Genomic DNA, 144,179 nt, shown 5'->3' with positions numbered 1-144,179 from the left:
AGCTGACTGTACTGGGCCCTCAACAGGTAAGTCATTGACTAAAAGTAGCAAGTTCCTGTGTATGGTTCTGTTTCTCGCATTTGGGTCTCCCTCAGGATGAATGACGTATACAGGATTGTCAGAGACTTGCTCCTTCACCACATAAATCTTCTTCTCCCAGTATGAGCAAAGTTTACCGGGTCCACCTCGCTCGGCCATGTTCCGAACCAGTACTCGATCTTGTGGTTTGAGGACCACTCCCCTCGCCTTTTGGTCATAGTAGGACTTGTTCTTTGCACTTGACGACAAGCTGGTTTTGTTTGCGATTTTGTACGCTTCTGTCATCCTCTTTGACCACTTCTCAACGTAACTTTTGTGCGTCACTGATCCGTTGTCTTCCAATAATCCGAACAGGAGATCCACGGGGAGACGGGGGTGTCGTCCATACAGCAGGTAATGAGGTGAGTACCCGGTGACGAGTGCAATTATATGCATGTATCATTTGTGGTAGATGTTCCTTCCATCTCTCCTTTTCCCTGTCTGTCAATGTCCGTAACATTTGAAGCAGTGTGCGGTTGAACCGCTCTGCAGGGTTACACTGTGGGTGGTACGGGGATGTTCGTGAGTGCCCGACCCCTGAGAGCCGTCCAAGGGTGCGGAAAAGGTTGTTCTCAAACTCGCGTCCTTGGTCATGGTGGAGACGATTTGGATAACCAAGACGAGGTATGTAGTCGTTGTATATTCGTTCAGCTGCAGTTTGTCCTGATTTGTTTTTGGTTGGGTAAGCCTGAGCAAATCTGGTAAAATGGTCGATTACTACCAGAATGTACTCAAAGCCTCCTTTGCTCTTCTCTAGATGTAGGTAGTCGATGCAAACCAGATCTAGAGGGGAAGCAGAGGTCAAGCCCCCCATTGGTGCACGAACATGCGTGGAGGGTTTCTTTTGTTTTATGCAGCTGCATTTTCTTGTGACATAATCTTCTATGTATCTCTTCATGTACGGCCAATAGAAACGCTCTCTGGCGAGGTGGAGCACACGTTCTGTACCAACGTGTCCCATGTTGTCATGGAGGTGTTTTAGGGCAACTGAATGGTACTTGACAGGTAGGACTAACTGTTTTCTTTCTGCCGTCCGGCGGTACAAGACTCCATTCTCCAACTGTAGTTGATTCCACTCATGAAGGAGCTTGCGAGTGAGCCCACCCACTGACCTTCTGACCTCATCAGTGAGAGGCTTATTGGTCTCTTTCAGTTTTATTATTTCCCCTATTCCAGGGTCATCTTGTTGGGCTTTTGCCAGGTCTTCAAGGCTTATTTCAGGCAGAAGTGACTGAGGCTGTGGCAATATATCAGCAGAGGACGTGTAAAGTGCAGCTATCCATGCTACATCTTTCTTCTGAGCTGCTCTACCTCCTTCCCAGGTTGCATACAGCACGTCCTGAGACAGCTCCTCAGTGCATGTTGTCACATAGTTGTCAATATCGAGTGGGATGCGTGAGAGAGTATCAGCGTCGATATTGTTTTTTCCAGGTCTGTATTTGATATTGAAGCGGAACTCTGACAATTCTCCAACCCAGCGATGTCCAACTGCATTGAGTTTTGCGGTGCTCATGATGTAGGTAAGTGGATTATTATCAGTGTAGATGGTAAAATGTGGCGCGTAAAAGAGATAGTCCCTAAACTTCTCGCACACTGCCCACTTCAGAGCCAGGAACTCGAGTTTTCCACTGTGGAGTCTGTAATTTCGTTCCGCTGGTGTCAGAGTTCGTGATCCATACCCGATCACTCGCATTTTCCCACCCTGTTGCTGATAGAGGATTGCGCCAAGCCCTTTCTCCGATGCATCGGTGTGTAGGACAAACGGTTCTTCAAAGTTGGGGTATGCAAGGACTGGGGGTTTGGTCAGCATACTGACTAGCCTTTCCAAGGTGCTTTGGTGATCAGCCTTCCACTCAATAGGTGTTTTGGACGGGAGTTGGGAACCCCTGGACTTGCAGTGACGTGGGGGAGGTTGGGGCATGGAGAACTTAACTTGGAGCAACTCATACAGTGGTTTCGCTATTTTAGCGAAGTCCTGTACGTAGGAACGGTAATAGCTTAAGAAGCCGAGAACCCGTCAGAGGTCACCCACTGTTTGGGGTGGTTTGGTCTTTAAAGCCAGCACCGCGTCAAGGTCTTTGGGGTCAATTCGAACTCCTTGAGCTGATACCAAACGCCCCACGTAGCGAACCTCGTTCCGAAACATCTCGCACTTCTCTGCCCGTAGCTTCACCCCATGGTGCTGCAGTGCTTGAAGAACCTTGCGGATCACCTCCGCGTGGTCGCTGAAGGATCTGGAGTAGCACAGTAGGTCATCCAGGTACGGAACGCAGCACTCGTCTCTCAGCGATCCCAACATCTCCTCCATGCTCCTCTGAAAAGCTGCAGGTGCATTAGAAAGTCCAAATGGGATTCTTTTCCACTCATAAAGCCCCCAGGGAGTGATGAAGGCGGTGAGATGACGTGACCCTTCTGCTACAAACCCCTGGTGGTACGCTTTACCTTGGTCAAGTATGCTGAACATCGAATACCCACCCAGTGTGTCTGTCAAATCCTGTATTCGTGGAAGAGGATGCCTGTCAGGTACAGTTTTTTTATTTAGGAGGCGGTAATCTATGCAGAGGCGCAGAGTGCAGTCCTTCTTCCGCACGCACACCACTGGGGCAGAATAAGCAGACTTAGATTTCGTTATCCATCCCTTTACAATAAGGTCTTGAATGTACTCCTTTACCTCTTTAAATAGTGGTTTGGGGATGGATGTGTACGCTCTCTGCACAGGGACATCGTCTTTGAGGTTGATCACCATCTGCAGATCTGGGATACAGCCAATGTCGTCTCCATCCCTTGCAAAGGCGTTTGACTCTTCCTGCAGCATCTTTCTGGCAGCCTCCTGCTGTTGTTCCTCCAGGTGGTCGAGGTTTATAGGTGGGTTCCACAGAAGTGAATCTGAGCTGCTGGCTTGAGTGGTGGTGACCTCGCTGACAGTTGCGGCAGGCTGTGATTTGTCAAGGGTATCTGCCTCCACAACATTTTCAACATGCTGCAGGATCCCTAGAGCTGTTTTGCGTGGTATTGTGATGTCATGATTGGTGTTGTTACCAATTGGAATAGTGACATAGGGCTTGGTTGGGTTCTGGATTTCTAACAAACCCGGCCCTACATCCCACTGTCCAGACGACAGATTGTCTTCATCTGCTTCGAACAACACCAATCGAGTAGAGGCATCCATGTTTGAAGGGACCCAACACTTCACCCACGACACTTTACCAGCTGGGAGTGTGACGTCCTTGGCCCCTGTTCTCACGTGTCCCTGCTGCATGACTAACTTTGAGGTCTGAATAAAGTTGACAAGAGCTTCAGCTCTTTCGCTGGGGACAGATATGGCATTACTAAGAAGGTTAGCAAGCATTGGCATTAGCTTCTCTGGTTGGCCACAAACTAACACTTCCAAAACATTAAAGCCAATCAATGGTCTATCCATGGGGTAGCTGCTGATGAGAAATGGGACACTAATGGACAGATTGGGGTCCAGGTTCCCTGGCAAGTTCACTGTAATAGCTACCCACCCATCATATGGAATGAGGCCGCCATTTGCTGCAATGATCCTCAGTTCCTCCTCCCCTAAGATCTCAGAGACTGGGTGGATGCTGAGGTCAGGTAAGTATTCATCCTTCCAGGCACGGCTGACTATACTGACTTGTGACCCTGAGTCGAGCAATGAGGTGACTACTAAGCCATTTAGATAGCTCTCTACTAGGGCTCTTTTTCCAATCAGGCTAGCAACAGCTTTAGCTTTAGCTACACGTGGTAGTTGGGGAGGGGTCTGAGGTACTTGGGCACGGTGACTTTGTGTGCTTGTCATTACTGGGGTCGAGGGTGAGGAGGGGTGTGTTTTGTCATTTTTTTCCTCACTTGCCGGTTGGGACTTACTTCCAGACTCGGTCACTAGATGTCCCCCTCCAGTGGCCGGTTGGAGTTTCCCTGTCTCTTTGGCCGTTGCAGACAGCCTGCTGCCCGGTGTCCTTCATCCCCACATATGAAACAATGTCTACAGTCTTGTCTGTCTTGCGCCAGACAGCTTGGACAACCATAGTGTTTTCCACGTCTAGATTGTGTTCTATTTTGGTTAAACTGGCGCCCATCGTGAGTTAGCTGTTGTTGGTTTTGTTTTTGCATGGTCATCACCAGTCTGGTGAGTTCCTCTACTTTGGTCGTGAGTTCCCTCAGGGGATCTGGGTTTGTTTGATTTGGTTTGGACTGTACACTCTCTGCCCTTGGGCTAGATCTCTGTACCCCATCAGGCTCAAGGTGCGCGCTGTGTGCAGTTGTTACGGCTTGTCGGCGAGAAGAGCCCAGTCTTTTCAGTCTCTCATTCTCTTCACTGGTGATTTTCATCACATGACGAAGGAACGTCTCATCAGTGACCCCACGGCTTGACAACAAGGGTTTGAGTTCTCTGCGTATGTCAGTGTGTTTGTGTCCAAAGCCTTGGTATACTGTATGCAGAAAGACATCTTGTACTGTAGCTGCAGAGTATTTAATGTCCGTGTCAGCTAGTCTTGACGTGAATAGGATGCGTTGTTTCAAACCTATCACCCGGTAGAGAAATTGTTGTGGTGTCTTGTTCTCATCCTGTTTCGTGCACATTAACTCTTGGAATAACTCTGTGCTGTTTTTTTCTCTTAGGTGAGTTTGGAGAAACCCCTTGAGTTCAGTTACCGTTATGTCATCTTTGTTTATTAACATCTCTTTGAAGATGCCTGGTCTTATGATTTTGAGCACCCCACGAACAATCTCTGAGTCGGAAAATCCCTCGCTGATTCCATCCTCAATTTGCTTGCAGACATTATTGTAACCAATGTCAGAGGATTGATCACCCACCTGACCGCCTTGCACTTTGAACTCTCTCCTAGGTATGTAGCTGAGTTCCCTCAAGGACACCATCCTCTCGCGAGCTGACTGGGAGGCAGGCTCATCCGGTAGACTGCTGCTTGGCTGACAGGGCAGGATAGAGGGCAGGGGCATATGTGTCTGTGGCAGCATAGTATGTGCTGGTATACACTGTAGGAGTTTCTTGCTCAGCTCTTCATAGCTAGCGAGCACTTTAAGCAAATCAGCATTTGCTGTGTCAGGTGCATTTAACACTGTAGCCTTAATTAAGCCTGAATCTGGTGTATCACTAGGTGATGCAGTACTGACTGAAATGGGTGTGTGATGACTCTGAATGTGAGTGTCTGTGGTGACTTCAGGAGGTGTTTGGCTAATGACAGAACTATCAGACAAACCAACAAGGTCAACCAGCTTTTCACCACTCTGCACAGTACGTAACTCAGAATCACCCCTTACATTTAGCAGTGACATAACATCATCACAACCTTTCACTATATTATCAATAGCGTCTTTTAGCATCAGCAACTGGACCATTCCCTCGTCCTCTGTTTCAAGTAACTGCTTACTATACATGAACGAGTTGATGTGGTCGTAGTATATCTCCTGATCTCTCTCCATTGGCTCTGACTGGTCCGCATCCAGCTCTGGATCCACCGCTCTGGCAACCCGAAAGAGTTCTTCAACTGACAAGGTGAGCAGGCTCTTCCTGATGTCCCACACCAGGCTCTTCCTTCCACCATTCGACATGATGACTCCTCGTTTCGCTCGCGGCTGGCAACACAGCTCGATGATAGCACAGTCGACTCTGGATCACAGACCTCCACTCGTCCACGGTCGCAGTCCCCACGGCTGGATGGTACGGGCCTCCTAGTTGCTGGTCAGCTGTATCATCGACATCACTCGGCTTCCAATCCAATAGATGGCACCGAAGGATCCCGGACGAGCCCCCAAGAATCTGTAGCGGGTCCCGGCTTTGTCCCCGCAGGCAGATATATATATAACCCTCTGATTGGAGGTTTCTGGAATTATAAAACAGAAATCAGCAAAGCAGGACAACTGTTGCTCATTCTCCATTCAACCGGATTATTTTTATTCTCACATTCATTTGAACCTTTTCACTGCAATCATGAATTATTCGTTATTTTGTCTGCATTAAAGCACTAGTATTAAACATTTTAGGTCACATTCACATTAAATGTGTATTTTAAACATATTTCCAAAAAAAATCAACTTACCGCATGTCGTCATTTCACCGCTGGCTGTCGAGGTGGTGTCCAGCAAACGATGTGGGCTTCATAGACAATTGGACACCTTTCTGGGGAAAACCTGGTCTGATTGGGAGAGACGGCATCCATCCCACTTTGGATGGAGCAGCTCTCATATCTAGAAATATGGCCAAGTTTATTAGCTGACCAAAATCATGTCGACAACCCAGAGTTGAGACCAGGAAGCAGAGCTGCAGTCTTACACGCTTCTCTGCGCCTCCATTAGAGCAGTTGCCCACCCAGTACTTTAGTATAGAGACTGTGTCTGTCCCCCGTGCACCTACATTATTTAAAGATAAAACAAACAGAAGAGGAGTTCATCATAAAAACTTAATACAAATTAAATCAACATCTCCAACAGTCCAAAATAAGAGAATTAAATGTGGACTATTGAATATCAGGTCTTTGTCATCTAAAGCTGTCTTAGTCAATGAATTAATATCTGACTATGATATTGATTTGTTTTGCCTCACTGAAACCTGGCTGCAGGAGGATGAATATGTTAGCTTAAATGAATCCACTCCTCCGAGTCATTATAATACTCATGTTCCTCGAAGTACTGGTCGAGGTGGTGGAGTTGGAGCCATATTTGACTCAAGTCTATTAATAAATCCCAAACCTAAACTAAATTATAATTCATTTGAAAGTCTTGTCCTTAGCCTCACTCACCCAACCTGGAAAACTTTACAGCCAATTTTATTTGTTACAGTATATCGAGCTCCAGGTCCTTATTCTGAATTTTTATCTGAATTTGCAGAATTTGCATCAGGCTTGATCCTTAAAACAGATAAAGTAATTATTGTAGGTGATTTTAACATTCATGTGGACAACCACAATGATAGTCTTAGTACTGCGTTTATCTCTCTATTAGACTCAATTGGCTTTTGTCAAAGTGTAAATAAACCGACTCATTGTCTGAACCACACTCTTGATCTTGTTCTTTCATATGGCATTGAAATTGATAATATAATAGTCTTCCCACAGAATCCTCTTCTGTCTGACCATTTTTTAATAACCTTTGAGTTCATACTACCGGACTATAAGCCTTTGTGTAGAAGCTTCTACAGCAGATGTTTATCTGATAGTGCTGTAGCCAAATTTAAGGAAGTGATTCCTTCAGCATTGAATCAAATGCCATGTCTAACTGTAACAGAGGACTTGTCTACTTCCTTTAGCCACCCACAAATAGACCATCTTGTTGATAGTATTACAGGCTCATTACGGACAACTCTAGACTCTATTGCACCTCTGAAAAAGAAGATAATTAAACAAAGAAGGCTAGCACCATGGTATAGCCAGCAGACTCGTAAATTAAAGCAAGAGGCACGTAAATCTGAACGCAAATGGCGTGCCACTAAACTGGAAGAATTTCATCTAGCCTGGCAAGATAATCTCAAAACATACAGGAAGGCTCTCCGTAATGCCAGAGCAGCCTATTACTCTTCTTTAATTGAGGAGAATAAGAACAACCACAGGTTTCTCTTCAGCACTGTAGCCAGGCTAACAGAGAATCACAGCTCTACTGAACCATCTATTCCTTTAGGTCTAAGTAGCAATGACTTCATGAGCTTCTTTAATGATAAGATTATAACTATTAGAGACAAAATCCATCACCTCTTGCCCTCAACAGACATTGATCTGCATTCTGATACAGCAAGTTCTGAAACAGCTGTAAAACCTGATATGTATTTAGACTGTTTTTCCCCCATCGACCTTCATCAAATAACTTTAATCATTTCTGCAGCTAAGCCGTCATCCTGTCTCTTAGACTCCATCCCAACCAGGTTGCTCAAGGAAGTTTTACCTGTAGTTAATAATTCGTTATTGGATATGATTAATCTGTCTTTATTATCAGGATATGTACCACAGTCCTTTAAGGTAGCTGTAATTAAACCTCTTCTTAAAAAGCCCACTCTAGACCCAGAGGTCTTAGCCAACTACAGACCGATATCAAACCTTCCCTTTCTGTCTAAGATACTTGAGAAAGCTGTAGCTAATCAGCTGTGTGACTTTCTCCATAACAATAGTCTATTTGAGGATTTTCAGTCAGGATTTAGAGTGCATCATAGCACAGAGACCGCATTAGTCAAAGTTACAAATGACCTCCTAATGGCATCAGACAAAGGACTCATCTCTGTACTTGTCCTGTTAGATCTTAGTGCTGCATTTGACACCATTGACCATCAAATTCTTTTACAGAGACTGGAACATCGAATTGGCATCAAAGGAACCGCCCTAAGCTGGTTTAAATCGTACTTTTTAGATCGATCTCAGTTTGTTCACGTCAATGATGAATCCTCCATGCAGACCAAAGTTTGTCATGGAGTCCCACAAGGTTCTGTACTTGGACCACTTCTATTCAGTTTATATATGCTTCCTTTAGGGAACATCATTAGGAATCATTCTATCAATTTTCATTGTTATGCTGACGACACCCAATTATATTTATCGATCAAGCCTGATGCAACCAATCAATTAACTAAACTCCAAGCATGCCTTAAGGATATAAAAAGTTGGATGACCTACAATTTTTTGATGTTAAATTCAGACAAAACTGAAGTTCTTGTAATTGGACCCAAACACCTCAGAAACTCTCTTTCTAGAGACTTAGTTACTTTAGATGGGATCACCCTGGCCTCCAGCTCCACTGTAAAGAATCTTGGAGTTGTTTTTGATCAGGATTTGTCCTTTAACGTCCACATAAAACAAATTTCGAGGACTGCATTCTTCCACTTACGTAACATCGCTAAAATCAGACGCATTGTCTCTCAGGCAGATGCAGAAAAACTAGTCCACGCATTTGTTACTTCAAGGCTGGACTATTGTAACTCTTTGTTATCAGGCTGCTCCAATAAGTCTCTTAGAACTTTGCAGTTAATTCAGAATGCTGCTGCACGTGTTCTGACAGGAACCAAGATCAGAGATCACATCTCTCCCATTTTGGCTTCCTTGCATTGGCTACCTATTAAATCTAGAATAGAATTTAAAATTCTTCTCCTTACTTACAAAGCTCTTCATGGTCAGGCACCATCTTATCTAAAAGAGCTCATAATACCTTATTACCCCTCTAGAACACTGCGCTCTCAGGACGCTGGGTTCCTTGTGGTTCCTATAGTTTCCAAAAGTAGATTGGGAGCCAGAGCTTTCAGCTATCAGGCTCCTCTTCTGTGGAACAAACTACCTTTCTGGGTTCGGGAGGCAGACACGGTCAACACCTTTAAGAATAGACTTAAGACTTTCCTTTTTGATAAAGCCTATAGTTAGGGCTGGCTGAGGTCATCCCTTAGTTATGCTGCCATAGGATTACACTGCCGGGGGACCCCACCGAGGGTTATGCCAGCCAGGCACGGTATTGGTTGAAGATGCACACATCTCCCTTACCGAAAACTCTCTCTCTCTCTCTCTATCTCTATCTCTATCTCTCTCTATCTCTATCTCTATCTCTATCTCTATCTCTATCTCTCTATATCTTTCTCTCTATATCTTTCTCTCTCTCTATCTCTCTATATCTTTCTCTCTATATCTTTCTCTCTCTCTCTCTCTCTCTATATATATATATATATATATATATATATATATATATATATATATATCCATCTCTCTCTCTATATATCTCTCTATATTTCTCTATATCTCACTCTCTCTATATATATATATATCTATATCTCTATATCTCTCCATATCTCTCCATATCTCTCCATCTGTGGACATGTCTCATTAATGCATGTTACTAACCAAACTTCCCCGGAGTTTCTGTGCTCTGTCGTCCAGCAGGTTCTCGTGGATCGTGGCTGCTGCTGTGATATATATATATCATTCATTATAATTCATTGTCATTTTATCAGTCATTGTACAATATGTTTGTGTTGATTTGTCCTGTACACGTGACATCCATTGCACGTCTGTCCGTCCTGGGAGAGGGATCCCTCCTCTGTGGCTCTTCCTGAGGTTTCTTCCACATTTTTTTCCCTGTTAAAAGGGTTTTTGTGGGCAAGTTTTTCCTCACTCGAACCGAGGGTCTAAGGACAGAGGGTGTCACTCCCTGTACAGATTGTAAAGCCCTCTGAGGCAAATGTACTTTGTGACTTTGGGCTATACAAATAAAATTGATTTGATTTGATTTGATTTATCACAATTTGTATTAAACCAAAAATAAACATTTTCCCTTTAATCATGTCATCGGTCTATCATCAATCATGTATGCATTTAGCCCTTACACACATCCTCTTCATCCATTCAAAAAGTATTTTCTTTATATAACTGTACATAAAGTACGTTAAGTACATTAAGTTCTCACTTAATATAACAGAATAATTCTCTCTTGCAGTTAACCTATCTCACGTTTACACTATATGAATACAAACTGAAATAATAATAAACATAGCTAACCCATAGCTTGCCGCCTTAACCCATGAACTTGAACCATATCACTGTTTACAATTTATGTGTGTGCCCTTTACCAAGGCCGCAGCCGTAGCTGATCTTGATCTGATCTCTGATAAACATTTGGCTACAACATCGGACGCCATTTTCTCCACTACAATCATCATGTACTGTAACATTTTACTTTATTTACACACTTAACGAGCTTTTAGCTTACGGACCACACATCACCGGGGATTCATATTAGCTTATTAACATCTGAAATCACAGAACAAGTGAGTAACCAACCTGGAATTATAAAACAGAAATCAGCAAAGCAGGACAACTGTTGCTCATTCTCCATTCAACCGGATTATGAGCCCGCTTTCGCGCTGCTTCGCTAAGAACCCCCCCCGGTGACGCTGCTAGTAAGTGCTGCCGCCCAGTGTAAATGGACTGTACTTATATAGCGCCTTTCTAGTCTTCCGACCACTCAAAGCGCTCTACACTACATATCTCATTCACCCCATTCACACACATTCATACACTGATGGCATTGGCTACCGTGCAAGGTGCCAACTGCTCATCAGTTTAAGGATTTAAGCATTCATACGCATTCATACACCGATGGCACAGCCTTCGGGAGCAACTTGGGGTTCAGTATCTTGCCCAAGGACACTTCGACATGCAGACCGGGGAGCCGGGGGATCGAACCGCCGATCATCTGATTAGTGGTCGACCCGCTCTGCCTGTGAGCCACAGCCGCCCCAGTGTCCACTCCATGCAACAGCATGTCATTTCTTCTAAATTAGACAGACAGACTGGAATAAAATAAATAATACAATAGCAATAAACTAAAAAGTGACTCTCAGTGAACAATAATATCTCAACAAAAACACTTATTTTGTGGGTACCACATCAGTAAACTGATGAGATGTAACTTTTTTTAACTTTTTCCTCGTCTCCAAACTGTCATATATAGATCTTCTAGACGGAGCAACGGTGCTGCAGAGTGTTAGAACGCCTGTATCTAACTATCTATTAGATGGTGATGCAGGAAGCACTCTGAGCACTCCTCCAGCAACGACTCATCCCCGTGCAAACCGTCTGCGATTAGGACGACGCAACCACCCAGGAAACGCAGGAAATTCTGCCGCCACTACAAGTGGAGCATCGGGTAAGTCGTAAAAACTTTCTAAAAGAAAATATATATATTCCGACGATGGAAAGGGTGACGTTTGGATTTCAATGATGTTTTATACAGAGCCCAGGCCTTCAGTTTCTCCTCCTGGGAGTCCTGTGTCAGAGCTTCCTATAACAAAAAAACCCTACATCCGTCAACAAGGTAGGCAATGTTTTCTAAATATAGAATGATCTTTTTGTCTCGTCTCTTAATTGTCTTGTGAATTAAAATATGTTTTTTTTGGTCCCCAGTTGTGGAACAAAGGAGCTGTGGGACCGAAACCCTGGAGCCAGCAGTACAGCCTGACGGTGGGGACACGACGCGGGACGCCCGGCGCTGTGAGACTCGATCCACAGAGCCTGAAGCACGATCCACAGAGCCAGAAGTGCAGTCTGCGAGGGAGGGAGTCGCCTCACACCCACTGACTGCGAACGAACGTGAGAGACTTGAAAGCTTTTACCTGCTTTATGAGATTGCTGATTTCATTAAGAAACCGGACGATCGTGAGACACTGCAAAGGTTGGACGCGCTTTGTGAAATTGCTGAATTCAGGAGGAAAAAGTCCTAAACGTGTAGTGTGACATTTAAAATAAAACTAAAAAATGGATGAAGAAAACTTTTCTTTTGGTCTGTCTGATTTAGAGTTTATGGTTGAGCAATTGAATCAAATCTCCCCACCTCCTCCTGTAGATGTAGCCGCTGCTAATGTGGGTGAACCGTCATCATCGACTGCTAATAACTATTTCCAACCATTAGAAGACGCTCTGCTGCTTCTAAATCAAAACCCATCTTCCTCCGATGTTGAAAATTATTTCCATCCTTTAGAACTTGCAATGCATCAGATTGACCAGACCCCTCCCTCCTCCTCCCCCTCCTCCTTATCCCCTTCTCCCTCCCCCTCCTCCTGCTCACATGCAAATGAGAGCCAAGTCCCCCCTCCTTCTCCTCCTCCTACCCCACCCACTCCTCCAATTCAATCGGCTTCATTTCCAACTCCAAATTTAGAGGAAGTCCATGTCCAGCATGGTGGAGGAAACGTGAGAGGTCAGTCTGATTCACCCCCCAGACCGTCCACCTCCTCCTCCTCCAACATCACGAACGTGTCTCACGACCGGTTCAACAATCTGGAGTTGAGACGAGTGTTCACCGTTCCCCCTGCCAGAAACATACCGGATCTTGCACAGTTTTATGACGATGTGATGTTAATTCTTAGAGAAATGGCCGGCGCTGTCAGAGCACAGGTTGGGCGTAATGATGTAATACAGCTAGAGCTTATTGGTGAGAATGTTCAGAATCATGTCTCTGTGGTTGTTGAGGATGAACATGGTGATGCTATCTTACCTGCTTTTGAGGGCTTGCTGGAACGCTTGGTTCAATCTAACGCCGAGATAGCATCAGATGCTAGGTTAGAATTAGTGGTTCAGGTTGTGCATGATCCTAGAGGCGGTGTTAAACGCAAACTGGATAAAACTTTAGACTGTGAAATAATACGAATTAAAAGACAACATCTGTACATTGTAGACAACAGGAATGATCACCTCTGCTTTGCCATCAACTTGGCCCATGTAAACGATCCTCTAATCACTGATAATCAGGCCTTAGAACAAGGGAGAGAGTTTCAGAGACTTGTCGGTCTGAGCTATCAGACCCCCGTCACCTTTACTGACGTGTGCAAATTTGAAAAAATTCTGAACCGCAAAATTGTTATTTTTTACAGAAGTCCGGATCAGCAGCCGCTCTCTCAATTTGAGACGGCTTTCTCCGATAGATCAAATCCTCTGTTTCTCTTTTTGTTCCAGAACCATTATTACGGTATAAAAAATCTGAAAGCCTTTCTCGGGGTTCCGTACGTCTGTCATTACTGCTACAAAAGCTACATGAAGCCCTACGCCCACCAATGCAAAGGTCACTGCTCTGTGTGTAACAACCCTGATTGTACTAAGCAGGAGCTCAAACCCGTAGCATGCAGCGACTGCAACAGGACGTGTCGTACGCCTCTGTGTTTTGACAGGCACAAGGAGCCTAGAGAAAGACCTTTGGGTGAAACACATAGCAGTATATGCAACACAATCAAAAGATGTCAGAGTTGCAAAAAAATTACCACATCTCATAATCACAAATGCCAGCGGCCTAAATGCAACATTTGCGGAGAGAAATTAGACTCCGACGCCGGTGATCACCTCTGCTTCTTTCAGCCTTTGCCTCCGACTAAAGATCATGCAGATAAATTGATTTTTTATGACTGTGAAACATTTGTTGTTCAACAGAACGTGCACAAACCTTTTCTTGTCTGTACCAAAACACTGAGTGGCGTGCGGTGGATGTCTTATGGTTTGAACTGTGTCAGGGACTTTCTCCTGCATTTCAGGAGGCCCGCGTACCTAAACAGTGTGTTTGTAGCTCACAATGCTAAAGGTTTTGACAGCTATCTGATCCTCAACACCATGATAGAGATGGGAATGCAACCTTCTCTCATCATGCAGGGCAGTAAAATTCTCTGTTTCCAAGACCCTGATTTTAATCTAAAATTCATCGACTCTCTGTCATTCCTCACCATGCATCTCAGCGCCATGCCCAAGGCGTTGGGTTTCTCTGATCAGACCAAGGGTGATTTCCCTCACGGTTTCAGTTCAGAGAAGAATTTGCAGTATATCGGAGCTTATCCTCCACCACATGATTATGGCGTGGAACGTATGACTCCTGCTCAGCAGCAAGAGTTTTACGGCTGGTACAGAGAGGTGAGTCAGGGTACGTTTGACTTTGAGAAGGAAGCTCGGCTGTACTGTGAAAATGATGTTGACATTCTTGCCAAGGGCTGCGTCCTGTTCAGAAATCAGTTCCTCACTGACACGGGCGTAGACCCTTTTAGCTGCATCACCATCGCTTCTGCATGCATGAAGGTGTTTCTCACAAAATTCCTCCCACCCAAAACCCTGGCCATACCTTCGCTGGATAACTACAGGTGCCAGACCAAAAGCTACTCCCACGCCTCCATTCAGTGGTTGGAGTGGGTAGCACGCAGCAATAATGTTTTTATCCAGCATGCGTTAAATAAGGGGGAGAAACAGGTAGGACCGTACTTTGTTGACGGTTTTGCCGAAATAGACGGTGTTGCTTATGCTTGGGAGTTTCTGGGGTGCTTTTACCACGGTTGCCCGTCTTGTTTTAACCCCCACGACACTTGCCCTCTGAGGCGAGTCCCCTTTGAGGAGCTGCATGCGGCTAGTGAGGAGAAAATGCAGGCTTTGAAATCTGTTTACGGTGTTCAGACGGTTGTCATGTGGGAGCATGAATGGTCGGCTTTGAAAAATGTGCATGCAGGTGTTAAAGCTTTTCTCAGGAGTTTCCTCCCTCCCGAACCTCTGTGCCCTCGCGACGCTCTCTTTGGTGGTAGAACGAGCGCTGTGAGGCTGAGGTACACGGCTGGGCCTAACGAGACCGTGCACTATGTAGATGTCACTTCTCTGTATCCGTATGTCAACTGTAATTTTTCCTATCCGCTAGGTCACCCCACCATCATCCACAAAGATTTTGATCACCCTCAAAACTACTTTGGGTTCATCAAAGCCACCATCCACCCTCCTAGAGGGCTCTTGTTCCCCGTGTTACCTTACAAAACATCTAGAGGTAAATTGGTGTTCACCCTCTGTCGTAGCTGCGCTGAAATCAACAATCAGAGGGGTCCGTATAGACACGACGAGCGGGCCAGAGCATTGACGGGAGTGTGGGTCAGCGTTGAAGTGGACAAGGCTCTTGAGGTTGGTTATAGGGTAGGTAAGATCATTGAAGTGTGGCACTTTGACAGGTGTAGCGACTCCATTTTTGTGGGCTACATGCACACCTTCCTGAAAGGTAAGCAGGAAGCTTCAGGCTACCCACCTGAGGCCGCTGATCAGGAAAGCAGAGAAAAGTACATCAGGGACTATGAGCTGCATCAAGGCATGCGGCTAGACGCTGACAAGATTGAGGTGAACCCTGCAAAGAGACAGGTGGCTAAACTATGTCTCAACAGTTTCTGGGGAAAGTTTGCGCAGAGAAGCAATCTGTCTCAGACCGCCCTGGTCAGCGACCCTGAAGACTTTCTCCGCTTCATGTTTTCCGGTCAGTACAATGTGAAATACTTTAATTTTCTGAACGACAAGACCGCTATGATTCAGTGGAATTACCACAAGCGGTGCGTCGTGCCTCCAGGTAGAGCTAGTAATGTGTTCATCGCTGCATTCACTACTGCTTATGCCCGTCTCAAGCTGTACAGTTATCTAGAGCAGGTGCAGGAAAATGTTCTCTACATGGATACTGACAGTCTGATATATGTGGTGAAAGAAGGGGGGGTGCCTCTGAAATTGGGGAATTATCTGGGGGATTTGACCGATGAGCTGGATGGTGACACCATTCAAGAATTTGCAGCCGCTGGTCCCAAAAGTTACGCCTACCAGACGAGACAAAAGAAAAAGGTAGTATTGCGTGTCAAGGGTATCACTCAGACTAGAGAATGCTGTGAGCAGGTCAACTTTGACAGCGTCAGAGAGCTGGTGGAGGGTTACCTTGAAGGCTCTCGAGGGGGCGCTATTGAGACCCCTCAGCATAACATCAGACGTAATAAAAAGAGCTTTCTCTTGAAAAATTGCATATTTCAAAAAATGTTTAGAGTGGTGTATGACAAGAGACGTCTCTTTAGCGACGGCACAACTCTGCCTTTTGGCTACTGAAATAGGAGGAGAGAAACAAACAATCAGACAAACCAAAAAATAAATAAAAATAAAAATGTCACACCTTACTAACATGGAGCAAGGTCATTTTGATCCCAGACTCGCAGCACCCTTTTCATGTATGATTGTGGGTCCCAGCGGGTGTGGGAAAACATATTTTGTAAAAATTGTTATTGAAAATTGTGAACATGTAATAAATGGTGTACCTGACAATATTGTATGGATTTATACTTCTTTTCAACCCATGTATGCTGAACTGCAAAAAATGAATAAAAAGATTAAGTTTGTTGAAGGACTGCCTGATTCTTTTGATGACACAGAGCTGTTTCCTCCTGATCAGAACCATTTGATTATTCTGGATGATGTTATTTTTCAAGCCTCCGACCATCCTGAAGTGGTCAAAATTTTTACTCAGTACAGACATCATAGAAATATGAGTGTGTTTATGTTGACGCAAAATGTATTTCACAGAGGTAAACACAGCCGTACCATGAGTTTGAACAGTAATTATCTGGTGTTGTTTAAAAACCCTCGGGACAAATTACAGATGAATATATTGGCGCATCAAATTTTCCCCTCACAAAAAGCCTTCTTTTTAGAGAGTTTTGAAGACGCCACCAAAGACCCCCGCGGGTATTTATTGGTCGATCTCACACCTTCCTGTCCAGAACCGTACAGGTATACTGCCTCCACAGTGGCCGGTTGTATATGTTCCCAGAACAAAGTAAGTCTCATCAGCAGCAGCAGCAGCAGCAGCAGCACCAGCACCATGTCAGTGCGTATAAGAAGAAATGCACCCTTATTAAAAGCTCTATACCACGCCACACCTCGTAAATGTAAAGACATTCTTGCCCACTCTTCCCCGGACTTTCTCCAAGCTCTGTGCGAGATTGCTTTGAATCTTTTAAAAGGCAACATTCCACTGTCTTCTCCTCAATACAGAAAAATGAAAAGCCGGAGAAAAATTATCAGACTGCTGGCTGATAAAAAGACGGCCTTAAATCAGAAACGCAGAACATTGATGAAACAGTCGGGAGGTTTTATTTTACCTCTGCTTTCGGCTGCGGTACCCATCCTCGGAAATCTTATAGGAGGACTTGTTAATAGAAGGTAAAAATAAATAAATAAAAAAGACATGGCTCTGAGAACGTCGCAAAAAATGTTTCTCGTCGCACCTCATCAGTTAAACCGCCTGACTCAACCTGAATCCTCCATCAGACAAACTGCCGAAGATGATTTAGACGCAAAAATGAGAGTGATATTAAATGAGCCGGGGCTGAGTTCTTATGAAAAAATAAAAAAATACGACACCTTGCAGCAGAAATATCTCACGCTGATGAAACAAGGTCAAAAAGAAGAGCGTCGGGTGACTTTAACTTTGCAACGCGACCTGAGAGAAGAGTCAACGGATCTTACATCTAGCCATCTTGCTGACACAGAGCGGTCCGATCCGGATGACACACTGAGTGAGGTAATAAAAAGCCTTCCCCAGCGCGACCGCAAGAATGCAGAGTACATTATGAAGAAATTATCCAAGAGCAACGCCGGATGGAATTCAAAAGGTAAATTTATTTATAAAGGACAAACCGTAAAAGGGTCTCATATGATTGATTTATTTAAAAACATCTCCCTCCCTTATAAAAAAGCCCAAACCCCACCACCTAGAGGCTGGATGAGTTTCTTAAATACTCTGTCAGACCTCAACATTCCCTTATCCTCTGTGAATAACCCTCGAGCTCGCGATCAATATCGTCGCATCAAAATGTATGAAGCCCAGGCCGGTTTTGAAAAAGGGGAAATGACCCCCTCCCCACGCTGGAGCAGAGCAGAGGGGCAAGATAATGAAGAAGAAGAAGAAGAAGAAGAAGAAGAAGAAGAAGAAGAAGAAGAAGCAGAAGAAGAAGAAGAAGAACAAAACACAATAGCTCCTCCAGAGGCCAAACAAGTCTCCAAACGGACAGTAACCCTCTCCCCACACTGGATTACGCCAAAAGAAATCCCAAAAGAACGCGAACGTAGACGGCGTAAAAAGAATAAATCTCCCTGGATCCCCTTTTCTCCATAAATGAATGTAAACGTACAAAAATTGTTTTTCTCAATAAAGGCTTTATTGATCACATTCAGTCTACAGAGAGTTATTTTCATGATATATGTATATGATACGTTATGTAATAATAGATATAATGACTAGATAATTCACAGGTTGTAACACTGATTAAACATTTGCAAAGAACAAGTTCCATGGTTAAAACATCCGGAGCTTCGATTTCTGATACAGCGTCGATATTTCTCCACAAAGTGTGATACAGTCTGATCATTTTTTATCACATCGTCGTCATACAGAGACAACAGTCGTTCAAAGGATACTCTGCAGGCCCTATGGCAGAGATAATAAACGCAGTGTTGACCGCATACGGTGGACAGGGTGTGTTGAAGCTGACGATCGTGGTACAATATCCGGTCAGAACGCTGATCCAAAAACTAAGATGCTTGAGGGGTAATGAGCAAAGTCCGGAGGAAAACCATAAGAGTCAAAAAAGGTGGCTACACCATCCTCTTCCAGAGTCAAAGAGAGCCAGTGCTCACCGGGCAGGTGCGCAGGGTGTGTGTTGACTATAAAGTAGACTGGGGTGTCAAAGGAACGTGTCAGTAACGGCAGCTGATCAGAAGCCCACACGCCACAGAATACATCTCCTAGGAGACGATGCAAAAGATTTTCCAGTTCATGATTATTCATGTTTTGATTTTTTTAATAATAATCCACCAGCACCTGTCTTTTAGAGTTAATTTCCAGAATGGAATTGTAACAGGCGTAGACGATCAGAGTGGTGGTGTGTGGTAAGGCTACTCTGAATCTCATTTCCAATCTTAAATTCCCGCTGGAAACAGGGGACAGAGCATTGTTGTCATCACCCGGGGTGAGATTAAACACAAACAGAGAGTATCCGTTGTTAAATTCTTCACGGTTGATGCTCAGAGGTAGATCTTTCAGGTGTCTTCCCGTGGCGATAAACATGTTGTAAAACTCTCTGACTGAGCTGCCTTGATTAAACTGGGGCTGGAAAGCCTTAGCCGGAACCTGTCTGCCATCCTGACAGAGGGCCAGATATTCTACGTTGTTGTGGGTAAAATTGAAGGGCGACAGGTCTCTTCGTCCTGTGAAAGCTTCGTGGTGTACCATACCCAGCACCACGTATTTGGGCATAGCACCCAGAAAGAGGTTCTCCTGGTTACATATCCTGGAATTTGCAGGTATGGAGTAGGTTTTTACATTGACGCGCGACAGGGGGTACAGCGCGTTACCCCTCAGCAGAGCTGCTGCGTGACCCAGACGGATCGCGGGGGAGACTGTCACTTTTTTAACAAACAGCGAGGCGCCTAGTATTCTCAGGCGGAAAACAGAAGCGCGAGCTCCCATGAGGCAAAAGGCGTCGCTGGCTCGGGTCAGCTTGATTCTCATGTCCACCGAATTCAGAAGGAGCCTCTCACAGAAAAATACGTCCCCGTGAAGGGGGCCAAACAGGTGTACTTCCCGAGAATTGGCGGAGAAGGCTGCTCGATAGTTAAGTCCACGGTTAGGACCGTTGTTGGTCACAATAGAGTCCATTGCTCCAGCTGTGTCTTTGTAAAAAAGACCCGCGCTGAATTGACTCTTGAGCGTATCTTCAGAGTAATTGAGTAGGGTTTCGATCATGGCTCTGTACGGGTGCGTAGCGCTAGACTGTGAAATTAATCTATCCCCCAGAATAACGTCGCACTGACTGAAAATTGCATTCAGAGGGCAGTTGACCAGGCCCACAGCGGCGTCATTCGCCAGGTCTGTACCTTCGGCGTTGGTGATTTTCAAGCGGAGATGCAGCAAGGTATCGTTCAAATCCAAATACTTTTCACCATCTCCGGGAATAAAGAACTCAATGTGGCCCCCGTCGGTGATGGCCGATAGAGGAAGAATTTCAGTGTAGACCTTATCTTCGATAGACAGCTGCGTCATGGGGGCTGAAAATAAATCCAGCTCCGCCAGGGTGCACTCGGGTGATTTTTGGTGTAAAAGAGCCATATTGCTTTTTTTTTTGCTGTCTTCTTCTTCTTGTATTATTTAGGTCTAAAAGATATCGCCGCTTCTGGCAGACCTCCTCCCCTTCGACTTGCTTCTCCCGACTGATTTTTTCCTTTTATGACTCGCGCGTTTATTAGGGAGCAAAAAAACACGATCCCCTGGCGGCCTCCTCCTTTGTCTACGCGATAAAACCATAATCCCTCCGGACCCCTCCTGATTCTGTCGATTGGTCATACTCCCCACCGCAGTTTTTATCACATCAGAGGCAATGTTGCTCGCGGCCGATTTGAGGTGTGGCTTGGCGATGGCAAAGCCTTTTTTCACCAGAGGAGAGACAAAACGAAACAATCTCGAGAAGATGGAGCCTATACCCCGACCATACATGACCAGTGCTCCATAAAAACCGGGTAAGGCGCCTCCCACTTGACTTTCATAATAGTTTATGAAGCGATGAGGATCCTCTCTCAGACGTACCTGTTCCATGTTTTTTATTTATTTTTATACAGGATGCTGAGCCGTGGCTGGTTTAAAGTGAAGTTTCAAAATAACCTTCCCGTAGACAAAGTCCACACACCGGTTGCGATCCGTTTTAATCTCTATATGAATCGTTTTAATGTAACTTTTAGACACGTGCACGTAATGCACTGTATTGTACCTGAGACTCACCACGTCTCCGAAATGACCTTTAACAGATTTTGAAACACTTGAAAGGCATTCTCGGAGGTCACCTGCATAGGCGCCATTTTTATACTTTTATGAAAGCTGTGATTGTAGCTTTTCACCAAATCCTGTAAAACGTCGAGGTATCGCCTCGTGTTGTTAGCCGTAAAATATCTCCACATTCTAGTTTTTAACGTACGGTTAAACCTCTCAATAACAGAGGCCTTCAGATCGCTTGCTGTGGCAAAGTGTACAATGTTGTGCTTCTTCATCAAAGCATCAAAACTCTTGTTGAAACTCTTTACCGGCATCCGTTTGTAACTTTTCAGGGATCTGACTGTCTTTGAAGATTGAAACAAAGGCCTTCACCACCTCGTCTGCGGTTTTTCTCTTTAAAACACGCACGTATGCTTTTTTTGAAAATACATCTATGACCGTTAATAAATATTTAAACCCGTCGTTGTGTTCCACCAAGGCTTGCATGTCACAAAGATCTGCTTGAAATTGGTTTAAAGGCCTAGGGACAAAAACTTTGTTTCTGGTGAAATGTATTCTGGCTGGTTTATGCAGAGTGTAGGTATCTTGCTCTTGTAAAAAATCTTTAACATTTTCCACATTGACTTTCTTTCCCATTTCATCCTGCACACCCCTATGCAGTCGGTCTACACCTCCAAAACTAGCCGGATGGGCCGGGTTGTAATACACTCTTTTCATGACCCGTCTCACCGCCATCCTGCCTGCCTGCAACAAACTCTCAGGGTTTACTGAAAAACACACCACTCTGGATTGCTTCTTTATCTCTTTTAATGATTGTATTGTAATAGGATATTTCAAAGGTTAAGATACATACAGGATAAAGATACATAAAATATATGGTGTAATACATTTTAATGATTGTATTGTAATAGGATACATCAAAGTTAAGATACATACAGGATAAAGATACATAAAAGATAAGGTGTAATACTGTACATTGGCTGCAAAAAAGGAGACGACTAGTCTTTAATCATCTTTAAAACCTGAACTAACACACTGTGATCTAAACTAGTCTGAAGAATGTTATGCAATCTTTTCAGTTCGCCTGGGATATTCACAGACGTGTTATTCTGCAAATGAAAAATCAACACATCCACAAACAAAGTGTACAGAGTGAGCAAATGACAAGGTGTTATAACAAAGGAGTCCTTGATCCAATTTTTTACAATTTTTTCAAAGGTCTCTGACAAATCAGATGCGCTCGCACACCGCACCATGACTTCCCAAGCTGTATGTCCGGTGTGAGAACGAACTCTGTCCATAATGTTGCTTAGTCGTCTGATTTCATCCGGTATTGTGACAGCGTCTCTATCTGATGAAACTCTGTTGCAAAGATCCTGTATCAGATGGGTAATGATCATCCTCTCTTCTACACAAGTTTTCTCCAATAATTACCCATGATTAATAAACAATCAGAAACAAGAGAACAAACTTATTCGCTTCCCCAGCCATCCGTCACCAGTTTCAGTTCTCCAATTTTGAGTATGTCCTGGCCAATCAGCTCGTCGTACATGCTGCCGATGGAATCCTGGATGTTCCTCGCGGATCTGAGCTCGTGTAATAGAGTCTGTGCCACGGCTTTGACTCTGGCGTCGTCCTCTCGGATGTTGCGTGCGGTCAGGAGACGTTGGATGGAAGGAATGAATTGAGGGGTGAAAAGCATCTTCATTATCCCGTGAAAGTTGATCTGGTAGTATTCATCTTCCACATTTTCCACACACGGGTGCTGTCTCTGGCTTGGGTGGTTGATCTGACACCCGTAGCACTGCTCGCGTCGAAACTTGTGAAGGGTGATGTTGAGCAGATGAATGACGGCTGCCTTTACGCCGTTGAAGAAAGCCAAAGACGCCACCCCGACCATCTCGTCAGCCATGTCTTCGCTCTTTACAGGAGTGGGTGTAACTGGTGAAGGCGGAGGTGTCAATAAGTCGGGGGAGGAGCAGGAGGAGCGTTGAGACTCCCCATCCATGTCCGTGTCGTCCGTTTCTGTATCGGAACAGCCGCCGGATGAAAGGATCGGGGGTGCGGAGGCCGCACGTTCTCTCTGCTTCAGCGGGGTCGTGGAGGCCGGAGAAGAAGAAACTGAAGGCCCGGGTGAAGCCTCAGGAATCGGAGACAGGGGGGTCCACATGGTGGTGAGCCGTCCCTGGTTGTAGCGTCGGTTAAAATCTTCCATGTCTTTCAGTCGGGTTGAGCCAGTCAGCGGGTTGTGCTGGTACGTCCGCTGTTGTGTCTGCTTTTATGTGTTGCACGGGTAAGGGGGTGTGGTTTCAGAAGGACAGGGTTTTTTTCACCGCCAGGATGTTATTCCATTTACGGCAGTCGGTAAACAGCTGTCAGCACAGCCAATAGCAGTACAGGGGGGCGGGCTGGGGTTTTGCGCATGTGTACTACCCCCTTCAGCATAGCCAATAGCCATGCCGGGGTGGGCAGGGACCCCCCTTTCCGGGTCAAAGGTCAAAGTCGTAAAACTGTCAAAGCGCGGTCAACCAGAGTTTGACGAAAGGTGTGAAGTATATCTCTCTTATCTATCTATCTAACATTTGAGTGATACACAAGTTTAATCTGTTATCTGTCCTCAGTCTTGTTTCCTGAGATGTATCAGATCAGTCCAATCAGCTGCAGCTTCAAACCAATAAGTCAAGCAAGGAGCAAGTATTTTTACAATTAAGCGCCCAGTGTAATACCACTGTGGTAAATATGGACAGCTGTGCATTTGTTACGATTACATTACACTACGATCAAAAAAGTTCTTTCGGCCTTTTATTTCACTAAGCTCAAAAACAACTAAAAGTTATCCGGCTTCTTATTCGGTCACTCTATCCCCTTTTCTCTTACCTTCCTCTGTCAGTGTTTTTCTCTAGTCTCTTCTCCGCTGACATTATGTCCATAGAGACTGCTGAGTCTGGTTACATTGCTTGCTTGCCTGGCTCGGGTTCTGGCATGACACCGGCTCCACTCTCCATCAGCATTATAATAACCACCTATGATAGCCACCTCTTCTCAACTACTACGGTGATCTGGGCTCACAGTCCAAGCAGCCCGGCTAACAAACTAACATTAGCTAACAGCAGCTACAGTTGGCAGCAGTTTATTTTACTGACCATCAGGAGAGTTGAGATGGACCAGCTGGAGGACATCAGAGGGAAAAAAGTTACACAATGTCACTTTAAGAAGTTCTGTGGAGTGAAGCATTTTATAATCTTTTCCCCACTAGAAGCTTTTGGCATGGGCAGGGTGTGTGTCGACTGGTACAGACTCAGTTCTATCTGCATTTCAGTCTCCTTCTGTTGTAGCCTACCACAAGCTGTTTTCTCTTTAATTTCTCCTGTTCCTTGTTATCTTTCGCTTTCCCTGGCATGTAATGTTTGCTAGCCTCTAGCAGGGTTTTTATCATCATCATGTCCATTAAGTTCAAGTGTTTCAACATGCCTGCATCTTGGAGGTCCCTGAGTCACACAGTCACATTCATTTAGAGTTTTGCCAGCTGAGATTTCAGGAAATTTACAGTATTTACATTAACTGATCTGTGGTATGTTGAAAAAGAGCTCCTTTAACCTCAAAGTGCACATTCTCAACTCCTGCAGTTTAATGATATGACAGCAACCATCAGTTCCCAAGAGAGCGCAAACAACCATGTCTGTAGTCTCCTCTCAGCATCAGGTGTTTCGTGTAGTCGGAGTTTTTTCTGTAAGGCATGTAGTGGGCATCAGTGACCTAAAAGAGCATCTGCAAGTAATTACAAAATATTTCTTCCTCATGTTTTGACACGATCTGCAGTTTTACACATCCACTTTGGAAGGAACCCACACAAAAATGGGTTGAGAAGGACATTTGGATACTTGGCCATTAACAATAGAAGCTATTGACTACAACCACTGCAGAGAATCATTTTTAAGCATCTTTCACATTGACAGAGTGCCCTCATGTTGTCATGTATTCCCATACTCAATGACTGTTCTGTATGTATTATATTTGCTTTATTTATTCACTTTTAATGCAACACATTTTGTGTATGCAATGTGATAAATTGTATATATATTTTTATTGAATGAAGCCCTAAAGGACTTTTTTTTTTTTTTAAATCTTGTTTGCGCATATTTAGAATATTGCGCACACAAAATAATAAAAACTAAGAGGGCTTAGAAATCAGTCACGGTTGTAGTGACTGACAAAAATGATCTCATCTAGTGTCTAAAAACTTTAAATGGAATAAAGTGAAGTATAATTAAGATGAGTCCTTTGCTAGGTCAAGAATGACAAGACAGTCCTTTAAATCTGAACTGAGCAATCTGATCTGAGGAAAAACGTGATATGATCGAAAGCTCCAGAACAGCTACTAAATGGACCGTGAAGTAAGAGTGTTTTGTAAAAGTTCAGGTGCGTTTGTTTTTATCAAAAAGCTGGGACTGAGACAAGGACTGCGACTTAGCTCCAGTGTGACGTCTGTAAACATGAATGAAATCTTAACCTTTATTTATGCCCCTGATAAATAACCAGACTGAAAAATAAACCACCTGCATCCTCTGCACTGGAGTCCTGTGTGACATTTGAGCAAACCATAAGAGCATGCTATTCTGCTGTTCATTCAAAAGCTATCCCAACGACCCCTCCATTCCTACCTTCTGTTATGACTGTGGTCATATTTTGTGTCGTTTGCTGTGTGTTTGCCTTGTGTTTTGTGTCCATTTCACATGCAAACAGGGATGTGCCCACAGGAGGCGATTGGTGGAGTGATTTCCAGTCCTAGCCTGTGATTGGCTGCAGCTGAAAGCACCTGGTATATAAAGAACCAAGATGGCAGCTGTCAGGTGGACAACAGCATTTCCGCATCCTCCTCCTCTCCCAACCAGCCACATGTCCTGTTGTGAAGTCCTCTGTTTGCGATTAGAAAGTTTTTCTTTTTTTTGTTTGAAGAGTAGGGGTGGACTGCCATTTGAGTTGATCATATTTTCTCCTGTTTTTCGTTAGTTTAGGAAGGTAAGTTTATTGTGATTTTGGTTTTCTGAGGTAAGAGATTTATTTTCTAGATAGAGTTGTTTTGGTTTGTGTTTTAGCCTTGGTCCACCCTGAAGTTGATTCCTTAGTTATAGTTGTTAGACCTTTTGAGTTTTGTAAATAAACATTACATTACATTACATTACATTGCATTTAGCAGACGCTTTTATCCAAAGTGACTTACAGAGGAGGACATAAGCTGAGAAAGGTGTAAAGGAGCACAGAGTAGTTGTTAGTTTTGTTAGTTTTGTTAGGCAGGGATGCATTCTTGAAACAGAATGCTTCCCTGCCTAAACCATTTTCTTTTGTACATAAAACTTGGTACTTGCTACTTGGGACTCGGGGGAAGATTGTGACACCTTTTTTCTTGTTATGCTCTAGGCCCCTAGACTGGGGCCTCTGCCCCCTCTTCTCCTATTTTCTTTGTATCTCTCCCTCTGCTGGTTAATAATACTACTGTTCAAGCCTGAGCATACAGGCCTTTGATGGAGCCGGCTACTCCAGGCCACTGTGCGTCAGCCATGACGTCAATGCATCCAAACACACAGGGCTCTGTGTGAAGGAGAAGCCTGCTGTGGGTGGGTTAGCCGGGCCTGTTAGCTGCTGCGTCTCTGCCTTGTAGCTTTGCTCAGTAGCATAGCACGGTGAATGGCAGAAAAGAAAGCAAAAAAAAAAAAAATGAATGGAACATGCTGGAAGGAAGGAAGGAAGGAAGGAAGGAAGGAAGGAAGGAGAGAGAGAGGGGAGGGAGAGGGAGTAGTAGGGACAAAGAAGAAAGAGTTATCTATCTATCTATCTATCTATCTATCTATCTATCTATCTATCTATCTATCTATCTATCTATCTATCTATCTATCTATCTATCTGGCAGACAGAAGTAGAACTATGATCTTATTTGCTGAAGGGGAGGATGAAGTAAAGCCTCCTATCCTTCACAGAAGGCAGTATGGTCCAGTGTCTTGGGATCCCGGTACCAGGACACAATACAGGGACGAAGTGGAATCTAGGGCTCCAACACCAGAAACATGTGTAAGAACTAAGAAAACCAGCAGTGCTGAGATCATATGTGTCTAACATCATCGCCTTAGCCCGCCACACTGCCCTCTTCCACCTGGACAATAGGGGCATATGTAAAAATACTGTTTACTGACTATAGTTTAGCATTAAATACCACTAAGTCATCAAGCAAAGACCACTGAGACACCACTAATACCATCTCATGTAATTGAATGCTGTACTTCCTGATGGGCAGACCCCAGGCAGTGCAGATAGGCACCACCACATGACCCAACACACTGATTAAACACAGGCGTCCCTCAGAGCTGTGTGCTCAGTCCTCTCTTGTGCTCCCTGACTGTTTGACCACTTATGGCTTGGCAGGATTACAACCTCCCCTTTAATGTCAGCAAATGAGTTGATTGTGGATGACAGGAGGCGACAGAAAGAAGGACATTACCCCAACATCAACTATGGCAGGTTCCTCTGGGTTCACATTTGCAAGGACCTTACTTGAACTCACCACACTGACATCATCACAAAGACAACAGCTCATCTTCCTCTGCAGGCTAGGGAGGCTCAACATGGACTTCTGGATACTCTCCAACTTCTGCAGATGCACCCCTCAGAGTTTCTGGACTGACTGCTTCACCACCTGATATGGCAAAAGCACCTTCCTCAACTGTAAAGCTCTACAGTGGATGGTAAAAACTGCTCAACATTTTACCAGGACAGAGCTATCATCCATGGAGGAACATTTTTTAAACAACAACATGATCAGAGACTCCAAACACCACAGCCACAAACTGTTCTGCCTGCTGCTGTCTGAAGAACAGTCCTGAACCACCAGGGTCGGGGACAGCTTCATTCCACAGGCCATAAAACTGTTAAACTCTTGAGCGCTTGGGCTAATTTCATTTATTTATATATTCATTGATATATTTATCCATACATGACTTTGGGTGAGAGGCAGAGTACACCCTGGACAAGTCACCAGTTCATCACAGGGCGCATAGAGACAAACAAACATTCACACTCACATTCACACCTACGAATAATTTAGAGTCACCAATTAACCTGTTCAGAGTCACCAATTAACCTGTTCATGTCTTTGGACTGTGGGAGGAAGGTGGAGAACCCGGAGAGAACCCACACAGACACGGGGAGAACATGCAAACCCCAGCCAGCAACCCCACAGCAAGAAGGAACTGAGATGGTTAGAAAATAAATAACGTAAACCTTTTTCATAAATACTATGACTATGGCCATTTTATGTTTTGTTACAGTGTGTTGTCTCAGTGTGGTCACTGAATCAAGGTTATCAGCCATGATTAAATGGCAGTCTTCAAAACTATTATAGTATAATAAAGAATTTAATTTTGAATATTAAACTTTTGTGCCAAATCAAATTTGTTGCGACCTAGTAGAAAATGTTTCATGGCTTTGTACTGGACCATGGCTCTGTGGTTGGTCACCTCTAAACTAATAAGTCTTTCTTTTCACAGTATCAGAGGCTTCAGAAACTTTGTTTACTCCAAATTTGCAAAGATCACACCACACAATAACAGTAAAACATTTGTCATATGAGAAAATCAAGAAGCATTGTGGTAAATGGTAAAGTGCTGCTGACCCCTTCTGTAACATGATAATGATGATAATGTGACATGATACTATGTATGATTCATGTCAGGGATGCTTCATATGACCACAAAACACTCAGCCCTGGCACTGACTCTTGTTCTGCCCTGCTTGTTCAGGACTGTCTGCCTAAAAATAACAGAGAAAAAGAGGTTCTGGTAGGTTGAACATGGGTTTGTGTCTTTGTTCTCAAAGATTTTCCTTTCATTGTCCCTCTAGATTCATATCTTCCTCTTATTCTAATAAATGAATTCAGTAATTAATAGACAATTGAGAAAATCAAATGAGGGAAGTATATTTCAAAAGTGTTCATAATTGCTCTAATCTTAGTATCCACTCAATGAACTAGCCCGTGTCATAATACACACTCACACACACATCCCTACACTCAGGTTCCTGTTACTAAGAGACTGATTGCAAAGAGGCAGTGTTTCCATGGCATCAGCACTAGTGGCTGAGTCATCTTCACTGCAGTGCGAGCTCCTATACAAAAACACGTGTGTTTGTCTGTTTGTGGATTAGTGTTCATTCATTCACATAGTTTTCGATATGATCATTAGAATTCTTAAAATCCAAATAATGATATTTTAAATCTGTCTGTGGATCAGTCTCAGGTGATCCAACAACAACCTCTCTGAAGCACAAAGTTGATGTCTGAAGCTTCCTTTAATGTAAAGCAGTGAATCCACAGTTGTATCTTGCCTCTTCGTCTTGTAGAATCTCATTGCTTGGAGAGGCAGTAGAACAATAGTTGACCCCGTGTTGATCTACCTATGACAAATAAAACTGAAACTAACTAAACAGTGTGACACTGTAAAAGGTCTCAGGTATTGATGAACCTGTGTGCCCTTTGATTTTACAAAGTTATATGGCACTCTCAAGCACAAAGTGGCAATGGCAGAATCTTGGCTTTGAAACCCATTATTTTTCATTTCTTGGCAGCTGAGCACCAGTAAACTAGTACTATGACTAAGATTAAGCATCTGTAAACTGTAAAAAAATCATCACAAGCTGATGATATATCAATAAGTGGCTAAAAATATCAGATATTGCAGAGTCAGATATGTCAGCCTAACTACAATAGTTTAGTGAACATGGCCCTGCAAACTGTTCGAACTCTTCACTGGTTCAATAATCACCTATAGTCACCTGTGCACCTGACCACATAGGAAGGGAATCACAGTAGTCACACACCTTAACTACACACAGGTGAACAGCTGGAATGAATTAAGAACTGGAGAGGCCTCACAGAATTTCAACAGTATGTGCGCCTCTGATCATAGTCATTGCTTTCATATTTAAGAGCTTATTTTCTATATGGGTCATTCAGTGGTTTTGTAAGTGTTTTTAATCTGCATATAAATAAAATGTCAAACACATATTTCATGGAAGACCTCCTTTTTTTCACCACTACGAGTTCGAAATGTCTTCAAGTTCCTTCAGGTGGCCTTTTTTGTCTTTTGCTACTAGACAGTTCTTTGTATTTTGACAGCAAAAGAACAGATTCAGCCAAGAAGACTGAAGCCATCATTTTACTGGTGTTGAACAAAAAAAAAGAAGTTAGCTAGCTAGCTAGCCAACTACCGTAACCTTGGTAACAATGGCTTAGTATGCTACTTTCTAACATTTCCATTGGTTTCTGTCACTTTACATTTGGCTTCACAAAAGACTTTAGTGTAGTGGAAGGGTTTGTTCTTTAAAGCACTGTTCTCTTGTGTTCTTCTTTTTATAGAGCTGTCTACCATCAACAATGTCAATGTCATGCCACCGTCACCACTGGACCTCAACTTGCCCACCCTCTATTGCAGCTCAGAAGCTTAAAGTCGCCTCGTCTTCATCACAACAGGCCAGATGGGGTAACCAAATCATTTTAATTCAAAAGAGTTTTCACCCAAACATTAGCAAAACCTTCAGAAAACAAACATAGCTTTATTAAAAGACTTGGTAATGTTTGCTACATGTTGATGACATTAAAATTCTCTGTCTGGCAGCAGGATGGCCTAAAGTCAACCAAGAGCTTATTTACACATTTTAATTTTACTTTGATTAAGGAATTCAGAATAGTTGTATCTGTATGCAGACTGCCAGCTGGTGAAGCATTATGATAGATATCAAGCAACCACATCTGACATAATTAATGTGAGGTAGGCCTATTTTCTCAGCAGCAAATGACAAATACATTATAATACAGTATATTGTACCTTACACCTCATTTTTAATACAGAGCATGCTTTTCTTCAAAAGCTCCAATTCAGATGGAGAGCCTGATAATCAAGTACAATACTTCTAATACCTCTCGGAAAATATTGGATGATGAGGCCAAGACTATATGTTCATGAAATCTTATATGACTTTTTGTATTGCTCTGTATCCTAGCACAGATTTAACATACAGAAGTAAATGTAGCCTGCTCCAGTCTAATTCCTGGATTTCACCAGGTTAAGATGCTGGTAAGACTCCAACAATATTTATGTGTGATAGTTGTGTCTGACATTAATAGGCTAAATGGATGAGATAATTATTATTACCACACACACACACACACACACACACACACACAAACAGGGCAATTGTAATTGTCATGTTACATAGAGGCCCCCTCCCCCTCTCTCCATTACAGCCGGTGTTCCTCTTTCTCCACAGAATCACTGCATTATTAATGTTATAGTATGTGTGCTATGATTTATGTTTCTGGATTTTTATTCATGTTTGCTTTACACAATATTTTTGTCCTGCATGTTTTCATGTGAGCAGAGTGTTTCTGTGTATTTACAGTGGAAATGCATGAATTCCATTTCTGTTTCAGTAAATATGTGTGTGTGTGTGTGTGTGTGTGTGTGTGTGTGTGTGTGTGTGTGTGTGCGTGTGTGTGTGTGTGCGTGGTGTGTACATTATTGTGCAACACACTGTGTGTTGTGCTTGCATGTGTGTTGTCCATGGATGCTTTGTGTGTGTCTGTGGGTGTAACTCTTTGTGCTGAAGGGGGTGGGAGGCTGAACAGGCGGGTAGGATTCTATAAATAGAAAGCTCTCCAGCTCCCGGCCTCTTTGGAGAGAGAGAGAGAGACGTGCACGCCCGCGCGCACACACACACTTACACGCGCACGTGCACACACACAGAAAGACAGAGAGAGTCAGAGGCAGCTGTGCTATGCTCGCCTGGAAGATACAGAACAAACAGAGGAGAAGAAGAGGCAGCCATGATGTCACTTCCTGATCGAGGTGATGCCCATAACAGGACAATCCCTTAGGAGGACGACTATGGCAGTGATTCCCAAACTGAAGCAGTGTCTACTTTTGAGTTCTTTTGAGTTTTAGACATGAGATACGAGCTGTTCAAGCAAAGAGTGATTTCTCCTTTTCAGATGATTTCATTTGAAAAATAATTAGGGTCAGATTTCACAATCACAACCAACTTATTGTATTGCAAAAATATACTACACATATCTCTTTAATTTCTTGTCCCATTTTAAAAGCAAGAAATTCACCTTCATGGTCAAATTACTGCAAATAAATCACAGCTGGAGACCAACAAGAAGAGAACTTCTTGGACCAACAAACACAAGGAATGGAAATCTGGACTTTGGTCTGATGAGTCAAATTTGACATTTTTGGTTCCAACCATGGCGGCTAGCACTGTCGCCTCACAGCAATAAGATTCGAACCCCGAGTGGCTCCCTTCTGTGTGGAGCAGGTACTCCGGCTTCCCCCCACAGTCCAAAGACATGAACTTAGTTAATTGCTGACTCTAAATTGTCCGTAGGTGTCAATGTGAGTGTGAATGTTTGTTTGTCTCCATGTGCCCTGCGATGAGCTAGTGACTTGTCCAGGGTGTACCCCGCCCCTCACCCAAAGTCAGCTGGGCTGGACTTCAGCCTCCCCCCATGACCGTAGTGAGGATAAAAAAGGTTACGGAAAATGGATGGAAGTATTGATGGTTTCAACCACCGTGTCCTTATGACACATACCGAAGGTGAATGGATGGTATCTGTATGTGTGGTTCCCACTGGGAAGCATGGAGGAGAAGGTGTGATGGTGTGGGGGTGCTTTGCTGGTGCAGCGACATGTCATCCCAACAAGTCCTTTAAGAAATCAATGGAAGTGACGACCTCATGAAGAAGAATGTGAAAAGAAGTGTGTAAAGCTGCAAAACAGATTTTTACCACATAACTCCATATGTGTTATTTCACATATTTAGTGTTAATCTTCAATGTAGAAATTATCAAAATAAAGAAAAAACATTGAAGGTGTTGGAGAAAGCGTCAGCTTGAATTTCCACTGTACATTTGTACTGATGTGGTCCAGTGCTGTATGAAGCCCGTGCCTTCCATTGAGAATATTCTACGTGTGTGAGACACTGACCAAAACAACCTAAACTGAATCAACCAACATTATCAGTGTTCAGAGGAGGGACCCTTTCTACATTTAACCCCTGCTAGGAGAGTTCGTGCGCGCCACTGGCCAGCCGCACGGGCACGCAGACACGCATACATCCACATGCACGCAGGTGAAGCAGTCACCTGTGGTTTGTTACGGTTTGAGTGTGTCTGGGCTGCAGAACAATCCGAAGCTGTTGTTGTTACATAAGAATGATTCGGAGCTGCTGCGCGGCGCGGCGCGGCGCGGCGCTGCTCCAGCTGCCCTCCTATCTCTTTAAATGAGACAGAGCTGCTCTGCTCCGCTCTGCTTGTGTGCGTGCGTGCGTGCGTGCATGCGCGCGCGTGTATGTGTGTGGAGGAGAAATTACGAGACAGAGGGCCACTCTGTTGTGGAGGAAGACTAGGCGATCGAAAACACAACAGAGAAGTTATTTTGTGTCGATTTGAACGGTTTGGCGGAGGAGGCTGTGTGTCGGTTCGCCCCTCCGTTTGACTCATTTGGATTCTGGACCCGGGTGCTCTGCTAGTATCTATGGGCTGGGTAGGCGCATCTCTCGCCTCCCGATAGGACATAACGGGCAGGGCTGCCTCCTAATCATTATTTATTTCGCTTTCTCTGCGTCGCAGCGTTTTGGAGAAACGTGATCGAGAGGCAGCGGGAACCGCGCGCTGATCATGGATTAATGCCCGAGTGAATTTTCATCTGAAAGGTGAGCGATGCTGCGAAAAAAAAGGCCGGACGAGGAGAATGTGTCCATGGGCGCAGTGTGTGTGTGTGTGTGTCTGTGTGTTGCATGTGTGCACTTGTGATGGATGATGGGGTGGTGGGTTATGACAGCAGCATCCTCACTGCGGGGAGACTGCAGAGAGATCGGGGTGATGTGGGTGAATAGCGCTGGGTGTTGAGCTCTTTGTGTGCACGGTGGGGCCTTTGGGAGACGGAGCCGATCAGCCGCATCGAGCTGCGTATTATTAACAAACACAATGACGTCAGCGTCTGTCAGTGACGCAACATCTTTGCTTCTGATTTGTGCAGTAATGTGATTTCTTTCTTTCTGCTTGTTTGTTAAAGCGGCTCCTCTCTGAGGTTTGTCAGGTTTGTCGTGGGTCCACCCCTGATGCTCACTCAGCTTTTCTCGGTCTCTGTGGGCTTCGTGACATTTCTGTGTTTTCTCATGTTAAATATGAGTTGATGATCTTGACTTGTGGCATCAGCGTGCAGTCTCTTTTTTCTAAAGCAGCTTTAACGCTGGACATCTTCCATGTTTGCAGACTTCCTGCAGAAAACGGAGAGTGTTGTGATTAAAAGCCGTGTTTGGCTGCAGCATGTGTTTGTAATGACACTGGTGCTAGTGGGGCGTGTGAGGGCTACACTTCCCATAATGCAACTCAATGTTAGATCGTGCTCTGTAAATGCCCACATCTTTCAAACTCCTCCCCTCTAAGTTTGAGGCTGATTCCAGAATTACAGAGAAAGAAAACAAAAAATAGGAATGATTCTTTTTTATTCTAACAGAGCACACTTTAATAAAGGCAATAAATGACAACAATTATCAGTATTTCCTGATCTGCAGTCTGAAGCTGAATAATATAGCATTCTGAAAATCAATGTATTAACAGAAAAATCTGTCAATTTAATTGTGACTTTTTGTTTTGGAATCAAAATATCAACACCTTTAACTTCAGACAAGATAAGATAAGATTCTCATATATACTTATAAGTAAGAAATATATAGAAAAACGTGCTGAAGTCATATTACTATTATATTGTAGTACATTTTCTCTAAACAGTTTTAATAATGGTAAATGGACTGTACTTATAAAGCACCTTTTTTGTCTTCACAACTCACTCAAAGCTCTTTACACTACATATCTTATTCACCCATTCACTCACATTCATACACTGATGGCATTGGCTGCCATGCAAGGTGCCAACTGCTCATCAGTTTGAGGAGCTAACCATTCATACACATTCACACACTGATGGTTCAGCCTTCAGGAGCAATTTGGAGTTCAGTATCTTGCCCAAGGACACTTTGACATGTAGACTTGAGGAGTCGGGGATCAAACCGGCAATCATCTGATTAGTGGATGACCCACTCTACCTCCGAGCCACAGCTGCCCTATAATAAGTTACATACTTTGAAATGACTTGCAAGAATGTTAAAGTTTGTTATGACATAGCTTCTGATCAGTTTGTTAAATTAAAGTTATCTAATGATCATTTTAAAAGCAAAACCTTGAACAAGAGGTGGCATTGATAGTATAGTTTATATGAATAAGCGTTGTCCACTCATGGTTAAAAGACCAACAATGTTTTCTGCCTGACTCTCAGACTTTTTTCTATCACAAAGTATTTTCACACTTTGACCAGAAGAAGTGATTTTTCCCCTTTTGTACATCCATGTGACTTTTAATGTGTCTCATTGACCTTGTCAATGGTCCCAGGATAAGTTTTACCATCCTATTTAAGCAGCCACTACTGTTACTCTTTGGTGGTGTCAGAAAGGATGGTCTGAACATCAAATTAAATTCTTTGTGTGTAGTGATGTGCACTAAAGATTTGAGCAGAGACAGGTGACTCCTCTGTAGATGACCTTTCCTGGTGTGAGAGTGTTCATCTGAGGCACATTAACGAAGGAACCACTGGAGATTTAGCATCTTTTGTACAGCTTTGTGAAGTGGACTGAATGTGAATCTCTGGTGACAGTTTGCATGCTTATTTTTTTAGAAAAGTCAATGTGAATCAAACACTCCTTGAATTCACAGTAGTATATACAGTTGTATTGTTTTAATGGTGCCTCACAGTGCTGAAAAAGTAACAGTCCTGTTTTTGTGGTTCACTAACATAACATTACATTAGAAGGTAAAAGTATTGAATGAGAAAGTGTGTCGAAACTTCTGGTACTGCTGTTAGTCAAAATGTAACCTTTTTCCACGTGTTGATCTCTGAAAAATATAAAGATAAATCTGTGATGCTGAGTTCTGAAATTATATAAGATGTAAATTAGATGAAAATAAGGAAATCACCAGGAAGTGACGGACAGAATTTTATCTGGACAGAAAGGAGAAGAACAAAGTAAGGGTTTAGAAGAGGACTTTGGATCTGCTGGTCCATGTCTGCTGTGTGTTCTTTGTGTGGAACTGACCACAATTGTAAAAGAGAATTTGAATCACAATGGGAATATTCCTAGTAGAATAAATAACATTTAAATAACAACAACAACAACAACAAAAAAATCTATAGCAGGATAAAATAATTATTTTACCCTGGTAACAGCATTAAAGCCAGAATTAGTTGAGCCACTTTTGAAGAACAAGGTGGTGTGAAGCAAACAGACCAAATACAGGATTTTTTCAAAAGCTAAACTACTAATATCCATCTGCTAATTATGAGATCTGTTCAGGAAGCGATCTTATAAGTCATGTATATATTTATGCAAATATGTTGGTAACCACATATGCACTTCAGTGTGTCTTATATAATAGGACAAAAGATTTTGAAGCGTTGTCAGATCATTACGTACTTTACAGTAATAAGCCCAAAATACACATGAGAATTAAAGTGCTGCATAAACTGTAACTGTAATTTGATATTCCTCAAGTGGGTCCAGATGATGCACTGATGATGTAGGATGACCAAAACTATCCATTCAATGAGTTACTACTACTCTTGAATCTCATTGTTTGATGAATCAGCAGTGCATGATCCAAGTCCAGTTCTAATGTTCAGTGTACCCTTTAAATAATGAACCAAAAGTAGTGGAGGTTGGAGGTTTTTCTGGAAATATAATTTGATTATTAGTAGCAGTAACAGGGACTATGATCAAGAAAAAAAAAAGAGTGTAAGAGGTCTACAAGGCTTCTCCTTCCATCTCTCATTCTTTCTGACTTGTGGTCAATAAACAACCAAGGTATCACCATCCATGAGTGATTGATTCTGGTGCCACAGGTTATTGCTACAATGCTATTTGTTCAGAATAACACAACCTAATTCAGATAAAATGTTTTACCACATTCTGATCTGATCTGATCTGATCTGATCTATGGGAATGCATAGAGATACTGAAAAAAAACAACAACACTTGTTTGTATTGTACTGTGTGGCAGGAGTTTCATCATGGCATGATCGATAAAATAACGGTAATTACTGAGTACAAAGATATTTATGTGGAATCAGTAATATCATCTAAAGAGTACTAACAAGATACACAAACTAGGGAAACATTAAAAGCACATTTAAAATGTCAGAAAGATCATGGATAAGAGATAACTGATACACACCCTTTTCACAAGTTAAATACAGGCCCTGAAAAGGAGAGCACATGTCCAAGAGAGGTCCATATGAATGGACAGGGTGTAGACCATGATGTTGTCATACATAATATATCTCATGTATGAATCTAGCCATGTTCTTGACCTCAATGAACTCCTTATGTTTTGGGGAACAAAGAAGGGGTTTGGTTCATGCGCAATGCCGCTGTGATCACCATAGAGCAGCATGCAGCTGGGGTGAACCAACAAGGCACAGAGCTTACTTACTCTTTTAGTCTCTTTTAGTCTTTTAGTCTGACGTCAGTGCAAGGAGCAAAGTTGTTGAATGACTTCAGAGATGAGCATTCCAGAGGGATCGTCTGGATCGCCTTTTGCGCCTATTGTACCTGTTTCCTGTAACAAAGCCCCCTTGACTTGGGGAATGTTCCAAGGCTGGTCCCCCAACGGTCTGGGGCTACCAGGATGCCCGTTAACAGTTTCTACCTCACACTCTCCAGCACAGGAGGAATAAGATGAATCGGAGGCAAGGCATAAATGGCACATGTGCAAACATGTCCACCTCATTGTGGATCGTGGATCAGCATCAGGAAGAACCACAGTAGGTAACAGATAATATGTTGCTTAGTGAACAGATCCACCTATGCTTTTCAGAACCAAGTCCAAATCTACTGCAGGGCACACTGACCTCAGGACACTTAACCCCACTGCAGGACAAGTGTTGCCTTGTTTGTGTGCCCTTCTTGCCGTTGTGCCATTATACATGATCTCCTCTCTGGCCTGAAGAAGCGAGTGGCACAGCTACATCTTCTACTCCTGCAGCCTCTTAAAATGCAAATGAGACGGACCTGAAGATTCACTCCAAGGTGATGTGAGCACCCAGTTCTTATTGGTCCTTTCTTTTGAGAGAGCTTCCTGTGATCAGTGACATTACATGCTCTGCAGCAATTGCAACATCTTAAATTAGGTTATTCATCTGGCTGATGGTGCAGGCCAGAAGACCTGAAGCATTTGCGCACCCAGCCAGAAAATTGTGACTCTCTGGCAGGTGAAGAATCAGGTGAACTGTGAGGGCCTTATCCAGACGGGGGCAGCCTGCCTCTGTGTGGTCAACCAGCCTTGCTACTGGAGCTTTCGTCTTCATCTCCAGGACGTTTCGATGCACTTGAGACAGATGTCCAGGAGAGAGGGGGTGACAAAGTGTGGTTTAACCAGGCAACTTTATATATAGTGTCAGGTTTGATGTTTTCCCTGTTGGCTGGTTACACACAATTACAAATTTTCACCATTAGTCCCACTGTAGTTCCCTTACCATCTCAACCCATTAATGGAAGACGCCATAGCAAACATTCTTCACACCACACCTCGTGGATATGAAAACACCATTTAACACCACAAAGCTCAAGGACCTGGTAGGAGACACCTCACTGGGCTTGGGGAACCTTGACTTCTTCATGGGCTGTCCCCAGGTGGTGAGGGTCGTTCAAGACACCTCACCTCTGTCCCCAGGACAGCCACTTTTGTGCAGGGGTCTGCAAGGGTCTGAACGTGAGCAAGTCTGGAGTGTCTAGTGGATTTTGGAATGGATGCAGATGAGTAACGACAACCCTCTTAATATTAACAGGATAGAGGGGTGGACAACTTCAAGTACCCTTGGTGTCCACATCACAGAGGGCCTGATCTGGAAGCTGCATACAGACTCTGTGGTAAGAAAGGCAAGGCACCTCAGACACTTGAGGAAATTCAGGTATCCCCACAAATACTGAAGAATTTCCATCTTCTGGACCACCAAGAATGTTGTTGGCCACCAATTGTTTTTCGGGTTGTATAGGCAATGTAGGTCAAATAAGATAAGACAGACTCTATAGATCCCACACTGGGGAAATTCACTTGTTACAGTGGCTCACAATATACCAAGCAGATAATAAATTACTCAATAAATAAATAAATAGGGGGCGTGCTGGTGGCTCAGCTGGTAGAGTGGGCTCCCCATGCACGAAAGACTGAGTCCTTCCTGTCTGCTCTCACAAGTTGAAAGCTGTCCAGAGTTACCAGCGAGTCCGAAGTGAGTTCATTCAGCCACGTCTCTGTGATGCTTCACTCTCTATTCTTTCTCTGTAGCCTGGTTAGCACTGTTAGCTCCTCCATCTGATTGGGGAGCGATCTTATGTTCCCCAAGATAACATGGTTTGTGTTGTCTTTTCTGCTCCAGGTGCTTAGATCCAGCTCTGCATCCCCGTCTCCTTCTCCTCACTTTTTGCAGGCATCTCTAGTCTTTCCACAGAGAGAGTGCTAATGGCTGACACTAACAGCTGTTCTCAAGTGTTTATAACCGTGGCTTTTTTTTTGTAGTGCAAAAGGACAAAAAACACAGAGCTACTGTAACTGTAACATACTTACTGTAATAATATGTAAGTATGCTTCATTGTCTGTGATTTCTTTGTATATAGGATGAGCCTCTGCCATGCTCTGCCCCTGCTTAGCCCAACCAGTCATCGCTGGCATGGCCCCGGTTCTGATGGCCATTCAGTCATTGCAAGCTTTCTGTTTTCACCCTGCACCTTTTCTTCTCAGAAGTCCAAAATGCATGTGGTACCAGTATTAACACTCCCCTGGAGTTCACAGTCTGGGCAGCCTAGCTAACAGCAGTTATAGTTTGCAGAAGTTTACTTCACTGTCCTTCAGGAAACTCTGTAAATCACAGAGAGTTGTAATGGATCAGTTGAAGGACAACAGAGGGAAATACAGAAAAAAAAATGTCTCCATAAAATATGATCCAGTTTCACCAAAATCAGTGAAACATTTGGTGGTGTGTGACTTAGTGCCATAAGTTCATGGTGCCTGTTGCCATGGTGCAGTTGGCTGCCAGCCAGCACCAGTTTTCATCCATTTTGTGCCAACATGGACTCGAAGCATGGAGATGAGTGATTTTCTGTTCATCGCTAGTATACTCTGTGGAAAGACTGGAGAAGCTGGAGAAGGACACAGAGATGCAGAGATCTTCTTTCCAGAGATCAAAGTTACATAGTGCAAGAAGAAGAAAAGACATAAAGGGTGTGCAGAGTGGAAATAACAGAGGTACCATTCACCTGATTACAAGTCAGTATAGTATTGAAATGATTCAAAATCTGTCCAAAGACTTCCTCACTTGATGATATTTAATGAGAGATTTGAAAACACATTTTTCTTTACTCAGCTGAGCATTTTTTGGATTTTGGATTACTACAGTGTACAGTCAAATTGGACTATTTACTGTATGCCAGCACTACCTCTAAAGACCACTAATGGTCTGAAACGCATTTAAAAGGCCACAAATTCTATAATTTTTTAGGCATGGTACACTTGAAAAATATTCCAGGTGATGACCTCATGAATCTGACTGAGAGAATGAACAAGTGTGCAACACTGTCGTCAAAGAAAAAGAATCTAAAATATAAAACAGTTCTTAGTTTATACTTTCTTTTTCTTCTTTTTGTTTGCCACATAACGCCAACGTTCTTTCCTGGAAGCTTTGAAAGTTTCCAGAGTAAAATGGCCATGTCACTAATTCTGATGCCATTCTTTTGCTATATATTGTCATCATGTCATCACCAGGACACAAAATCCCAGGGTGTCTACAATATCTAATATTGATTTCTTGTTAGTGTGTTAACATTATAGAACATTATAGAAACAGGGCAGACTGCTGGCAGAGGTTGCTACACTGTGCAGTGAACAGAGCAGTGCAGGATTTGAGGGGTTTCTGATTTTCTGTCTCTGATGGTGCTTAATCCTTACAAGTATCATTTCAGGTTATCATGATGTATAATTGCTTTGCTGACACAGAGTAGAGAAGTCTCAATTTATTTATTTATTTATTTATACCCTAACATGATGTTTAGAATCATCTCATTCTTCTCTTCTTCTGTATGATGTTTGCATAAAGTATGAAAAGTTCAAAATCATGTTCTTGGAACTTCAGTTCAAGTCGATGGTCCTTCTCTTGCTCCCCTCTGTAGTGAAATACTTCATACTACATCACCTGTGGTGTCTTGTTTTGTTACCCTGTCTATATCCAGCTCTCTTTTTATTTTGGGCTTATAGCTATTCATAATCTCCATCTCATACTTTGTTGCCACGACTCATGGTTTGAAAAGGAGGAAAGAAAACATGTTCTAAAACAGTAACAGACAAAGAAACCCACCAATCCTTCTTATCCAAGATTATTTTTTTGTTCTGTGTCGTGCTTTCTGCATATAAAAATGATAGATCTCTAAGTATCAGGAGAACAAATTATCCAAGAGAATAAATCACATCTTACATGGTTTTCACTAGACAAAAATGTTGTAAGAAAAATTGTAATATAAGAAGTAACTAAAGCTGTCAGAATAATGTAGTGTAGGAGTAAAAAGTAGAATATTTACTGAGATGTGGACGCTGCATAAAATACCTGAATTCGTACTTAAGTTCAGTACTTGAGTAAATGTACTTAGTTAACACTGATTACCAAGTCTGTGTTGGTTACAATGTGTTTTCTTCACGATCAGTCACTTCATGCTGTTTCATTTGAAAGCATCTGAAACTGTAAACTCATCTCTGATCTCTGATGCACTGTTCATTGTTTCATGCTTTCTCAGGCAGGTGTTTGTCAGGCTGTAAAACTCTAAACTCATTTTTATTCTGAACATGTGGAGTCGACTGAGCAGCAGCTACTTCCCGTAACAGCATTTTATATGTTTTATTTGTGCACGTGAATGTGCACATTGATGCTATTTTTACACATTTACAAACCTGTGTGGCCTGCAAAATCTCACCACCTCATTATTAATGCAAAGATACAACACATATCAGAGTGACGTCACCCACAGGTTTCCAAAGTGCTGTTTTTTTTAAAGATATTTTTTCTTTTTTTCAAGCTTTATTTTGATAGAGACAGCTGAAGAGTGACAGGAATGTGGGGAGAGAGAGACGGGTAATGACATGCGGGAAAGGACTGCAGGTCGGAATCGAACCCTGGGACATTGTGGTACATGGGGCAGATGTTCTACTAACTGAGCTATTCGACACCCCCTGAAGTGCTGTTTTGAATCCAAAAATATGCGATGCTGGCTGACGCCATGTTGGATGTACTGCTTCTTCCACCTCTAATCTAAATATTGATCATCTGAGTCATCTGTAATGGCACTTACCTGTCAATAAAGCAGTCATGCTGTTAATTATGCACAACTTTGAGCCTTGATATCATCTGATCAGGTTTTTTTTTTTTTTTAAAAAAAGATCATTTAGCTATAGAGACCAAAAGCGTTGTCTGAACCAGGCTGTAAACATGTTTATTTCTGCTCTGAAGTTCATTTTAATATGGCCGCTTAAGGAGACTAACTCACTTCTGCAGCCTGTCTCAAGTGGCCACTCGAGGAATTACAGTTTTCAGCACTTCAGCATTGGCTTCATTTCCCAGCATCAGAGGTTGCCTGGTCAAAGTACAATATGTTTGAATTGTTTTTCATGGGATCATTATTGAGTCTATTGTTAACAAGTTTCCATCCTGTACATGTAGTTCTGTTCTGTTCATAGCAGAAGGCACACCTTCACCTCATCGTTGCATATTTCGATAATTGTGAGTAGCTTTAGTTGTAGCCGAGGTTGATACTGTAAGGTTTAGAAGTATTTGACAGTTGTAAGGCTCAGAAGTTCATATGATTTATATTTGAATTTATTAAAAATGCATTTACTGGTTACACAGTTATCTGTTTACATATTTATGTTACACATTTATTTTTCATGTTTCTACCTCTCTGATTCTCTCAAATTTATTTAAAATGCATCACTAAAACACACAAGCTGAGTGATGTTGAGACCCGCTTCTCTGAATTGTACTGACTCCAACTGAACTGTTGGGTTATCTTCCAGCTAGTTTCTGCCTAACTTTTACCACTGATTCATAATAGAAATGTAGACATGTAGACATCCTGGTTGCTTTAGAGTGCAACACTACCTGTAGACTATCAGTATGATGTAAATACAACCAGTAGTTTGACAATGATGTGGGGTTTACTTAGTGCTCCAGGTAAATTTTTATATATTTGTTTTTTATTTGAAGCTTGGGCAGTCTGAGTTTATGACACAATTCTGCAGGATTATTTTCCTTTTGTTTTTGGTCGGTGCTTTAGATTTAAGATTTCATTTTATGCTAAACGGACTGAAAATAAACTTGGAGCGCATCCTACGGTGGCCGACAAACGCTGCAAACACAGGAATGATGCAAAACCAAAAACACACAAACACATAAAACAAATACAACAGAAAAACGCTGCAATCACAGAAACAATGCAGAAGCAAAAACATGCAAACCCACAAAACAAATGTGAAAGAAAATACCAAAAACACACAAAACCCCAAAACAACTGCGAGAGAGAAATGCTGCAAATTCACTCCAAAAACAGAAGTGTGCCAGGCCACTAGGGGGACCTGACCTGAGAGATGGACCAGTCCGGTGGGGCCCAGTCCCTCTTTAAAACATGAGCGGGATGCCCAGAAGAAAGTTGGCTTAACTTAGCATTTTTCTCCTGCGGCACTTTTCTGTTGCATTTGTTTTATGTGTTTGTGTGTTTTTAGCTTTGCATCATTCCTGTGTTTGCAGGATTTGGCTGTTTGCAGCGCGTTTGCCCCATATCTTGAAGAATTCTTTAGCAAGCTCTTGAACTCCAAAGTGTTTGTAAAACCACATTTGAAATGATGTGCTGCTTTAAACACGAGCAAAAATGTCCAAATAAGCCAACAGTTACTGAGTCATTTGCAGAGAAGCTTTTTGGAGGCAGTAATGGTTGAGGATTAAAATGTTGGTGGTCTGACCTCAGCAAAGACTAAATCATGACACTGATGGAGAATGAGTGATTCATGTGGCTCTGTTTCTCTGTGTGTTGCCTTTGCCTTTTCAGTGAAACCTGATGTCACTGTTTGATGACTGTGTGTGTCAATATAATGGGTAAACATGTAGAACACATAATAACGAATGAATATATTAAAAAAGGCATAGTTAGTCAAGTATATGAAAAGTGTTAGCATCATTAACAAGTTTTACACTCCGTCCGCCCGTTTTCTTCACGGGGGCAGCAGCTTCAGCAGGGTGGCCCAGACTTCCCTCTCCCCAGCCACTTCTGCCAACTCTCCCAGGGGGACCCCAAGGCGTTCCCAGGCCAGCCGAGAGATGTAGTCCCTCCAGCGTGTCCTGGGTCTTCCCTGGGGCCGCCTCCCGGAGGGACGTGCCCGGAACATCTCACCAGGGAGACGTCCAGGAGGCATCCTCATGAGATGCCCGAGCCACCTCAGCTGGTTCCTCTCGATGCGGAGGAGCAGTGGTTCTACTCTGAGCTCCTCGCGGATGGCCGAGCTTCTCACCCTATCTCTAAGGGAGACCCCAGCCACCCTGCGAAGGAAGCTCATTTCGGGCCGCTTGTATTCGCAATCTTATTCTTACGGTCACTACCCAAAGCTCTTGACCATAGGTGAGGGTAGGAACGTAGATCGACTGGTAAAACGAGAGCTTCGCCTTTCGGCTCAGCTCCTTCTTCACCACGACAGACCAGTGCAGAGTCCGCATCATTGCAGAAGCCGCACTGATCCGCCGGTCGATCTCCCGTTCCATCCTTCCCTCACTCTTGAACAAGACCCCGAGATACACCGCATCGCAGACCCTCGACGCCCTGGCTGCGCCTAGAAATCCTGTCCATAAAGGTTATGAACAGAACCGGTGACAAAGGGCAGCCCTGGCGGAGTCCAACTCCCACGGGAAACAGGTCCGACTTACTGCCGGCAATGCGGACCAAGCTCTGGCACCGAGAGTACAGGGACCGGATAGCCCGTATCAATGGGTCCGGAACCCCATACTCCTCGAGCACCCCCCACAGGACCCCCCGAGGGACACGGTCGAACGCCTTCTCCAGGTCCACAAAACACATGTAGACTGGTTGGGCGAACTCCCATGCACCCTCCAGAGCCGCGCTAAGGGTATAGAGCTGGTCCACAGTTCCACGGCCAGGACGAAAACCACACTGCTCCTCCTGGATCCGAGGTTCGACAATCTTGCGGACCCTCCTCTCCAGGACCCCCGAAAAGACCTTCCCGGGGAGGCTGAGGAGTGTGATCCCCCTATAGTTGGAGCACATCCTCCGGTCCCCCTTTTTGAAGAGGGGAACCACCACCCCGGCCAGTCCAGAGGCACTGCCCCCGATGTCCACGCGATGTTGCAGAGACGTGTCAACCAAGACAGCCCCACAACATCCAGAGCCTTGAGGAACTCCGGGCGGACCTCATCCACCCCCGGGGCCTTGCCACCGAGGAGTTTTTTGACTACCTCAGCGACCTCAGCCCCAGAGATGGGCGAGACCACCACGGGGTCCCCAGACTCTGCCTCCTCAAAGGAAGACGTGCTGGTGGGATTGAGGAGGTCTTCGAAGTATTCCCTCCACCGACCCATGACGTCCCCAGTCGAGGTCAGCAGCACACCGTCCCCACTGAACACAGTGTTGATAGTGCACTGCTTCCCCCGCCTAAGCCGTCGGATGGTGGTCCAGAACCTCCTCGAAGCCGTTCGAAAGTCGCTCTCCATGGCCTCACCGAACTCACGCCCGAGTTTTTGCCTCCGCAACCGCCGAGACCGCATTCCGCTTAGCATGTCAATACCCTGCTTCAGGACTCCCACAGGCCAGAAAGGTTCTGTAGGCCTCCTTCTTCAGCTTGACGGCATCCCTCACCGCCGGTGTCCACCAGCATGTTCGGGGGCCACCGCCCCGACCACCTTACGGCCACAGCTCCGGTCGGCCGCCTCGACAATGGAGGAACGGGACAAGGTCCTCTCGGACTTAATGTCCCCGGCCTCCCCCGGGACATGAGCGAAGCTCTCCCGGAGGTGGGAGTTGAAACTCTTTCTGACAGGAGATTTAGCCAGACGTTCCCAGCAAACCCGCACAGAACGTTTGGGCCTGCCAGGTCTGACCGCCATCCTCCTCCATCATCGGAGCCAACTCATCACCAGGTGGTGATCAGTTGACAGCTCCGCCCCTCTCTTCACCCGAGTGTCCAAAACATGTGGCCGCAAGTCCAACGACACGACCACAAAGTCGATCATCGAACTACGGCCGAGGGCGTCCTGGTGCTAAGTGCACATGTGGACACCCTTATGCTTGAACATGGTGTTCGTTGTGGACAATCCATGACGAGCACAGAAGTCCAATAACAGAACACCACTCGGGTTCAGATCAGGGGGGCCGTTCCTCCCAATCACGCCCCTCCAGGTCTCACTGTCACCGCCCACGTGAGCATTGAAGTCCCCCAGGAGGACGAGAGAGTCACCAGAGGGAGCGCTCTCCAGCACCCCCTCTAAAGACTCCAAAAAGGGTGGGTACTCTGAACTGCCATTCAGTGCATAAGCACAGACGACAGTCAGGGCCCGTCCCCCCACCCGAAGCAAAGGGAGGCTACCCTCTCGTCCACCGGGGTGAACCCCAACGTACAGGCGCCAACCCGGGGGGAAACAAGCAGTCCCACCCCCGCTCCTCGCCTCTCGCCGGGGGCAACTCCAGAGTGGTAGAGCGTCCAGCCCCTCTCAAGGAAACTGGTTCCGGAGCCCACGCTGTGCGTCGAGGTGAGCCCGACTATATCTAGCCGGTACCTCTCAACCTCGTGCACCAGCTCAGGCTCCTTCCCCGCCAGAGAGGTGACGTTCCACGTCCCCAGAGCCAGCTTCTGCAGCCGGGGGTTGGACCGCCAGGGTCCCCGCCTCCGACTGCCACCCATCTCTCTTCGCACCGCTCCCCCCCGAGACCCCTCCCATGGGTGGTGGGCCCATGGGAAGGGGGGCCCATGTCGCCTTTTTGGGCTGTGACCGGCCGGGCCCCATGGGTAAGGACCCGACCACCAGGCGCTCGCCAACGAGCCCCACCCCCAGGCCTGGCTCCAGGGGGGGGGGCCCTGGTGGCCCGCGCCCGGGCAAGGGAAACTTGGTTCCGTCAGTTGTCATTTCATCAGGGGATGTTGAGCTGCACTTTGTCTGGACCCTCACCTAGGACCTGTTTGCCTTGGGTGACCCTACCAGGGGCATAAAGCCCCCGACAACATAGCTCCTAGGATCATTGGAACACGCAAACCCCTCCACCGCGGTAAGGTGGCAGCTCCAGGAGGTGTTTTACACTATTGTGTGTTAGTATGAATCTTTGTTTGAAAGATATTATATACACTGATTTAATCAAATTTATTGATTAATTTTTTTATCAGTGTGACATCATTTCTGTATTTGTTAGTGGAGACTGATCTCAGTTTAACCATGCCAGAACAGTTAGTCTGATGGTTAGATTTTTATGCTGCTAAATGAAGAATGAAATCAGCTAAGTTTGCAGACTGTACACATGATCTGCAGGCTAAACAATGTATTATGTGGTCTTTCAGTGCTCTGAACTCACAGACTGTTTGGACACACACAGTAGCATTGAGTAGATGGTACTTCTCTGAAGTAGTATGGCTGAATTTGAAGAAGTCAATATACTAAGAAACCAAGAAATGACTTTTCTGTAACTGTGTATCAGGGCTGCAGGGGGGCTGGACATTGCACAAGAGGTGGGGTCCACCTACATCACAGGACTGACACACAGAGACAAATTCTATTAAAAGAACATTTTTCATGTATGTGGAATTTAATCTTTGAAATGACGAGTTATTACTTGTTGTAATATTTATGCCCCTTAGTGAGTCCATACTGATTTTACACAGCCAGCTTAACTCCTCTTCATACCATCTCTCCAAGGTACAGCTGTTAGTCGTAGAGAAGGGAAGCATAATGTCCAATATGATAACACAAATGCACACATGGTAAAAATTAACAATAAACTGATTGATGGTGCTGCTCAATGGTCTGCAAACAAAAGGATAGCTATGGGTTTTTCATGTTCACACAGGCACAGCTAGAGCAGCTGAAGCATAGCTATCTTCATCACAGTTTGTATTGTTTGAATTTTAACTCGTTTGAGACATGCTGTCTTCCAAATTTAACACAAATCCTAACTGATATTAAACAAGTGGCGGAGTACACACTAGAAAACAGTCACCAGTTGCAAAGGACTGACACATAGACATAGAGACAAAGAAACATTCACACCTATGGGCAATTTAGAGTCACCAATTAACCTGCATGTCTTTGGACTGTAGAAGGAAGCCGGAGTACCTGGAGATAACCCACACAGACATGGGGAGAACATGCAAACTCCACACAAAAAGGCCCCAATTGGCACGAGTTTGAACCCAGCACCTTGCTGTGAACAGTGCTAATCACGGCATCATCCTGCTGTCAATTTAATTTGTGCAGTTATGATTTTATTGTAAAAAGCCGGATTTCCTGTTATTGTTGTGTAGATCATAGGCAGTAGAGCCTGCTGACACTTCAGCCTCCCTAGCTGACAGAGACACCACAGCCGCGTGACATAACAGACGGAGGAATGGTAAATATAGATTTTGCTGCAGCTGTGGATTCATTACCTTAAGATGAACCTACAGCATTTTATTATAGCCCGGCCTGTGACACTGAGTGAAGACTTCCTTCTTGTGTTCCCTGATGGGTTAGCCTGCCATCTCTGAAACATTTCATGGTGCTTACTGTAGCCAGTCTAGTTGACAATGTTGCTGAATTATGTAATGGCTGAACCTCGGTGATGCCACAGTGGAGGCAGAGCCAGTCTCCATCGGCTAAGGGACCAACAACAAATGCTTCAAAGTAATAAAATGTAAAATGCTTTGAGAACTGGTTGTATTGAAAAGTGCTCTTAATAACTTACAAACAGTATGAACGTACATGTGCAAGTAAATGTGTAAATGGATGTAGCAGGTGTTAATAGCACAACTGTTTGTGTCAGTAGTTTGGGACAGAGAGATACTGTTTTGTGTGAAGCCCTATGGTCAGCATGTTACATAACTGAACGGTTTGAGTCTGCGAGCTGTCCTTCTGCTGCTGATACAGTGAGATCACAGAAAACAGAGTAGACAAGGCCATGGGCCACAGCACTCATTTACAGTGTGATGTGTTTTCTCTTGGATACAACGTCCAGCTTTGCTGAATGCAAACAACAAAAGAAGCAGTCTATACAAACTGCATGCTCAGGATAGTTAGAACAGTTTGACTCTGCTGACTGCACACTGGTTTCAAATATCCAATCTGTCCTTGGACAAACTGCTCAAATGTGTTTTATTATTATAAATGTGGAGTATTTTTTCAGTGATGGTGAGACAAAGATAATTCTAAATAGTGGAGAATTATACAGATAACATATCATCTATATGATATTATGTATCATATTATGTAAGACAATCTCTAGAATATAAATTGACAAAATATTCCAAACTGAAGCTTACAAGCTTTCTGAGAGCTTTCAACCACAACTCACAGTCAGCATGAAACAGGCAATGTGATAACAGGTAGTGTTATATGGGGGGTGATGTTAACTCCTGCTTCTGACAACTAAGCAAAGCATGTGGTTGTAGACAGTTGCAGTCTGAATGCTATGGGAAAATGGCCAAATTATGTTGTCTGATTGTCTTAAATATACCTGTATGACTTATTACTACTATAACTCTAATTCCAAAGTAACACTTCATTGAACTGATTAATCCTTTTGAAAGATGGCTATGAAATGTTTGTATGAATGATTCCAATAGTAAAACATTATAAAAGAATAAAAATAGAACATGAAAAAATATTTCATTAGTTCCATCCACAGACAGTATAAAACATGGACGTAGTATTCATGACATCACCAACAGGTTTGATGGTTCTGATTGACGGCATCTTGGCAGTGCCTGACTCCATCTAACTCAAAGACATGGAGTGTGGGTGGAGCTGAGGTGGGTCCAATGAAGCTGAAACCAGCCACTTATGATGGCACCCACCTGTCACTCAAGGTAGCCACGCTCTTGAATAAAATTAACGGAATTAAATTCACCCCCTGTGCAGTTATCATGAATGGAAACATCAGCTTTCGGGGACCAAAACAATCAATGTCTACAACTATTTTTGTACCAGATGTTGCTGATCTGTTATGAAGTTGGACATCTTAACATTTGGGCTTGTGGAGATTGACTTGCTTTTGAAGTCAGCCTCGAGTGGCCGTTTGTAGAACTGTGTTTTTTTGGCACTTCCATGTTGTCTTCCTTTTTTTAGCTCAGGAGGATGCTGCTTGGTTCTACTGTATGGACATGCAGGGAAGTAGATGAGCTGTTCAACACTTAACCAACTCCGCTAATCAATTATCTGGGGAAACACTGGTGTACAAAAACATGTTGATTTGTTCATTATTGTTACAACCCACCAAACTCTTTTAATTCCATTAGAGATCCTAAAGAAACTATATGTATGCTAATGTGTGAAGGAAAATGTGCATAAAAGGATAATCAAATGTCAGCTATTACATAAGCAAAATAGCTAAAAAACTAAGCTGCAATGTGTTATAGTGCACACTGTGTAATATTTGTGTCCAGAAAACTAAAGTTTGTCTTTCAGTTTGTCTTTGACTATACACAGTCCTTTTGTCAGAGCAGATACCTTAGGTGACATCTGAGGAATTACTCATCTGATTTCAATGAAACATGGAAGGATTATATACTTACTTACTAGTTGTACTGCTGCTTGGAATGACATTGATTGGAAAATGTTTGCTTGTATTATTAATCTGTTAACCAATTATTGATCGTAGTTTAAATTAGTCTTTACACACAGGTTTTCAGTGTTTAACAGCACACTTCTTTCGTCTTTTCTCAGGTTCCCAATGTTGAACATGTCCACCCCCAGCGAGCTTAAGTCTCCTTGCGTGACTCGCAACGGTATGGTCAAGCTGCCCCCCAGCCAGCCCAATGGTCTGGGCAGTGCGAGTATCACCAAGGGGACACCTGCTGCCAAGAACCGCCTGTGCCAGTCCTCTTCAGTACCCTCCATCCTGCCCCCTCCACCATCGTCCCTTCCCTACCACCACCACCACCATCTGGACAGCCCTGGAATGCTCAACTCAGCAGCCTCTCTCTTGGGCTCTGACCTGGAACCTGGAATGCCTCTGGTTGGCTTGAAGCCGTCCCTTCGTCAACTTCCCCCTCTCACTCTACCCAAACCCATGCTGCTGGAACGCCAGCTTGTCCTGGATGAGAAGCTACTCAACCGATTGCTCTGGTACTTTACCACAGCTGAAAAATGTGTCTTGGCGCAGGTATGCAAGATATGGCGGAAGGTGCTGTACCAACCCAAGTTCTGGGAGGGTGTGACACCCATCTTGCATGCCAAGGAGTTATATACCCTACTGCCCAATGGGGAGAAGGAGTTTGTCAGTCTGCAGGCCTTCGCCCTACGTGGCTTCCAGTCTTTCTGCTTAGTGGGTGTGTCAGACCTGGACATTTGTGAGTTCATTGACAACTACCCGCTGTCCAAGAAAGGTGTTCGCTCAGTCAGCCTCAAGAGGTCCACCATTACAGATGCCGGTTTGGAGGTAAGTCATGATTTTTCTATCAACAGAAGTCAACAGCCTGTTATTTTAGACTTTACAGTACTCCATGTCAGCGCCTTTACTCGTGGGTTGAAAGCTGAGGACATGTCTTGTGTCACACAGGAGAGAAAAACTAGATATAAGTGGATATGTTTGGACATTAGACAGCTGTTTGTTGTGGTAACAGAGCATGTTAGACAGCAGGGTCTCTTGTTCTTTGGCTTCTATTCTCATAATCTCTGCTTTTATGCTGTCATATTCCATTGCTAGAAACAAAAGAGGCATAATGCTTGCAGAGTGTTTCTCAGATGGCTGTTCATACCTGCTAGGCTAGGCTGCTATTCTGGGATGAGTGGATGGTTGCCATGGAGAAAGCTGGAATTGTTGGCTACATGATCTATATATGGGCTTTCCTGTTGTGGAGTGCTGATTTGTGCTTTACCATTTTGTTGCACCTTAAAGTTGCAAAAGCAAAGGTTTTAGTTTGATAGCACATTATTATCCATGCTCCGAGAGTTAGGAGACCGAATGTCTAAATAATTAATCCAAACTCACCTCTGCATTGTGATTTTATTTCAGCTCATATTTATGTAATTCTAGCAGTTTTTATTTTAAAATGTTGCGTTTGCAATCAAATTTTTTCTTCTTGAAGTCTTTGTCATCGGAGACAAACAGGCCAGAGCTACAGAATGTGACTGGTTGTTTCTTTGGTCTAAATTAATGGAACTCGATCACACAATACATGACAAAATAAAAACAGAAATAATAAAAATATGAGTAAATGAACAATCCACAACACACATCTTCACACGTATTAACACTGCTGTCTACTAGCTTGTTACCATAATACAAACAAGGGGCATTTCTGCAGCTTAATGTCTAAACTAAAAGGTCACTTTATGTACTTAATATTTGTGATTTGGTAGATCTGGCACTACAATATGCAGACTTTATTTTCTCTTCATCTTTTTCATCATTCAACTCTCTCATTTCTCTTGTGATAGCTCTGACCTGGAGTACTATAAATTCTCTAATCAAAGTGTATATGTTTCAGTGTACAACCTTGATTCCAGTTGTTGGGACACTGTGTAAAATGTAAATTTAGCCCAAAGGACACAGTGTCCATCATTTCTAAAAACAGAGAAGACTCAAGAGTAGACCCTTTAGAACACAAAACACAGAAACGGTTTATCTGAAGAGTCCCTGGGTCCATGTAGTAATGTCCTTTATATATAATCATGCAGGTTTTTTAATGCAGTGCTGCCTGATGGGTCACAAACAGTCTAGTTTTTACCCTTAGGTGCAGATCTCTGGATTCTCTGAATCTTTTAATTATATTATGGATTGAATATGGTGAAATCCATCAACTCATTCAAACTGTGTATTGACAAACGTTGTTTTTAAACTGTTGGACTATTTGTAGTTTTTCACAAAGTGTCTTTGCATTGTGTTTTTATTTGATGAGTCAGGACCTGTCTATCTACTCTGTATCTCTCTGTAAGTGCATTTTTTCACTGAGTCCTTTATGTTGCAGGTCATGTTGGAGCAAATGCAAGGCCTGATGCACCTTGAACTGTCCGGCTGCAACGACTTCACAGAGGCCGGCCTGTGGTCCAGTCTGAATGCCCGGTTAACTTCCCTCAGTGTCAGTGACTGCATCAATGTGGCGGATGATGCCATTGCTGCTATTTCACAGCTCCTGCCCAACCTATCAGAACTGAGCCTTCAGGCCTACCATGTCACCGACACAGCCATGGCCTATTTCACAGCCAAGCAGGTAATATGTCAAAACAAGAGAAACCAGCTTGATGTCTACATTCACACAACTTCATTCTCATTGTCTTATCCTTATTATTAATAAACGTCATCATAGTAATAAAGGGCTAGTTTAGAAACAAAACAAACTCTAACCTGTAGACAATTTTCTTATTGATCTGAGCTAGGATTCAAATGTCAATATTTTTGTCTTACCAATGAATCAATGAGTCAACAACTTTACAGTTCCTCTCAGCTTAGTTACAGATTGAGGAAAAAAATGGCTTAATTAATAATAATTACTTCCATAAATAAGTATAGCATTTAAGAGATGTCTAATAATATTATGTCTAATAAATATGGAATGTCTCATAAATATTAATTGTCTTAATGATAATAATTAAGATGACCATCTGGTGATGTCCAGTTGATTTAATGGAAGAGAGAAATGAAATTCAGGTCTAAAAGAGGGGGGACGGTTTGTGTCTGTATCCAGGAAACTGACTAATTGATTTATTTTCAGAGACTAAAGTATGGAGATACCATATTCTCACTACATAGCTGTAGTTAGTGGTTAGATTGTGATCTCTGCCACAAGTGCAGCATATTCAAAATGACCTTCCACCTGCAGGGCTACACCACCCACACTCTGCGGCTTCACTCCTGTTGGGAGATCACCAATCACGGTGTGGTCAACATGGTGCACAGCCTCCCCAACCTGACTGCCCTCAGCCTCTCCGGCTGCTCCAAGATAACTGACGATGGTGTAGAGCTGGTTGCTGAGAACCTGCGTAAGCTCCGCAGCCTGGATTTGTCCTGGTGCCCTCGGATCACAGACATGGCCCTGGAGTACATTGCCTGTGACTTGCATAAACTGGAAGAACTGGTGCTGGACAGGTCAGTGTGGGTTTTTTGATCCTGTGCTTTCATCCTTGTTAAAAGCAGATATAGACTGCACGCTGCAGAGTTTGTACATGTTTCAATAAGGAGTTCATCAACAGCTAATGAATCTAAATGCTTTGGGAGATGGATCCAGAATGAAACCGATCTATAACTCTGACACACGAAAAAACTTCAAATGAAAAGAAAAAGTCTTCTCCACAGAAGTGTGACTTAAGTTCACAGAAGTTTTAGAGACTTTGCATATTATTATAAATGCATTCTAAAGTAATTCAATACAACTTCATAACACTACCATAAAGTCTACTTAAATTATGCTGCTGTGGCTCAGCCATTCTGCATTGAAGTGTTCTTAGTACAGTCCATTTTCCATGTTCAGGTTTTGTTGACGCTGTTTTTGCATTGAGGTCATAGTCAGTCATGGTGAAGTAATGAACTGCTGAGGTGTTTCTATTATTCTGACCCAGTCCAGAACACAAGCTTTAACTAACTTTAACTACCTCAATAATAATCAAATGAAATAATAAAATTCAATAATAATTTGAAGGACCATGTTTCTGACAAAAAGTTCTGAGAGATGTTATGACAGAGCAGCTGTATTGGACTTAATTAGTTATGATGTGATTAGACCTAATAATGGGGCTACTGAGTGTATGGAAGACAAATATCATGAGAGAGCAGTGTACCATATGTGCTTCAAAGAGTGTATGTTGTAACACATGTGGGTAGGGCATGAAAAAGGACAATCAACAGGGTTTTTCAGCGTTTATTTCCTTCTGCAGAAGACAATCTAATCTTTTTCTCTGCACCTCTGCTTCTTTAGAAATGCAAAACAGCACTGTCAGATTTCATTTCATTTTCATTTTATATATTCATCACAGTGTGTACATAACTATAAGAGAGCTATTCAGATTGGCAGGAAAACCTAAATTATCACATCAGATCTCATCAAAACCATAAAAAATGAATGATGGGGGAAGGGAAAGCATTGACGCCTGGCAAAACGACACTGCGAGGGGCTGACAGAAGGAGTTATGGAAACCCAGGAAGGACAGAAGAGGTGATGTGCAGCAAAATTAATAAAATAAAAATAAACATCAATCATTGAGATAACAGAATGATTCTATGATAAATACATTGAAAATAAGAGTGAATAAAGTCTATTTTAACTCATTATAATGATGTGTGTATGAGTGCTCCAGAATGAATTAAGGCCTATATGAATCTTGATATGCTGGAGTGACTAAGTCGTGGTTCAAATGTACACTAGATGCAGAGGACATGACACACTGTGGTGCTGCAGAGGGGAAGTGGATGAAAATAAATCACAGTGTGAGGTGTGTTGGTACTTCTGCTGAGCTCAGACTAAAACAGTGGACTTGCTCATCAATTCTATCTGCAAATGTTGCCTTCTTTAGCAACACGGCTGCAGGGTGGAAATGGGCTTACATATGCTGGCTATGGCTTGTTGCACAATGTCCACTGCCTGAATTCTCTGTGGCATGGATTCTACAATTATGCTATGAATTCTTGTTCCACCTCATCCCAAAGGTGCTCTATGATTGCACAGACCAACATCTGGTAACTGTTGACGCAATCAGAGTACACGGATGTACATAAATAGATATATATATAGATATGTGTACATATCTATGTGTATATATCTATATCTATGATAGATGTTATGATATGAAATGGTATGTCAATAAAGCGGCGTTCAGACAGGAACAGACAAACTGGACGCTGGCATTGCCGCAAAAAACGTCGCTGGCGTGCAGGAGAGAAGTTGAGCCAGATTCAACTTTTGGGAAAACAGAGCCCCACGTCACATCCTGCAAGCCAATGAGACACTCAGATCGGTCAAACCTCCACAGACAGCCTGAAATGTCTCTGAAGCAGAGACTATCCAGGTGGATTCACAGACTAAACTCTGATCATTTACCTGTGTGTGTATTCTCACTTTGTTTATTTCATGTACCAGGTTCTAAATCTGAGTCTGGCCCACAAGAGTGTGCTTTGGTAGAGAGACATAGAGTAACAACACAGAGAGCGAGTGCTTGAGATACGATATAGTTAGATTTCCTAAAAACAAACAGAAATCTTGAAGCTTGACAGAATAAATCCTTTTGAATCTTGCTGCTTGTTTAAGAGGGTTTAATGTTTGAGCTCTAACTCTTACATGTTCCATGGGGTTGTGATGTTTCAGGTGATAGTTTGTTGTTGGCAAAGGTTTCTGTCAGCGTTAACAATATCCATCTGTGTGTTCAGTGTCAGTCGACACCATTGTTTTGGACTGTTGAGCTGTCACTTTCTGCCCAGTATGGTATTTAAACCATGCTGAGAATCTTTCCTACACAATTACACCATACACACTAGACTGAGCGGGATAATTCTGTGGGTTTATGTTGTTTGCACCATATTCTGACCCTATAATTTGATGTCTTTGATCAAGCACTGATGTGTGTGTGTGCACAGCTATTGTAACGTTATTTGTGTCTCCTCTGATCTCTCAAGCCCATCTTTGGATGTTTTTTCACCATTTCACTCTGTAACAAACTCAACAACCATTCATTTATCACACGTGCAGATGACTTAAATCACAATTAATTTAATGTGAATTCAGTTCTATATAGCACCAAATCATAACAAAAATTATATCATGACACTTTCCATACAGAGCAGGTCTAGACCGTACTCTTTATAATATTATTTACAGAGACCAACAGTTCCACCATGAGCAAGCACTTGGCGACAGTGGCGAGGAAAAACTTTCTTTTAACAGGCAGAACTGAGCCCATTGGTGGACGGTCATGCGCCACGACCAGTTGTGTTAAAGAGAGAGAAGGGCAGAGATGGGGATGCTATAGTGTTGCAAAGGTCCTATAGCAGGATAACTGAGGGATTGTCATATCCAGTCCCTGCTCCTCCTACTCCAGTCTCCCAGTTTCCTGCTTTATGTTTGTCATGCCCTAATCACCTGTGTATTTAAACCCTTTGTTTCCCCTTCCCCAGTACCAGATTGTTAGTGTACCATGTGTCCTACTCTCCAGCGTTTTTCTTGTGTGTTTCCCGGTTTTGACCCTGCCTCCCAAATCCTGCAGTTGAGTCCTGTGTCCGTGTCTTGTAACAGGGATGACCTGAGCCAGCCCTAACTATAAGCTCTATTAGAAGTGTTGACCATGTCTGCCTCCAGAACCCAAAATGGGAGTTTGTTCCATAGAAGAGTGTAGACTAGTTTTTCTGCATCCGCTTGAGATACATGCACCTGATTTTTGCCATGTTACGTAGGTGAAAAAAGTCCTTGAAATTTGTTTTATGTGGACATTAAAGGACAAATCCTGATCAAAAACAACTCCAAGATTCTTTACAGTGGAGCTGGAGGCCAGGGTGATCCCATCTAAAGTAACTAAGTCTCTAGAAAGAGAGTTTCTGAGGTGTTTGGGTCCAATTACAAGAACTTTGTTTGAGTTTAACTTCTGAAAAAAGTTATCTAATTTTTATGTCCTTAAGACATGTCTGAAGTTTCGCTAAATAATTGGTTTCATGAGGCTTGATCGACAAATATAATTGGGTGTCTTTGGCATAACAATAAAAATTAATGGAGGGATTCCTAATAATGTTCCCTAAAGGAAGCACATATAAACTGAACAGAAGTGGTCCTAGTACAGAACCTTGTGGAACTCGTTCAGATTTTCACACCTCTTGCTTTAATTTACTAGTCTGCTGGCTATACCATGGTGCTCCTTTGTATACTCCTTTGTTTAATTGTCTTCTTTTTCAGAGGTGCAATAGAGTCTAGAGTTGTCCGTAATGAGCCTGTAATACTATCAACAAGATGGTCTATTTGTGAGGGGCTAAAGGAAGCAGACAAGTCCTCTGTTACAGTTAGACATGGCATTGAAGTCAATGCTGAAGGAATCACTTCCTTAAATTTGGCTACAGCACTATCAGATAAACATCTGCTGTAGGAGTTTCTGCACAAAGGCTTATAGTCCAGTAATATGAACTCAAAGGTTATTAAAAAATGGTCAGACAGAAGAGGATTCTGTGGAAAGACTATTATATTATCAATTTCAATGCCATATGAAAGAACAAGATCAAGAGTGTGGTTCAGACAATGAGTCGGTTTATTTACACTTTGACAGAAGCCGATTGAATCTAATAAAGAGATAAATGCAGTACTAAGACTATCATTGTGGTTGTCCACATGAATGTTAAAATCACCTACAATAATTACTTTATCTGTTTTAAGGATCAAGCCTGATGCAAATTCAGATAAAAATGGACCAGGAGCACGATATACTGTAACAAAGAACAATACTTTCAAATGAATTATAATTTAGTTTAGGTTTAGGATTTATTAATAGACTTCAGTCAAATATGGCTCCTCGACTGGTACTTTGAGGAATATGAGTTATATTATATTATATTGTATTAATATTACAATGACTGGGAGGAGTGGATTCATTTATCTACAGATACATTTGAGATAAGTAGATAACCACACTTGTGAGAAATATATATAATACATCCTGATGTTTGATCTGAACAACAGCTGAACCTCTTGACTATGTCAACATGGTTGATCTTGATCTACTGTATACCTTTACAGTAGATCAAGCAACAACATGGCTATAGATCAGTAAATTGGACACTTGATATTTGCATATACAGTTTGTTAACAAGTGTTCAGATAGAAATTACAGTTCATAAATTCAGCATGTTCAGTGAATGTGTGAATGTTTCATTTTCACCAGTATGTCTCATTGCATCAGTCAGTCACATACAAGTCATGGTTTACTTACATGTATGTGTGTTGGTGTGTATTGTGTCTACTTTCAGGTGTGTGCGGATCACAGACACTGGCTTGGGCTACTTGTCCACCATGTCATCATTAAGGAGCCTCTATCTACGCTGGTGCTGTCAGGTAACACATAACACACACACAAACACACACACACACACACACACACACACACACACACACACACACACACACACACACACACACACAAAAGATGTAGCAGAAGAGTTATAACACTTAATTTGATGGGGTGTGTGTGTATTTGATGTGACACTTGTCATTAACATGAAGGAGTCTTTATGAATGTTTATGACTGTTATTAAAGGTGAGGTCAGTCTTATTGGACAAAGACAAGTTGATGCTTGAGTTTCATTGGTCTACCTGTTGTGTTGTGTGGCTTGTTCTGAGGACCTTTGTTTGTTTCCTATTCACATCAGTATCTGACAACGTGAGAATGAAACTCAACAATCAGTTTTCTCTCCAGTGTGACTGACCACACCTTTAAGTGACATTCACTCAATCATGTTTAACTTTTAGTGTCAACTTCAACATAATGACACTTAATAATGACAGTTCTACACAGTCATAAAGACTCATTCATGTTGATGATAGGTCTCATGTCATTTTATCCGCAACACGCAGTTTGCTGAGTACATGTTGCTGACAGGATTAACCTTACGGGAACTTTCCTGTAGCACAACCGTGCACTCAAAAAAAAATTTCAGCCAAAAATTCAGGACTTCTGTGTTTCAATTACAAAGAAAATGTCCTTCCATTTGAACTACATAATATTAATATACATTAACCAATAAACTTAATGTGAAGCAAATAATAAGATTTATGTAATAGTACTAATAAACTCAATGTGCTTCCACTAGTAGTGTAGTAGTAACCAAGTTTATGCATTCAATATTAATAAAATCAATTTGTTTGCCCAAACCCAACAGAGAAAATGAATGCAGTCATTTGGAGTTTATTTGGTTTCACTGGAATACTTCTGTGTGTGTGTGTGTGTGTGTGTGTGTGTGTGTGTGTGTGTGCGATTGCAGGTGCAAGATTTTGGACTGCAGCATTTGTTTGGAATGAGGAGTCTTCGTCTACTGTCTCTTGCAGGTATGATTTGTTATGCAAAGGAAATCTTTACAAACTATTAAAATAGTAAGTAAATAGTCTGTCCAGACATGTTCATAATAAAAAAAAAACACACACATCTCTTGCATGCATTAGATAGTGAGTAACACATGGTAACTACAGGAGCACGAACCTATACTGAATGAATGCAAAAGAGAATCTTAACTCATAGAATGGTGTGTGTATGTAAATTTGTATTTCAGTAACTGACTTGAAAATCATCTTCTGAACACATCACCTTTGAATCCTTCAGTATTCAGTGTTCAGACAGGCTTATGCCAAGTTCTAAAGGACCAAAGATAACATTTGACTAATAATGTGGGAGCATGCAAACATCGAGAAAGAAATATGTGTAGTTATTACACCTAAGGTAAGTCAGTAAAGCTTGTAGCATTGTGGCTCTACACAGTTCAGCCAAATGAACCGTTACACTGTGGATGTAACTCACCTGTGCTGTGTGCTGTGGAGCCCTATAGTGCCATCTAGTGTCCACACCACTGATCAGAAGCTCCACTTCATAATGTCATGAGATGTCACAGATATGGATGGAATGTGCTGACCTAATGATGATAATAACTTGTGTTTCCTCTACAGTGACTCTCAAACTTTACAGTCTACATTCTGACAAATATATATCTGATATCAGCTTCTATATTGTGAACATTGCTGCTGTTTGTCTCAGGTGATAGTAAAGTGAACTTGTTTTGGTTCGGGACTGTTGATGTATGACATATGATGATGTCATGTTGGGCTTTAGATGGTATTTTCATACTTCATCATTCATGAAAATATTGTTTGATGAATACTTGAGAGTCACAAGATGAACTGACTAATTAACTGATTAGCTAGATCAGAGCCCTTATTAGCAGTTATCCAGTCAGCTGAATGTTGATCCTGCTTGCTGTGACTCCACAGGTTGTCCCCTGCTGACCACCACCGGTCTGTCAGGCCTCATCCAGCTGCAGGAGCTGGAAGAGCTGGAGTTGACCAACTGCCCTGGAGCCACCGCCGAACTCTTCAAATACTACTCCCAGCACCTGCCCCACTGCATGGTCATCGAGTAAGACCACTGACCCATCCCACCAAGCAACCGACTGACCAATCGCCATACTTCTACCTTCCTCCTCCTTACTCTTCCTCACTCTTTTCTCAAATGCTAGCCTAGGAGACTGAACTGCTCCTACTGTACCACACCGTTCCTCATTACCCCCCCCCCCACCCCACACGCCCCCCCCCCCAACCACCCCCCCCCACCTCTTCCTCCACACTTATTGAGTAGACTGACCCTCAGGAGGACAGAGAGGCAGGAAGGCAGATGATGGTAGATACCAGACCCTGAAAATGATGGGATGGTGTTTGACCTTCATTTAAGAAGACACTGGAGTGAAGAGCTTGGTGTGACGTCTTGTCTGACAGCAAGTTTCTTCTTTCTCAGAATCAATGGAAGGCTTTTGTTTACAGAGGAGAACTTCTCAAGAGACTTTGTGATTTTTTTTGAGCTGAATGGATACTGAAGGGAGTGAAGTGCAGCAGAGAGGATGTAGGAAAAGGGAAATAAAGACTATTGTGTTTGAGCTGATATAGTGGAACTCACATGTGTGCTCATGCACTGTAAACACACTCACACACATACTGTATATGGTAAACAAATGTAAGTCCTCAAGACCATGAGTACTGACGTTTCTATTTCCATCACTCTGTGTAATATAACTGCTGTTATTCTTTTTCTCAGAAGGTATCAAAGGTTCAGTTTTCTCTTGTTCAGAGAGACACAGGACTTACCAGCTGGAGGAACAGGAAGCAGAGAGAACTAAAGATAAGGACGGATCTCTCTCTCTCTCTCTCTCTCTCTCTCTCTCTCTCTCTCTCTCTCTCTTTCTCTCTCTCTCTCTCTCTCTCTCTCTCTCTCTGTCTGTCTCTCTCTCTCTCTCCTCCTCTGTGTGAAGTGTGTGTCATGGACTCACAGGTTCCCGTCTTTTTGGGAGGGACACCACCACCTTTTTCCATTTCTGTGTCTTAAAAGAATTGAAAACAACAGTTTACAGTGTTGGAGTGGATTGGCTCCTGGTTTCACATTTTCCCAACCTCTTCTTCATTTTTTAAATATTTCATTTACAGATCTGGAGGACAAGCTGTTGTAAACTGTGAATGTTGTGTTTTTTAAAGGGAAATGTATCGCTGCAGCAGTACAGCATGAACAAGTCAGTCAAATGGAAAGCAGAGTGTGCAGAAAGTGTTTGACTTGGGAATTGAGGATAAACTGCGTTTCTCTCCAATGAGTAATAAAATAGAAAGTGAGGCCACTGTGAGGCTTTAATTGACAGTGATGACTTGATATTTCAGGACTCTAACTAATAAATAACTTTAATAATTATAGCAGAGGGAGTTTCTGTTGGTGAGGTAGTTTTGTCCAAATTGTGGAACATTTGGTTTTGGAATCTTCTTCCTCCCCCTTACATCTTTTAAATACCAACAGAAACACACAATGTTTAGTGTTTTGAGCTTGTGTGGTCCTGAAGATGCAAATGCATCAATGTGTGACCCCCTTGGCTAAGGTGAGGTTGCGTCAAAGGTAAAAAGGGGAGACTAGGGGATTTCAGTATTCAGGACCCCTCAGGACTCCTGTGATGTGGCAGTTTTTGAAAGATTATTTACTTTGTGGAAATTTTACCAATTTTCCAACTAAGGCAGAAAAACTCATGAATGGCCTTTTCATGTTTACGCTTGAAATCGTGTTAGCTTAGCTCACTTGATCGATGTCACTGGGTTCATGCTTTTAGTCCTAAGCCCTAAATGTTTGAATTGTTCCGGATGTATTACAATTTGGTTTTACAAACTGAGAAGTAACATTAAACCAGGCTTTGGGAGTACTTAAGATGTGAGCAAAACATCAGCTACAGAAGTATATTCACCACACATGTTTGAGGAAACATTTGTCTTGTTGAATGTCTCCTCTCTATAGTTTTTTGCAGCAGTCTTCAAGACATTAGTCCTACTCTGTTGGGCCCCTCCAGGGTTAAAAAACAAACACTGAAGTCCAGAAACACTGCAGCAGTTAGAAATACTAAAGACAGAGATGGTAAACATCAGCTTCAAATGTTCATGAGGATTAATGCAGCAGATAGCATCTCCAACCTAAATCTAAATGACCATTTGAGTAGATGGAGTCTGGTATAGGGGGGTTGGGGGAAGTCAAACATCTGACATTGTTACCATCAGATTATCAGACAGGTTGTAAACACTTATAGACTTATATGGAAGAAAAGTTAAAGGTAAATGATAAAATTCTGAACCCTAGCCAAGTTTGAATAAATCCTGTTTTTTCTTACACGCATAGACATCCATGAAATGAGCAAAGCTAGGCTAAGCTTCACATTTAACATCCATTTATTCTGCTGAACTGATACAAAAAGGCATCTGAATATATGTACGAAGGAAGAATAGTAAAGTTTCCCTAAAGCCAAAGTATTTATTTAACATGAAAATAAGTTATTGATGTTACAAAGGAAAAAGAGATCAATTTAAGGCCAGTAGTTGTGTTTCTTTCCCAGGATCTTCTGATATTAAAAGGAAGTGAATGAGCCCATCAGTGAGCCTATGTGCTGCTTTTTGCCTCTTGTGTGTCCTCAGATGTGCTGACTGCCAACTGAATGGATTGGATGAGTGTCAGCCAGTATTAGGTGCCAAATGTGCCAAATGCATCTGCAGCAGCGCATAAAATGTGGCTGGTTGCCTCTTGCTGATCACTGACGACACTGAGGTGGACTGGGTGTGTACTGTACGGACATGGCAGACCATGCATGTTTTTAGTTGGTCTGCATTTTTGTTTGAAAAAGGCTCATTTTCAAGGTTGTTCTGAATCTCTTTTTTGTACATAACTATATTTATTTATTTATTTATTTATTGATTGATCTATTTATTTATTTAAATTCATTTGTGTCTTATTTACGTGATTTATTTATTGGAGAGACATTTTTGTTTGTTTTGTTTTATTATTATTATTTTCTGACATGTCAGACCCAAAGGTGAAATAATCTACCTATTGAACATTTAACATACGCTCTTTTAGACACCAGTGACCATTAACATTATTAAGACTGAGTTCAAGTTTTTAAAACTTCATTATGCGCAAGAGTATATTTTCTTCTGTGCAAATGTGTGTCAACTTTGTATTGCTATTGGGTCCATCATTAAGGGGATAAACAATGGTGACAAGTTATATTTACTCTCATTGTCCTGAATGTGGAAATACAGAGTATGATATACATAAAAGCATTTGAAGTCTGAGATTCACCTCTATTACGGCTAAGCAATGTTTACACTGTATACTTCAATGACAAAGAGCAAGGTCTTGGATTTGATGATGTGGATGATGAGGATTCTGTGGAAGCTTGTTACTGACAAAAAAAGTTTGGAGTGTGAGTCACCAAGCTAGCTTCAGCACGAGTTCTGTGCCAACTAGCTCTTTAACTAACCAATCAAATGGAATTTGAAATTTTTGTGCCACGCCTTACTCATGAATGAAGTTTACCACTCATGCAGTACTTGATGTTGATGTTCATTCCTGTCCTCTAAGTTTTTCATTATCATTAATTGGCTGCATCTAGTAAAATTCTTCTGAACTAAAGACTAAAATGTCTAATTAGGCAGAACAATTATGATGGAATGTTTTTATTAGACAAAGTTAACAGCTTCACCCTCCCTACATTCAGCATGCAAACATTTGCAAAAGCCATTTTAAATATCAGTATTGCAGAATTGTCAATAAGAATACAATGATTGGTCTAACTCTATTTTTTCTTTCAATGAGCTTCTAAAGAATTCAAATGGAAGTTTACATATCATGAAGTCTGACATGCACAGTCATGCATTACTCAGCTACAAACAACTAACAGCAAACCTTTCTTAGGTACATTTTCTAAGGTAAATAATTCCTGTCACTTTTGCTGTCTGCAGTCTTTGGTCTACATCTGTCACCATTTTGTTACAATCCTTGTACAGCACAACTTTAAGTAAGCAGTAAAATAAATACTGACAGTTTACTGATAATGTTGAAAATTGGCAGAGGTTGTGTGCTCTTTCACTTTTTTAGTTTGTTTAGCCTACCTGTGCCTGACTGAAGACCATCTTGATCACTGATGACCAGCAACCTCTGTGCTTTGGTACCTACAGATGTCTATCTTGACCATTTGTAAAAAAGCATCCACTCATAACATTATCACACCAACAACTGCCAGAGGGCAGTGGGATAGTAAAAGGGATAGTTCAGATACTTTGAAATGGTTGTGTGAGGTACTTATCCATAGTCAGTGCGTTACCTATAGTAGACAGCGTTCAGCATGTGTCTGGTTCGGAGAATCAGACAGAGATCCCGGCACAGAAGAAGAACTATGCACTGCTGTGGACAGGGTCAGCAGGAAAACAGATTTTAGCCAGGAAAAAAGGCTTACCGCAAAAAAATGTGTGAGTTATATTAAGAACATTTATATTTGCTGTTAGATAACCTTTTTCTTTGGCACTGACTGCAGAACTTAGGTATTCTTACACATAAACCCAACTGCACTGTATTAAGCAGCAGATCGGCTGTTTGGATTAGACACAGAACAGAATCCTTTATAAATGTGAGGTTTAATTTCAGTTGGAAGTTCTACAAAAAGAAAAAGGCTGTCTGACAGCTGGGTAAAGCAGTGAGAATATTCTTAATATAGCCTACACTTAAATTGATATTGATTTTTTGAGGTTGGCCTTTTTATTGTGGCTAAAATTGTTTTTTTCTGCTGACCCCGTCCACAGCAGTGCTTTGCTCTGCTTCTGTGCTGGAATCTCTGTCTGCTTCTCTAAACCGGAGGCACACTGCCCACCATCCTCTGTAGGTAATATACTGACTGTAGATGAATACACACTTCAAAATACCCAGACTATCCTTTTAACTCCAGCCTTGTTTGTTAATATGAATTGTCAAAGTTTTATTTCTGTAGCAGATTTAATTAAAAACAAACTCAATGTTTCACATTTAAAATGCAAGCTCCAACCCAAAGACTGTAGGAACCTACATCCATCCCACAGATACAGTGAGTAAATCATGTGCCTTAAAAATGTAGAAACACGTGGAGTAGATTTGAGAATCTGACCTGATCACTGTGTTGCAGGGTGTGACACCCTGTGTTTAGCTTTGATTATATTTGAAATCTGTCTGCTGTGTTTTCAATTATGTGCAGCCTTCCTATTTGTGGTTACACTAAACCAGCATAGAGAGCTTTACAGTAATCTGACCTTGTCTAGATGAACCAGATTTTCGGAATGAGATCCTGTTTGAAATGTTGAGAAAACTGAACTTACGTTACTGTTCACCTCCATCTTTGTTTTTTATGACCTGTTAGAGTGTCTCAGTCCAACAGTAAGTGATATAATGAATATATTTAACCAGCTTGTTTGTAGGACCTGGGCCATCGGGTTAGAGGTCAGGTAAAAGGTAAACACGGCCTGATGGGTTTTATGAATGAAAGTGTTTTAGGCATGTGATTGTGGCTGAGGGCAGGTTGATGTCGCAGTGAAGTAAGACAGGCAGATCAGAGGATTAACTGGAGAACGCTGGCTGAACAGAGCATGGCACACAGGGAGAAAGTTAAATCCATCTCCACGCCTAAAAAACACATTATAAAATCACCAGACACTCAAAAAGTATGTTTAAGCTTTAAGTTAACAAGGCCAATTTGTTAAATGTGTTGGAAAATTAAGTGGTTATAGAACAAAATCATCTAAACATTGAAGTGTGGAAGAGGATTGTAAATAATCTAAAAAATAAACTTGAATATTCTAAAAGACAAAAAGTTGCCCACATATTTTCGTGGGTGGTGGTTAGCACTGTCACCCCACAGCAAGAAGTTCCTGGTTTGAACCTTGACTGGTTCCTTTCTGTGTGGAGTTTGCATGTTCTCCTCGTGTCTGTGTGGGGTCTCTCCAGGTGCTCTGGTTTCCTCTCACAGTCCAAAGACATGAACCTGAACAGGTTAACTGAGTTCATCATCACTGTCAGCTGGGATAGGCTCCTGCTCCCTGTGACCCTGACGAGGAGAAGTGGTTACAGACAATGGATGGATGGATATTTCAGTCACTTTCAGTGTGTTTTCATGTAACCATACACAAAGAAACAATGATCAGATCAGAGCATCAAAACTACTCAACATAAGATCTGACTGCACTGTGCTCATGTTCAAAAGCACATTGAAAATGTTTGGATTCAGGCTCATGATGAACTCACTGTTTGTGTGCATGTGTTGTTGGATGTTGGATCCTCACAGTCTCTGGGTTGGTGCATCTACACACACACACACACACACACACACACACACACACACACACACACACACACACACACACACACACACACTGAAGGCTGTGTAGAAATCTCGTTTTAGTGACAGGCTTTTGCCAACAGCAGCCTGATCTCTGTGGCAGACATGATTTCAGATCTTGCTGAAGAAGCACAAAGTTTAGTCATGTTGCATTTTCTGTTACAAATAATGAAACATGCAGAGACACTATAATAGTTGCTCAACTCGCCATTACATTTTTGGTGTTGATGAGATTTTGTCAAAGGGGAGTTCCTTGAGTTGGTCCTGATCACATTTTCATGTTGGAGCACTGCATCCTGCCAGGTTTAAAGTTAAACAGCCTGTAAAATGTTGCTTCAAACCAGAGAACAGTTCTTTGAAATAAGAATGATTACTTAATGTGTTCATATTTAAACATGCTGAACGTGTGCATAGATGCATCATTAATTGTACTTGTACGTTCTTTACACCAAAAGAGAGGGAAACTTTTGGAGTTGTCATTATTTTAAGTTTAATGGTTTTCCTGGTATGTATGTGGCCCTTGAATTCAATAAGTTTGACATCCCTGGTTTAGATCAAGCTTGAAGAACATTGTGCATGTACCCTATAGCCTTAAGTTCCCATTAAGCCTAGCCTCAAACTCAAAGCTCTTTCACACTACATATCTCATTCACCCATTCTCACACATTCATACACTGAGGGCATTAGCTGCCATGCAAGGTGCCACCTGCTCATCAGTTTGAGGAGCTCACCATTCATACACATTCACACACTGATGGCACAGCCTTCAGGAGCAATTTGGGGTTCAGTATCTTGCCCAAGGACACTTCGACATGCAGACTGGAGAAGCCGGGGATCGAACTGCCGATCCTCCGACAACCCGCTCTACCTCCACAGCCATCCCAAACATCCCTTTCTAAAGTAATTTTGATCCCTGCGTATCAGGGTCACTAGATTATAGATGAATGCAGGAGCATCCTTAGTAATATTGTTTAATTTAGAGGTGAACATATTTGATCAAAATCTCAGCAACACTTGTATTATAAAGAACAACTTGATGGCAAACCTAGATGGCACACAATGAACTGGGGCTCTTCAGAGGCCCCTCTTGGTGTGGGGCCCTGTCATAGTCACCCAGTTTGTAGCTGGTTACAAGACCCATAGTAGTAGTGCAGTGGGAAACACCATAAGGACTTAAAGGTGCATTACAATGACTTCACACTGGACTGAGAAGGTGGCAAGTATTTAATTGTAAATCATCAGTGTTAACATGTGTATCATTAATACTATAAAAAACAAATACAATAATCATACGTGAACAGTTAGTACATGCTGAGTATAAGACACAAGGGTGGGAGGTTGACATGGAGGTTCAGGATAGGGAGCAGGTCTTAGGGAGAGATCAGTGGACAGTGACACTGAATGTCTGACATGCTGTACTGTGTCATAATCAAAGTGGAAGGTGATTGTGGCGGTTCTGATGTCACTGTGGATGCTGGGTTGTTCAGAGGGACGTGTTGGATACCAGCTGAGCTATGACATTTTATTTTCTGTTCACACACAGTACAAATGTAGCAACATAATCAAGTGAAGTCATTCTGCTCTTATTGTTTCCAGTCTTACATCACACTGTGTATGCTCATACAGCATGGAGGTTACTCTCAGTCAGCATTATGATTAGTTACAGAGAGGAGTCTACTCTTCTTCAGCTGCTCTAAAAACACATTTTTATCTTCATCTATCCACAGAAAGACTGCTGAGCATGTGGCCCTTTTTAAAGACAACACAGACATGTCACAGTAGAAAAAACACAGTTGTAAATAATAAAATGAATGATGGCTGAATTCCATTTAGCTGCTTTAGCGCCAGGGTCCCGGTGTTGTTCATACAGACTCACTGTGAATAGTCATGAGTCATCATTAATGTTAGTAACAGCTGTGCTTCTTCTACTATGACAAGTCAAACTGTCTGATTAGTCAGATTGTTGCAGTGATGCAACACACACAGACAGACAGACAGACAGACAGACAGACAGACAGACAGACAGTGAGTCATTATCATAAACTGCACCAAACACTCTCATCTGCCTTTACTTCCAAACAAACCATTTACATTAAGTGTGTCTAAACATTTTGGCACCACAAGACTTTTTCATATTGATAACATTGGTGCAAACGAGGGTGAAGCTAGCTGGTTGGCAGCACAGTAATAAGAACACACCAGCAGTGACGCTGACAATGTAACGGCTATGCCCACACTAAGCCACCTATGACCCCCTCATTAACATGTCAGTTAAAGAGAACTACAACCAGTGCCACAAACACATTGTACACTGTACTTCAGTGTACTGCTACTGACAGCTGGGTGTGGTCAGACAGCACACCTGGGTGTCGAGCTCCTCTTTAAAAGTTCAGAGTGTTGGATTCAGTGACATCTAGTTGCAGATTGCAAGCAACTTGCTTCGCCCTGCCTTTCTAATCATGTAGGAGAAACTATGGTGGTCATGAAACAAAACAAAACACACAGAGTGTGTTTAGTTTGTCTGTGGAGCACACGTGTGTTCCAGGGTGTGTCAGTACATAATGACATCACTGTCACCAGCAGAAAATCAAACCCACAGTTACAGAAAACAATGAGTTGGTCCACTGCACTGCCAACACAGTAAACTGTCTGTACATTTCCAAATCCAGCTAATAACTAACAGCAGCATATAAATGCTGTTTTTCCCGAGCAATGACTCGACTTCATCTTAACTATACATTTGTATACGGACACATTCCTTTAAATAACTAATGAATGCAAAAAAAGAAAAAAGAAGTTCACGGAGATCCCTCTGGCTACGTGACTGCAGACCTGCGGGTCTGAGAAGGTAACAGGATGAATGGCACTAAAAATAAATGGAAAACACTACAATTACAAAACAGTAACTAAAACTAACTAACTAAAACCGGCGATAATCCATACAGTAACTATCCTATTCAAATCCTGTGATGACTAAAGTGAAATTTGAAAAAGAGACTCAATCATGATCAGTCAGTCAGTGACCACACTTAATACTGAGCATAGAACTTCTCATTTTATCCAGTGGGTGGAATACTGAGCATTATTTCAGACAAATACTTTCACTAGTGCATTATGCAGTCAAATCATGACATAATGACTAGTTTTATTCTGTGTGTGTCAAGTGATTAAAAGATGTCACTGGCTTATCTTTTACATTTTGTGGGTGTAGTTACTCTTGAAGAGGTAGAGAATGAACAAATAAAGGATGCTTCTGTTGTTTTGGCACTTCAATATGGAATGCATGTTTTTAAAAAAGAATTACTTGTGTGTGCCAAAAACTTTCAACACAAAACAGAGAATTGTCAATGGTTTGATGCAAGTGTGGACGTAGAGATCTGAAGGACTAGGACATGTTGAACCTCCAGTTCAATCATTTAGTTCATATTCCCTACAGTCACTTCAGTTAACTCAGGTCAGAAGTATAAAAGGCAGCCATCTTTTTGAAGAGCAACTTAAACCAAACCTGCACATCATCCACAGCACATTCACTTGATTCTTAGAAACTCTCAGAAAGAGTCCAAATGAACAGAACAGGTTCATATACCTGCGTCACATGCTGGAACTATTCTGCTTGACTATTATGAAAGTAACTGAAAACATTTCCTCATGATGGGTTTCTCCTGATGATCACATTTAAACACGTCTGACCAGAGCAGAATGATACACCACACTGCCAAATGTTTGTGGACACCCGAATATTCCACCATATAAGACAGTAGAGCGTGTGGCATTGACACCACGGGCATTAAACAGCTCCCATTGCTCCCACATGGCTGGTAGGTGATAAGGCCTGGACTGTCCACATACTTTTGGCCATAAAGTGTACCAAGTTCTTATTTATATAGCAGATACAAAGATGGTTATATACAATTGGGAGACTTATGTTTACCTTTCCTCTCATGGTGTCATGTTGTGCTGCCTGCTCTCATCTGCCCCATGTCACTATATCACGTGTGTGTGTGTGTGTGTGTGTGTGTGTGTGTGTGTGTTTGTGTGTAAAAAAGGAAAAACAATTTAAAAAAATAATTTCTCCATCTAATTTTTTTTGTGTGGGAAAAAATAGCTCTCTTTTTCCCCATCTCTCATTCTGATTGGATAGGGGGCATCCTCTGGTGAGTGCAGGAAGAAGGAGGCTAATGGAGGGATCAGAGGTGACTCTCTGATTCGCATTTGTCAGCAGTTCCGTTCTCCAGCAGCCAGGTGGAAAGGCCCAGCTCACTGAAGTTCATGTTGCTCTCGTTGAGCCGTCGTACACGGTAGGTCTCATAGTGGATGTTGTGTGTCACGTCTTTCAGGTCCTGCAGGTGAGACCTTTGTATAAAAAACAAACAGAAAGATTCAAAACTTCATATTCATTTTGTTTCATGACACTTCCTGTTGATGAGATTGTTAGATGGTCCGTCTCAAGGAGGTGATACACTTTACATGTCTGATGTGTCAGTTCCCCAAAATCTGCTTATTTGTAGTAGCTGTAGTTTGATACGATCGCTGAAATGAGGTTACCAAACACTGATTCAATATAGTTTTTCTCAATACATTTAGACTTTTTGTTGGAAGGTAACTTTGGTCACTCAGAAAAAGAGGATGGACATTACACCTGCATGTTTACACTAGAGGTGTTCAGCCATGTCCTTTCAGTTGTCTGTCTCACAGGTCTGCTGGAACACAGACACTCCTATGTAAATGGATATAGCAGTCTTTACAGGCCTCAGTACAGTTTGCATTTCATGCTGTACTGTGCTTGAATTAATCCTGTGTAGACACAGACAGAGGTTAAGAACACTCTAAGAACCTTTGTTGTTTGTCAGAAGAGGCCTGCAGAACAACATCATCCAAATAAAACAGATGCGGCCCTGATCCTGATCCCTTTCCATACCTCAGCTAAAGATTATATCCATAAATATCATAAACCACAATGAATATCTTATTGTTTATGTGACTCTTCTTAGTTTATATTTTCTTGGTACAACCAGTGTCTTCACTATCTTTGTCAATTAAATGAATTTAATGCTCCAACAATTTAGGAAGAGCTGTCACTGTTGGAACAGCTGGCTTCCAACTGTTTGGATTCATTTACAAACTTTGAGGGGAACGCTCCATCAGAGCTATTCACACGTCTCATCTCCATGACCACGGAAGATGTATTCAAGAACAAACAGACTGAACATATATGCATCGCTTGTTATCACATAACTGAAGTATCAAACTGTAAAGGCCTCAGAAGAATTTCAACCACCAACCGCATCGAAAGAAGAAGAGACTGTTTCTATTTTAGTGTCCGACCTTGAAAACCTGCTGTCGTCTCTGTCTTTGTACAGATGTGCACATTAACACACAACAGTGACAGTAGTTTGAAGTGCGAAAAGAGTGGAAAATTAGAAATATGCCACTGAACTGAATTCCACTTTAGCAAGGGCAAGCAGCTGTGTGTGTGTGTGTGTGTGTAGATGACTTTTCAACAGACAAGCAGCACTATGACGTACAGGTCATTAACATGGTCGACTGTGGCACTGTGTTTGTTGACTTCTTCACTGATCAGCTCTTTATGGTAGAACGGCCACAGAACAAGAACCGCCGTCATTTTGCCTCAGCATGCCTTCAGCTGCTGTTGGTCACATGACCATGACCTTGGATGTTATATATAATGTCCCATCTCTTTCATGATGAACTGAGGGTAACAGCACAGTCAGACTCACCTGATGAGTAGATCTCTCAGGTTAGCAAACTCACAGTGCGCCACATTTTCAACTGTAGAAAGAAGAAAGATTTATTTGATTTACATAGAATTAGAATCATGTTGGACTCATCAGCGTTACAGACACAGAGACTTACACATCCGCATGTCTAATTAATTCAATTTAATTATATCAGTCCACAAGACCCAATTTGGCAGCAGTTAAGATGGTGATTAAAATGGAAACCAATGGGAATTATGTTCATTTGCATCCCCTGTGGTCAGATGGAAGCATGTTGTTTTTACATGAAAACGTGCTGTGGCACTGCCACAGGTAGAAACACATGGTCACATCTGAAAAAAGCATTTTCCTGAAGCAAGAAATGACATGATGCCGGGTAAACATCATTACTGATGATTCTCCTCCCTGTGGATGTGGAGAAACTGGATGTCTGACTCCAGTAAGAAGTGTGGGTGTCTTCACAGGCAAAGTTTAAAAAATAATCCAGCACACAGAAAAAAGAAACGATTCCTCTTGTGTAAAGAAATAGCTTTAGGTTTCATCGGAGCAGCTGCTGCAGTCATTGAATATTTGCTGCACCTACTCATCTGCTTTGCCAAAAATGAGATCACAGTCTGCACACAGTGGGACTGTGATAAGTAAATGATAAACCAGGTGTGAACGAGGTCAGACTGCAGCCTTACCTTCAATGATTCCCCACTTTGTTTTTCGGCCCAGCACCTTGTTTCCATTCACCTGGTGCTCCTTGTCTGTTCCCACCACAGCAAAGGGAATGCTTTCCTGGACACACACAATGAGCACGTCTCACTCACTCATCATAACATATGATATCCACACATCTTTTTCTTTCCATATTTAGTATAATGAAGAGTAGTATGTTGTGGAAGACAGTTTGAAAGGAGTGGAGGCGTTACCCTGATCCTGTCATTGAGAATGCGTTCCTCTGGGTCCTCGTCGTACTCTTTCTGGGGGTAGACACTGATCCCATTTGCTGCCAAGTCTTGCCTTATCTGTCAAAGGTCAAAAGTTAAACACAGGTCAAATATGGAAGGTTAAGTGTTTTACACTGAAGGCTACGTGTTATGGCAGGAATTATGAGTGCTGAACAGATGACAGCATACACGTGTCGGGTCGTATAGGGAAGATTTACTCTAACATGTTCAACAGTCACCTGGAGGGACAAAAGTATCAAACAAAAACAGGCATTGTTTGTGTGTGTGTGTGTGTGTGTGTGTGTGTGTGTGTGTGTGCAGTAGTGTGTCCCTCACCCTCTCTTTGAACTCCTGTCTTTCCTCAATGGTGAGTGTGTCTGCTTTGGCGATGATGGGTACGATGCTCACTATCTTTCCCAACCTCTTCATGAATTCAATATCGATGGGGCGTAACCTGCAAACAAAGGCAGATCTCTGGTCAGTTTGGACAATGATCAAAGGTGTGGACATACACACAACACTTGACATTTTGTCATCAAAAAAATCATAAAGCCAATAATAAAACCAAAGGCAAACAGATTTATTATTTGTAGCCAGAAACCCCTTTTAGCCTTGTCTCGACATGATGTAACAGTCTCAGTGGTGACTTTCATTACTTCCTTCTGCTTTCTTTACAGCAATTAAAAAAATATATTGTTCAATCAGTGATGGACAGCTTTGTGTTAGTGCAGGAGCATAATGATGCTCAGTACTGACCTGTGACCAGTGGCAGGGAGGAAGTAGATGCAGCAGTGGACTCTGCTGTCGGGTATTCTCCTCTTGCGGGTGATGTGCAGCTCCTCTCTCAGGTATTTCTCATACTGCTCATTGACGTACTTCACTATGGGCTCCCAGCTGGAGAGACGAGAGTCAGTGAGTGATGGAAAATTATGTTCAATGAATCCCATGACAAGACCAATACTAATAATGTCTTAATATGTATATTATTAATTTCTGGCTTTGCTCCTCTGTCAGTGTCTTAAAATAGATAGATAGCTTGAGACTGTAGTTTGCTGGAGACTATTTTCAGCAGCAGATTATTGGGGTTCTTGTAAGTATTTGTGGCAGCAGGACGATGTGTGTGTGAATCAGAATAAACCACAGTGTGTGTGTGCGTGCGTGCGTGCGTGCGTGCGTGTGTGTGTGTGTGTGACATTGCTGATTAGAATGTGTCATGTTGGCTTTTGTTGGTGGCAGGTGTGGACCAAGTTGATGTGAGCAAACATTAAAAAACAGACCAGTCTTCTGTAGGTGACCCTGTGAGAGGGAACATAAAAAACCTGACAGTCTGTATGTTTGGGTTGACTACATTTCCCATGAGATGTTGTTCACTTAATCACCAATACTATAACTAGCCAGTTCTTCTTCTCTGCCTTCATCCATCTGCCACTCACCAGTTCTCATTGTTGATCTGGTCTCCAAATCCTGGAGTGTCGATCACTGTCAGCTTCATCTTCACTCCCTTCTCCTCAATCACTAGACATAGAAGGATGAAGAAGGAGAAGGAGAGTGTTACATGTGAAGTAGCAAAAAAGGTCTGTGCCATGGCTGAGTGCTCTTATTGTTGCCAAACAATCCAGCCAATCTTCTCGCTGATGTGTCAAATCTGCAGCCGACGTGCAACCACAGGGGAAAATGAAATCACAAACTAGACTTTTGCATTTGAATGTGAATGATGTCATGAGTTTAGCTTGTTTCTAATCAAAATTAAATGAGATAAAAGCTTGCTATTACAGCTTACATCTTAAAGTAACATTAGAAGTTATGAGAATAAATGCACTTTATGTCAAAGAAGTAAGGACTACAGGTTTCCAATGAAAAGGTTGTAGTTTGGAGTCAGGATGAGCATTAGAATTGGCCATGGGAATGGTAAATCCTCATAATCATAGTAAGAAGTGTGTGTATTTGTGTGATGAGATCACTGAGTCAGGGTAATGTGTACACACTGAGAAGATGTGTGAACGTTTGAGGAACGCTGAGCAGCAGAGTGAAGACTATCATTTTAGTCGACTGTCATTGTTGAGTAAGAACACAGGAATCTTCTCTGAGCGGAAACATCTGGAACCCGGTCATTAAGATTTTCACTGTGCAATAAGGTAACACTTTGTGAGTGCCAGTCAGCAGCACAGAAGCTTATTTCAGCAGTTCACACACCTTCAACAAGAACTACAAAAACATTTCCAGTAGAGAATACACATAATCGCTGAAATGTTGCTTAGAAATACTTTATTGATCCGTGGAGTGGAGTGCCGTATATAACAGCTGAGTTATATATACAAGTCCATATATCCATAGACTGCACATGTTATCATAATCAACGTATGTACACTTCATTAATGTGCAGTGAGTTATAAATACAATGAGACTCTCTGTAGACTTTAAGTCATTAATGAGTGAACATGTCACAATGATGAAGTTAAACCATTGGCAGGATCTGTATTGCACTGGCTTTGGGAAAGCAGTTGGGGTGAGTACAGGTGAATAAAGTTGTACAGCAACGATCAACTTAAACTGCTGAAACTAGTGCACGACATCAAGAAGCATATAGTGCATACAGTGTACTACATAGAAGACTACTAACTGATGTATCCAAATTGGTATGTTAACATCTAGAAAAACAAAGACTGGACACAACAGTGACTTTCTTCCATCCAAATTAGAAGCAGGATTCAAAAAATGGGAAGAAAAAGGTTTATCGGGTTGGGGCCAGTTATTAATGACCTCTTTATATAGCTACAGCTGAGACATTACTTATAGAAACTAAGTACTTGACTATCCAACACAGAGCATTTCTTTATGTGCATTAAAAGAGACAATTCAAAAGACAATCATACAGCACATAGACAAAATATTTCCAGAAAAAAATGGGAACTGGAACACTATAATTTTAGATAAAAACTGGGAACTAGAGACATAAAATAACCAACCCTCCAACACATACTTTAATATGTCTGTATATGTAATGAATCGGCAAAATACACAAAAACAAAATTAAGAACCATTAAGATAAAGACCTGCCCCTAAAACCACCTTACTCTATATTAGAAATATTAACAGAAGATATAGAAGATAACATTTAGATATTACTCCTGCTGATTACTAGAACATCATCACAGTCTCCTGGCTGAGCTAAGACAATGGAGGGAGAACTTTAAGATGTTTACTACATGGAGAATATAACAGCAAGGTGACAATTAAAAATGACGACTATGTGGTTCTAATAATTTCATATTCTTTCATTTAATGTGAGCCATGAAAAATGTGAACACTACATGTTATTCTTCATTCATGTAGTTGTCATGTTCATGTAGTCCATGCATGTCCAAAGTCTGGCCTGCAGCTTTGTTTTTAGAATATATTATTTATGGCCTGCTAGGATTGTCAGATACTGTATGGCTGGAAGATTTGGATTTTTTGATTGACACAACGAAGCATCTGAACCTTTAAGGACATAACTACTGGTGTACCTGTAGGTGTGACACAAAATATTACTTTCTGAATGATTTTGTTAAAGACAAGAGTGATATGTTTTAAACATGTTGACAGACTTTGCATTACTAATAATAAGTCATGTTTAGAATGAGCATGAGGTTCAGATTTGTATCAACTTCATGCAAACTTTGTGCATCTGTATGTCCTTTTATTGTTTTTCATTTTTTAAATGTTAGTATTGGTCCCCAGGCATCTTCACATCGTCAAATCTGGCCCTCTTTAAAAGAAGTCTGGACACCCCTGCTGTAGTCTATATTTATCCCTTTTCTCTGTGCTCATGAACTAAAGTGGCGACTATGTCTGGACATGGAGAGGATCCTGAAACTGATAGGCTGCCCCTAAAAACATTTCTGCCTGTGTTGTGTCTCTGAACATGTGTCTGTACTGGATGAGTGCACAAAATTACTCTCTATTCTCTATTCATTCTTTTATATATGATTCTCAAACAGCTACACTGTGTAATTCTATTCAATTAAATTTTATTTATATAGCACCATATCATAACAAAAGTTATCTCATGACACTTTTCATACTTTTCTCTGTGTCTGTCTCCCTCTCTCTCACCTTCATTAGGTTTCAAATGTCCTTTACAGTTGCTGGAGGGTCACAGTTGGGCAACTATGCAACATTTTTACTTCCCTTCTATAACTACTGCCTATTAAGCAGCGAGGCCTCAGATGGAAAGTTTCCACCAGGTGAAGAGGCTGCGAACGTAACTGTGAAGTGTCTGTAAAGGCCTAAGTGGGAACAACGAAACAAGAATTGATATAAATAAATAAATAAATACATGGTTCACTTCTGATCGAGTTTCGTTCTGACAGTCGTGTCATGTTGAGGCGAGCCTCACTTCCTTGTCTCCTCATCACCCCCCCCCCCCCCCCCCCCCCCCCCCCCCCACATGCTTCCAAGTCATTTTGGAGACCTCTTTGACAGAACAACACGCCTACACTCCAACCGCTGACCCTTGCTCTAGCTTCATGCATCAAGTCACAATTTCAACTTGTACACAGAAAATATCACAATCTAACACACAATTTTACTCTGCTCCACAGAGGATGTTTTGATTTGATTCTATGCATCAAAAAAAAAAAAAAAGCAAAATCATCAATATGTTGAGATGGTCAACAAAGATCACATCTGTGTGCTGGTAAATATGAATGCAGTCGTGTTGGTACATATATATATGTCTTCATTATCCTATAACAGTATAAATTAATATACTCAGGTTAACCCATTACAAAAAACCCTTCAATGAGGGAACAAATATATCATCTCACTAATCCTTTGGAGACTAAAAGAACACGTAGCATGTGATGTAAAGAAACCTGTACTCTGAGTCATGACCATATTTAGGCTTTTTGCTGCAACGGTGTGGTTACATTTAGACCAGGCCAAAGTTTTAGTTTTTTTTATGATTTCTATGTTTCAGTGTGTGCAAAGTGTAACTCTGACAAGCATTTACACATCAGAAGATACATGTGAGAGTGCAGGAGGAGATGTTTATGGACAGTGTCACGCTCTGCAGCTTCACATTCTTGAGGTGACGGGAAAAGAAAAAGAACATTCCTCTTACAGAGAGAGAGAGAATGTGTGTGTGTGTACTACAGCACACATGATGTTACAGACCCCTTCGGTGAGCTAATTCTTTTTTTTTTTATATTATAGATGGTTGGAAGGAGTGAGGGTGAAAATCATCTTCCATTCTTCTACATTAAAAATGTCCTCAGCATCAAAACAGAGGAAAGTACTATAAAGACCATCTCCAGTGATGTATGTAAAAACTTTGATCATCACTTCATCATATTAATATAAAAATCCTATAACGTTACAACATTACCACATATCAGTCCTGCTCATTCAGTTACTACATTACCCATCAGGCCCTAATGCAACTGGAGATATTGAAGTGCGGGCTGCTGCAGTATAGACTGTATGACAAATTTTAAAAAACTGTATGAAGTATATATATCATTATACTATCTAGTATCCAGAACTCTGTAGATCAGGAGTCAAATGTATTTCAGCATAAGCACAAAACACATACTACATACTGCAGAAGAACCTGTCCCAATCAGAACAATACAACACAGGATAATTTGGGTGAAATGACCCTTTAATTCACCTATTTAGCAGTGCAGGTGGGATATGCACAGTGTGAAATAAACCTAGACTCTAAAAACACACAGTCAGTTACCATAGTGTGTGTAGTGTAGTGACATCACATCATAGAATTTAGAGCATAGAAATCTTTTTAACCTTTTACACATGATTAATTTGAATTTTAAACTAACATTCTCTAAGCCTTACATGAATTATAATGAAATAATTCATTTTTAACTGTTTTTAACTTATTATTATCGCTTAATTGGCCCTTACAGATATGATCACCTTTCAAAACTAGAAAAGTCTTTTTGGAAGCAGTCACAGCTCAAGCTGCTCTTTGTCATGGGAGAAGAACTGAAAGGAACAGTTCTCCTATTACTCCACCCGTCACAACCTCTGGCCTGAGCCAGTGTGATTAGCTGTAGAAGAAAGAGGAAGAAAAACACGTGGACTAGAACAAAGCAGACAAAGTAGCTTTTTCCACACACTGTGTGGTGTGTCTTTGTGTGGCCGGCTCCTTGTGGATTTGATCACTTTTTGCTACATACATACAAATTCAAATGGTAAGAAAACTACGTTTTTTACCATATTGTGAGATTGGATGCCATTTTCCATACCACACAGACAAATGACAAATGACCCGTGCTACTTTAGCCCAGGCTAAAATGTAAATGTCTTGGAAACTGCTCTGTGGAGAGAAACTAGACTCAAACTGGTCCTAAATGTGTATCACATGATCCACAAATGAAAAATAAGATTTCTACAATAACGTCTTCTTGTACAACTCCACACACAAATGCATGCTACATTAAAATGCTAATGGGAAAAAAATGGGACATTCATTCATTGTGAATTCATGTGTGATATCAAAGTGGGCAATGTGTTTTCTGTATGTGTGTGTGGTGGGGAACATGCTCATTGCACCCATTTGTAAGTGTTATTTTTCATTTGCACATCATGTAGTAGACATTCTAATGTCTGTCAATAGAGGAGCTTCCAAAGATGTTTTAGAAAATCAAATAAACCTCGGTTACCAAAGATCGAATAGACATAGAGATCACATCACGCCTTCAGGAGCCTCAAGAGTCATCACATATTTCCTGTGTGTGGGTGTGTTTGTGTGTGCACCTGTAGAATGTGTGTTTGTGTGTGTGTGGACTAACCATGGCTGACTGTGTGCAGTTTGACTGTTTTGGAGATCTTCTCTTCGTAGTTAGGAGTGCAGGATTTCCGGCTGACTTTGGACTTGAACAGAGTGTTGACCAGAGTGGACTTCCCCAAACCACTCTGACCTGCAGACACAGAAACCACAGCTTTTAACCAGACTGTGTGAGGGTGTGTGGTATTTATTCTGAAGAAGCTGCTGTGTCCAGACGTTTGAAATGAAGTCTTAACCTGAGTTTCAGAACTGACACCAAAACAACTTTATTCAAAGTAGAAACCTGTTTATCTACAAAACTCTGCATTTGACTGAACAAAAGAAGTCAGAGTAATCAAATGTCAAAGCTGTTCTCATGGAAAGTTGTGTCATCGTCACTAATTAAATATGATTTGGTATTGGTGAAGAGAATCACATAGAGACCTCTTTTCCCCTTCACCAATACACCTGTCTGTTCTATCTCGAGCATCAGACTAAACTCAGCTTTGTGAGTTCAGTCCACACAACAGTTGACATAATGTCACAGTATGTAGGATCCTACAAAAGTCTGGATCTACAGCAAGCAGAACACTGATAGACACATTCAAACTCATTGAGCTCATTTGTGACACTCGTGTGTTACTGTAAACACAAAGTGAACGATTAGCAGGCTTGAATTATAAATAATTAGCACAGACAAACTTCCTGTTTTCTGTTCAGCAGAGGAAGTGTTCGTTATGTGTGTGTGTGTGTGTGTGTGTGTGTGTGTGTGTGTGTGTGGCAGGAAGAATGGTCTCAACTCTGAAAACCACTTCCTTCTCACACATTCATACTTCTTCCAATATAAGACCCGCCAATCAAAATACATTATTTCAACGAGGATCCCCATGATGATATCCCCATATCATCACACACACACACACACTGATGTGTATCATGTGAGCCTGCCGGCCTGCCATTAGTCAAACTGCAAGCTTGACACAGAGGAGAGCTTTGCTCAGTGTGGAGCTGTGAACGTCCAGAGCACAGCAGGGAGTCTGGTTTCAGTAACAAATACAGCCTCAACATGTCAGCAGTAATGTCACCTAAAGTCCATTACCCATGTGACTTGTTGACCTGGCATGAGTTCTGTGTTTAGAAAGACAACGTCTTAGAGGAATGATACAGAGTGTGATTGAACATTGTGCAGTGTGACTCTCTCTGCTTTCATTCACGTGACATACAACAGGTGACAAACCTGCCGTGTCCCTTTAAATGTGAATTGTAACTTAACTTAGGCTGTAGAGTTCAAAGGTTTGTATCCCTGAATATCGTAGGCCACAACATAATAAGAATATTGCAGTTATTAGTTCAGTGATGAAATCAGTAGAAATAGTCAGTGTGTTCACAATCACCTGCTGCAGGTAAGAGAAGCAAACGTCATTTATTTGGCATGGCATTACAGTGAACCAAATGGAAATCCACATGTTTGGATACAAACTGTTAAAGAATAGAGCCAGACCAAATCTGAATGTCTGAGTGATCTCAGTGCATCCTCAGTGTTTCATTACTAACACCGTCCCTAAGACCGCATCATAACATCACCATGGGTGAAATGCTAATAATAATGTGTGGGACTCACCAACCACCATGATGTTGAACTCAAAGCCAGCCTTCATGGTCTTGTACCTCATTTGGTCCAGTACTGCTTCGATGCCCACATAGCCAAACAGGTCAGTGCCCCGGATGAAGCTCATCTGCAGACCTGGCACAGACTGACACAGCTCCACCTTCACCTCTGCCTCCAGCTCCATCTCTTTCTTCATTTCTCCTTCCTCCATTCCCTTCTCCCTCTCCTTCTCCTCCATCTCTGCATGAACGCCCACACATTTCTCCTCCTTTTCTGTCAGGGAATGCTGGGTATTCGTGCTGGCTGGTTGTCCTTGGTCCTGATCTCCTTGCTCTTGTCCCATGATGCCTCTCTCCTTCTCCTGACTCTCCTCCATTGGGGTGAGCGGGTCTGTCTCCAGCTCTCCAGCAGTTTCTGCAGTTAAAACAACCACAATGACACATTATACAAATGAATAATGAAAGTGTAATATGTAATACAGAAATGTATTTGATTTGTCACTAAACTGTCTTGCTGTGTTTAGCAGTTTATTATTGTGCTGTTGGTCAAACTACATACTGTACATGTGGCTTGCCACCCATGAGGCAACATGAAGGTGCAGCAGGTTGTGCACTGTCTCTGTTGCATGCTCTTTACAGCTGTGTGTACTGTGTGTTCTGTCTTTAACATCCAACATGTAGCTGCTGGTTGATGCTGAAAGTATAGGCAGTGTTTGTTTGTTTTTGCCAAATCAGCCTGAAACAGACTTTGTGCCACTTTGTGCACTTCGATACAAACAGGAGGCTGACTGACCACTGAAATAATTGCTCAGGCTGCTTCTAGCAGACTGTTCAGCTGTCATACAGAGCCGAGCCAACTTACTGATGCTGCTGAGGCAGAATATTTTCCTCATTTCCCAGATCAGCAACATTGACCATACTGTAATGCTAATGGCCTTTTCATGGATATATACAGTATATATGGAACCACAACATATCATTTTTACATTTCGAGGAAAAATGCAACATTTCAATCAGTGACCTTTAGAGGTGTTCACAACAAAACAACTAGCCTGACTCTGTCAAGCCTTTATGCTAAGCTAGGCTAACAAAGTCCTAATACAGAAAGAAGCCAAATAAGTGTGTTTCACAAAAATGACACGTGTCTACCTAAAAACCTTTGTGTTCATGTGCAGTATGTTGTGGATGCATGTATACAATTTAATTGATTAGATGTGTGAACAAAGTGTATTTGTAGTTCAGTAATAGCAAAACACAGTCTTCACACACACACACACACACACACACACACACACACACACACACACACACACACACACACACACACACAACTCTCTGAGGCCTAGCATGTTCACACACACTTTTCAGAACTCAGCTGGTGTATATGGAACTTAAGTCTGTCCCTTCTCTTATCCGTGTGAGTGTATGTGTGTGTTTGAGTGTGTGTCTGGTCTGTGCTCTAAGAGGATTGGATGGCAGCGACAATCCTCCTGAGAACTTGAAACGATGTGTGTGTGTCTGATTGTTTGACTTAAAGATGCTGTCAAATTGACAGTCGCCTGAAACCATCATGAAGCATGTTTTTGTGTGTGTGTGTGTGTGTGTGTGTGTGTGTGTGTGTGTCTCTGCATGATGCAACAAGTTGTAGTGTTTTACTAGGCCTTACTCTCACAGTACACACACACCCTCACACGCATATACACACATAGGCTGTTGGTTAGTGTTAGTCCACATAATTCAATCAGCTATAAATATCCAACTGTACAACCATTGGAACAGAACTAATCCTCATGAGTCAGGGCAGAGAAGGGCAGAGTGAGAAACATCATTATATTTCAGACTTTATTGGGCTCCACTGAAGCAGGAGGTGTTTTACTCTTCAAACCGTATAAATAAACCACAGATGGAAATGTAATAATTAGGTTAACACACTTTTTGCATCTTGTTCTCACAGTAGGGATTAAAAGTCAGGGGACCTCAATCTCTGCAACAGAGTTCGACAGAGCGATACTCGATCTCTGGAGGATGTCTCAGACAATTTAAGAGAACCATTTTAGGAGAAATCAGAGCAACACCTTGATGAATTTTTCATAAAGATTTGTGTCAGCAGATATAATTTACTGCAGTTTAATCTGAAAATATTTAAAATGTAGACAGAAAAAGCGACAATAATGTTTCAGTCATATTAATTATTAGTCCAATGAATCATTTCCTCATTTGCTTGTGTCTCTGATATACATATTTTTCATAAACAGTATGTATGTTTGTATTAAATTAAAAATGTATTAACATTAAAAAGTATCATGTGTATGATATACAGTATTTGTTTAATCTGGTGCTAGCAAGTGTCTTAATGTGTCACTGTAGAGACAAGAAACAAGTCAAGTAACCAATGGACACACACACATTTTCCCACACAGTTTGTGCTGACTAGAGTTGCATGTGAAAAGCAAACAGTGTGTCCAGTCGCAAGAGAAAGGGACTGTTAGAACCCCGGGCAGCGTTTGCTTGGATAAAACTGAAAAGACACAGACAGAAGGAGACGGGCCAAAAGTGAAACAGATGAAAGTGCACATCTATTGTATGACATGTAACAGTCATCTGTTAGTAAAACACTGCAGTTTTATCACAAACATGTAGAAGTTTGTAATGTGGAGGACTGAGTGAGTGACTAGAGAGAACACACACCTTACGTTGTTTTAGCAAGAACTCATTAATATGGCATGTTGTCTGAAAGTAACAATAATAATTTAAATATGGAGATATTGGCACAAAATTCCAGACTCCCCTGAGAGGAAGTCATAGTGATATGCTCGGTTGTAAACATAAAGATGACAGAAATAGCTGTGAAATGAATTGATTACTCACTCACATTCACACACCTAACTAATCACTGCATGAAGTGGGTGTGAATGTTTGATTGATGGTTTCAAAGAGTTATAGATTGATAAGATTGTTGGATGCAGCCGCCTCTCCCAAAGCCAGAAAGAAGGTGTGGGGGGAGGAGGTTTCCAATGCCGTTCAACCATAAAACAAGCACTTCTGATGAAGTATGACAGTGTCTCAAGTCTTAGTCCACATTCTCCTTGCTCAATGTTTTGACATTTGCAGTTGAGATTGTCCAATTTTGCAACGGGATAGTGCCAGCAGAATATGTTTAAACTTGTAGTTCTCAGTGTTTTCCCAAACTCATCCTCTAAACACGCAATGAATAACGCCATGACAGATGATGAGAAGAATCAGTCACACCCCCACCCCCATCCACTACCTCATCACTGTGTTCTTCAGAGGTGTTAATGTTTTCATGAATATCAAAATATCAACCTGGGGGTTGGTTAGATAGGGCGAGGCCATCAGCCACCACATGCTGAAACATTAGGGCTCTGAAAGCGATTGTCCTCACTCAACAATTGACAAAATGTTTGCATTACCAAAAGGTGTGAAGGCACAATGGTATCATGTAGCATCACACCACAGTGGGGTGGGATCACTTATAAAGAGAGAAGAGAACTATTTAAATTCATGCTTTATCCCCATCAAGAAATTCCTCTGCGTCACAGAGAAACTATCTCTATCTAAAAGCACAATTTACTTACATTGCTGAAACCAGGTAAATTTCACTCACTCAGGTCTTGTCACTTGTCAACAGACAATAATAGCTGAAATGTGAACGCAAAACGCACCACAACTCACGGCCCCAAGCCTCTCAGATATTTTGTACATGTCCTCCGACAAAGCACAAAAAGTTCAGAGAAGGTTCAGACCTGGTTCATTTTCTCACCTCTGTTGATCATCAAATGTGTGTGATTGTTGGGTTAATTGTCAGTGTGCTCGTACCGTCTGAAAGCTTTCACATGTTGACAATCTATCAAGCACTTTGTTTAAACCAGGTTTTTAGTCAGACTCTATTATGTCCCAGCCAATCCCAGCTTAATCAAGTCTTGTCAATGGCCTCATTTCTACTGCATGGTACGGCCCTACTTGATTAGACTTGACTTGCTTTTACTACAAGGTACTTTGGCTCAGCTAGCTTGGAACCGAAACAAAGGTGATACTATAAAAAGGTACCAGGTAATATCCACAACTCTGACCAATGGAAAATCAAAAGTTCTAAACGTCAAGCTGAACCTTTTTTTTTACAGTGGAACTGAGGCAAATGACAGACCTTGACAGCTTTGGTGTGATCTCAAACTTGGCCAACTGAATGCTTTTAAGTCCTGTTCAGCTTGACCTGACCCTCAGCTTTGACTTACTACATGTGATGAGTCATGATTAACAACAGAAACTGAAGTAGACAGATGTAATGACAGAAACCTGTCTGAACATGCGGATACTGAGCTGGCAGAAGCTTGCACTTATTCATTTTGCATTGAACCTTCTGAAGAAGAAACATGGATCTACATGTCCTCAAGTACTGAGCGTCACAACTTATGGTAAAGCAGTAGGGACTCCCTGGCCTCTCAAAAATCTGGATCTCTGTATCTTATGTTGATACTTAATTTCCTAGAATAGGTTTTCTTTTTTAGAACACACTTTGATTTGTTGAAACTCTTTTAATACACCTCTGTGCTTCTGTTTCTGTAATTCAAAAGAAGAACTTTCTCAACTCTCTACCCTGTTGGGCTTCTCCAAGCTTGTCTTTGAGTGTGCATGAGTCCTCCGCTTTATCTGAACCCAACTGTAGGTTGGGTCACCAAGCTGCAGCTCCGCTGCACAACTGCAAAACAGTCCAGTATCATTCCTAAACAGATGCTCTTATAATTCATGAATTCACCAGGGTTTGGTTACAACAGACTTCCTCTTGCGTACAAGTAGAAAGAAACCACACACAGGTTTTGATTCTAACAATTACACAACACAAACTGTCATCATGCTGAATGTGCCATTGACCTGAGAGGTTTACATATTTGCTGACAGCATCTCCTTGCATCTCCGCATGTCTGTCCTGTGAAGCATTGTTGCTGTATGGACTGTAAAGCATCCTCAGGCAGGGAAATTGTGACTTTGGTTTAGTAAGAAGTAACTTATTCAGCATGATTCCAGGTCAACCTAGGTATCATTTGTGTAGATGTAGTTTGGTTAAAATGATATTGAATTGCTGAGATCTGGGAAGACGGTGACATTCCAACTAAGTCTGACAAGGAATCAAACACAAGCAGTCAGATGACCAGACAGGTTGTCAGATCATGTGACTGCTCTTGTTTATTAACCCACCCGGCTCCTTGTAGTCATATCACAGTGTCCCCTCACCTCCAACATAATTTTGGTGATAACAGTGTTAGCTGTGTAATCCAAATTTTTAGAAAGCAGAATGATCCTTTAATGAAATGTATCAATGCAAAATGTCACATGAAGAGAGAAGAGCTGGTGTCTGGCTGTAACAATTAGTTGATAAATGTGTTAATGTAAATTAATCTGCAGCTACTTTGGCAATCAATTATTTAAATCATTTTGTAGTGTGACTTACTGTGTTTCTTCATCTTCATCTCTAAAGTGAATGTTGTTGGCTTTCAAAGTGTTGGTGAGAAAGACAAGATGATGACATCACTGGGTTTTCAGGGTTCATTTTGAAGTTTTGTTTTATAGACCCCAAATGAATAAATGATGAAAATGATTGTTAGTTGCAGCCTTGTCACATGTATTGTGTTACAAAGAGTGGTGAGGGAGTACATTTCATAATTAAAAATGTTCTATAGGAGTTTGTGAAAGTCACAGTGGACTTCGGTTTCAAGTAACAGCACCAACTTAAAGGATCTGTTTGATTCAGCAGATTGTAAGAAGCCAGACAAGGCTGGTTTGCAAACTATAGACCCCCCTTCTACCCCCATTCTGACCGCCAAAGTGGACCAGTCCTGTCAGCTTTCATTGTTAGCCCAGGAGACTGAGCATACCCCAACGATAACAACGGGGGATCAAAGAAACAAAAACAAATTCCTACCTTCTCTCATTCACAAAGTCCCGATGTGTGACTCTCTGGTTGGCAGTGAAGGGTTCTCCGTTCCAAAAACTGTCTGCTTTCTAAACTCCTCTTTCTGCACCATTTGTCCGACCCAACAGTGATGGCCCTTCACTCTCTCTCTCAGCCTCTCTTTCCCTCTCTGACCGCCTCTCTCCCTCTCTCCTCAGTTCTCCCTGATGTCAGGGGGAGTGTGAGGAGTGGAGAAAGGGTGAGAGACAAAAAGAGAGAGAGGGAGGGGGATGTTGGTGGCTAAAAGCAGCTCTGGGATCCATTCACATGCAAATGACCCAAGGAGCTTCCACTAATCTCTAAGAGGACAAGGACTACGCCTCCCCTCTTCTCCCTCCCAACTCCAACTCCACCTCCTCCTCCCCCGTCAGAATCATTTACCCAACAGTGCCTGAGCTGAAGCTGCAGCAACATTCTGCAAGTGGACAGGACTCAGTCATGGAGGTGGAGGGCTGCAGTCACCACACTGCACACACACTCCATGTGGCTCAACATTTTCACTTTCTCTACCCTCAATACTTAAATCACTTCTCTTTCTCTGTGTGTGTCTCTACACTTTCAAAAGTCCATTTCCGAACAAGTTCATCTGGCCCAATTTCAGTTATTATTCAGCACCCACAGTAGTGAGTGATTTCATGGTTTTGCTTCTTAGACAACATCCTACCATCTGACTGGTGGAGGTTGTTGGGACCATAGACTGTAAAACATGGATGTGGTCTGCATGACATCAACCACAGGCTTCTGAAGAGCCATGGGATGCTCAGTGTGCTGGCTCTGGCTGCGTCGCCTCCTGGCTGATCCAGAAATGGGCAAAGAAGTGGAGTGTGGGTGGAGCTGAGGTTTGTGGCCACATTCTTAATTCTGCATAACTTTAAGCCTTAATATAATGTGAACAGATGAGTTGTATATCTGTAAACATGTTTATTTCTGCTGTGAAGTTGGACATTTGAACATGGAGACTTCTGGAGACAGCCTCAGGTGGACGACAAGAGGAACTGCAGCTTTTGGCACTTCATGTATTGGCTTCACTTTATAGCCAGGGAGGTTACTGCTGGGTTTGGAATTGGATGCAGCCTGATGAAGACCTAAGGACAATCCTCAGTGTTCCAGCAAATCAATTTCAGTTTGTATTTTGATTAGCATACTAAATAATATGTTATAATATTTTCTTTAAAACATGATGAATTGAATAGATATATTCTCTATATTTACTTTTCTTATAGGATTTCTGTTATGATGGAAAGCACAGAAGCTGAATTTGCTATTTGATTGATATGAAGCTGATATGAAGAATATATATATGTTTAGTATGAATTGTATGAAGATGATTTCATTATGATATTAATATAATTATATCAATTATAATTATGCAATATCATAGTTGTAGTCAAATATCCTTTGATGTTTTCTCCATGACAGCACTGCAGCCAGTGTTTTGTGTTTGGTTAGGTCTATCAGTCATAATTGAATCGTATCAGAATGACTGCTTATATGATGAATGAACTTATAGAATACAGAAGTATAGACTTAAAACCTTTAGTTGAAGCAACAATCTGCAAGTGGACAGGATGCACTCATTAATCTATGACCATTTCTTTAATCAGCATCTTAACCCTACACCTCTTTAGGTAAACGTCCTGATCTGATCTCACAGGTGGTGAGCAGTAGTGCGAGAAAAACATTATAGTCAGGTCATGTGACATGTTTTTTTTTTGCATCAGTCTGAGCCTGTGCCTGAGCAGAGGTTACACATGGCTATTGTGTGGTTTCTGGTGTGAGATTGAGGTTATTTTATTCTGACTGCCGCTACAAGAACCACCGTTACGCAAAGCAACCTTGTGCAACTTCTCTATCTGAAAATAACTGAATTGAAAATCCAAAAATGATTTCTAAACAGTTAAATAGCATCTCTAGTGTTTAATGGTTTAGGGCACTAGATCACACAGTACCAACAATTTCACTGATTCTGGTGAAACTGGATCATATTTTATGGAGGAAATGTTTTCTGGTTTTCCCTCTGATGTCCTCTGGCTGCTCCGCCTCAACTCTCTGTGATTTACAGAGTTTATGATGGACAGTGAAGTTAATGTTAAGTCAGTTTGCCAGCCTGGCTGTCTGGACTGTGAAGCACTGGGGGAGTGTTAGTTTGTGCCACGGTTGGACACTGGAAAGAAAGAAAGAGCACCAGATCCAGGTGAGGGGAGCACAGCAGAGGCATGGAAGAGATGAAGAGACTGAAGAGGACGTTGACGGAGGAAACTAAGTAGAAAAAAGGAGAAAGTGAGCAAGCAAGAAGCCGCCGGACAAGAGTAAATGTGGGACTGACTTTTAGTGGTTGGTGAGAGCTTGGTGAAATAAAAGGCTGAAAGACAGACGCCGAGCTGGGCTGACTGCTGCTGGACTAGGCAGTGAGATCAGCTGCTGCTGGGTCTGCTGCTGGTGACAGAAGTAGTAATGTCGTGTAGTAAGTCAAGAACTGTGTATCATCCGTGTAACAATGGTAAGGAATATTAAGAACAGTAACAGTTGTAGAAGAAGTAAATTGATTTCCTGATAGATTTACAGTTTCTGTTCATCACTAACAGAGCTGTTTGTTCCTCTGCACATCTCTATGTATGTGTCACACTGTTGATCCTGTTTGTGAAACATCCCATAACCTCTATGGCATGTTTTAAAACCAGACCACTTCCTTATAGTGGTACCCAAACAAAACTAGAGCAAATGAGGCAATGCTGATGTGCACATTCATTTTTGTGACACTTCAAGTGTCCATCTATTTACTTGGACTTTAAAAAGTCAGAAAAAACAGACAAAGGAAGGGGCAGAGATAGACAGAGAGAGGAGAGACATGTCAAAAAGATGTGGCAAAGATGTGACGTGGAAGAGAAAAAAAGCAGGAAGTGTGAGTGTATTATGAAAATGATTTCCGGGATTTCACATCAGTTTCTGCAAAACTATCCAACAGTCACTTTCACACTCATAAAAGTGTCTTCAGTTCACAGAGTACACAGCTTGATGTCTGTTAAACATCACAGTTCTAGTCATTAAAAATGACTTGATGTCATTTCTTAATAAAGTCTGTGCCCCGGCTGTCTGCATCTATCACCTCCACTCACAGATAACATTTTCAGATAATTTCACAACTCCTCTACAACAAATGTTTCATCTGATTACTCAGAATTAGGTGTTAGGATGGCTACAGACTACAACACACGTTCTGTTCACAATTTGACTGACTGTGTTGTAAGTGTGTGAACGTGAGTGGCGTATCTCCATTACAAAATACAAAATACATTGGTGACCTCTATGGAAATTCCCTTAAGATGAAAAATAATTGTGCAATAAAGCGTCTGCCAGGAAGGCCTGTCGATTTCTTTCTCTCCTGCAAGTTCTTCAGAATATGAGCATGGATCTTGGAGGTGATTCATGGTTGATCTTGGAAACAGATACAAAGAAGTCCAGGCTATACTACCAAGTAAACCTTGAGCTGAGAAGTTTTTATCACAGTATAAATATGCAAAATTTTCATTTTATTTGCCAACATTAGACTCATTCATGACATTTGTGTAATCAGGCACTCCTCTTCTAAACCCTCATTTTGTCTTCTGGAAGTTTTCATGGCATTTGTATTCTATTGGTTTGTTGGCGTTTTGTTGAATTGTGTGTTTTAGTATACACTCTACTGTATATACAGCATATGTGAGCTATGGCCTATGAAAAAATGATTGAATAAAATAATAATAATAAAATAATCCTGATTGGACTCACGCAGACTAACCAAGACACCACTTTTCTTTTTACCTCCTTGAATGTCTTGTGTTTGTGAGCTGCCATCTATCAGGTTATCATAACATCCCTTTCTCTTCCAACTGTCACGCAGAAGTCAAAGTGCTGATGAAAGTAACAGGAAGCTCAGCTTAATGTAAGAGACACACTCTGCATCTCTCAAATGTGACTTTAGAAGGACATGACTAATTATATTCTATATTTTTATTCTCTTATTGTCAAAAAGACCCAAAGCAACGATGAACTGATCCTCCTCAGATGTGATATGTTTGTATCCAAGCCAGATCAATCTTCCTCTGACCACAGAGCTCCATTATTGTCCGATAACACAGCAATGATCAATAAAATAATGTGACATGTTCCTTCATATTTTACTGTTTGCTGTCATATTATGAGCTTGTCAATCATCTGAATAGCACTCACTCAAAATGTAACTGACTGATTGGCTGAAGTGTTGATTAATGAATCCACTGTTGAAAATAGTCCAAAACAATGTGTAACAATTTGTAACAATGTGCTACTTTCTTCTGGTTGCATAACATCTGATGAAAACTCCAGTGAAGTGTTTTTAGGAAGTTTAACTATATGTTGTGAACATGTTTTCTACACAGTAACAGTAGAGTACATTTACGGTATTACAGCCCAAAATACTAAGTAATAAACTGTTCAGAAAACAACAAAACAATCAAGTTCATGTACCAATCAAGTACCATGCTACAGTTATTAAACCATAATTAATATGTTCACATTCATCTTAATTATGATAAGCAAGTCCTTTCTGTCTCACATTTATTACCCCTATTTCCAATAACCATTTCATTTCTCGTTGTTATAATAGTTAACATGTTATGAATACACTCAGCTCTCTGTTCCCTGTGCTAAGATACCAAACACACTCACAACTGACAAGCATGCAAACTAGTTTTCACACGTTCAGATCTGAAATGCCAACCCTGAAAAACACAAGTGTCCTGACAGCAACACAAGAAGAACCATCGTCATGAACCCGGAGCACTGCGACCCAGTTTAAAGTGTTCAAACAGGAAGGAGAGAGCTGTTCTTTACCTGATGTGGAGGCACAGCAGTCAGCAGTGACACACACACATGTCCAACTGGGCAGGATGTCATATCACTGCCTGTGTGTGTGGAGGGGTGTGGCACAGTGTGTGTGTGTGTGTGTGTGTGTGTCAGAGGATGATGCATTTCCTGGCATGTGGGGGAAACTGTTTCCTGGTTAGATCTTCTGCTGGCTGTATTACTCAACAACAACACGCTGTTAAATGACACAAATGTGACATGTTCCGTATATAACCATGTGTTTTTATGCAGTCAGGTGTCAACACAAAGACTGGGCAAAATTGTTAGAAATACAAGAGCATTATTCGCCAATAGAACTAACTGAAAACACACCATCTGATTTGTATATTATTAAGTGATCCCTATTTCCACAACAGCACACACAGAACAACATGATCCAGTCCAGGTTTGGTCTGAAGAAGAAAATAAAAAAAAATCTGAGGGTGTGTGAGAACCTTTCAAAGTTACAGTTGTTCAGTACAGAATTGCCTCACACTGTGTTCCTGAAAACACTGTGTGAAGTAAAGTGAAGCCAAAGTAGAAGTGCCAAAAACAGCAGTTCCTCTAACGTCCACTTGAGGCTGGCTCCAAAAGTGAGTCAGTCTCCATAAGTCCCCATGTTGAAATGTCCAACTTCACAGCAGAAATAAACATGTTTACAGCCTGGTACAAAAAACTGTTTTGGTCTCTGTAGCTAATTTCCCTGTTCATAACAACTGTACTGAGTGTGAATTTATATACAACTCACCTGTTCACATTATATTAAGGCTTAAAGTTATGTAGAATTAAGAGTGTGGAGGCTTTAATTGACAGATGAGTGCCATCACAGGTGGCTTGTTTAAGCAACCAGCTCAACCCATGCACCAGTTCTTTGCCCATTTTTAGATCAGCCTGAAGCCAGCACACTGAGCTTCACAATAACTTTTCAGAAACCTGTGGGTGAGGTGAAGCAGACTACATTAAGGTTTGATACAGTCTTTAGGTATTGCACACTAAAACAATTTGCTTAATGAATTTATTTGTCCTCTTCCAATGACTAGCCTCAGATGGAGTTCAGTTTTTTTTCCTTTTTCTTTTTACCTTAAGTGACACTGAGAGGTGACAGCATTCCTACATCACCCACATTATTCAATTCTCAGACACTTTACATTCCAAGCCCACATCTTCATCCCACACTACAGAAGTATAGCTGCTGTATGAACTGCATGGGCATGGAACTATTTTCTAACCTAGGATCCTAGAAGGATTCTATAGTAGAAGAGTTAACAACTCTCTCAACTTTTATTTGTCATTAATATTTGTATTTCTTTGCTTGTATGTTTCACTTTGATTCCCATGATTAATTTCAGTCAAGTGAAATTTGAATGGGTTTCTAAGAAACTGAAAAGCAAATCCTTCATGAGTAGGACTCAAGTCAGTGGTTGTGTGTTTTTGTGAGTCTGCTCCCACCATCTCCTGACCAAAGGAAGATTGTGAATCAAACTAAAATCTTTGGTCTAACATTTTTAAAAGAACTTGAGATACTTAGTGAAACTGACATTTCCAATATCCCAGATACCCAGAGATACACATAACATCAATGTATCGTATTACTGCACTTTATCACGTACTAAGGTGTATTAGTTCATCAGTGGAAAGGAGCAGAGTGGGGAAGAGAGGCACAGTCAGACAGTGGTACTTTGACAAAGTTCTGACTTTCTATGTGTTTTGGACAGTACAGAAAGGAGATAAATGTCTCATACTGTGTTTACTACAGAGTACACACAACATGGCGGCAGTGATATGCAGCAACTGATGCAGAGGCCCTACTTTTCATTTTTTAGATGAAATGTGGCACACAGAACAGAAATGGACATGCACATTGGTGTGGCAAAATGGCTCATTAGGTCCCCCTAAACAGAATCTCCTGCAGAGGACTTTTGCAACCATCACTGCTTGTCACTACAAGAGAAAAGAGCCATAAGAATTTCAAACAGAACAGATTATCATAAATGAACACAAAATAAAATGCTCCCAGTTTTTAAAAAGAACAATGAATGTGACAATAAACCAGATTAGATCTGATTGGCTGTGCCTGTGGTATTTAACAAACTTTTTGAAGTGCCATTGTTACTTTAATTTTGATAACTGAACTGATCGATTGAACAAGAAGCTCCGATAGAAGAGAGAAGAGCAGGGACAAAGGTCAGATCATCATTGATACAACTTTGTTATATACAGTATATTATAAAATGATCATCACTCATGTAATAATGTCTGAGGAGTTTAAAACGTTCTAAAAATAAAAGAATCAGCAGATTGCAGCAGCAGTGGCAGTACATTTATGAAGTTAAAATAACTCTGATTTACATCGAATCATTATTCTAGCAGTTATTTCAAAGTTCAGGGTTCAATCCCAGACTGAAATGATTTTAAGAGGAGATATTTTGAAGTGAATAATGCATTATGTTTGAAGCACATCATATGTTCCGTCTCTTAAAATTTAGCGTAGCATAAAATTGAAACACTTTCACTAAATCCTAAACTAATAGTCTATGCCAAAGTGCATTTTGTAATGAAAAGACGTTGTACATGATTTCATTTAAAAAAATCTGTTTGGATCCAACCTTTTGGCGTCACAAGCTCTACTGCTTTCTAAAGTAGGGTTTGATTTGTTAAATAAACAGGTCATAATAAAGACATATATGGCAATACTAAAGGTTGATATCCAAGTTTTTGTTCTACTTGGACTGTGAGGTTTATGTTGCATGTTAATAAGTGTGTGTGTGTGTGTCATCTTAAATTCTTAAATCTGCTCTGAGAGTGGGAGAAAACTGTACAATGAATAAATCAAACTTTAAAGTGAGTCACACCAATGACCACTGGGTTTCTGTAGCGCCACCTTTGGGCAAAATTTGCACCAATTTTGCAGGAATGGATGGTGTGTGTGTGTTTGTGTGTGTGTATGTGTGCCACTAATAATGTCAGAAGAAATGATTAAAGTAAAATGTAATATTAAGCTTCTGTTAAAATGAGCGGTGGGGGTGTTTATTTAGTGAAGTGATTGCTTTAATCAATATCTAATAACTACATTTATCATGAGACATGCTGTGTCAGGAGCTGTTTGATTCAGCTGAGCAGGTGATTGATTGATCAGTCACATTGTATGTTCAGCTTAATGTGTCACAGTCAGGTGACCCATGGCGGTTCAGTTTGATGGTAACCGGCTGGCAACGTTCACCCAACACAGTCTGCATGGAGTAGAATTCAGTTTACAGTTACAGACTTGAAGCAGCTGGGCTCATATGTGAATGTCAGTGTGTCTGTGCTGCTTGTCAATTAAAGAGGTTCAAGAGCTCAAAATAATTTCTTCTGGTGTTAGTGCAGTACTGAACAGCATGTTCTCTAGTTTATTAATGAACAGGTCATAATTATAAGACTAGAAATATCTTATATTATTGTCACTGTGGAAAGAGCTTCTGTTCTGCACGACCATGTTGAATTTCACAAGGATTCAGTGCTTCCCCCAAGTGGTGAGAAAGTACACCTACACAATCACTCTCTGTCCTCCACCACACACACACACACACACACACACACACACACACACACAGTGAGAGGTGAAGAGTGTGAGGTATTTATCTTGACTTTCTGTAAACGCTCTGTGAAGCAAAACCAAACTATCTCACACATCAACAATGAAAACACGGGCAGATAAGAATCTTCTCTTACAGGAATGTGCAGTCCAATCAGGCCTCACTCTAAATGTTTTCTCGATGGTTTACTCAAAGGGAGAAGATTTGTTTGTCTTTTTTAGGAGCAGATTTATGAGAATATGTGTGAAGAATGTGCATAAGCTGGTATACTTGTGTTGACAACACAAATGTTTTATCTAAAGGACACGGACAAACATAACACCATCACCAGATGATCATATTCAGCCTGAATGCGATGTCAGTCAGTGTGTCTGTACAGCACATGGTTCTGATGATTTAGGTGACCTGGCCTTTCTTCTGACACCAAAATCACAGACACCATGTGCTGAGGAATGTTGAAAAATGTTTGGCTCCATTTACATGAAATGCTGTGCGTGTTCATGGTTCAGCTTGAATAGCAGTAGCAGTGGCATACGATGAGGTCCAGGTCCACAGTCGATTGTCATAAGGTATATGCCATAGTGTCTTTCTCTGGTTCTAACAGAGCTCTCTCGGTCAGTACGGTACGGTCATTGAGGTTGAGCTTCCTTAGACACTCAAATTAAAGCTGCTTACCCACACACTAAATCATGTGCATTAGTGTCTCCATAGCCACACTTGTCAGGCTCTAGCAACATCTTAAAAAACATTCTACATGGCTTAAAATTCTTAGAATAAATAATAATAGTTGCCCCTGTTGGAAGCTGGAGGTGTCCTGTTTTATAATGGGGGTCTATGTGAATTCTGTGGGATTTTGTGATTGCAGTAGCGTGGTTGGCAGTGTTTAAACACACTTCATTCAATAATGAATTCTTTCATTCAATGCATAAGTGTCTGACTGTGTCGTGTCTTCTATACAATAATAGAAACCACAATAAAAATGTGACAGAACACAAAGACACAGAGGGAACAAGGGACATCAGGTCACAATGTGCAGTTGCTTTTGTTTTGTTTTGGGTAGTCTTGGGTTCACCCTATCAGACCCAGACCTCATGACACATGACTCAGTGTGTCCCTTCAAAGATTTACTTGTGATATTTTCTACTGTTATAGTAACATAATTAGGCTAATGAAATGACTAATGCAGGCATTATGTTGCTCTTAAATTAAATTGGATACCCTGTAGCTCTGCAAAAAGCTGTCAAGATTCCTCTTCACCTGGCTTTTAGACAGACATAATCATTTTATTAGCATTCAAACATAGACCCTTACACTTGTCTATACAAGTTCACAACAAATATGTGTAAGAATGTCTGAGGTGTGCATTTGCAATCAAAACCGACACGTCAACACTGTGTCTTGTTTACAGGCATAGTGTAACAACCACCATCACATTAATATCAAGACTGGAGACAGATCTGGCATTCTGAGGCATATCCCAGCATGCTTTGGGCTAATTGATGGAAAATACTCACAAGTCCAGTGCAGGGATAAACAAAGCTACGGTCAAACCTGTAGGTCATATGACCAAATAAAACCTTTGCTATACATATTGTACTACACAAAACAGCTGTCAGAACAAGAAGAACATTTCCAGATCTTGGCAAAAACAGTCCTAAACCTGGTCAAAGCAGATGGCTGTCCACCATGAGCCAGGTTCCGCTTCATGTTTCTGCCTCTAAAGGGAAACTTTTCCTTTCCACTATTATGACTTGGTTTCACCATCAGTCTCTGTTGGGTGCTGCTTCAGTCCCTCATCCTTAGAGTAAAAAGAAATGTGAAATCTGACTGGACCATGACAGGACAACAAGATGTGTATGATGGTAGTCTGAACATTTTGTTTCCCCTTGTGTTTGTGTGCGTGTGGGAGTGCTACCATGTGCTCTGTGTGTATTTTGTAGGATTTTTCTTGTAATGTGTAAAGGAGGACACGAGGATGTTGTTGGACAAACTAAAAGACTGAGGACAGAAAGTAATGAGCAATCCTCGTTTCTCTTCCTTTCTTTCTTTTTCACAAACACATGAAATGTCAGAGGTAAGATGAGTTAAAGTTAATCATTACCTGCATCTACAACAGCAGCAGTGGGGTCAAAGAGGGACAGCGTTGGACAGATTGTCAGGTGAATGACAATGTGCACAGTACACATGGAAACCACTGAAGCATATATTTAAAAGATTATCCTATGACGTGCAGTTCTCCAGTAGCTTGATTTTCTTGAATCAGTTGATTCTATAAAAACATCAAGACATAGACTAGGTGGTGGTACTAGAGGAAAGGTCAGTGAGTAATGAAAAAAACATTCATCCTAATAGGTACAGTAGTTGGTGATAGATGAAAGGTCAGAGTGCCACCAAAAATATTACAAAGCTTGCTATTATATCATACAGATTTTTTCAGTCACTTTATATGACGAGGAGTGTCGTGACACTGCTTTAAGAGCAATGGTTATTTTTAGCTATAGTAGCATGACTCTATGTCAGTCGGCTGGTTGGCCACCAATTTGGTCCAATTTACATTTTACAACTACATTTGGTCATTTAGCTGACTTTATGCTGGCTTTATCCAAAGCGACTCACAAAAAAGGGAAACAATCCTAACAACTGTTGGATGCATTGCCATGTGGAATGACTCCGACTTCTCTTTTAGTCCCACAAGGCAGTGCTGTACAATAGTCAAGACAACCATAACCAAGACCAAGTCAAGACCAAGACTTTGAGGGTTCGAGACAAGTCAAGACCAAGAGGACATAAATATTTTCCATTCATAATGAAACTGTGGCGGGACAAATTAGACATTACTAGATGATAAATGGGAAAATCTACGGTGGTTGTGGTTGATATGGTCGATTCGAGACCTTAAAAAAAACTTGAGTACTACTACACTCCCACCATAAAGTGTTGCATGAAATATCTTGCAAAGAGGTGTAGAAAACACATTACATACTTGGTACACACATTGTAACATCTATAATAAATGAATTGAGGTGATCTCTTAATGCCTTTGTTCTGGCAGTTTGAAATTTTGTCTTTCCACCTGTTTCCTTCTGCTTTGCTGTTATTCATGTTATCCCACCCAAGTGTAACATCAATCAACGTGGCTGTCCTAATAAATCAAAAGGCTGAACAGGAAGTGCTCTTCCTAAGTTGGCAGAAAAGCAGAATGTAAAGGTTCAGGAGCATTAAGGGCAGGGCTGTGAGGGTCAGGGAGTTGATGTGGATGTCGGAAAGCACACACTGCAAACAAAGAGACACACCCAGGACTGTGCTGATACAGAGGATTATGTACACATGGAGCTGTACCCTACTTCTGACCCACAAACACACGCAAACACATCCACACAACAAAATTCAAATGTCTTATCTTGGGTATTTCCTAACAATCAAGAGGTTTATGACCTGTTGATTCTGGGAGGAACACAGGTAACCACTTTTCCATATATTGTCTATTATTTACAGTTTCTCTCTTTCCTTTGTATCAGTGTGATGAATGAAGCTGTCGCTGCTCTACATTTGTTTGCTGTTTGCTTAATGAACTGGATTGTCTGCACAGGAAACCAAAGAGCAGAGGACGACCACAAAGACAAACGCACACATGCCCACGATGGCATACCAGAGTGTAATCAACTACTCATATTCCAAGCATTATAATTGGTACTACTTCAAGTATACTCTTGTCTTCACTAAGACATATATACTTACTACTGCAATTTACTGTCCAGATCAATCAGACAATATTCTGTAACAATATGTGATCAGAAAATCTGATTAATGCTGAACTAATCAATGGTGCACATGCTATTTGTTAACTATGAGAGCTTGATGTCTGTGCATAGATGCAGAGTGGTGGCATGCAACTGACTTCCTTCCTGTCAAAATAGTGTCAAAGCTAACAAACATGGAGATTTATTCAGAATCTATCAGGTATAGACTGCAGATACTCTGGAGTCAGTTTTTGAGTCAGGCAAGAACAGGAAAGGTAAACGTTGTTTTTAGTCTAGCAGTTATTGATCACTTGTGGCTTCTAGGAGTGGTTAGAAGGAGTGAGGAGTGTGCAGTCAGTATAAAACAATGCAGTGAAAAGCCAACCACCACAAAGATTTCCAGACATGCTTGATTAAATTTAGACTTCCCTGCATATTTAGTTTCCAGTAATCAGCTCATCAAGGCGAGGAAGAAAGGATGGACTGTTCCAGTTGGCTTACAGTTATTTGATATTTTGTGTACCTTTGGATGCTTTGCACAGTCCATCAGTTCTGGAAGAAATGTCCAGTTTCAATGGAAATGGGAAAAAAAGGTGGTTCTTGATTTAGATGCACAGATATTCTGACTTTTAATCCCTAATATAAGGCCTCATTCCAAGCACTGAATCCTACACCTCCCACAACTCGATAGCATCCGCCAGTAGACCGCCCCTACTCCTTAAAGCTTGTTTACATGGGCTGCATAGTGAAAGCAGCACCTTAGAATGCCAGCAGCCATGATGCCTCTGATCTGTTCTGACTGCAGGCCACGTTTCTGAAGGGTTAACTCAGCTGGATGTCAGAGCGGAGCCAGTTTGTCCTGTAAATGTATCCGTACAGTTTGAACTCACAAGCAACCATTATTAAAGCAAATGGATGTCTCACAAACACGTGTCTGTGCCCCAACCCCCATTAGACACACACACACACACACACACACACACACACACACACACATTAAAGAGAATGAACACACTCAACTTACACAGACATAGACAGGGGGTCTATTAAAGATGAGTCAGACTCAGAGTGGTACTTGAAGCTTTACAGTTTCCTGTTGATGTGAAGTTAAGTAAAGTACTGTGTGGCCCTGGGCCCACAACAAAACCTTACATCAAAACACACTTGCGCACACACACACACACACACACTGCTCAGCAGCTGGATAATCTCCAAATATTTAACAATTAGGATCACAGGAAGTACTCAGGACATAACTCAATCCTTTCAATTTATTTCCCTAACTGAAAATGTTACAAAGTTTACAATCTCCACCTGGACCTGGAGAGAAAAACATGTATGTTCATCTTAAATTCTTAAATCTGCTCTGAGAGTGGGAGAAAACTGTACAATGAATAAATCAAACTTTAAAGTGAGTCACACCAATGACCACTGGGTTTCTGTAGCGCCACCTTTGGGCAAAATTTGCACCAATTTTGCAGGAATGGATGATGTGTGTGTGTGTGTGTGTGTGTGTGTGTGAGAGTGTGTGTGTGTGTGTGTGTGTGTGTGTGTGTGTGTGTGTGTGTGTGTGTGTGTGTGTCTGTCACCAAACTGATTGCAAACATTAGGAGCTGGAGCTAATCCCTGCTGACATTGACCAAGAGGCCAGGTACACCCTGCACAAGTCGCCAGTTTATGACAGGGCTGACACACAGAGACAAACAACCATTCACACCTACGTGCAATTTAGAGTCACCAGTTAACCTGCATGTCTTTGGACTGTGGGAGGAAGTCAAGGTAACTGGTGAGAACCCACGCAGCCACAGAAAGCCAGCTGGCAGGTTTAGACCCAGAATGTTCTTGCTGTGATATCGATCACTGTATAAAAGCAAATTTTTCACATATACTATATTTCATGCTCCTTTGTAGAGAATTGTTGCTGTACCCATATCAGCTGTGCGTGCACATGATCATAAATCAGCAGCTGCTGAAGTTACCTGACAGGATTTCTGCAGAATAAATTTATATTTTAAAATCAAACTTGTCTTCTACCATTTACAGCCGCCGTTGTGTAACAAGTGCACTTGTGATCAGTGTCCGACCTGTACAGCTGCTCTGAACATGAACAGCCTGCAAAAACAGGCACTGCATGAAACAGATTTAAGCTTCTATTTACGATGTCTTAAAAGCAATTAGTCAGGGCTGGACAAGTTGTTGATGTTCCCTGCAGCCCATTAGGCGGGTGTCACTGATAGAATTACACTGAAAAGGATTATAAATCATCAGGCTTTCCACTCCACACTAAAACACACACTGTAGCTATGAAGAGGTGAAGACGTGTACGACAGAGCCAAGTTTACTTGCCAGCTGCTGACAGAACATTACTGCCCCTGTGGCACAAAAAGGAGGAATGTAATAACTCTGTCTCATCATTTCTTTAATCCTTTCACAAACTCTTCCCTTCCTCCCAGTTTCTTTTCCTCCGCGCTGTCTATCTTTCTTCCACGGCTGCCATCCTCTTTATCTCTCTGTCTGTCTTGCATTAGAGGGATTAGAAGTGAATGCTGGCCCCCTGAGGCCAAGGACCACATTACAAGGACCTGCCAATGCACATCATGGGAATGCCCTTGAGTGAATCTCATTGCAGAAGAGATAATCGTTAGGGATAATGGCAGCTATGTAGGTTAGGGTGGGGTGGGCATGAAAAAGGTCAAACAGGGTTTGAGGACTAGAACTGTTTGATTTGATGCTCCTTGTTTCCACAGTAAATTCGCTCTGTATCTGTAGTTATCGAAGTTCTAAGGATTACAGTTACAAATGTTTTACATGACCAACCAGAAGGTTTGTGACTTAACGTGAAGACTAAGACATTAATCAAGACATTCTGGGGCAGACATTTCTCCATATCAGACCACAGGAGAGGAGTAGAAGTAAGAGCAGGTCATGACAGCTGGCTGCTGTAAAACACAGAATGACCTGATATAGTTGCTTATGTCAGTGGACCAGCCAATCAGAAGCAAGGATTTACCCCCTTGATAACTTTTTCGTTCCCGAAGAACTCCTGCTGTCCTGAGAAAAAGTCTATTTCCAAATTCTGTTTTTATTCAGTCATGTGATGACACATCATCATGTGGTTGTCGCTTTGGTCTGAAACAAATGTTAGACAGTTTGTTCAGTTCACATGGTTATTTAGTTAATAATGTCTTATTTATGAACACTTTGGAGATCACACTAATACGAGATCATTTGTCAACATGGAAACCAGACTCATCGGGGGGAAAGTTTGCTGTTTGTAGAAGAAGTTCATCAGAAAACATGTGAAGGTTGGTGTAGCACCACAATGACAAGTGCAGACAGAGATGGAGCATGAAAAGAGACTGCATAGAAAATAATTTTCCTGAGGAATGCAAAACACATCCCATCAAAAGTGCTTTGAAGATAACAGTGTGAGAAATCAGCCCGTTTTAAAGTGACTCAAATTACTACTGTTAACCAGAAGAGTTCTGCAGCTCGTGTTAGGCAAGTCTTCAAGTGGAGAACTGTGAGTTTTATCTCTCACTTAGGTCCAAAGAAATCAGTTTGACAAGTTAAAATAGGAAATACCCAACAAAAACTGTCATGTTTTCAATTCATATTTAATGAAACCATAATTCAGCCCTGATAGCCCTGAGCTGCCTCACCTCTCTCAGCACACTGGATTGTTTCCACAGCTCTTGCTTTTGACTGGACAAGCCAAAGGGTAGCCATGTTGGGACAACGAAACAGATTGGAAACAAATCTGAGCCAAGCCCAGCTGCAGGCACTTCTTTACCACACACACACACACACACACACACACACACACACACACACACACACACACACACATACACACATACACACACACACACACACACACAGAGTGACCGGTCTGTACGTGCCTCAGAATAGAAATCCCCCCCCTTCCTTCACACATGGCTGCAGTGAGAGAGTGAGACACATCCCTGACAAGGCTTGTGTTTTCCTGACCTCTTAGTGTAGAACATTCCCTCCTGAAAGGCTGGAGCTACCACTGGGACATGTACTAACCAGCCTCTAACCACGCAAAAGGTAATACAACAAATATGCGTGTAACAAGAGATCCCTCAACAGTTTTTTGCCAAACAGCACTCATAAAACAAGAGAGGAAGGCAGACGAGGGAGAAGGATTTCCTCTCGACTCGCTGCTCTGTGTCAGCCTCCTCCTTCCTCTCTGCTGTCCCTCCAACAGAGCACTGCTTGTACACACTGTCACTACTTCAAAGAGTGGGATGGAAACACTCACCTTTGATTAAAAAGAAAGTGTGACACATTTACACAGGGAAGATATACAGCTGGTTAGCATATAAAACAGAACATCATGCACAATGTCATCCCGTATAGTGATTTATGTGTCTATTAAACTCGGGATTTCATACTGTGTTGTCAGTGTTGTCACTATGTCACAGAACAGAACTGATGGAGACAGGTTTGACATCGGGTGTCTTTGTCACAGACACTGTGATTAGATAATACATTAAAGAAATCAGCCAAGATTCCAGCCAAGGCTCTCACCAAGACACTCTCACCTGTCCAGTGGATGAGGTGGAAAAGTACTCCACCTCATCCACTGGACATGTGAGAGTGTTTTGGTGATTTATGTGCAGAGGAATGAGACAAATTATTAGAGTGGCCTGTGATGAAGTGATGACTTGTCCACGGCGTACTCCGCCTCTCTCTCTCCCAGTGTCAGCTGGGATAGACTCCAGCCCCACTATGACCCTGATGATAAGTTACAGAAAATGGATGGATGGATGGACGGATGGATGGATGGATGGATGGAGTTTTCCCTATCTGGCAAATTTCCCGGCACAAACCAACCGTCAACATATTCATATGAATAGATTTGACTGGCAGTCTGGCTCAAACTCACATCACTTCTTCTCTCTAATACATCATTAAAATGCTGCAGCATGATGGCTGTAACAGTGTGCACCATGAATACATGTCCCATGTCCAGAAACCTGCTAGATGTCCCAACCATGAACAGTCACACAGCTGGTTTGTAGACTGCATGTACATGATTCAAATACTATATTATAAGAATTTCTTTTCTTTTTTTTCACATATGGAGAATATGAGTGAAACTATTAAACACAGTTTACGCAATATGAAGATCCAATTCAATTCAATTTTATTTATACAGTGCCAAATCAAAACAGATCCTCTGATTTAAGTCCTGCCTAGTTCTGGAGCACTTTAAATCTAGATTCAGATTGTAATTTCTGATAAATGAACACATGCTGATACGTTTGCATATCATATTTACATGACACTTCCTGTCAAAACATTTCTCTGTGTGCTTTGATTTCTTTTGTAGAGACATCGGAGCATGTGTTGTTTTACACCAGAGAAACTGTGTATTGTAACTCTATCATGACTCATGGACACACATACTCACTGACCTGTGTGACTCATCACCACAGCAGTGTTTTGAAGATGTTCTGCCTCTTAAAGCCTCTAATCTCATCTGTTGATTTATGGTGCTTTAAATTACTGTGCACTCATTGAGTTACCTGAATTCAGTTACCTGAATGAGTGCTCACTGCTTCTCGTGTCACATTGCCCCTGCTGTCTCACTCAGTCTGGACTTTCTTGTCATTTGTCTTTCCTCTCTCCCTGTATTTAAAATGACAAGTTCTTCTGAGGACACTTTTACAAAGTTGGGTCATTTTGAAGTCTTTTCATGTTTTTGCCTGTCAGCCAACTCATTTCATCTTTGTCAGTGTCTTCTCACTGTCTGTGCTGGGATGTGTGTGTTCACCCAAAGAGCTGGGGTGAGCTAATCTTGGTGGTGCAGGAAACACATTTCAGGGCCTTGACCAAAACAACTGGACAGGAAAAGGGGTTCTAATCTGAGCTGATGGGAAGGACAACATCACGGGCTGAAACAGCAACAAACAGCAGAGAGGTGGTTCCCATCTGAAAAGATCTGATTGGCTGTTTCTTTCATTTATTTGTATGTGTTGGATCACTCAGCTCCCCTGACCTTGTAGATGAGCTCACCAAAGTGTACATCACAAAGATTTTCCTACTTGTTCCTGTCATGGATTCATGAAGTGGATTCTAAGAGCACAGAGCCTTCTGTTTCATATTCTTTTTATTGAATGAGTGCAGAAAAAATCTTCTATCCACTCCTTCTATCCACTGTCTGATGGTGGATGCTCTTTGACCTCTTATATGACTGATAACCTCTTGAGTAGTTGTGAATGGTTTCATTCTGGTTTTGTGACTTAAAGTGTTTGTTTCTGGTGTTCATTCACTCTCCTTATTGTTTCACTGAAAGACTGCAAATGTTAAACCATTGAACACTTTAAGATCTTTGCTGGTACTGGTACGACTACACCGGGACAGAGAGCAGGAGTTGAGTGGTGACAGCTGTGAGGAACACATCAGTAAAACAGCATGAACCCCAGAAAGTTCAAGAGAGATGATTCACATCCAAAGACCACTGTTGTACAGGGACACTCCACATTTGGGTTATGTAGTGACAATGACATCATCTCTTTGACAACTGACCAAACTCTCTCTGATGATGAAGATCATGAGATGATGATAACTCTCCAGGAAGAACAATGTTACCATGGAGTCAGTCAGTTAACAGTAAGTCTGTGCTACACCTCATTCATTCTTTCGATTCAATCTTGCTGTTTACAGTTTGATGACTCTACTACATAAAAGAGTCCTGCGTCCTCTGCTGGAGTGGAAATATATACATGAATATGTTAATTCATTACCTGTTCCTCCTGTTCTTTCTGTGAGTAAAGTGAAGTGAGGGGAGTGAAATTGGACGATGGCTTAGATATCCGCAGGAAGGTGCTTATTCCCTAAATCGCTGTTATTAAAGCTTCAATCAGAAAGAGAGAAGGATCGGGATGGGGAGTCCAGACAAGCCTGGGCATGAGGGAGAGAGAGAAGGATAGAGAGAGAGACACACAGAGAGAGAGAGAGAGAGAGAGAGAGAGAGAGAGAAAGAGATAGAGAGAGAGAGACAAAGAAAGAGAGAGAAAGAGAGAGACAGACAGAAAAGAAAAAATTATAAAAAGAATGAAGAGAGGAAGGAGTAAATAAAGAGATTCTAGATAATGATGGTGCTGTTTGGCCACTGCATATTTATCGCAGTGAATGTTGGAGATTCATGCCTATAAAATAACTGTTTAGCTGACATTGAGATCCATAAAGAGTGAGGGAAAGAGATAGAGAGGAATGCAGAACTGATGAAGCAAAGAGGTGTGTAAAATGGAAGGAGAGATAAGAAAGCTTTCTGAAGGTGGAGATGTGGAGAAAGATATAAAGGGAGAACAATCTGTGGGCTGAGGGGAGCAGAGAGAACAATACACATCTTTATTCACTACGTGAAGATATGCAATATAGACTGCATTGGATTAGGAGAGGGATTCTAACCGTTTCATGACTGACTGATGACAGAAAACATTGTTTTCTACCTTAAAATGCACTTCCTTTTTCAAACTTTTTTCTTTCACTCTTTTGTGCGTCGCTTTCTTTTGTCGTGGGACTTTTCTTCTCTCTGTATGTTTCTCTAAGAGCAGAGGAAGGGAGTAGAGGAAAAGGCCCCGGGGCCCCTTCTTTGTTTTCATGCTTTTTATGGGAAACAAATGATGTGAGTAAAGCACTGCACAGAGCAAAACAATCATTTGGCTGTGAACAGTCATTATCACACATTTGCCTGTTATTTACAGTGTGAAAAGATGACAGCAGCAACATTTATGTGCTCTGATGAAACTGTTGACTGAAGCTGCTCTGTGAAACTATTTTATGTAGAAATCACAACATGGCTTTGCAGCAGAGAGGAGTGTCTCATCCTCAAACTACAGATTCAGCTATCAGCTCTATTTTTTTTAATGTATTTTTCTTTTACATCATATGCTTTGGGGAGGAGTAATATGTAAGGATTGGCCACCTGTTGAATTCATAGTCCACCAGAAACTTAAACTAAAGTTACTGCTAACTGCTGCTAACTGTAACTGCTGTTAGTTCGCTCAGTTAGCTGTGCAGCTAGTGGTCCTGTTAGCTGACTCTGCTGGACTGTGAGTTGGAACAGCCAACAGTCATATGTTGTTGTTTGAACCACTAATACAGGAGCTTTGGACCACTGAGAGGAGGTGGGAGACAGCAGAGAATGCTAGCAGGGTGCAGTACTGGAACAGGCACCAGAACTGGAACCAAGATGGCAAATACAGCCAAAGACAAGGACCAAACACATAGACTGATAACATGAAGCACAGTACAGCGGTGATTTACAGTGGCTTCAACCAGGATTCTGACTACCACTACTACTAAGACACGGTGGGTTCAGGCAGGTGTAGAAGGGGAATAAGTGGGGAAGGAGCCAAAGCCGGCAAGGAAACCAGCTCTGTGGTGTCGGACAAAGGGCAGACTGGGCACTACACTGCCTACCTATAGCAACTTGCAGTTAAAGTCTGTGTAAAGGTAATTCCAAGACTTCTTTCAAAATACATAAAATATGTTGAAAATAGTTGCTGAAGACATGTGAAAAGACTTTGAACAATATATTAGTGAAATGTGGAGTTAAAGGTTCAACACGCTGAGGCCACCCTGAGCATACCCCTGCACCTCTAGCAGAGAGATAGAGATGAATTCATCTCACTCAGAGTGTTTCAAAGTTAGTCATGTCATTTTCTGAACTCATCTGACATGTTTCAGTCGCTTCAAAATGGCTGCTTGACTGCTGCCACGAGTGGGCGTGGCTTCATCGCTTTCAACAGACACGCCCCCACAGTCCTGGCGCTGAGAATTCATTTTTACCTGATTTTGACACCTAATTTCATAAACTTGTCAATATTTTTAATTATTCAAATTTGGCTAAATGGTTAATAACACTTTCTTCTTTGGTCTGACAAACTCAGAACTCATATTTATTCTTACTTTACACTGACTTAAAATGGACCAAAGCAAATACATTCAAGTTATCACAGAGCTGGGAAAGAGATAGGAATGAACTACATACCATACAAAACACACTCACACCCTCCTGTTATCTCCTATTGTCATGTGAGCCTTCAGGAGAGTCAGATTTAAGCTGTGAATTGAGCATGAAGCTCTGAGTACAGTCGGGTTCTTCTGCTGTATCTCTTTCATCTCAAAGGAATTGGACTAATTCCCTGAAGAGATTGGAGGAGGTGTGGGCAAAATCCCCACAGACGCCTCAAAAAAGATGCCTCCTGTTTGATAAACAGCTCAACCGAGTTTCTGAATCTACAGGAGACTCTCGTGTAAACACTGGCTCATCGTCTCAAAGTGGAACTGCAACAAGAGAGGATATCTCTCTGACACATTATAGATGCATAAATAACTAGAATGGATGAAATGCAGGTACGATATGATTTTACTGATGGACAACAACAGGCACTTGGGGGAACAATTGGAGCTGGGGATCAAACTACCAACCTAAAGTTTGTGTGTAAGTCTCAGATTTATTAGAATGAGCATTACTAAAACCAGCCACATCACACTTAAGACATTAATCCTGAATGATAAAATAACTGCAGTAGTTTGTATACTTTCTACTCAGCTTCGTTGGTTTGCCATACTGTATAATCCTGATTCTCCTTTCACCTCTCTTGTCTCCAACAACAGATGTGCTAATGAATAGGGTGGACTTTCTTTTTTCCATATATCTGGTTTTGGAGCTTGATACTTGATAGAGAGGTATTTACTGTAACATGTATTGTGTAAATGTGATGCTGACACACAGAATGGTTGACTTTGTTATCAGAGGAAACAGGAGACAAAGGCCATCTGGAAGGAGGTAGACTAAAAATAGCTTTAAAAAACCCTGTTAAAAATGTCAGACAAGCTTTAAAAACAAACCCTACTTGAAGGTTCATTGTGTTAGATTTAGGACAGAAATGAAATATAATATTCATAACTCTGTTTCTATTTGTGTGTAATCAGCTGAAAATAAGAATCATTATGTTTTTGTTACCTGAGCTGTTCTACAGAGGTCCTCTTCCATGGAGACCACTGTTTCGAACATGTTTCAACAGTGGAACTATCTAGAGCCAGTGTTTGGTTTGTCTGTTTTAGGCTGCTGTAGAAACAAGTCTGACATAGCGGACCAGCGGCGTCAAGGCTCAAAAACAAAATGACTCTTATTTTCAAGTGATTATACACTAATGAAAACACAGTTCTGAATATTTTATTCCATTTCTGCCATATTCTGTAAATATAGCCCCCTAAATCTGACACACTGGACCTTTAAGAAGTATGAAACCATGAAGGAACACAGTTCAGCAATTTGGAGATACATGCTTTCACTGGACATGAAGGGTATGAGAAATTGTAATCTGAAAATGAACTAATAACTAAAGGTGTCAGATGAATGTGGAGTAAAAAGTATAGATGTGACCTGGAGATGTAGCTGTAGATGTAGATGTAGATGGAGTGGAGTATGAAGCATGAAGTGGCATAAAATGAAAATTCTAAGTACAGTACTTGAGTAAATGTAGTTAGTTACATTTCATCACTGCGTGATTGTATTTGTGTGTGCGTGTGTGTGATGAAGCTCAGTACAACAGGAAACCACACAATGGGTGTGTCTGTAGGTTCATCTGCTAACCTTGACCTGTCTTTCTACACTGACATAAAAACACACAGGTGTTCATCATTTGCTAAACACACGTACACACACACATACACAGACTAGCACACAAAATGGAACCTAGGATTGTGTTACAAGCTATTGTGTGTGTTGTGACATATGTTTTCCATGTTTTGCTGCGCCAAACTTTTCAAAGCTCTGTCTCTGAGTTTCCGGGCACCAACAGCTCTTCCTGTTTCATCTCAGGACGGAGAATGTCCTTCCTATTTGCAGCATTTGATATCAGCAATGCATCATAACATAATGTGTATACAATAAACACCGGACAATCAAGTACAGAGGTGTAGGGCTGGGTACCGTTCAATAATACTCAATACGTATGGTACTGGGAAAGAGTGGCAGAATGACACCTATCACTTTCCCTCATCACAAGCCTTATCACACTTGGCCGACTACAATAAGCCCACTACCAACCAACCAGAAAGAAAAAAGAAACTCCTGATGTGCCAGGAGGAACATAATGCTCAATCTACTACCAGGTGCCACAGTATCAGCAGATAAATATTGTCAGTGAAAAGTTTACTGATACATTTAGTATCAAACTTTTTGCAAGTTGCCACATACAGTATGTTAATTAATAACATTTCTCACAACGCAGAGCATTACATTTCCTTCTAAACACATTCACTGTTATAAGTTAGTTCTATATAAATATGACATTTTATTGTGTAAATTTTATATTGTGCAGGTAATATTTCCAGGTTTTGATTTATTGATGTGAAAGAAAGATTACAGCAGGACGTCAACAGTAACCTGTTTATTTAAAGGTCCAGTGTGTGATTTTAGAGGGCTCTATTTACATAATATGGCAGAACTGGAATATAATAATATGCATGTATCTATTGTTTGATAATAGTGTATAATTGCCTCAAAATAGAAACAGTTTTTGTTACCTTTTATAACTACTCTTTCCAGAGTCTGCCATGTTGAACCACCATTGCAGCAGAGATGTATAATAATGAAGTGGAACCACTTAAGTACTGTACTTAAGTACTAAAATGCAGTATCTGTACTTTTTTGGAGTATTATTTTTTTTCCCCAACTTCCACTTTTACTGCACTACATATTTTTGATGAATTTAATACTTTTACTCCGATCCATTTTTCATGTGCTGAATCGTTACTCGTTAGTGTCCAGCCCAAAAACCAACAGAACAGTCCCGGTCTCACATCAACCTCGCTTGCGCGCTGTACGTCATACACCTGACGCACCCAGGCGCGCACTCTCTCACCTGCTCCCCCGCCCCCTTGCTCTCGCATTCATTCAGACGCATTCACAGACCATGGGAAATCACAGAACTCTACCATGAACATTGTAACACTGTAACATTAGAAGTTGTGCCTTAATAAATATTTGAAATAATATAAACAACAGTACTTGTACTTTTATTTTCAGCACTTGAGTACAAAACATTTTGAATACTTGAGTACTTTCACTTAAGTATGGTGTTTAAAGAACACTTCAACTTCTACTCAAGTCAGTTTTTTGAAATAGCACTTGTACTTCTACGCCACTCTTTTACTCCAGTACTTTATACATCTCTGCATTGCAGTAGCCCAGAACGGACAAACCAAACACTGGCTTTAAATAGGGCATTCTGTTTTTTGTGTGTTTCTCAGCCACCCTAGTTTCTTCTTCATGCTAATAAACAGAGACACACACACACACACACACACACACACACACACACACACACAGTACTACAAAAACCATCTTACCTTCCTGTTTCTTCTTCTCCTGTTTCCATCTGGGTGTGGTCTCAGGACATCCAAGTGTAGAAGACAACCCACCATTTCTTTGGACTGTAGGGGGCTGGGTCACAACTGTTGGGATGGCGTCATGCCGGGTGAAGGAAGCGATCCTCTGTAAGATTGAGCCAACACTATCTCTGGCTTCACCAGCGCCATCCTCCAAAGACTGAATGGCTCTGGAGCTGGAGGGGTTGCGTGGGCTAGGCAGATTGGGGACAACCTCAACAATTTGGGACACAGGGGAAATCTCCATCTGGGGGCTCTGGGCTGTAGAAAGGGGTACTGGGGAGTAACTCATCTCTGGGACAGGAATGGAGCCCTGTGAGGAAGTTGGAGAACATGGGGAGAAAGGCAAAAAGGGATGGTGCAGGGAGAGGGGTGGGGTGTCAGAATAACTGTCAAGGCTGCTGAGAGAGGCTGAAGGGCTGGCTGAGGTGGATGGTGGGTTGGTGTGGTGTTGAAATTCTCCTGTGCTCCTTGGGGGAGGCTTGGGAGGGTTGGGGCTCATGGATCGTCCTTGAGCCTTGAAGGGAGAAGTGGCTGAGCTGTTGCTTACCAAACTGTCCAAATCCAAGGGAAATTTGTTTAGACGTGGAGTCTCTTTGGCCTTGGGGTGCGGAGCTTTGAGAATTTGGGACCCTTGCTGCTGGCAGTGGTTTTTGAAGCCACAGTAGCCCCCCTCCCCAAAGGAAGTGGTGTTATGAAGACGACCATTCCAGTTGGCATTAGCATTGGCATACCTCAGCCCTGGGGACATGCTGCCTCCACCCCTTTGAATACTCACCATTCCTCCTCCACCATCACGAATTTGGAGGTCTAGGCTGGGCATGGAGCCATGGTTCACTCCCCGAGGCTCTGGAACACCCAGCATCATCCCTGGACCTTGGTCCATCTCAGAGTGGAAAACACTTCCATGGGAGGAGAACTTCTTTAGGTTGGGGTTTCTTCCCAAGTTGGCACTTCCCTCTAGGTGCTGTTGAGGGAACTGGGGCTGGGTTCGGTGGTACTCACCTTGAGGTGAAGGACTGGAATATGACCCCAGGGTGAGGGCACCACCTCCAGAGTAATCCAGGCTGGATGTGGAGCTGTGAAGGCTGTCGTTGTCACTGCCTGGTCCAGTCAACATGGAGTAACCATTCGGGTTTAACCTGCTCTGAAAGGATGCAGCTCTGGTTACGGACGAGCCGTTGTTGTGAAAGGCCGGCTTGTTCATGGTTCCTCGATTGAAGGAGAGACTGCTGACAACATTACGGGACTTAAGCACTGGGCTGGGATTGGGACTCTGGCTGATGCGGGAGTGGTGGGCTGTAGGGCCCAGGCTGTTGTTGTTGTTGTTAAAGGCTAATGTAGGGGACTGACCAACTCCTCCCTGCCCCTCACTGGCTTTATTGTGGTTGAGGAAGAAATGGGGGGAAGTAGGAGAAACAGGGGTGGAGACAGAAGAAGCTGTGGAGAAGGATGGTATGTCGTCCACATCTTCAATGTCGAAGGATCTCTTCAATGCTGTAGATTGTAAGAAAAAATATATGTATTATTAATGAATATGTGTATATTTGTTTGTCATAGAGTGATAGATAAGTGACATCCAAAGTGCTCCAGTGTCTACTACATATGAAGTTAACACATCCCCTGTTAACCTGTAGCTACAATTTCCTGCTCACATTGAACACACGGCAGCATGGACTCTCAAATCAACAGACATCTGACATCATTGAGGAAGATGGTGGTCAAATGATGACACTTGTTCCACTTGATGGTGGTACGTGGTCTGTAAACTGTTCTAAACAGGGTAATGGGTAATGATTTTATCATGTGTCTTCTTTTTCACTTTTCCAGATAATTTGAACTAAACTGAGGGTTTGTGTCCAACCTGTCTGAGCATCTGATCAATTATGTTTCTTGACACTGGATCTACTTTTAGTGTTGTAACCATGTTCCTAAATCACTGCATAAAAAATGTGGTGAGTGTAACGTTATTACTACTGATAGAACTGACAACTAGATCGTACTAGTTGTAATAAATTACAGGCCTGCATTGTGAGTCTGGTCATCCATTATTTTTCTTAATTGTTTTTATCTACTATGAAAAAGAAAATTAAATGAAAATATAAAAGCACACAGAGATCAGGTTTGGTTAGCCACTCTACTAATTCACAACCACAGTATCCAGAGTGTTTAACGTTTATAAAACTAAAGCCAGGATGACACGTGACACAGTGTAATGAATGCCATGTGTGGACATATACTCTTCACAGTATGTGAATGTACCCATGTTTCTGCTCAAAAGGTCATATTGAATCTCTCTCTTGGTTTCTGGGTCCTGAATGATCTTAGCGACTTCCCTTTGTTTGGAAACAATGACCCCTTCCTCTGTTGAAAGAAAAAAAGACAACCACTGCAATGTGACACACCATGAGAAGAAGTGAGTGGGTGGATCGCAGGAGGAGGGGTGTATAATTATAGTTCCAAAGTGAAAGCTGATATGTCGTCCAGAGTCATCCACAGCTGCTACCTGCAGCATCTCACCAAATCTGCATCAACTGATACCAATTCATCACAACTGTTCTTTATTTTAAAGCTGCATATTTTAAAGATATTTGGTTTTATCATCATGTCACTTTTTTAAAGTTTATTATATCTATTACACAATACAACACTTTGTTTATTCATTCCAGGATTTTCTGAGGAAATTCAAATAGTTACTATCAAAGTTATGGCTGCAAAACTATGGAAATTAAAATAACTAATAATGTTACTAAAAGCTGTAAGAACACAATTACTTCTCTCCATCATTAGTACATCTGTGGAATCAAAATGAATAGTTATGATACTTATAATATAAAATATCCACTTTTATGGCTGTTTTACAAGCTGTTCAACTGTTTATTTTTAATAGAGTATTCTATACTGCCTGCTGTGTTATAAAGAACTCAGATTTAGTTGATGAGATAGAAATGTTAACTGAGAGAACCGAAGGCCAGAGCTACAAAAATAAAACCTCCTCTGCGAGAAGGACTGCAACACATACAAGTCAGAGCCTTCACAGTTGTTAAGTTGAGGCGAGAGTGAGTGTGTGCATCCATACTGCTCAGCTTAGAGACCTTAGGTGTAATTACAGGACTCCTGATGTCATTTAGACTCAAACACGGTGTCTATGTGTTGCATGACCAGACCAATGACCTCTCAGTGACACATACACAAAGTATTCAGCGAGCGTTGAGCGCCATTGTTAATGCTAACCTTACTGGAGCGTCTTTGTTTACAGAGGTACATTAACCCTTTTTTAATATCACAGATTAGGAATGAATTGAGTAAAGCTGTTTAGAAAACAGTGAAACTAACCGAGGTCTCAAGTCAGAAACAGAGAAAACAGAAAAACAGGCCGGGTTAATTTAATAAAAAGCAAAAAAAAAAAAGCATTTCTGGATATCATTTGACATTATTCTGGCACTTCTTAGATTTCAAAGTTGCTGAATTTGTTTGTTTTTTAGATTATGGGACAGTCTGAGGTGACCCTGGAGAAGTTAAGATGGACATTTGGTGGCACTAACACACCCACAAATACATGACATGCTCATTTGAGCAGGTTGAGAGGCTGAGCAGTTTGTTTCAGCTCTAATGATGAGATAGGTAAATGCATTTTTGATTGGATAAATCTGAAGCCTAGGGTGCTGGAAAACTGTGATGGACAGTTTTTGACAGTAAAGTAAGAATGAATTAATCAGCTAAGCCACCATGACACACCTAACTTGTTTCAGTGACGACCTGAGCAGCTAATGGCTCACAGCCTCTGTAAGCTCCAGGCTACAGGCTTAGGGAGGGGGATTTGTGAGAGAGAGTGTGTGTGGCTTGGCTGGGTTCGTTGAGGCTACAAGTGTGAACCTGCCCTCCATACAAAAGATAAGGAGTCCTGGTATCAGGTAATTGCTGGCACCCTGTCAAACGCTGGGAAATAATTACGGTGGTAGTGGTGCACCCCGTCTCTGCTCTGTTCTGTGTGTGTATGTGTGTGTGCGTGTGTGTGTGTGTGTGTGAGTGTGTGTGTGAGAAAGAGAGAGAGTGTGTGTGTGAGTGTGTGTGCCGTCTACATTTGGCTTGACTCCCTATATTCTTGCAGTTGTGCAGTCTCTAATTCTCTCTTCTTACACAATGCCTTCTCATTCTGATAAAGAGAGATGCTCAAACTCTCTCTCTCTCTCTCTCTCTCTCTCTCTCTCTCACACACACACATATTGACAGAGGTGTGTGTGTGTCAGTGCATGTGATGATGGCTTGTTTCCTGTATAAACATCTTGCATGTGCCCATTCTCCTGCTGTGTACTTCAGCTTCCTCCATTCTGCTGCATGTGTGAGTTTACCAAACTCAGCTGGTTAAACGTCAGTATCAAGCTTTATGATTAAAGAAATTATCAATTGAACTGCTGCAAAATAACAATAATATATGAACCTAACTGCATATCAGAGAAACAATGGTTAAGCATGTTTCTTTCTTTTCTTTTCTTTTTTGCTTTATTTTATGTCTATGAGGCTCTAAGTCAGTGTAGTGGAATTTAATTTTGAAAACTGCTCCAATACCAAACATTCTATGTTTGACTGCTGCAGGCTTAAAAATGGTGTCCGGGGTCTGGTTGGTCTGTGAACCCTAAAGCAACAATGGTTGATATAAGTACCATAAATAGAGAATATTTACTGTAAATATGCAGAGTTCTCTTTCCTGCAGGATGCAATCTGGTAACACTGGTGAAGCACTGGTGTTTAATGTTAACAATTGCTGCACTCATCAGAGTGTAATATATCAATATTACAGTATGGATAGCATGCATGGTGACCAACCTACTGATAGAATTCTCTATTTAGCAGCTGATGTCTGCAGAACAGCAGTAAATGAAAAAGTTATGCCACAGGCTTTTAAGCACTCATGACCGTCATGAGCTCCTGTGCCTCTCACAGTGAACCTCAATCAATCTCCCGGTTAATTTTATTATCAACTAGAGAATTCTGCTGCAGGATTTACCAAATCTGATGCTGCACAAGCAGATAATTCAAAAAAAGTTAGGATTCATATTGAATTCCTATTACCTGACAGGCAAAATTCATGTTCATTATATCATCCATGCAGTCACCAGGGATGAATGCTGAAGGGAGAAAGCACAGAGCTGATTAACAAGGCTTTAATTCAACCTCTTCTCTCTGGTCGCATTTTTCTAAACTGATCTGAAATGACTCATTCACAGTGTTTCAGAATCACACACACACACACACACACACACACACACACACACACACACACACACACACACACACACACACACACACACTGAACCTCTCATTGTGCCGTGTTGGAAAGGTTACGGTAAAGTTTCAGGTCCGTCCTCATCATACTGCGTTTGTGACTTTTACATAAAAGTGACTCAGGCAATAACACTGGCATACAGAATTTCTAATCTAATATACGTAATGAAGTGCATGTCTGAAAGGAGCTAATGTGTCCTCTCGCTCTGAAGTCTGTAAACACTCCACGAATAAGTGAAGAGGCGCAGTTGTTGCAGATTTTGGCGAAGTGCCAGAACCCCAGAAGAAGGAAAACATGGAACAACTGGCCTCCAGTTCAGCTGGTCGGGATCACGTTCCTTCCAAGAAGAAACCGATGCTGTGTGTGTGTGTGTGTGTGTGTGTGTGTGTGTGTGTGTGTTATTAACACCAAATGTTCTTAATACATTATAAAATACGAGATAAATTCTTTCTAATCTTATATTTATTGCACATTGCACACTTCCTGTGACGTTTTTATAAAGGGTTGAAGTTGAATGCTAAAAACATATGGAATGATAAAACTATGAGTAACACTGTTCCTGAACAATAAAAGATAATACTGTGGCAGTAAAGCACAGTGAGGATTAGTTATAGCGAGAACACAAACATCAGATATTTGGACTATTTCCAACCAAATATGAACAGATAGGATCCTAGTAGAATATTTCACAGTTGCAAGTGATCACATGTGAGAACACTTACTCTGGAATTCACAGATCAGGTTATCTAGGGTGATAACAACATTTTTTTTTTCACCCAAAGTTAGAACATTCCTTTAATATCCATTAATCAGAACCTACAGAGCTCTGAAACCTTTCTGATTTTGTTACAACAACCGTTTGTTTGATTTCATTCAATCTCCCAGTTTTACCAGTGCAGCATCGCATGGTCTCTGTTGCATCTGTCGATTCCTCCATAATTCATGATATCTGAGTCAATCTTCTCAGTCAGTGTCTTCTGTCTGTCATTGTAGCTGTCACCCCAGCTCTGTAAAACACATTCATTCATGTCCGACACAGTATATACATTTATGTTGTAGTAGCTGTGGGGAACCAAAATCTCTTCACGTAAGATTTCATATTATTCTGAATCAACTGACAAATGCCAAGAATCGAGTTTAGCAGGTTGTCAACTTCCGCGCCTGGACAATGTACAGGACACACACTAAAACAGAGAAACACACACACACACACACACACACACTAGACATCTAATAGTTCATCTTCAAAAAAAGAGCATAGATTGAATGTAATAATTAACTTTGTATGAGAGAAGAAGAAGCTGTTTGTTATGTCCTCCTCTGTAAGTCGCTTTGGATAAAAGCGTCTGCTAAATGCAATGTAAAGAAAGCTTTGTAACCCATTACCCAAAGACAAGCTAACATTAAAGGAGCACAGATATCCAGAACTAACCAACAAGACCAGCAGAATCACTTCACTAACCTTACTAACCATGGAAAGCTTTTTGGTTAAATAACCTGACCTGGTACAGCAGAAATACAACATTAACACACCTGAGCTGTTTGCTTTGACCAATGAGAATGAACTCTTTCATCACTGATAGAGGGGGGCAGGGGGGGCAGTGAGCACTGGGAGGACGGGAGGGATGTGGACACGCTACAGGGGGATTCTGAGTCTGGGCATGTCCACCATTCAACCCCCCTCGTCTGCACATTCCATACAGGTAGAACTCTCTGACAGACAAGACAGCATGTACATTGACACATGTGAACACACCGTGAACACACAGTGAACACACATACACGTAATGTACAAAAAGTTATGCAAAGTAAAATGTATATTGCGACCAACTGCAGCCACACTTTGCAGCCACAAAATGGTACAGTCATTATTTCTCTCTCTCACACACACACACACACACACACACACACACACACACACACACACACACACACACACACACACACACAAATGACCAAACACATTAAAACAACTTCCACTTACTAAAAGCACATCTGGAAGACACATTCCAAGCAGACGTTTGTAATGTTGTAACACTGAAAATAACACAGTGCCTGAGGACTCATAAACACACACACACACACACACACACACACACACACACACACACACACACACACACACACACACACACACACACACAAGCACCTGTTGCCTGAAAAATATTAGACAGAAGCTGGAGTCTATTAAAGAGACAGTGTGTCTAACATTTAACGGCTTCATTTCTGTTTACAGCTTACAGCTTAGTTTGTTAGTTACTTAGAGTTACAGACAGATGTTGAATTAACAATGAACCCTCATGGTCTCCTGTCATGCTAGTTGTCAAACCTCCACATCAACACAGTGAACATCAATAGCACAAATAAGTAACAAATTACTTTTGTGCAAACTCAATGACAACATGTCATCTCAAAGAAAATGTTCCTCTTAACGTATTAGGCTGCAGACAGCTTTCAGTGAGATGATGATGACATCTGTCAGGGCCGAGCATGTGATCAGCTGCTATTCTGACACCATTTACTTTAAGTCCATAAAGAACACGTAGATTTGAATCAGTAACATTACAGTCATTAAACAAATTCCTTCAGTAAACATGGAGTCTCATTTTAGTCCTGGATCCTTCACGTTTGTCTTCAAAACATTCTGAGCTATAGCTGCTGCCATCTTTGATCTGGATGTTTTCAGGTATTGTTGAATCTAGTTGTCAAACTCTTAGAGCGTCAATCATGAGTTAAGTCCCTCAAATACCTCTCACTGTGTGGAGACATTCATGCACAATCGTTCCTTTAGGGCATATCTAGGTGGAGATTTAGATGATTGACAGCAAACAGGAATACTGCACTCATTCCCTCTGTCAGCTTTGCATACATAATAAAGCAGAGTGAAACTAACCTACACATCCATAGTATTCCATATTGTTAGATTAACATTATATGTTGATCTACATGTCAGCACAGCAGCATTTAAAATGACTTTATGGCTTCTTCTTTTTTTTTTTTTTCCCGCTTCTTGATTTTAATTTTAAGCTTTTCCTTCCAAGGACTGATGGTAGCACTAGCTAACTTGCTAAATGGATGATACATAGGTGCAATAGGTCAGGCAGCTTATCAGCTCATGCTAATGAAATGTCCATTTAGCCCCATAACTGCTGTACAGATATTCAACTGATTTACATTTTCAGAATTATCACCAATCAACAATGGCGACCATTTTTTCTTAAGTAGCATCAAATGGGTGTACTCTGTGAATCTTTGAAATCATACATGTCTGCACAAATAACTGCTCTGCCAAGGGATACAGGTGTGCTAAGAAGCAATTATAAAAGTTTTTTAATGACTTCAGTTTATTTGAGTTTATTTTATTTGAGGTGGCTGTTTTCAGTCCTCATACTTTCCCTGCAGTAATGGTTTTTATCTCTGTTCTCTCATTGGTTCATTTGAACTGATTCAGTGTGTCTCAGGGGCCTGACAACTCCAGGCACGTCTGACTACAAGAGAGTCTGCTCTGGTGTCCTGCCAAATTCTAATCAATTATGGAAGAATGGCTTGGCAGCGAGCCACATCATGTGCTACCTGTATGAGTAGGAGTGTGTGTGTGTGTGAGGCTGACAATGTGGAAATGCTTTGTAGAGATCAGGAGAAAGTGTGTGTGCAACTTGCAAGTTTATGTACTTTAATGTGCATTAAATATCTCACTATTACTTCATTTTGTATTTACGACAGAACTCTGGTGTGTACCATGAGACAGAACACACACACTGCTGCTGTTTCCTGGGCCGTTGTGCTCCACTGCGTTAATGCAGGCTGGAATGTCAGAGGGGGACATATACTTTGTTTTTGACTGAACCGCAGCGGGCCGGCCCCATACATGCAAAAGAAAAAAAGAAGTTACACCATTGGTCAGTCGAGTGTTGGAGTGACACCATTGGCTGTTGATGTTTCAAAATGAAGGGCACCAAAATGACGTCCTCAAAAGCACGTTGACCATACACAGGCCAGGCTTCAACCTAGACTTGTTGACATAGTACCACTTATCATGAGCAAAGACAATGGGCTGTGTGTGTGTGTGTGTGTGTGTGTGTGTGTGTGTGTGTGTGCATGGTCACTGGGTCATTAAGTCATGGGACCCTCTCTGATCTTTGCAGGGTTCGTGCCCTATAGAGTGCAGTACCAGGATGTGACAGGGCTGGGAGGTGCAGCTCTTAGCCCCTCTGACCTCCTCTAAGTTTGTCCTTACATTGTCCTTACATTTAAAGATGGAATCACAAATTGACTCCAGACTTCGGACGAATGGATCATCACACTTAAGTCATTTAGTGCTATTCCTGTCTGTGGTAGTATGTTGTAGGACTATGTCAACAGAGCAAATACCTGCATGTTAATGGATAGAAGAGATGGTTAAGTGTAACATACATTGGTCACATCATGTGGCTTTGTCTCTCCTCTTTAAACTAACCTTGTATGAACTGACACATGAACCATCCCATACAGATGTGAAATTCAAGGCTCTGACTGACTCGATGTGCATAGGTGCATAGTCTTATCTGTTCTTCAAAGAGAACTTTTATGTTGAATAATTCTGCAAAACCCCAAATGACATCTATTGGATGTTTTGAATACCAGTATTATTTCATGGTTCACTCCACAGTGTGGAACAAACCTTCTCTTCTGCTCTGAGTGTAAAGTCACTAAACTCATTTTTAGCCATGTTCCTTAATCACATGCCTTTAGATAGTGGCTTCTATCCATCTGATTAAAACAGAAGTGGGCGTTGAAGATGAGGCACAATCTTTCGCCAAGCATTCCACAGCTGCACAGCCCAGCATCAACAATTGCTGCCCTGTTTCCTAATCAAATTTATAGCCGTAACATCTGATGATCTTCGACCACTGGAGCTCTCAGCCCTGACCAACGTCCTGTGTGAGGAATCAGGTTCACTGCCCCCTACACAGGATCATTTTTTAAGAGAGGGGATAACAACATGTCAAACACAGATGAGCATGGAACATCTGTGTTTGTTAAGGATGGAGTGAACTGGGTCAGTGCCACAGAGGAACAAAAAGTTCTCAGAGTTGATCCTGTATGTTTGATTCTCAGTGTCTACATTAAACGGTAAGTGAGGTGATACAATGCAACACTATGCACTGCACGCAGTGCTATGATCAGTGTCAGTGTCTATATTCCATTGAACACAGTCAGACCTGGGACTGAACAACTTCCAAAACCAGAGGGGTCCAGTCTATTACAGCAGCCTACCGAGGGGGTTTTCTTTCCAGGCTTGACTCCTGGCATCCAGAGGCTGAGTCAGTTCAATTAGCTACCCGGCTGACCGAGCTAACAAAAGTTAGCGGTTCATTGCTTAAAAAATCTTTCCATTAGGAAAGGCTGTGTTCAGACCCAGTCTAGTCTGCCTGCTGATGGCAGATTCAGTTAGCAGCAGTTAATTAGCAGTTAGCTACTTTAGCAAGCATGCATGTAGTATAGACTGTATAAAACAGGAAGCACTCTGCTTTGGCAGCGGCAGAAGAAAGAATTTCATTAAATGTAAAATTGGTACACCCCAAGTGCAGGATGACATCATCAACAAGTTTTTATGGTTTATCAGGAAATGACAAACTCTAAAAAAACATGAAGAATAGCTGAAAATACTGAAAACATGACTGTGTTGTTGAAGACACTACTCACAAGTAAGAAATATATGAAAGAAAGTCATGAAGTCATGCAGTGTTAAAGAGTCTGCTGTTGGAATAAAGCAGTTGGGGGGGGTTCAGCATCTTGCTCAAGGGCACCTCGGCAGTGCTCAGGAGATGAACTGGCACCTTTCCAGCTACCAGTCCACCTTCCATACTTTTGTCCATATTAGACTTAAACCAGCCACCCTCCGGTTCCCAAGCCAAGTCCCTATGGACTGAGGTACTGCCGCCCCCGAATAAATGAATGTGGTAGCGCTCCTTCTTACTGATTTAAACGTCAATTTGACTTCATGGAGACTTCAAATCAAATCTGATTTTATTTGTATAGCCCAAAGTCACAAAGTACATTTTCCTCTGAGGCTTTACAATCTGTACAGGGAGTGACACCCTCTGTCCTTAGACCCTCGGTTCCAGTGAGAAAAAACTTGCCCACAAAAAACCTTTAACAGGGAAAAAAGGTGGAAGAAACCTCAGGAAGAGCCACAGAGGAGGGATCCCTCTCCCAGGACGGACAGACGTGCAATGGATGTCACGTGTACAGGACAAATCAGCACAAACATATTGTACAATTACAATGAATGATAAAATTACAATGAATTACAATGACTGACAAAATGACAATGAATTACAATGACTGATAAAATGACAATGAATTACAATGACTGATAAAATGACAATAAATCACAATGAATGATAAAATGATTACAGTAGCAGTGGAACCTGTGATAGAGATAGAGAGACACAGATGCACAGCAGCAGCAAATCATCAACTAACTATAAACTGTAATGGAGATATGGTAGCAACTTCAAAACATTTATTCATTGGTCTGTTTTGTTTTTGTTCCTGATTGATTTCTTCAGCTCTGCATTGTTCTATGACTGAGAATGAATATCTTTAAACAATTTCCCTGCTGGGATTAATAAAGTATTTCTGATTTCTGATTCTGATTCTGATTCTGAACTCAAATAGGCTACAGTTGTGCAAAAGCAGCTACAGTGGTGGTCTATGGCTGAAGGCTACACTAATTTGTTTAGAGGCACAGATCAACACCTGTCCAAACACAGGAATGTAGAAAGAAAGTAAGAATGAAAGGAGAGAGGGCAGCTTTTGTTGTAATGTCCCCGCAGAGTCCTAGGACATGATGGATGTCCCTGAGGAAGAACAAAGTCTGTTCATTCTGACATTCCCTCTGTATCTCTCACTCTCTCATACACTCATAGTTATTAAAGCTCCTTTTCATTTTGTTTACAGCATGCTTTTTTTTCATTTTTGTTTCAAAGCACTCAGGGAAAAATCAGTTGAAAATCACTGACAGCAGCTGGATCTTGTGATGGATTATGCAGAAAGTCTAAATAAGTGTTGACAGAGACAGAGCTGACAGGAAGCTCACTCTGAAACAGCGCTGGGCGAGTGGAAGTACACGTCTATGTTTGTCAGAGGTTTATCACGACAATCAGATCAGATGTCAGGTATTCCCCATGTCCACACTGTAACATTAGACCACGCTTTTAAGAAGGTGTTCCCTTTGGAGAGCATTTTTTTTTTTTTTTTTTTTTTTTATTATATCTTTATTTGGAACGGACAGAGGAGTACATCCACATGGCATCAACAGTAGAACTAAACACTAGTGCCATTCCAGTTTTTGTTTTAAGTACAGAAAAAGTGCAACATCAGGGCTTATAGCTCCAAAGAATGTACAGTCACAAATCGTGGGCCAGACTCTGTTTGACCTTTGCAGATCCTACTATCCTGTAGCAATATAAACTACGTAAGACTTGAGCTAGAACAGCATCTGTGGGAGTACAGTTCTCCTCTTAAGGCCATATTGGCAAAAAAGAAGGTAGAACAGATAATACAAAGCTATGTACAAAACCCGTGGAGGGGATTCCCTGCTACTGCTGTCACAGAAATAATCATCAATAACCAGTCCTCAATTAAATGAGAGAATTACAAAGCAATATTACCAGTGCCACTGAGAGAACATGATCCAGGTACATGACATCAAAGCTCATGGGTATTTGAGTGTTAAAGACTGTGCTTAAGGAAGAAGATTTTTTGCTTGGGACAATCCCAGAAGATATAGTAGTGGTTAGCAGCAGTCGAGCCACATTGCCTCCAGCATGGCCTTTATACCTCTCCTGATACGGACTCCTGAAAAATCTAATAATGTTCTTCCAGCAATGTTCTCTCCAGTCCATGTTGGTCCACTGGAAGGACCAGATATTGTCCCAAGCCTCCTCAGAAATCTCAATCCCAGATTCCCCTTCCCGTTTATCTTTAATTATAGAGTGTTATTCTTGTTGGCATTGGAAAGAGCTGTGTACAGCTTTGAAATGGATTGAGAAGTGATCATGGTCATGGCATTTTTCAGAATGTGGTAAAATTCTGATCCAACATTTTACCCTTTGGAGAGCATTTACAAAGCAACTGAGTGGAAATCCTCCACATCTATTCATTTATTCACTTCTCTGTCCCTTGAAAACTGTTTTCAGTCAGTTATCATTTATAGAGCAGCTTAGAGGGCTGTGTCACTTCAATGTAAACCTGTCATTTCAGAGTACCAGAATATCTATTCATCATTCACAATAGTAACAGGAAATGTCCGTACAGAATCCAAGATATGTTTGATAAAACGGTGTCTAAGTCTGTCCACCAGAGAGCAGTGATACTGACTCACTATTCTTTAGCATATTAAAATGCTTGTTCTGTGATATGTCGTATAAATAGTGTTTGATGTGTAGTTACAAGGTAAATTTCAACTTTAGAATGTTGTAAAATGAATGGAATGAGCAGATTCATACAAATGTTTTTGAGCTGATTTACTTTCAGCACTTTACATGTTTAGATTATCATTCATTTCTTGTATTATTGGAACACTGAATATAGACTTTTATGGAAAATTATAACTTTGTTCACTGAGTGGAGTCAGAGGTGCCCAGGAGAGATCTGACAGAGACAGACAGTGTTTGAAGCACAGCCAGCTCATTCACAGAGCTGAATTTACTGCTTCTAAAAGATACTATTGTCTGCTGATGCCACACACTTATTCTCCGCCTCACACACACACACACACACACACACACACACACACACAGAAAGCTTTTCAAGGCTTTGCTTACACTGTGTTATTAGTGCTTCTCTTACCTGTCCAGGCTGATTTACATCTATAATTATACTGGAAGTCTTTGCACTGTCTCACTCCGAGGCATTTAGAAGTGATTCAAACAATTTCTTGTGATTAAATTGAGGTTACATGTTCATTCTGAGAACACAGAAACATCTCCAAACACTTTATTAGCTTTTAGATAATGTGTGAGATGTTTAGAGGACTGTTCAAACCAGATTGGAGATACCCACTGATGACTGAACTGGACTCTGTAATATAGAGTATCCATTCTTCTGGGACCTGTCATCGATTGATTGGTCAATTCGTTTGATCTAGAACGTCAGAAGAAGTCTTTAAGTGTGACCCATTGTCCAATATTATTTACTCTATTTTCTGTGGATCAATAATATATCATTGGACTAATATCGTCTCAGCTCGAGTTTTAATGGTGTATTGCTGATATAGGTTTAGGAATAAGAAGGTTGGAGTCAGTGTTCCCGTGCTGCACACAGCGCTTCTCTGTTCTCCTCAGTGGAGGTGAAACAGCCTGAAGCTGCAGCCCCACATTTGCTTTTATGAGGCCTACAAGCCAACACAACAGCAGCAGTAAAGTAATTCAATATTACAGTCTACATACCTTCAAAATCTGATAAAATCCCTTCGAGGTGGTCATTCACGGAAAGTTCCGACATCCTGTCTGCGTGCAGAAAGCTCCGTGATGCTGCTCCAAGTCAGATAAGAAAGTCAGCTCTGAAAACCACGAGAACAAACGGCTCCACGCTGATCTGGGCTCTGCTCGTGCTGTCGTCTCGGTGCCGTGTGTGTCCGAGTGAACCCCAGGAGCATCGGTGTGTCGGTGTGTCTGTAGCCCAGCCTCCTCCGCTCCAGTGCCAGCAGCCTGGACCCGGGGGGGACAGGGGGCGGACGCCTGGTGGGCGGAGCCGCATGAAACACCTGGAAAAAATCCTCCGGCTGTCTCTCCCAATTCTGCTTTCTTCGCTTTCTACCCCAGAGCTCCCCTCCGGCCACAGGCGTCAGATGGACCGAGAAGTGTCTGTGTGTGTGTGTGTGTGTGTGTCTGCGTGCGTGCGTGTGTGCGAGTGTGTGTGTGCGCGTGTGCGTGTGTGTGTGCGTGCGTGCGTGCCTGCCTCTCTCTCTCTCTCTCTCTCTCTCTCTCTTTTACAGTAAAATAAAATCATCTTCTGTAAAACTTGTTTACTTTGCTTTGATCTTTTGGAACTTTGAACCAGAATCTGATGACATCATAGTTCCTTTGCTTTGATATTTTGGAATTTAGAATTTAGAAACAGAATCTAATGAGTTCATGGTTCTTTGGCTTTGATCTTGGCTGTGGCCCTGCCTGCCTGTGAGCGAGTGACTGACTGACTGACTGATTTCAAGAAGTTAACTTAGTTGGTGAGTCAATAGTAGTAGTAGTAGTAACAGTAGTAACAGCGGCAGAAGCAGCACCGGCATGGCAGCAGCAGTAGTAATAATCATTGTTACAGACACTTAGACAGACAGGCAGAGACGTGCAGACATGCCTCCATACACCCAGACAGGCAGAGGGGGAGAAAAAAAACGGACCCAAGGACACCTACAGGTAGGTCAGACGGACCTTGTGTCTCTGGTACACCGAGCCGGTCAGTCTACCAGGGGCACGAAAAAATGAAAAATAAAGCAAAATAATAAAAAGAAAAAGAAAATCTTACCAAGTATTTTTTTCAAATATTTCCGCCAGGATCTGGCCGCAGTCGACTGGTTCCGGGCCAGTTCCAGGCTTCGGGTCGAATAGGAAAGTTTAAAAAAGGGAAGAAAACCTTTCTACCAGGGGTAAGGAAAACGAAAAATAATGCATGCAAAATGTTATTAAATGTATTTTTCAAAAAATGTCTTCTGGTTCCCTACCCCGGCTCCTCACCTGCTCGAGAGTTATAATGTCTGGGAGACTACAGGAGTGAGAAGAGAAAGACGAAAAAAAAAGAAAGAAAGTATGGCGGAGCTTCATCATTATTCATTGGCCCCAGTGACAGCCGGTTTGGGCAGGATCCTCCGGCCCCGCGGGTCCCAACACATCCAGGGCCGGGACGGATAGCGCGGATCTGCTCCCGCACTTCCTCCCTGCTCACAGCTCCAGTGGCGAGACTGAGACACACCATCTACCCCAGCAGTCCCACGACAGAGCCCATCACTGGGTAGCGTGTCCCCCCCACTCCCTCCACCCCCCCTCCAGGGGTGTTGGGGTGTCGGTTGTCGGGGACCCACTGGCTCGTGCGGCGGGCCTCCGGAGAGCACACGATGTTTCTCAAAGTCCTTTTCCCATGGTGAGGTGGGAGTCTGGCCCCGTCTGCCTTTCTCCGCCCTCACGCTTAAGCCCGGCTTCGGGACCCCCCCACAGCACCCAATGCACACCGCGGCTACCGCGGTGTGCATAGTGACGGAAAATAACAATACAAGACTCTTTCGAGTCCCTGTAATTTAAATGAGTACACTTTAAATCCTTTAACAAGGATCAATTGGAGGGCAATTTTGGTGCCAGCAGCCGCGGTAATTCCAGGTCCAATAGCGTATCTTAAAGTTGCTGCAGTTAAAAAGCTCATAGTTGGATCTCGGGATTGAGCGACGTCTGCCGCGATGGTGAAGCCTTTTTATGTCGGTCCCAGCCCCTGTCTCTCGGTGCCCCCTCGATGCTCTTAGCTGAGTGTCCTGCGGGGTCTGAAGCGTTTACTTTGAAAAAATTTGAGTGTTCAAAGCAGGCCCGGTTGCCTGAATACCGCAGCTAGTAATAATGGAATAGGACTGGCCAGGGGAGGTGCCGCTAGAGGTGAAATTCTTGGACCAGCGCAAGACGGACGAAAGCAAAAGCATTTGCCAAGAATGTTTTCATTAATAAAGAATGGAAGACGATCAGATACCGTTGTAGTTCCGACCATAAACGATGCCAACTAGCGATCCGGCAGCGTTATTCCCATGATCCGCCAGGCAGCATCCAGGAAACCAAAGTCTTTGGGTTCCGGGGGGAGTATGGTTGCAAAACTGCAACTTTAAAGGAATTGACGGAAGGGCACCACCAGGAGTGGAGCCTACGGCTTAATTTAACTCAACACGGGAAACCTCACCCGGCCCGGACACGGAAAGGATTGACAGATTGATAGCTCTTTCTTGATTCTGTGGGTAGTGGTGCATGGCCGTTCTTAGTTGGTGGGGTCCCAGAGTCCCCGGCCGTGCGGTGGTGTGCGCACAGGCAGAGGGCGGAAAAACGGCAAAGTCCACAGCTAGTCTACCAGGGACACGAAACCCCCTCAGCTGTACCAGGGGCATGTAACTCCTGCCAGCGGGGCTATTGATGTATAACCCAGGGGAGGGTGCTTAAGAATGGGTACACAGGTTCGGCTGGTGGTGCATGGCCGTTCTTATTTGGTGTAGTGATTTGTCTGGTTAATTCCGATGACGAACAAGACTCTGGTATGCTAACTAGCTCTAGCGGTTGGCCCTTGGATAACCGGCCTCGGTTGGTGAGTAGAGCCGTTCGTGACAGGGCTGGGGCGCGGCCACATTTGTGGAGAACCTGGTGCTAAATCACTTGCAGACGACCTGATTCTGGGTCAGGGTTGCGTACGTAGCAGAGCAGAGCGATCTATTGAAAGTCAGCCCTTGATCCAAGCTTTGGTCGGCCACGGGCGACAACATCATCACATTTACTGAGCACACTGATCAACACCTTCTGTCCTTCACTGTATTTAGAGAAAGTAACTCATCTTCTAACAGTATATAAATATACCGCCAAAGTTTTAATTATTTAAAATGTTAAGTTAAACTTAGTAGTAAGTAAGTAATTCAGAATTTCAGAACTGATAAAGTTCTTCTGACTGGAGGTCAGCTTCTGTCTTTTAATGAGATTTAATGTCTGCTTCTGTGACCTCTGTGACTTCTCCTTCCTCCTCAACAAAGCTGACTGTCACACGAACAGTCTCTGGGAGAAGAAGTAGATTTTTCTTTGTCTCCACTTTCTTATACATCAATGGAAGTGACATATTAGCTAAATATCACAGTAAGTTAGAATAAATGTGTGAAATTCAATTTATTTAACTTTAACCAATAAAGTGTGAAATTAATAATATGGCAGGATTAAATACAATATTCATATTTGCTGTTTTCACCAGTCAAGAAGAAAGAAATTAGTTTATCACGAATCAAAAATAACATGAATACTTGACATTACTCACTCATGTCACCTCTTCCCAGGAGCTGCACAGCTTTACGGGGAGAACATGACACCATGTGAGTGTGATGTCACTTCTTCTACCATCACTTCCTTTAATAAAAACAAATAATAAATAAAATGTAGCCTTAAGTAAAAGTTGGCAAGGTGCACACGTCAAGGTGCTCATTGTCAGCAGTGTTCCATTCACTGATTCACTGACTGTGTAAAAAGTCATGATAGCCACATACGTTCCAGTATGCATGGTTAAAACTACAGAGATCCTGTTTTACCTTGAAGGAAAGATCCAGAAATCTGTAACCGGCGTTCATGGCCTGGTGCCAGCTTGGACATTAGATTCCTCTAAGCAAGAGAGTGTGTGTGTCAAACATTTGTGCAGATTGTATTTCACTTTCCTTTCAGGGTGAATGTTTGCATTTTCGTACTTTTGAAAATGAGTTGCAGAATTAGACGTTCAGTGATTTTATGCCTATTTCAGAGAGAGCTGAATGATTTGTTTCTGACTTTTAGTCTTTATTTGACAGCTGAAGATCAACATGTAAGACTGTGGAGAGACAAGGCATGGCATGCAGTACACAAGGATCCAGCCTACATGCGGCACACACAGAAACACAATCATTAGTGCCGCACCTTGTTTAAGATATTTTTATTTGCACTAATACTTCCTGTTTGATGTTGGTGTCAATAGAATTCACATAAAGTCATCAAATTTCTCTCAGTAACATGACGCAGTAACTGTTGTTGCTATAGTTCATCCTCTTTCAGTGTAAAAGCATCTGACTCTCAAAGCAGCTTTCCAACGCTTCTGAGGCAGTCACACACACATACACACACATACACACACACACACACACACACACACAGATACACAGCCTCTGTGCAGATCATGAAAAGCCACTGTGACATTAATCCTCCCTGGTTCAGAGCCACAGGGCTAATAAGAGCCCCTCAACCCCCAGTCCTCCAGTGTGTGTGTGTATGTGTGTGTGTGTGGGTGTGTGTCTGTGTTTTTGTGTGAAAATAAAATCATTTCAAAACTGAATACAACTTTAAAGACTTAAGATTTTCTAGGTTTACATTTCTGGAAACAAATTTGCTTGCTCGTGTATTTTAGAGCCCAGGTAAACATGGCTTTGTGTGTGTGTGGTGGCTGTGGGAATTTAGTCACATGGGTCCGGCTCCTCTCTCTCTCCCTCTCTCTCGCTCTCTCTGAGGCTGCTTAATTGGCCTGTTTCCTGTGATATACTCGATAGTTCCAGACAGTGCATTTTGTGTGCATTTACGTATGTGAGTGTTTAGTATAAGTGTGTGTGTGTTCACTCATGCTCTGACTCGCCTGAAGGAATCTTTTTGCACAGTGCTTGATGTCTGCAGTGGACTGTCAGAGCCAAAGAATTCAAGGCGCACATACCAGAGCAATTTAGATAGAAGGCTCATAGAGGTGATGGAATATGATACATGAAGCATAGCGAAAACTTTTTTCACATCCTGGTATTATTTTAAATATGTCCAGAAAGGTCAGTGAGTCAAACCTGTTCTTTGACAGCATTCTGTTGTGTGATGTTCGTGTTTCTGTTTCTCTGACAGAATTTCAAAGTGCAGCTGAGGGACAGAGATGAAAATGATGTAATTCTCCTGTCTTCATCGACCCGTGCCTCCAGCGCATACTGGGATTGTTTACAGCTACGAGTGATGCAGCTGGGATGGAGGGCTCTTGGATGCTCCCTTTTGAGGTATTCCAGACACGTCCAATTTAGAGTCCTCCAGGGGAGGCCCCAGACGATGTTGGGATTGCACTGTGTATCCCATTTGGTGTGGGAACTAAGAATTGTCTGCATAGAAAAAAAAACATGGGGTCTAGAGTCCTTCAGATGTTACACGTCACATTAAAAAGATGTATGTTTGCATTCTTATCAAATAACATTTTTGGGTTCATCACATGCCCGTTTATGAATCAGTTTGAGGAATTGATTGTAAAGACTTGATGCTCTCAAACAGCATTTTGTTTCAGAATTAGACTGCACAGCCTTTGTCCAGATCTCTCATGTTCCAGTGAATAAATAAGACCAGTCTTCAGCAGCTGATTTGTGGGCACTCTTCTGTCTTATAGACCCATTCTGTGGTTTAATATGATTAGACAGCTGGATTCGGACATAAGAATCTTACCTGGAGCACCTTTACAGTGCATAAACAGCTGCTCAGGGGGCTTGTAAAAGATAATAATAAATTCCTAACCACACACACACACACACACTCACACACACACACACACACATACATACATACTGTATGGACTGTGACTATTACTTGGTGTGCGACGATGGTAATATCGTGAGTTTCAGGTCTTTGTGTTGTAGCAGTCGATGAAGGTAGAAGTTGAATTAGCTTAGTAGCACTGATATCGAAATATTTAAGAATGTAAAACTGTTTGCTTGCTTCAATTGGACAGAATACAGATGGACCATCTCGTACATCTACTTCATTACACTTTCTGTCTATAGTTTTTATACCACAAATTTGCATTACTGTCTCTGCAGTCATGTATAAGATCTCCTTTCCCCTAAGCTTGTGGTATTCAAACTATGAAAATGTCTCATCTGGCTGTCTAAATGTTTGGAATGGAAAAACTTTGAGACAACAACGTTTTATAAGAGGTTTGTGGAGCACCAAAAAAAGTTCTTTTGAGAATTTAATTGTAGTTTTGTAAAACACTGTTCATCAGTCATGAAGGTACTGTAAATGCTCCAGTTAATTGTTCAGTTGTCCACTGAACATAATAGCTAATAATTTATGTTGAAGTATATTTAAATTGGATCATCATTAACCTTTATACATTGTTCATAAACCCTTTGGGTCCTTCAGCTGGATCTTATCAGAACCTCGTGAACGACTTTAAAGTGCAGCATGAACCAATCATCATTTCACACTAAAGGGGTTCCTGGAGGCCACCCAAGGAGATCTGAGTGCATTACTTTTGAGCAGGCCGTTGGAACCTATCATTTACCAGTATACTGTGTAGGCAGTAATATACAGTATTTAATTTAATTATCACACTCTACCTGACCCTGTGTGTTAGCACTAATACTTCAAAGTTCTGTGTGAACTTTGCCAGGGGGATTGACCTTTAAGTGAAATGCTGTTGCTCTGAATTAATTTCCCACACTAGTAATCCTCCAGGAAACTCTCAAACTCTAAGTGTGTGTACATATTTGACCCGACTGGAACTTGGAACACCCAGTTCAGGCTCTAGAAACACCAGGGATGTGAAACTGTGTACATGGGCACACTCAAAGAAACATTAGGTAAATGCTGATGCTTATTTGCCTTCCTGGTGGTTTCTATAGTCTGTGCTTATAGACGGGTCATATTTTTGTGGTTATATCTAAAGTCCAAGACAGGTAGGTGGCAGTTTGTGAACGGTATGCGGGTGGAACAGTTTGGTTGAATCAAGCATGACTCCCAGTTACTCTCAGTGGCTGGGCATGGCCGATGGTCGCAAATTTGAACCTGATGAAATGCAGAATCAGCTGCATGAGAAATGTCCCATTGTTTGGATCTGGTCATCACTTTGACGTTATCTAACCCTGGTTGTGTGGTGGCAGTAGCTGTGATGCAGCTTCTACGCATTTCCTGATGGTGCAGGGAGCCATGGAAGAGCCAAACTGTATAGTTGCATCACATTGCATTATTCACTCATCACTGAGGAGGTACTCCACACTCTAAAACACTGAATGGCAAACGGGGGTGAGGGGAGCTGGTAGTTGCTGTGGGCGTGTCTATACCTGCTGAATGCTGCTACTAACCTGCTACTAACCAAACTTCCCCGGAGTTTCTGTGCTCTGTCGTCCAGCAGGTTCTCGTGGATCGTGGCTGCTGCTGTGATCCTGCATGACGTCCACTACATATATTATTACTGTCATTATTACTACCATATCTGCTACTGTAACCATTTTTATCATTCATTGTGATTCATTGTCATTTTGTCAGTTATTGTAATTGTACAGTATGTTTGTGTTGATTTGTCCTGTACACGTGACATCTATTGCACGTCTGTCCGTCCTGGGAGAGGGATCCCTCCTCTGTGGCTCTTCCTGAGGTTTCTTCCACATTTTTTCCCTGTTAAAGGTTTTTTGTGGGCAAGTTTTTCCTCACTCGAACCGAGGGTCTAAGGACAGAGGGTGTCACTCCCTGTACAGATTGTAAAGCCCTCTGAGGCAAATGTACTTTGTGACTTTGGGCTATACAAATAAAATTGATTTGATTTGATTTGATTTGAATGTAACCGCTGTGAAACAATCAGGAAATAACTTTTCATTTCTCTGATTAATGACAGCTTTATCAGAGTATCAGAGTTTAGTCCGTGAATCCACCTGGGTAGTCCCTGTCTGAACACCCACTAACATTATAAAAACATGTCAGTGTTATTGAATATACGTCTAGTATTTCTTCTTCTACCATTTTTTCCTCGAACACAAACACAAACAAACAATATCCCGTATGAGGTATGAAAAGTGTTTGAGGCGCTACAACAACAGAGAACTCAACTGCACCCGCACTGCACTGTGTTTGATGCCATGTGTTTCCCTGTGTCATTTGTGTATTCATATTTATTGTTTGTGTGTGTGTGTGTGTGTGTGTGTGTGTGTGTGTGTGTGTGTTACCTGGTGTTGTTGTGCTTTTCCTTCTTTTCAGGTAGCGGTCAGAGGTCAGGACATACCACATACCTGTCACCAGAGTCTCTTCAGGCCAAACCCACAGGCAGCTGAGGGGAAAGGTCAAAGGTCATCTATTGTCACACTATCCTGATGGAGAGGAGAGGTTGAATGTCTGCTCCTGAGTTCAATTGAGAATTAGTTGTAAATTGAGTGCAGCGTCTGGGTTAAGGACAGGAAATGAATGCTGTCAGTAATCCACAGTGCATGTATATCTCCTCACAGCAGAGGTAGTACACTAAAGTTTACCACAGGGAAGCCGCATCACTATCATTTAATTCAAATAAAGGAAACTATGACCGATTTTACAGACTGTGTTATTGATTTGTCACACAGTAAAGATAATTTTATAAGACTGTAAAACAGAGCTGAGCCACTGTAGCTGGAGGGGCCTGTAAAAAGACGCATTCCCTGCTCAAAACACTTTGAAGTAAAGTTACATTAAAATGCCAGTTTTTGAAGACCAATAATGTCAAAGGCTATGTTCAAAATATGCAGGGATGAAGCCCTAAGGACCAGCTCTACCAAAAAAAATCAAAATCACCCATCAGAATATTTGCACCACCCGGACCTGTCAGAACTAGAATTCACTCCTGCAATTCACAGTGCTGTCATGACATCGTATGACCATAAATCCATTTAAAATGTATTGTACAAAAGTTACTAACCTAATATGTCAGTTATCAGTGGCCCCATTCTTCCTCAAAATGTTCAATCTAGCTTAGTAAGGTCAGGTTGATCAGGGAAATAGACTTATAGACTGTAGACTAAATAGACTGTCACAAGAGCACGGCATCAAGTATAGTACAACTGGCAGACAGCTACCAGTTGAAGCCAGTTCATGAATATTTTAAGTTTTATGAACAAATCAGTACAGGTAGGTAAGGAATTCTCAGTTTATGGAAATTATGCCAGGAGCTATATGTAACCCAGGTCACTAAAATGAGAGACCAGAGGCTATGTGTTTCCAGAGTGACATTTGAGATACATACTGTAAGCAGGTGATGCATTATCTGGACAAATGATGATTACCGCATGAAGAAGAGCTGCTGCAGGTCAACACGACAAAACCTGAAATCCTTCACATATGAGCGGTGATGTATTACTGTGTGTTACTGACTTGTAGAGATCCACTAAGCTGATGTTACCTGTGAAACACCGCTTCAGTGAGAGCTTTAAATGCTGAATTGGTGAGTTAGAGTTTTAAAAAATCGGTTAGATGAGCGCAGATCATCCAGGTACTTTGCCCTTGTGACACGTCCCACCCTGGATGAAAGCAGCCCCTCTAATCTGACTTGTGGAAAATACAAAGTCTAAAATAAGAACACCATGTTGCTTTCTAGCTGCAGGAGCTCAGATCCTATGGCCAGGCATACATAGACATTGGGGGTGATGAGCACTTTCACACAGAAATAAAATGACAATAAAATAAAAAAAATAGATAAGAACTCTGGAGTGGGAATAAACTTAAAGCACATTTTAAATAGCAGGTTTTAAAAAAAGAGTTAAAAAAGGACAGATGTAGCTTGCCTGATGCCCTCCAGTAGGTCATTCCAGGGTGATTGGCTTGATAGACTGGTGACTGGTCTCCTGATCTGATGATGGTTTTTAATCTATCTTGGACTCTAAAAGGAACCCAGCAGAGGATCTCAGGATCTCAGAGGGTCAGTATCATATAGAATTAAACAGTGGTTGACATTTTCAGGGGACTTCAAAGTGTTGATTAAAATCTTCAAACTGATTGTGTGCATGTGTCGGCGTGTCCAGGTTTGACAGGCGCTCTACCCCAGCTCTGACTTTTTATCCAGTTTTAAGTAAGTTTTTAGCCTTTGTTTTAATCACATCGTTTTGCCCTCTCTGTTCCTACTGACACTTCTTAATGGGCTAAAGAAGATTTTAACCCTTACACCTTTGATAGACAATAGTTGGTGATCGATCAGTTGGATACCAACACGGACTCACACGCCACTGCTCGGCCAAACAAAACCTGCTTTGAACGCTTCTACCGATCGCTGGATTATTTTAACTAAACTGTGTTTTTAATGTTTTTTATTTTATTTTTATTTTGTCACTTGTCACTCTTACTTGGACAATACCAGCTGTCATGGCTGTGTGCGTGGACTGCACCTTTTCTTACTCACAGTTGAAGAATGAGATCCATTGTCTTCAGTCTGAGCTCCAAAAAAGGGACCAGCTGATCGAGGGATTTGTCTCGGTTGCCGCTGCCCAGTCAAAACATTTCTCACATTTACAGTCCTCAACTTTCACTGCACCATCACCATCACCTCCTTCACCCATGTCTCCGGTGGTCTCGGATTCTTTACCTGCTCGCCCAGAGGACCGTCCATGCGAAAAAAACGGCCTCTCTTGTGACTGGGAGTCGGACGTGGAGACCGCGGCCACCACCAAGGCTGCTGCATCTGGCCTTGATGCCTCAACACTGCTGATAGCCATCCAGCTGTCACCAGCTGATCCAGGGGTCTACAGCGGATACGGGCCAAATGCTCCGGTTCACAGCTCCACGCCAAACTGAGCCAACACCTGGACTCAGCCTTCCTGGACTGAAGTGGTGTGACGCGGCCGTAGGAGGGTCTCGGCTGGTCCGTATCCACAACCTCCGTTGGCTATCTCCAACCGCTTCCCCATTCTGCTGGAGGTTGCTTTTGTCTATCCTAATGCTGCACCTGCAGCTTCCACCTCACCTGGCCCTGAAGTCACTTTGGCCATGTCTGCAGTGAGCCATAAAAAGGCTACTCGTCACTCTACTTCAGTAAATGACCGCCGTAGATTGCTAAAGGAAGCCGTAATCAGATGGTCTGGGGGTCTCCCTGGGGCTAGTCTGAAGCAGTCTCCTCGCCTCTGTCCACCTGCACAGACCCCCGAGAGAGGCAGCGCCAACAGAGCATCTTCAGCATCGTCCAGGCGGCCCACACACCTCGTCCCCCCGTCCCCACTTTCCTCCCAACATGTTATCATTGGTGACTCCATAACAGTCGCTTCATTAATGCAGCCACACACTGTTTTTCTGGAGCCACAGTCCCCCACATTCTGGATAAACTTCTGGAAATGATGTACTCGCTCCCGACGTCGATTAAAAGGATCATTGTTCATGTGGGAACAAATGACACCACCCGTCAGGAGTCTGAGCGCACTAAAAATGATTTTAAACTACATTTTGACGTTCTAAAGAACTGTGGAAAAACTGTTTTCATATCTGGCCCCATCCCGTGCGTTGACGGCAGTGTGACGGCAGCGTAGCGAGCCAGCCCTATTCACACGAGAATCTTGAACGTACGTGAGACCCCGCGAAAAACTGTGTAGAAAGGAAACAACAACAAACAGCTTACTTTGCTTCGCCGACGTGGAAGAGCTCATAAAAAGGATCTGTTGTGTCATAAATTATTGTGTGTTGTTGATTCTGTGTCGGATTTCCTTCCAGACTGGACTACTGCAATGCCCTTTACGTTGGCCTCAGTCAGTCCTCAATTACTCGTCTCCAACTTGTTTCCAACTTCCAACAGAGTGCTGCTGCCCGATTTTTAACAAGCACGTCCAGACGCCAACACATTACCCCTGTGCTGTCGTCACTCCACTGGCTTCCAGTCCGTTTTAGAATTGATTTTTCAACTTCTGTTTGTTTTTAACGCCATTAATGGCTCTACTTGTCAGGGATTTTAACTTCTTGCAATTGTGGCAGAGCCCTTCGGGTCAGCTTCTGTTAGAGGTCTCTAGGTCGATTGATTTAAACAGTGGGGTGATCATTCTTTTGCTGTCGCTGCTCCCAGACTGTGGAACAAACTGTCCCTGACATTCGCACCACTACTAATCTCAGCCTTTTTAAATCAAAGATTAAGACTCACTTCTTTAGATTGGCGTTCAATTCTGACTAGGGCAGTACTGTTTCTTAGGTGTACTCATTCTGTCTGCTACTTTCTATGTATTTCTGGAAGTCTTTTAATACCCTGCAGCGCTGCAGCACTACAGCACTTTAATTATATTTGTTTGTTATGTATCTGTTATTTATTGTTTTGTGGCTTTGTTGTAAAGCACTTTGGGTACCGTTCAGCTATTGTAAAGGGCTATACAAATAAACTTGATTTGATTTGATTTGATTCTAAAATGCATGTGGGGCACAAGTTTGCTGTATCTTTGTGTCAAGGACGAAACAGGACATTCTAATCATAGATAGACAGATAATAGTTAACTAATAACACATACGCTGAAATTGGCCTGAGATAAATGTAAATTTAAATGTGTACAGAGAAATCAAAGAAATTAAACATATGTAGTAAAATGAAACATTTGCATAAAGTTGAAATATGTACAGAGATATTAAAAATGTGCAGGAGTTAAACTCTGCAAGTTAAAAATCTGTGGGGTACAATATAAAAAATGTGCAGCCTTTGTCTTCAAAGTACATCTCAACAGAAATCTCAATGGAGTCATAAATAAGTAGGAACAAGTGACATAAAAATTGGTTCCATGATTTGAACAGATCTGCTTAACAGGGCCATGCACAGCAATGAATCCAGCTGTATGCCACATGACTTTACTCACATTTTTCCCATTCATTTAATGTGTTCAGTGCCATTGGAGAGAGAGGGAGCGAGTGAATGAATGATTTTAGAGAAATAAAATCTTATTGTACTGATGCTACAGCTCAGAGGGTTTGTGAATGTAATAGAAAAAAAACACAATGTGGAAATTATTTCATTATGAATGTTATTTTTTAATGTTTTCCCTGTATATTTGTAAAATATTATATACTCACTGTGAAGACTGCCCCATTGTCCCATCATCAGGTTAGTTACACAGTACATAGTGAGTAAACAGTGAAACTGTGCAGCCCTCTAGTGGACAACAGGACACTCACCAATCTAAAGTCTATGCTGTGAGATTGTGACGGTGATGGAAGGTCTGCCTCTGTTTCCTTTATTCTTCCCCTCTTTAAAAAAAACATCACACTTTGCTGGGATCTGCTGATATATCTTTCTTACTGCAGGTATGAGTTCTCTAGTCTAGAGGTTTTCAATGTAGGAAGGGGGATTCAGTGAATAAAAGAAAAAATGATTACATAAGTTATTAAAAGGAGATCACAGAATAGCTCAATTGTATGATGACAGTACAGCAATTGAGAAAATGTGTGTTTTTTTGTTTTTTCCACTTTTCAATGGGCGAGAGGCAACCGGGGAAAGTTTCCAGAAAAAAAGAATACACTAATTAGGGAACATATCCAAACAAACATGTTGAAAAACTATTAGTAGACATCTTCAATGATGTATGCATCATTGCACCGTTTGAATCTTTTTTTTTAAGAGTATTGTGTTGTGTTACAGTAGCATGACCTACCACTTCTTGACATTCATCCATCAAAGTTTAATGTTCTGTGTTGTACTAAGATGCTTTGAATGTAGTACACACAAATGTGTAACAGACATACAACTGAAAGAGGCCAGAGAGTCGACAAGTTAACTCAAAGAAAATCTATTTAGTCAAGGTCAACGGCAGCTTCGAACTCAAAAATGCTTTAGTTAAGAGATTGGGGCTACGCCTAGATCAGGGATTGTGGTTGTGCCTGCTGCTATGATTATGATTATTATTATATTTTTTATTATTTATTTATTAATCAACTCAACAGATCATAGCAGATGGTGTCCACCATGAGCTAGATTCTGCTAGGTTTTCTTCTTCCTGGTGAAAAGGGATCTATTACATGTAGAAACTCATTAGAGTCTGAGGGCTCTTATTCGTTTATACTCTCTCTCTCTCACGTTTCTTTTTTCTCTAAGCTATTGTTATTTCTGCATACTCATGCATAATGTCCATTTTTCCATTTTGCTCTTTTGGCTCCACATTCCTCCGCTTTATGAGTTGCTGTTCCACATCTGTAACACGCGGTTCTGCTGTGGTCTTGTTATTCGTCTGGCCTTCTACTTCCAGCTTTGCTGCTACTGTTCTCTGAACACACTGCATGACCTTGAGTGTTCTTTCTAAAGTGAGTCCTTCCCCTGCAGTAATTTGCCCCACAGTGTTTTCATTGCACACTTTTCCACTATTTGATCCTGCAGTATGTTGTCTTGTCGTATGCCAAATTCACATTGGCAGTTGACCCTCCACAGGCTCTCCCAGCATGCTACAGAAGGTATCATGCACCATGTATCTGTGTGTTATTGAACAGTTTTGGCTCATTTTGTTGTCTGTCTTGTGACTTAGACCTTTCATAGGAATGTTAGCAAAAAGGTTATCAAGGGACCATGTCAGATCTCCGACAAAAGGACATACCAACTCAGTCAGGTCATTAATAAACATCCATCCCAACACTGGTCCTGAAACCTGTGTAAAGTAGTTGGTGGTCAGGCAGTGGCTTTCCCTTCTCACACAGCACATATACACGTTCAGTGGTAACGTAGCAGGTTTACCATTTGAAATCCAAAGTAGTCAATTATTCCTTGATTTCACACAATAGCAGACAAATGCAGGCTTCTCATTTCTAGTCTGGAATTATGAGTTAATTAGTTTTCACTGGCTGAAATGACACCTCCTGCTGGCAGATAATAAAAAAAAAGATGGCTGCCGTGAAGTGAGTGTGTGAGCTACAAGCTGCAGTCTGATGGTTCAGCCAGAATTCTCGCCAGCGCTTTATATGGTTGCAGCCCGCTATGCTAAAATTTCAGACCGCAACGGCAATTTCCCCCCGTTACGTTATTTTTAATATAGCGTAACGGCTGTTTTCAGTTTTCGTCACCATCGTCAAAAGTTTTTTTTTTTCCTGCGCACTTCAGCAGTTTTCAAGGTGTCAAAATCAGCTGACGTTTGCTTGGTGCTGTCTTCCTACAATGGTGTAGCCGACGTTTGATGAACCTACACATGCGTACTCTGCGCTGTTGATTTTAGGTTGCTAGGAGACAGATGCCTGGAAATCAGTTCCCCGAGAGAGAGAGAGGGAAAAAAACGACGACTGTGATTCCTGGGCGGGAATGGCTAGGAGGAGATTAAATGTCATTTAATAGTTTTCATGCCATTGTTTTTCATCCTTAAGTTTACATTACAGTTGAGATTATATATTAATTATTTATTAAGGGGGCTGGGTGTTTGGCGCCATGGGTCCCAATGGATTGCATCAAGTGGAGCTGTTTTCTTGTTGGCTGGCTGTTTTATCCACTTGCATTTATCTGTTCTGTTGTTGACACAATTTAGGACAATCTTTTGTCTCATGTCTCTAATAATTGGTTGGTAGGTTATGCTCCCGAAATAACATGATGCTCACGCATTTCTTAATTTCTTAATAGAATAAAACGTGTATTATCTTTATTGTTTGTGTCTGAGTTTACATATCTTTTGACAACACCCTTTGCAGGTAACACACTGCCAAGATCCAAAGATGTAACAATTTTCCACTAAGTATATACAACATAAAAAATGCAATTTATTCCCTCCAGGTACCTCAAATATGGCCCATTTTGGGCACAATTTTTCAAAATTTTCGCATCAAGGAAGGGGGGTCGGGACCCCCCTTCCGCACCATCCCCCCGCTCGGTCGCTACACTCCCTCGCCTTACCCCATTACTCTAAAATAAAATCCTGGTGAGAACCCTGCTAACTAAAGGAGAGTCTATGTATATGTCTAT

General features: G+C 41.9%; 2 protein-coding genes and 1 long non-coding RNA gene across 5 annotated transcripts; 2 read left to right on the top strand and 1 right to left on the bottom strand.

The window, feature by feature from the left end:
- Window positions 1-33,376: 33,376 nt before the first annotated feature.
- fbxl16 (F-box and leucine-rich repeat protein 16) lies at window positions 33,377-63,595 on the top strand. Its single transcript, XM_010750258.3, has 7 exons — window positions 33,377-33,900; window positions 51,240-51,954; window positions 53,486-53,728; window positions 54,338-54,603; window positions 59,449-59,533; window positions 60,460-60,523; window positions 61,457-63,595. Exons 2-7 carry the CDS (start codon window positions 51,247-51,249, stop codon window positions 61,603-61,605), a joined length of 1,515 nt encoding a protein of 504 aa, XP_010748560.1. The 5' UTR covers window positions 33,377-33,900; window positions 51,240-51,246; the 3' UTR covers window positions 61,606-63,595.
- A 5,507-nt stretch (window positions 63,596-69,102) lies between these two features.
- Window positions 69,103-128,705, bottom strand: septin12 (septin 12). Of its 3 annotated transcripts, XM_027288283.1 has the most exons (11): window positions 128,255-128,705; window positions 113,492-115,027; window positions 82,960-83,361; window positions 81,364-81,492; window positions 76,000-76,081; window positions 75,323-75,460; window positions 74,903-75,020; window positions 74,549-74,644; window positions 74,318-74,414; window positions 73,635-73,686; window positions 69,103-72,249 (listed from the first exon to the last, which is right to left on the bottom strand). In XM_027288283.1, exons 1-11 carry the CDS (start codon window positions 128,307-128,309, stop codon window positions 72,084-72,086), a joined length of 2,871 nt encoding a protein of 956 aa, XP_027144084.1. In that variant the 5' UTR covers window positions 128,310-128,705; the 3' UTR covers window positions 69,103-72,083. The 3 variants fall into 3 exon arrangements, with proteins under 3 accessions (XP_027144084.1, XP_010748558.1, XP_010748557.1); XM_010750256.3 differs by lacking the exons at window positions 113,492-115,027; window positions 128,255-128,705 and adding an exon at window positions 93,766-93,905; XM_010750255.3 differs by lacking the exons at window positions 113,492-115,027; window positions 128,255-128,705 and adding an exon at window positions 88,885-89,073.
- A 217-nt stretch (window positions 128,706-128,922) lies between these two features.
- On the top strand, window positions 128,923-136,845 carry LOC113747758 (uncharacterized). Its single transcript, XR_003463869.1, has 4 exons — window positions 128,923-129,220; window positions 129,359-129,450; window positions 133,427-133,572; window positions 136,532-136,845. It is a non-coding gene; the product is annotated as an uncharacterized LOC113747758 (long non-coding RNA).
- The last annotated feature ends 7,334 nt before the right edge of the window (window positions 136,846-144,179 follow it).

This window comes from Larimichthys crocea, chromosome XV (assembly GCF_000972845.2).
Source record: "Larimichthys crocea isolate SSNF chromosome XV, L_crocea_2.0, whole genome shotgun sequence".
NCBI lineage: Eukaryota > Metazoa > Chordata > Actinopteri > Sciaenidae > Larimichthys > Larimichthys crocea.
This window is presented reverse-complemented; position numbering and strand designations above follow the sequence as displayed.

Bases quoted from the DNA above. Each gene is read 5' to 3' on its own strand.
- fbxl16 (XM_010750258.3), top strand. From the start codon at position 51,247: ATGTTGAACATGTCCACCCCCAGCGAGCTTAAGTCTCCTTGCGTGACT. The intron at 51,955-53,485 runs GTAAGTCATGAT...TTTATGTTGCAG, and splicing joins TTACAGATGCCGGTTTGGAG to GTCATGTTGGAGCAAATGCA. The intron at 59,534-60,459 runs GTAACACATAAC...GTGCGATTGCAG, and splicing joins ATCTACGCTGGTGCTGTCAG to GTGCAAGATTTTGGACTGCA.
- septin12 (XM_027288283.1), bottom strand. From the start codon at position 128,309: ATGTCGGAACTTTCCGTGAATGACCACCTCGAAGGGATTTTATCAGAT. The intron at 75,021-75,322 runs GTCAGTACTGAG...CTTTGTTTGCAG, and splicing joins CTCCCTGCCACTGGTCACAG to GTTACGCCCCATCGATATTG. The intron at 73,687-74,317 runs GTAAGGCTGCAG...TTCTTTCTACAG, and splicing joins AAAGTGGGGAATCATTGAAG to TTGAAAATGTGGCGCACTGT.